At 50.2% G+C, this 110,081-nt stretch overlaps 3 protein-coding genes and 2 long non-coding RNA genes across 5 annotated transcripts; 2 read left to right on the top strand and 3 right to left on the bottom strand.

Moving 5' to 3' along the window:
- Positions 1-33,119: 33,119 nt before the first annotated feature.
- Positions 33,120-47,327, bottom strand: LOC109573885 (uncharacterized). The gene is made up of 3 exons (XR_002183003.2): positions 46,940-47,327; positions 42,747-42,821; positions 33,120-36,493 (listed from the first exon to the last, which is right to left on the bottom strand). It is a non-coding gene; the product is annotated as an uncharacterized lncRNA (long non-coding RNA).
- Positions 47,328-47,430: 103 nt separating this feature from the next.
- On the top strand, positions 47,431-78,675 carry SP2 (Sp2 transcription factor). The gene is made up of 7 exons (XM_019981430.2): positions 47,431-47,513; positions 67,384-67,460; positions 68,277-69,251; positions 71,743-72,055; positions 73,367-73,541; positions 73,766-73,959; positions 77,598-78,675. The coding sequence occupies exons 1-7, from the start codon at positions 47,507-47,509 to the stop codon at positions 77,696-77,698; spliced, it is 1,842 nt and encodes a 613-aa protein (XP_019836989.2). The 5' UTR covers positions 47,431-47,506; the 3' UTR covers positions 77,699-78,675.
- On the bottom strand, positions 66,562-85,192 carry LOC139177565 (uncharacterized). The gene is made up of 2 exons (XR_011562051.1): positions 85,054-85,192; positions 66,562-70,540 (listed from the first exon to the last, which is right to left on the bottom strand). It is a non-coding gene; the product is annotated as an uncharacterized lncRNA (long non-coding RNA).
- A 164-nt stretch (positions 85,193-85,356) lies between these two features.
- PNPO (pyridoxamine 5'-phosphate oxidase) lies at positions 85,357-93,657 on the top strand. The gene is made up of 7 exons (XM_019981433.2): positions 85,357-85,533; positions 87,926-88,050; positions 89,105-89,204; positions 90,053-90,106; positions 90,360-90,488; positions 90,792-90,862; positions 91,078-93,657. The coding sequence occupies exons 1-7, from the start codon at positions 85,396-85,398 to the stop codon at positions 91,244-91,246; spliced, it is 786 nt and encodes a 261-aa protein (XP_019836992.1). The 5' UTR covers positions 85,357-85,395; the 3' UTR covers positions 91,247-93,657.
- Positions 93,658-96,085: 2,428 nt separating this feature from the next.
- On the bottom strand, positions 96,086-106,820 carry PRR15L (proline rich 15 like). The gene is made up of 5 exons (XM_070774445.1): positions 106,680-106,820; positions 101,833-101,876; positions 101,298-101,560; positions 98,189-98,248; positions 96,086-97,245 (listed from the first exon to the last, which is right to left on the bottom strand). The coding sequence occupies exons 1-5, from the start codon at positions 106,818-106,820 to the stop codon at positions 96,914-96,916; spliced, it is 840 nt and encodes a 279-aa protein (XP_070630546.1). The 3' UTR covers positions 96,086-96,913.
- Between the last annotated feature and the right edge of the window lie 3,261 nt (positions 106,821-110,081).

Genomic DNA, 110,081 nt, shown 5'->3' with positions numbered 1-110,081 from the left:
CGGCCCTCCACCCACCCGCCCACCCCGGCTGGGCAGAGCTGCCCCAGAACGGAGAGGAAAGAAAGAAACGGGATTGAGCGCCGAGTATGTGTCCGGTGTACCCCAGGCCTGGGCCGTGAGAAGTTGGTCTTGGCCGCTGCCCTCCTTCACCATTCCCCCAGCCGCTTCTCTCACGACCACCACCTTTCCAGGTTCTTTGCGCTCTCTCTTGCTTCCCGACTCTCTGGCTACTTGCCGTTTTTTGAGTGACCTCCTCCTTTCCTCTTCCCACCCGTCTGGTCGGTCTCTACCTGCCCCCTCAGCTCTCACTCTCCATCTACCCTTGGGCAGCAACCCCAGAGCCTCCCAGGTCCGCGTCTCAAATACAGTCGCGTTCCCCTCGGACCCGAAGTTTCTCAGCCTGCGCCCAGCCCCTGTCTCCCTCTGGGGCACCCGACTGTGAAAGCTGGGTTAGGCGCCGGGATAGCCTGGGAAAAGGACACTTCTGCAAAGATTTGCGCGACCCCTCGCCTCACTCCTTCCCAATTCTCATCTGAATGTCTAAACCCAAGGTTCATAACTTTGGGGAAAGGTCTTGGATTTCTCTGAGAAAACCAAATGCACAGAGCAGCCCTCTGCAAAGTTTCAGGGCGTTTGCGACGCCCACCTACAAACTTCTGTCCAGATCGGAGTTGATTGAGATAACCAGGGTGGATGAGTCGGGGAGTTCCCGTCTCCTCCCCTCCAGCCTGGCCTGGTCGCCGGGTTAGGAGGCTCCCTTCCCAGTGGGTGCCTCCCCGTACTTGCCGCTTCGACCTCCTGAAGTGACTCTTCTGTTGTAGGGGGAATTCTGATCAACTTCCTAATTTTTTTCGTTGCCCCGGCTGGCTTTCCCTATGCGCTCTGCCATCTGCTTTTTAAATTTCGTTTCTGTCTTTACATCTATTTCATACAGCCTGAGTGGAATTTAGGCTGATTCATTTTCACAGATAGAGCCCCGGTTCCACCGCAGTTGGTTTACCTGTCCTGAATAGTAAGTGCAACTATTAAACTGCCAAACTGAGTCCACAAGGCACTTGAAAATCGATCTTTTTGTGTATGGTTCTCCACCACCAAACATACACATTCTCATATCCAGAATCAGTGTTTGATTCATCTGCGCAAATCCCTCGTTTGTAAGCCCCAGTTTCCTCATCTGGACAACCTGGGTACAAATCGGGAGGGTTTCCTGGGGCTTGGAGAAATTGATGTTCCTAAAGCATTTAACCCGTGGGGCCCCTGGTAAGCTTGTAGTAAAGGGAAGGTATCGTTTATAGTGTTATAATTATTAAATAAGTTGGTTCCCAGCAAATGTTTCTTGGATTAAGGTATATTCACAAAGATCTTTGGACTGAACGTTGACAGATCTAAATTCTATCTTGAGCCCTGCATTTGCTACGCTGATCTGGTGAATCAGGTTGCTCTGAGACTCAGTTTCCTCATGAGTGAAATGCGGTTAGAGCAGCCGCCCTGTGGGGTAAAGGACGGGCGGGCACTTAGGAAGCCGAGCGGCGCCGCCCAGGTGTCAGGGATTGCACTTTCTGATTGGGATTTCATTCCTGACTCTTGGACCCCTGAGATGTCAAGTCTCAAGAACGGCTCTGGGTCTTTGTGGCCACAGCTAAATGAACACCCTTTTCTGTCCACATGGTTTTATTTCCATGCATTCAGCCTGCAAATCTTGACTTGGATTTGCACTTGAGTTCATAACCACATCTGGAACGGAGTTACAGGCTCACATCGAAGAGCCTGCTACTCGAATTTCTGGGTTAAGTCTGATTCGACCCCTAGGAATTCTCTTCCCCCTCCTCGTCCTCCCAGCAGCCCACTGACCTCTGGTTTAACACCTGAGCACAGATCTAACTCTTGGTGGGAAACCCGAGCCCCTCTCTCATTTATGTATAGGCACCAGCTTGTCTTGTCTTCCTGTTTCCATCTTTCCCTGGAAAGAACACGGAAAGGTATACTGTCCCTGGATGGTAGACATCCCACCGCGCTTTCACCCTGCCCCCCTTTAACCCCACCCGGTCCTGACCCATAGCCACCTGGGTTTCCCAGAAGCAAAGACCCTCCATCTGCCTTGGAGCTCATTGTCATTGTGAAATTCAACAACAGAGCAGTTGTCTCAGAAAAGTCAGCCTTCCTCACTTCCTGCCCTCCCTGGGTTTCTGCCTCTGACTCAGGACAATTTCTTTCTTCCAGATCCCCCTCTGCTTTTGTTCCTTTGGTTCCAGCCCTTTCAATTTCCCACTTGCTGTGAGTTTCCTTACTTAATGATGCTCATAGTCTAATGTGACTGCCAAGATCGCCCCTGCCCACTGCATTGATATCTCACTTCATAGTTGAAGCACGCTGCCCACCGAGATCTGTCCAGGGCTTGGGCCATTTCTCGTCCCCCTGAGGGGGTAAACAGATTTTGCCAAAAGTGTCTGTCTCCCATTCTTGCCACTCCTCTCCTTCTCATGCCTCATTTATAGTCAGCAATCCACTTTGTAGCTGGAGCAGCCTTGTTGGTCTCCATGTTCAGCATAACCAGCATTTATTTATTGGGCACCTACTGTGTTCCGGGTGCTTCACACAAACATCTCTAATTCTCATGAGCATGCAACAAAGTAGTTGTTATTATCCCCCCCATTGTACAGATGAGGAAGCTGAAGTTAAATGACCTGCCCAAGATTACAGAGCTGTTAAGAGACAGAGAAGGAAACCAACTCCAGATCTGTCAGGCTCTAAAGCACACGTTCTGCCCCCTGTTCAATCTAGCCTCAGCAGTAGTGATGGCCCTGGAAGTCTGGCTCCCTAGATCCTGAAGGTGGAGAGGACGAAATTCTTAAAATATTCCCTAGCACAGAGCCATTAAGATCCTGATGTTCAGATAGGACAAACCGGTCCCATCTTGGATTGGTTTGCTGTGGTCCCTTCCAAACCTCGTGTCCCTCTGTAGAGATTGAACTATGAGAATATCAAAGCTATTCTGCCCATAAAAATTGTCCAGTGCGAACCCTCATTTTGAAATTAAATCCCAGAATGGGGAGGCAAGTAGCTCAAAGTCACACAACAAGTTAGACGCAGAGCAGGGGCCAGAACCCCAGTCTCCTGATTCTTGGTGTCCTAGCTGCTTGCTCTTCTCTACTCCAGGTTGCACTCAGCAAGCTGGTGATCACAGACACTAATAGCTTCCTCATATCCCCTCCTGCCCACCCCCTCACCTCTCCCAAGCTCCTGGGAAACTGGACAGAGTCCAGAGCTGGAGTCAGATGTTATTCTTTCATCATCCTTTATTCACTGAACTAACACTTACTGAGAGCCTACCCAGGGCCAAGCACTTAGCATTCAGCGTTAGTTGCTCGGTCTTGCGACCCCATACACTGTAGCCCACCAGGTTACTCCATCCATCCCTGGGATTTTCCAGGCAAGAATACTGGAGTGGGTTGCTATTTCCTTCTCCTTCCCTCTTTGGGGGTCTTCCCAAAGCACTACTTGTGCACTAATTCTGTTATAAATCCAAATGTCCCTAGCATCACACTCACTCTCACTCTGAAAGATGAACCCAACTGAGGCTAGTACATTTCTATGTGTGTGTGTGTGCCTAAAAATGTGTGTGTACTCACCACACCTGTGTGTACCTTTAGGGCTGGAATGTGGGGTGCTGGTCCTCTCTCCTCCATCATAAAGGATGGTCCTCACAGGACATGAACGGTTGTTTCCCCCTTATGACTTTTGCAGCTATGCTATCATGTATGGACTTCCATGTGGTTGAGTGTGTGCCCTGTATGTCTGTTATATTAGCCCTTCTATTTTCTCAGAATGAAATCCTCCGTCAGATCTCAGCCCAGTACAGAGACCTCCAAGAATCCTCTTTTGTTCTCCATGCAGACCCCTCCAAGATCTCCCTCTTATGTTCCCCTCCCCAGTTCAGAGAGAATCTAACTTTTTAACCCCTTCTCAATGAGCCCAACTTTGGAGTGGAGACCTGGTGCCCTAAACTGGACAGCGAACAGCCCCTCTTACCAGTCCATGGAGCCCAGAGTTGGCAGCAGCAGTGAGGGGCAAGTGGGGGTGATGGAAGAGTCAGGCTTTATAAAGGATGCAACAGTCAGAGCCAGAGGGGGAGGTGAGAGACTCGGGCAGGGACGCTGCCAAGTCCTCATGGCCTCGGAAGCTTTTAGGATAATCCAGGAAACAGTGGCCCCCGGCTGTCCTGGGGGAGTGGTGGGGCTGAGATCTGAGTCTCTGACGTCTGCCAAGAAAGAAGGATTTCAGCTGGAAGAGGCAGCTGGAGTGGGTATGAGGGGATGCTGGACATCCTTCCCTCCCCAGAGGTCGAACAGGTGATGGGAGAGGGACAACGTGGTTCTCCCAGAATGGAGGAAATGAGAGCATTGCCAGTTGAAAGAGCTGGCATGGCAGGAGCTCTCCAACTCCATCCCCCTCCTTTTGTTTCCTCCATGGACAGGGGAAAGAAAGAAGGCACTTAAGACCTCACACACACACACACACACATACACACACACACACACACACACACACACACACACACACCCCTTCACGTGGTCCCTCCCTGAAGAGCTCCCCAGTAGTGTTCCTGGCTGTTCTGCAGCTGAGGTGGGTCTCTCATTCTCTACTGGAGCCTTGTTCCTTCTCCCTTTTTTTTGTCCCCCTTTCAGTTACTTCTCAACTCAGAACTGCCAGGAGGGTCCAATGTAATTCACATTTTTGGATCTAGGATCTCTCATTGTCAAATAGGAAGGGAAGACATTCTCCCTGAGTTAGGATAGGGTGGGGCAGCTTGGGATGGACAGGAGTTCACCTAGGACCAGAGGCAGAGCCCAGCCAAGAACTTCCTATAAGGAGGTCGGCCATCGTGGAATGCCAGGAGAGTGAAGAGGCTGGGAACACAGCCTACGAAGGGAGAAGGGGCCTAGAGGTGGGTTTAGGTGGACCCGCATGGTCCCCAACCACACAAACTGAATGGTAGAGTGGTTGTGTGTTTAGGCATGCTGACTAACAGGAGCATGTCCTGGAGGAGAGAGGGACAGAAGATCAGGAAGGGGAAAGCAGATGAAACAGGCTAAGACCAGTTTCCCAAAGCTCTCTTAAGCTAGGAATTCTGACCCACATAGAATAGCCTGGAGACTTTTCATGTGACCACATCCCATTCTTGACCATTGCCCAGTGCCCTCGGCACTGGGGACAGGAGCTGCTGTGCACCCTCTACGCACGCACAGATCCCAATAGCCCAGGGCTTGCCTGCCACCTCCCCCACCAAGTCTCCCACAGGGTGAGTCAGGGCGTCTGCACCCTGAACTTTTGTCCTGCTCCTCCCCCTACATCCCCAGAAATCTCTAGACTGGGGATTCCCAGTCCCTTCATTAGCTTTTCAGTAATTATCCTGTAAAGGCCCCGACAGGTCCTTCTTCTACCCATTTCAGAGATGAGAACATTGAGGCCCTTAAGAGTGCAAAAAAGCTCATCAGAAAGCCACCCATCAGGCAGGAGAGAGTAGAGTGGTAAGGGGCTTAGGAGTCACGGCTGCACCCTCTCCTTTAATTCCAGGCAAAATTAAGAGGACAGGACTCATGTACAACTCCCTGGGGGAGCCCAGGCGTCAGGATGGAGGCAGGCTCCAGGGAGGGGCTTCCCTGGCCCTCCCCACCTTCCAGCCCAGAAAATCAGAGTGAGGGGGGAAACAAGCCGAGGAGACCACACAGGTGGAGTAAATAATGTTAATACGGGAGCATTATCACTAGGGCATTTCCTCATGGATAAATGTCTCAAATACCAAAGGATGCCTCCAAATTACAGTTAATTACAGAGTTGATTTGCATAAATTATAAGGTGAGCATACAAATTCTTTCAATCGGTTCCATATGCTTAGGTAGCAGGTCCAGTCCAAAATGGGAGAATCTTGGGGTGGGGGATTTGGGAGGAGGAAAAGGATGAAGCCCTTGGCTTGGACCTACTGGCCCACACCCCTCCCCAGCTCTCCGATCAGTAGAGAGTGCCTGGAGACCCTGACTGGTTTGCGGGGAGGGGTTTTACCCAGATCCTGGTTCATCTGGACCCTAGCTGACAGGAGACCCCCTTCCTCCTCTCTATTCGCACCTTGGAACAAAGTGCTTTCCCACCAATGACGAGGTAGGAAAGTGGGGGTGGGTGGTGCGATGGGGCCCCAACCTGCATGTGGGGGGTGGGACTCTGGAGCCCAGGCTTCCAGCGCTCAGAGGAAAGAGGGGGTGCTGGATGAAGCCGAAGACCCAGCAGGGTTCATCGCAGATTCAAGCCCCTCTCTTGCTCTCAGCTCCCCCTCCAGCCACCACCCCCCGCCCCCCGCCCAGTTCCAGCTCACTCCCAGAGCCAACCCTCCGATCCCAAGTTTGATGTTGCCGCTGCCTGCACCTTCCAGGTGGCTCCTCAGAGGCTCAGACTCGCAGACTTTTGTCTCCAGTGCCTGGGCCCATTTCCTCTGCCCTCGCCTCCCAGTCCCCACCTCCTCCCTCACCCACCTCTAGCTGCTAAGACTCTACTTCCTTCTCCAGCTCTCTAATTTGTCCCTCCTCCCTCCTGGCCCCCATCCTCACCCAGAGGCCTGTCTCCCACTCTTCTCTCCACCTCTGTCCTCATTCCCCAGCCTCCTTCCCCCAGACGTCCCAGGTCCCCTCTACACTCAGCTCTCAACTTTGCTTTTCCCTGCCATCAAGAGCTTTCTGCTGCCCAAGCTGCTTACCCTCCTGCCCTCAGATTATCCTACCTCATGCCATCCTCCAAATCCTTACAGCGGTTATCTCTCTCATTTTTTCCCCATAAACCTGCTCCAAAGACAAGAGCTACTGGGTTAGCTTGGGTGGGGGGTGGGGGAGGGGTTGAGGAGGAGGCTGGACTAAGGTCCCCAGACGTGTGTGGGTGAAAGTTTACCTTTGTCTTCAAAGCCGAAAGTAAGTGAGGGAGACAGAGATAGAGACAGAGAGGAGAAAGGAATGAAGAAACAGTTTTTAGTACTTAGCAAGCACTGCTTCAAGGCTTCCCAGGTGGCACAGTGGTAAAGAATCCACCTGCTAATACAGGAGATGCGGGTTCGATCCCTGGGTCGAAAGATCCCCTGGAGGAGGGCATGGCAACCCACTCCAGTACTCTTGCCTGTAAAACTGGGGTGGATAGAGGAGCCCGGCCAGCTACAGTCCATGGGGCCACAGAGTCAGACATGACTGAGCACAATAGCAACAAATTTTGCTTAAATATTTATTGAATGAATGAATGAACAAATGAATGAATGAGCACTGATCTGTGAAAGTTCTAGAGAGGTGCCAATTTGGTGATAGGAGTTACTTTTTTTTTCCCCAAGAAAGCACAGCAAGGGTTTATTAAGTGGTAGGAGGTTCTGAGGGGGATAGCAGGCCAACTGGAGTGAATAGCTGCCAGGAATTACTTCTCATTTGGATTCATTTTTAGGTCTCCTAGAGGTTTTCTGGGAGAAGGCGATGGCACCCCACTCCAGTACTCTTGCCTGGAAAATCCCATGGATGGAGGAGCCTGGTGGGCTGCAGTCCATGGGGTCGCGAACAGTCGGAGACGACTGAGCGACTTCACTTTCACTTTTCACTTTCATGCATTGGAGAAGGAAATGGCAACCCACTCCAGTGTTCTTGCCTGGAGAGTCCCAGGAACGGGGGAGCCTGGTGGGCTGCCGTCTATGGGGTCGCACAGAGTTGGCCACTACTGAAGTGACTTAGCAGCAGCAGCAGCAGCAGCAGCAGGGGTTTTCTGCCACTTCGGTATCCACCCACCCAAACTGTCCTGCAGACCAATAACAGATTAATTATCCTGAAATGCCACTTCGTCTTTCATCTCAAACATGTCCAGTGGCTCCCCAGTGCTGACTGTGACATTTAAGACCCTCCTTAAAAAAAAAAAAGAAAAAGACCTTCTACTTGGCCTCCATCACCTTCACAGTCTTCACTTGCACTAGTCCTTGTTCAAACCCTCCAGCCCAGCCCCCGCTGGCCTTAATCTTCACCAAACATGTCTAGCCTTCCTACTTTTGCTCCAGTTGTTTCCACCCATCACCCCGCCTATGCCCTCAAGAAAGCTTCTCATCCTCACGCTCCCGGCTCGTGCTTTCTCTGTGGAATCACCTCCTAGCAGCATGTCACTGCCTCGCTCCTCTGAACTTCCGTAGCATGGATTTCCACACGCTGTTTCCATGGAGTTGTCTTATCTTCCCTACTGGTCAGTAGACTCCTGGAGGGCAGGAACCATGTCCTTTTCATGCCACAGGGTCTTCAGCACAGCGCCTTTCTCTGAGAAGGGCACATAAGCCACAGCTGAGGGAACTGGAAAACTACATCCCTGGAATTGATGCTTCCAGAAGCTCCTTAGTTGAGGAGCATAGTGGTGAAGGCAGAAACCTGCGTCTGGAGGGAAAACACAACAGGCACCTGGATCCCCAAAGAGCCATGAAGGAAGTGAACCCAGCTTCCCCACCAGCTGTCCCACCCCCTCCCCAGTTGTGTGATGGAGGTGGAAGGACATGAAGGGTTGGAGTGAGAGCTAGAGCAGTGAAATGCTCTGCCCTGTTAGCCTGCTTGGAACAAAGAGTTGGACAAAACTCTTTTTTTGGGACAAAAGGGGCAAGGATAGTGAGTGGGAGCTGGGAGAAAGGGCTGGCCACACAGCAGCCATGGAGAAAAGCAGAGGCAGAAAAAGCAGAATCCCCTTTGACCCTCTGTGGGCAGCTACAGTTCTTCTTACCAGACGCTGATCATGTCATGCCTCAGTTTAAAAACATTCGATAGCTCCCCATTCCCTATAAGAGGAAGTCTAACAGGGAATCTGCAGCCAGGGTCACTCAGACAACCTCCAGCTGGATCCCACGAGAGGAGAATTAGAGGGGAAGGTTGGGTTTCAGGACCTGGCAGGCGAAATCTGATCAGGTATACACTTTGGCCTGGAATTTAAGCCCCATTTCCCCATCAGGTCTTGGCCTACTATTTCAGCCTTACCCCTCTCACTTCCCAGGCTCCAGCCACAGGAGGCTACTTCTCATCCTTATTGTCCATACATTTTTACACCCCTTAGTCTTCTTTGTTTGAAATGCTCTTCCTCATTTCTCTGTCTGTGAGCTCCTATTTGATCCTTTGAAGCCCAACTCATATATTCCCCTCATCTGTGAAGACTTCCCAGTTCTCTAAGTTACCCTTTTTTCCCCAGAGTCCTAAAATACAGAGGGATGAACACGGCCTGATGGGTGATACAGTTAGAGGTGTGTGTGTGCGCACACAAGCCCCTTGAGAGACTGGAGTTTTTCTGTTCCTCTTTGTATCCCTGCAGCATCTCGTACAATGACTAGTGCTGAGTGTGTAATAAATTGATGGTGCACTGAACTGAACTGCTGAGGAGAAGGGGTTGCCAGGCTAGGGATTGTGGGTTATCTATAAATCCTGTTGTCTCAGCTACCCGGGGTTTGCCTTGCGGGGCATCAAGATGGAGCACCAAAATCACAAAAGCATGCCCTGACCCTTCCTCTTTCACCCCCAACTATGCCCAGGGCCCTGTCAGGAACCCAAGATCAGGCTGGCAGATGTGGCTCACTGAGAGGCCCAGTGTCCTGTGTTGTGGCCAGCTGGGCACTGCCCACCAACCTGCAGCCAGGGTCATCCGGACAACCTCCAGTTGGATTGCACGAGAGGAGAATTAGAGGGGAGGGCTGGGTTTCAGGACCTGGCAGGCGAAATCTGACAGGGAAGGGGGAAGGCAGGCAGTGCCCTGGAAAGGGGGCCGGTCTCATTGTTGTGGTCTGTCTGGGAGATTCCTCCCCTTTTTAATTTGCTTCCTGATTGAGGGGTTGGCTCTGCCTGCCCAGCTCCCCAGTCATTATCTGCTGCCGGTGGCTCAGGTGCTGGCGAGCCTGGCGTGGCCCCTAGGTTATTACCTGGAGCTCTGGGGGTGGCAGAGGCTGCCCCTCTGGCCGGGGTGGGGGCCTGTCTGGAATTTGCCCTGATCCTACCACCCACGGGGCCGCCATCTTGATGCCTAACATGGTGGACACGCTCACCCAGTGGGGGACTGCTTTTATGGGAGACAGCTGGTCCCAGAAGGATTTTAAAGTCTAGAAGAAGCTTCGTCTGTAAAGAGCCTACAATATTGATTCAGGAACCTGAGACACGTAAGACATAGGGGTTAAAGCACCCAAAGTCAGAGTCATTCCCCAAAGGCTAGTGAAGGCATTGAAGTTAGACATCGAGAACTTTCCAGCCATGTTGAAAATAAAAGAGGTCAGTGAATCGCGGTGATTTCCACCATGAATTACCCGTTTTGCAGTGTCCAGAAAACCAAGAGTCGTAGAGGGGAAGGTGTATCATTGCTCCAAGAACCTGCAACAATCAGAACCCAGAATCTAGAAACTTCCTCTAGAGTGGACAGGGAGGGGTTCAGGCTCCTCACCGAGGGCCCTGGAACATGAGACCACTAACCTCTGCCTGGTGCCATTGGAAACAGCCTAGAAACCTCCATGGGAGGGTCCCCTAGCCTCTGCCTCTCTCTGAATCCCCAGAGCTCTAGCCCTTTACCCTATCCCTGACTGGGCCTGTGGGCTTCAAGGACAGGAGATAATATCAAGACAAACAGGAAGTGCTGAATCAGAGACATGAAGTTTGTTGTTTTAGAGGGCGCCCAGCGCCAAGCAGCGGTGCCAGGTTGGCAGCCTGGAGCCTGGCGTCTGCATGCTTTGCTACACAGCTCCCGCTTCACACCCGCAGTCAGGACCTCTGCAGGAGGACTCCCTGGAGAGGAAGGGAGTCTGGAGGCGGAGATGGCAGGGAAGGGGTTAAACAAGGGGTTCCTTTTTTCCTTCACTAGCTGACCTTTTGTAGCGTCACCTCTGATTCAGATTGGGCAAATGTTTATAAGTGTCTGCTCTGTCCCAGGCCCAGGCTGGGCACAGCCCCTCTCCTCTGTAGCTAAACAAACCCCTTGCTGGAGAGCAGGCTTCATGAGGCAGGGGGTTTGTGTATCATTTCCCTCCCAGTTCTTGGAAAGGTGCCTGGCACTCTTTGAAGGCTTTATGAGTTTGCTGAATGGATGAATGGAAGGATGGATAGGTGGAGGGAAGGAAGGAAGGAAGGGGACCTTAGAATGCATCTAGGAGGGTCCCATGATTTTTCGGCCCACTGGACTTCTTAGTGGGAGCACTGGTGATCTACTGGTGTTCTCCTCCCCATCCTGGCTGCCCCCAAATGAATCTTTGAGTCTTGATGCCAGTAGGTGGCCATGGTCCATTCACTTGCCCAGATGCCACCAAGGAGTTCAACTTCTAGGCTGCAATCAGAGAGGATGAGGAGGAGGGCTGGTCAGGAAACATAGGTGGTCCATAAGGCAAAGCCCACCAGGCCGTGACAGACCCCTCCCTGGACATTACAGTGCTAGTGGTCTCCCAAGCCTGGAATTGTTGGCCCTCCTGGGCCCTGGCGAGCTGCCCTCTGCCCTGGCCCACCTCCTCCCTCCATGGTGGTGCCAGTCTTGGGGTATGGCAGAAGCTGAACTGAGAGCCACCTCACCTTCTTCCCGTGGCTCCATCCCCCTATCCACACCCAAGAGGTGAGCTCCTGGGGCAGTTGGCATCTGACAGCCTGGCATCAACTCATGCCAACAGCTTGGAAGCTGCAGTAATTAGAAGGGAAGAGGGAGCGAGGGGGAGAAGGAGTGCGAAGACAGGCTCAGGAGAAACCTTCTCCTGCCTGCCGCAGGGCAAACTACTTCAAACGAATTCGTTTCGCTCTTGTGAAACTGAAGACAATTTCCTTTTCTGTCATAAAACAAATTATTGCTCATCAGGAGTGCTGGGCTAGTCTCTCTCCCAGAGGGTTTCTCCTGCTCCCATGCAGGGCCCCAGGTGGGCAGGAAGATGGGCGTGTCAGGGGAGGGGGCCCAGGGCCCAGGAGGCACCTGAGGAGGAGCAGGGATGAGGTGTGGAGAGAGTAATGTCCCCATTAGGAGGAAAACAGCGCTATGTCCTCCTTGGCAGCCTCCTCCACTGACCAGAGACAGGCTCTGACCACCGGCAGCAAAAAGATTCTTACCACCTACTCCCTCAGGCACCTGTTCGTGGGATGGAGAGGTGGGGACAGGAAAGGGAAGCACAGAGAAGTGGAGGGACTTGCCAGAGATCACTCAGCAAACTAATTAATGGCAGATCCAGGATTAGAACCCAATGGGTTCTCTTGCAGGCCAAGACTGGAGGATGCCTGGAGACTTCAGTTAGAACTTTTTGACTTGGGATGGCCGCAGTGAGCCCGTGGCATCCAAATACTGCCAGGTTTATAGGGCTCAAGAAAGAGGGACCAGTTACACAGGTTCCCTCCATCTCAACAACTGACCCCCAGGGCTGGCTTCCGCAGGAAACCTCACCTCTCTGGGCCTTCACTTTGGTAAACTCTTCCAGGGAACCTTCTGTCAGACCTGCTAGAGAAGCCACCAAGACTGTCTCTCTTTCCACCCGGCCACTCCCCTCTCAACTTTCAAGACTCTTCCTTCTTCTTCTCTGCCCTGCTCCCAGGCCAGGGCTCAGGGAGACTCCGTGCTTATCTGTGCTTCAGCTCCTGTCAATTCTTTCCCATCAGCTCCTGATAATTCCCTCTAATTCCCTCCCTCACTTTTCCCAGCCCTGCCCTCATGGAGGTTTTTTTTGGAAATTAGGAAAATATCAAGGTTCCTATCCCTGGTGTGTTTCTTGTCAGGGAGGTACAGGCTGCATCCTCAGGGAGCTCCTGGCTTACTTATGCAAGACCCAGTGCACACCCTGGCAGACTCTGGCTGAGAAAACAGGGGCATCAGGACTGGGGAGAAGGGGCAGGGGGGGCAGGAAGTAGGAAGCACGGTCCAGTGAGGACTCCCTGGAAAAGAAGGGGAAGGAAGATGTGAGGAGATGCGTGGAGTGAAAGATCCAAGCCACAGAATCCTTGGAGACTTGGAGACGAGGAAGAAGACGGGCTCAGGCTGGGGCAGCATCGTGACGCCTGGGAGGGAGCTGGGAGCCAGGACAACTACGGGGTCAGACAGGCCGCTGGCAGGGTCCAATGTGAACAACCATTTCTAGGATGTGGAAACCCAGTTTTATGCCAGGGTGAATGGAGAAATCTTTGGGGATTGGCTGCCAGACAGGAGCAGCCAGACATCTGTGGTGAACGGTGCCGGGGACAACATGAAGGGCAGAAGGGAGAAGTCCCCCATCCACTCTTTGCCCAGGCACACGCGTTCCCTTCCCTCCCAACCCACTGACCAGCGCTCCTTTGCTCCCAAGGGAAGTGGGGCCTTGCCACATGATACTCCTGATAAAAATTCCTTGTGAAAAAAACAAACAAACAAACTTCCTTGTGTCTGACCACAATTCCCCTGGTGGCCAGTGGGGGCTTGGTAAGGAGAAGGGCGATGGTGGAGGTGGCAGGGGCAGACTGCAAGCAACTGCCCCCACCCCTCCACCCTGAAAGTGGCTGGAAGAGAGACAGGGAGGAGGAGATGAGCAGAGGGCAGGGCATGGAAAGGATCATGTCCGGGCGAAGACTCTGGCTCATCGGACATGCCACGCTGGGAATCCAAGAATCCGTGGTGGGAATGGGCCGGGCAGGCAGAACAAAGGATGAAAGGAGGCTGTGTGGCCAGCTGGGACATACACACCCTCCACTGACGTACTTCAGTGGCCGGTGACCTCAGCTGGCCGTCAGATCCTGTCTCATCACGCTGTTCCAGTGGGGTCCGCCTGGAGCCCGCCCCCAAACAGGGCCTGAGAACATGAAGAAAGTCAGTTAGACTCCCAGCAGGACCTGCTGTCAGGATGAGCTTGGGCAATCGCGTTTCCCGAGATGCATAGAGTCAGAGGAGGGAATGTGGGGAGGTGAAGAGAAATGATGACGCTTAGAAGGAAAGGGGCAAATATGTGATGTCGATGGTGCCCCCTGACTTGAGCATCCAGAGTACCCACCATCAGTGGTTTGTGTCCATGTCAGGATGCTGACAAGGGGAGGGCAGGGCGTGGGTGGGCCTGGCATGTAGAAAATTTGGGTTAGACCCCAAGAACTCCCTTGCTTTGGGGTAGTAGGACCAATAAGGCTCTGAGTATAGAGCCCCCCAGCCAACACCAGAAGTGTGGAATCAGGGCTCCGTGCAAGGGCAGATCACTGCTTGGCTTTACAGCCAGTCATGGCTAGGGCAGGGCAGGAGGGGGCTCTGACCCTCCCCCGCCCCCCTCCCCTGGAGCCACTGAGCTTCCAAGGCCTCCCAAGGAAACTCGCCACCAGCACCTCACCTGTTCCCATGGACCAGGACAGGGAGGAGGGCTGTGGTGTTGGGGAGTGGGCTCGCACGGTGTTTCCCTCCCAGCCCTGAGGTGAGGGGCCTGGGAAGGAAGAAGCCCCCTGGTTGGGGACCTTTTCTGCTCCTCTAAAGACCTCATCACCACTGGAAACCCTAAACCAACCCTCAGGCTCAGTCAGACTTGTATGCGGCCCCCACCACCCTCAGACTCCAGATACAGCTTCACACACAGTCACGTCGATCCTCTGCCATCACACCCACACACACACTTGCACTCATCCACACACTCTCATAGATCATCACTCACTGAGAGGCTCATTCAGAACCAAACACAGACAGATACCTCGGAGTCACTCCACTCCCTGTCGGCCCACAGTGACCACACGTGCGGGTGCTGACGGACATACTCCCTCATGGTGTCACTGTGACCTGCAGAGGTCACACACACGCTCACGCAGAGACCCTCACTCCAGAGGAGCCCTGCACTCATGTGCCTCCATCACACACTCTCCCTTCCTCACCGGCAGATCCTATAGTGAGCACCTGCTGTGTTCTGGGCACCGGGCTGGAGGCAGATCCAATATGGCGCCTCAGGGAATTTGCAAGGTGACGGGATAGGCGACTCAAACCAATAAACAATTGTTGCCAAGCATGCACTAAGGGCTGCAGAGGAGTAGACATCAAGTACTATAGGGACTTACTCAGTCTTGGGGGTCCCAAGAGTCTTCTCACATAGAGTGGCATCTTTCCCTTTCTAAAGATGCACTCCTGCTAAAGGCTCAGGGCTTCACAATCATTGTGAGGTAGGTATTAATATCCCCATTTTACAGGAGAGAAAACTGAGGCTTGAATAAATGAGAGGAAAGTCTTGCAGCTGATAAGGTAATGGAACACAGACTCCAATCCAGAGCTTCCTGAGTCAGAGCCCAGGTGCTCATGGCCACCATTAAACTGCCTCCGCTGGGGACTTGAACTTTCACACTCTCAGGACCTACTTTCTAGAGCCATTCAGCAACCCTCCTAATGCCACCCAGAACCCCCAAGCCCCAAGCTTCTTGTACACACACAGGCCCACCCTCCAGCCAGCTGACCTCACGGGTCCTCCCTCCCAGGAGTCAGGGCCACTTGTCACTAGAGGAGCCATAATTGGCAGGTGCTGAGGCTGCTGCTGGGGCTTTAGAACAGGCAGATGGGAGGGAGGAGAAGGGCTCCTGAGGCAGGGGGCTTGGGAGCTGGGACGGGGGAAGAGGGAGGGGGCTGGCTCCAGTGCCCTCTCCTCCTCTCTGCAGGTGTAATTAGCCCTGGCAGATGAAAGGGCGTCTTTGAAAGCGGGTGAGATCCTTGTCTGTCAGCAGGGCGCTCTGGGTGGCATCGGCAGCTTATCCTGAAACCACACACGGCACCAGAGCCGGGCTGTCTGGGCGCTGCCCGGGAGGCAGGGAGGCAGACCCCAGGGGCGTGGGCCCTTGAATCCCCTCTCCCGAGTCTCCCGGCCCTGGGCTTCCTGCCTCTTTGGGCAGGAGCTTCTCAGAGCAGAGAATCCTCCAGAACCTGGCAGTGCCAACCCCAGTAGGCTGATGCCCCATCCCTGGGCCTGAGGGGGTAGCGTACTTCCTCCCCTCCCCTGCCAAGCTGGACAACAGGCCAAGGACAATGGCCCTAGGCTGTCCTTTCATCCTGAGATCTCAAAGCGCCATCTAATTAACCCTGCCCAGGTTGGGGACTTCCTCTGAGTCCCTTTAGAGGGGTGTGGTCTGGGACCAGCAGTTCCCAGATCCCTGCTTGGATAGGAGCCCCAAGAGAACAAGGTCTCCCAGAGTGTTCTTCCTGTTTGGGAACTGGGGATACAGAAAGGGATCTCAGGGGAGCCTGAGTTTGAGACCCAAAGGGAATGATCTCTGATACATCCCATCAGTCTCCTCACGGATGGGTTCAAACTTGAGCAAAGGATGAATCTCGCAAACTCCTGCAGTGAAAGAGGCCAGATACAAAGAGCACACTACATGACTGCATTTACATGACGGTCGAAAAATCGGCAGAAAAAAAACTATATGCTCTTCGAAGTCAGAATATTCTATTACTCCTGGGTAGGGGTTAATAACTGGAGGGGACACAGTGAGGGCTTTGGGGTGCTGGTCAAATTCTGTTCCTTGAGCTGAGTGCTGGTTACCCAAGTTTGTTCACTTTGTGAATTTTCACTTCATTTTTTAATTTACTTCTATCATGTACTTGTGGCACCTTTCTCTTTTTGTTTGTTTTCCTTTAATTTATTGTTTAATGGGAAGAAAATTGCTTTACAATGTTGTGCTGGTTTCTGCCTTACAACAAATCAGCCACAATCCTATCTTCCTCTTGAGCCACCTTTCTATATGCATCTCATAGTTCAATAAATGTTTGCATTAAAAGATTTTTACATATCAAGCCAAAACTATGCTTTATGAATCCTTGAAGGACCTCTCATATCGGTCTCTTTCCTCGGCTAGAAGATCATAGTGATCACTCCAGAATGAAGACCTAGTGGGGCCAGATTCCTGGAGAATTTCTGGACTGTATGTGTGTGTGTGGATAAGAAGGGGGATAAGAAACTGTACAGAGTCAACACATTGGGGGAGGCTCTTGCACCCCTTTTCCGGCCACCACCCCCCCCAATACTCATACTAACACGCTAACCAGTGCTATTTTGCTAAAAGCCAATGGATGCTTTGATGCCCAGGGAACCAATAAGATTGTCAGAATCTCTGCTTTCCTCTGCCCCACCCCCTCTATCTGCTCCTGAAATCCATTTCCAGTCCGCTCCCACCTTCTCCACCCCCCCATCCCCTAAGGTTAGCTCTGTCCCTTTCATCTTCCTCCTCTGCTTCAGGGCCTAAAGAGGTATCTGGGGAGAGGTGGAGGGGTGTTCGTGGAGGAGCCTTTGGTCTCCACCTCATCAAATGACATCCTTGCTTCTTTGTCTTTCCTCCACCCTGGAAAAGGGTAGGAGGCATTGCTTTCTTCTACTGTCACTGAGGGAGAGGGTTTTGAGCTGGACCTTTGGGACAACTTCCTGATAACTGAGGTGGCAAGACGTGTGTGAAGGGACCGAGGAAAGAACCAGGAGAGAAATGCACGAACACAATGATGGTGCTTCCCCTGACGTTGTCTGTCTGGTTGGCATAAATGTCTGGGTTTCTCAGTGGGTAGCCCAGAACCCACAGTCATATCAGACACTGAACCTCTGCCTGTGTTATGTGACCTCAGGAGGGACCCACTCTTTCCTGCTCCTAACTTAGTGGGGAGACCTGGTGTCCACTGGTTTGATTGACGGTCTCCATAACCTCGAGCCGAGAGCCACCTTCCCTAGTCTTCTGGCAAATCTCAGCACCCGTTGAACTCATCCTCTCTAAGCAGCTCCACTAAAACACACTAAGAGGGATTTGTACTTTTCTGAGCTTCCTTCCAGCAGGCAGAGTCCTTGACCTTCTGACGTATTCTCAAGGACCCTTGTTTTGTTCATTAATTATATCAGAAGCACCCAGAACAGTGACAGGCCCATAGTAGGAGCTCTATAAACATTTGCTGAATGACAAATGGTTCTTATGCTTGAAAAGTCCCCCTCAAGTCCATCCTACATCCCTATAAATGCCATTCAAATTTTCAGTTGTTGGAGCTTCAGAAGAGAGGGGTCATCTGCCATCAACAATGATGGATTGAACACCTACTGTGAGCAAACCTTTGAGATATGTGACTGTCTTTTCATAATTTAAGAGTTTTTGTACATTACAGGGAAATATAGACATTATTTTGGAGTGCCTTTAATTGGAGTATAATCTATAAAAATATTGAGTCTCTATGTTGTACACCTGAAATTAACATGATGTTGTAAATCAACTACACTTCAATTAAAAAAAAAAAGTCTTGGCTCATCTCAATGCTTCTTACTACCTCCCTTCATCCTCCAAGTCCAACTTTCATTCAACTTCAATGATCTATGCTCCAAGAGTTACCCAAGGTTTAATAGAATACAAGAAATAAGGAGCTTGTTTTCTCTAATTTTATTTGTTCTTTCTGTTTCTTCTTGTGTCACCGTTTTAAGTGAAGGCCTCTGCATTTCTCTGTCCTTTGTCTCTGTGTGCCTCTTGCTCTCCGTAGTCTCTGTTTCTTTGCGTGTGTGTCTGTTTCTTCATTTGTCTTTGGGTGTGCCTCAGGCCCTCTCTCTCAATCTCTCTCTCTTTTCCTCCTTTCCTTTACAGCAAATGGGTAAACAGGTGGTTGAGAAATGGCAACTGGGAGGGGGAAAAAAAAAAAAAACAACAGAAGAGGCTAGAGTGGAGTGTTTTCTTCCAGGTATCAGGGTCGCAGGTAGCTCCAGCCCTCCCTGGGAGCGAGTCCAGACAGGTGCAGCGCCTGTCCAGATGTTGCGCAAAGCGAGGCACGTGCCCAAAGCCCAGGCCTGGATCAGGTTGCGGGGCAGGGACAGGGGTGGGGGTTTGTCCAGACCAGAAATAGCCTTTCGGGTCCCTGTACCGGACAAAGACCCCGGCCACCGCCGGGACTGCTCCTCCCCACTCTGGCTTGCGGGCGTGGAAGGGTGGGTGGGGGGGAGGCCGAGAGGTAGTTTGCCGGGAAAGGACACTTGGGGACCGGGGAGGGGAGTTCCCTGTGTCTGGGCCGCGGGGGGAGCTGCAGGCCAGCGGGGGTGAGTAAGGCCCAGCGGACGCAGGAGGCTCAGTGGCGGCGGCGGCGGCGATGGGGAGGAGGGTAATTACGCTGGGAGGCTCTCGCCACAGCACGTCCCCACAAATGAGAGGCCCCGGGCCCCAGACACCACACAACAAAGCAGGAGGCAATTATTTGGCTCCAGTGGGAGGGGACAGCCCTTCGCCGGCCCACTGCCGCTGAGCACCCGGCCTCGCCGAGGGCGCGGGGGCTGAGAGAGCAGGGACCGCTCTCACCGGCCCCCGCGGGCAGGGGGGCCCGAGGGACTCCCGCTGGGTTACCCTCAGAGGGGGTCCCGGTTGGGGCAGGCAGAGCTGTAGGAGGCCCTCAGCATGATTAGAGCCATCGCTCAGCCAGCCCGGAGCCTCCCACAAGGCCTCGGGGAGGCCTCCTGGGCACCCAGGAGAGCGGGGCGAGCAGGACCCAGGGCGGGGCTGGGGCGCGGACGACTCTGTGCGAGTCCTGGGGAAGCCAGTGGCCAGCATCTGAACCCCCCTCACCCCTCTTCCCCAGCTGTGGCCACACAACTGGCAACCGGGAGGCTCCCAGGCAGGTGGGAAACCACAGAGGAGGGAGCAGGAGCCAGGGAGATTCCAGAGCACGTGGCCAGACCTGGAATTCACACAGTTGATATGCAAATCAAATGCAAATTTGTCTTCTTTTATTGCCCCCCTCAAAAATCTTCGGATCAGGCCCTTTTGGAAGTGAGATATGCCTGATGAGCTGGGAGTACCTCAGCCTCCGCTGACCCTACCCACCGCCCCGCCACCTCCCACCCCCGACTCTCCATCCACCCATGTTTGCTACAGGAAAACTGTTAGAAAGTCCTGTTAATACCTTGGATTCATTTAGGGCCTTCCTGCAAAGGACTTTCCCCTCTTTAGATGAAAGAGCCCAAAGTACAGATGGGGAAAAAGAGGCCTCAAGAAATTCAGGTACTTTCCCCTACACTAAGAGCCCACCTGGAGGATGGCAGGGCTCCTGGAGCCTTCTGGCAACAACCCTAGGTTATGCATGTGCCAACTGTGGGAGGGGAAAGAGTTCAGACTAGGAGCCCTAAAATCTGGTCTCTGGTCTCAGCTCTGCCCCTAACTTGCTGGGTTATCTTGTTCAAGTCACTTCTCTAGGTTCAAGCCCTTCTCTAGGGCTTGGTTCCTCTGAATGTCAAAGGACCACCTCTGGAATAAAGTTCTTCCATATATCTCAGGGCCATCTGGTGTTGTTGCTCAGAGACCTCTGAGACCACCATCCCCATCTTCATCCCCATCAGCTCCCACCCTTCCCTGCTCCAGTTCCATGGAGAGTGAACCCCTAACCCCTGACTTTCTCTTCAAAATCTCGCTCAGAATCTGCTTCAGGAAGCCTCCCCTGATTAAGCCTGCTGAACTGATTGCTCCCTTATGTTGGGGCCCCTCCGTCTGTGAAAGGCATTGTTTGTCCCCTAAGTTTGGCTGTGTTGTTATTGTTGCTGAAAGAACTCCTAAGTAATTTTGAGAATGTGTGTAATATCCCCTTCTGCCCCCGCCCCCTGCCCCCAGCACAGGCTGCAGGCAAGGACTGTGTCTCTTCCATTGGACTAGGGCCTTCCTAAGGGCCTGGACGGTGTCCTTGGGACAGAGGCCCCCACCTGGGTGGAACTGTGTCTCTACCATCAGATTAGGACCTTCCCCTAGGGCTGAGGACTCTGCCTCCCTGACTTGCCTAGAGCCTTGTTCAGGAGGGGCCCTTCTCAGGGGAGGAGGGACCCAGACAGTCTGACTCTCCCAGCTCTTCACTGGCTGATTTCTCAACTTCTCCTTCAACTTCGTGCCATGGCCAGGTGGCTGATTTTGCCATCTCCCTCTCCTGCCTGGGGGTCGTTCTGCTTCTTCCTCAGGAAACTGGCCTGGAATCTGCCTCCTACCCTCCCTCCTCCTCTCCTAGCCTCCTGCCTCCGTCATCCCTCTCTAAGACCTCAGGGCAAATATTTGCCATCTGCCTTGTTAGTGGGATCCTGGGGCTGGCTCTCAGTCTCTCTGCTGCCCTGGGGGGTCTGAGAACACTTCTCATTAGAACTGCCCTCACCACTGCCAAAATGCTTGGAGGTCCCTTGTGCACTGCCCTCCTAGGCTTCCTGGGGCCGGCAGTGTCTGGGATCCGAAAGTCCTAGTCTATCCTCTCTACTCCGGGGCTGGAAAACCTGTCAGAGTAAGCCTGAGGGGGTGGGGGGGCCACTGACGCTGCATGCATCTTCCTGAGTGTCGCTCATTCACAGCTTCTCTGCCTTCACCTCAGAGAGACTCCTTACCTGGGAACCTGCCACTTGGTATTAATTCGTATACTACATTTATTTGTCCAGCCCAAGAAAATTAATGCAAATGCAATGCAAACCTGATACAAAGAGGCTCCACATCTGAAGGAGACTTGCCTCTCTTTCCAGAGGTGGTGATTTGCAATTCAGAGAAACCGAGGCTTAGATAGAATGCTTTCCTGGCTGGGATGCTGGGGCCTTTGGAAGATTCCAGAGGCCACTGACCTGAGATGTGCAACAGGTATGCTCTCTTCTTCCTTGGACCTCATCTAGCCTATGGGGCTTCTTTCACAGTTTCTATTAATCTGCTTTTCCTTCTCTATGACTTGCTCCTTCTCTGGCTCCTGCCACTCCTTGCCCTCTGCACAGGAGCCCCAAACCCCACCATACTCCCTGTAGTTGAGTGACAGAGATGGTTCCCCACGTCAACTCTGCGGGGCCTCACCTGCCCCAGTGGGTCCTTCCCACCAGTCTGCCCATGAACCTAAAATCCCTGCTATTAGAGTGTTTCTGTGAGTGCCAGTAATAAATGCAGGCGACATCTATTTAAAGACCTGTGACCCTGAGGGGTCCGGCTGACAGGTTACCACCTCAGCAGAAAGCAGGAAGTGTAGGTTTGGATTGTTGGAGAGGGCCAGGGAAGAAAGCTGGAGTGAAAGAAGGAGTAATCGCTAGAAATACATTCACTTGACGGGCGTTTATTGAACATTTACCGTGTCCCAAGAACTGAGCTGGGCCTGCAGGTGTGGTAAGGAGTGCCCGCCCTCATTTAGCACAAGGGGGTTGTTCTCAAGCTTGAATTAGACCAGCATCACCTGGGATGCTTATTAAAACAAAAGGTCCCAAGCCCCTCTTGATTTAGGCAGTCTCTGAGGTCCTGGGAATGTGCATTTAGACAAGCATTTCTCCTCCCCTTGCTCAATGATATCCATGCAAGTGGTCTGGGGATAGAAAACCCTGGTAGGGACTTCCCTGGTAGCCCAGTGGTTAAGACTCTACCCTTCCAATTCAGGGAGTACAGGTTCAATCCCTGGTTGGGGAAGTTCCACAGGATGTGGCCAAAAATATATAAATAAAATTTAAAAAAAGGGGAGTAGGGGTTTCCCTGGTGGTCCAGTGGTGAAGAATCTGCCTTGCAATGCAGGAGATACTGGCTCCCACATGCCTCAGGGCAGCTAAGCCTGTGTGCCACAACTACTGAACCCGTGTACAACTACTGAAGCCCGAGGTCCTAGAGCTCGTCCTCCACAACAAAAGCAGCCACAGCTAGAGAGTAGCCCCCAGTCTCCACAACTAGAGAAACCTGTGCAACGAAGACCAATTGCAGCCATCAAATAAATAAATAAATACTTAAAGAATTAAAAAGAAGAAGAAGAAGAATCTGCCTTGCAATGCGGGGGACGTGGGCTCGATCCCTGGTTGGGGAACTAAATCCTACGCACTGCAACTACTGAACCTGTGCGCCATAACTAAGACCCCATGCAGCCAAATAAGTAAATAAGTATTAAAAAAAAAAAAAAGATTAATGTTTCAAAAGTCTTTTATAAATCCCTGGTGGTATGTTTTGAATTCTAAGAACATCCTGGAGTTTCGAGGCCCCTGGGAGGCAGAGAGAGGGGAGGAAGGTGCTGAGAGGAAGAATGAGCAGGGGGTCTGAGCCGAGGTGCAGGGTCTCCTTAGGGCGGCTCGCTGGTCCCTCACGGTCCCTGTCTCCTAAGGAGCAGGCCTGGCTCCCTCTCCTGAGGAGGGCCTTGCTCCACCGCAGCCTGTTGATTCCTGCCCTTCCCCTCCCATGGGGAGCAGGGCACCTTCTCTGGAGTCCAAGGAGGGTCAGCACCAACCGGGTGGGATGGCAGAGCCATCTGGCAGAGACCCCAGGCCATACTCCCCACCCCACCTGTTCCTTCCTCCTGCTCTCAGAGGTCCTCCTGGAGTCAGTGACCAGGCTAAAGAGAAAGGGGCTGAGAGGAAGGGCTTGAGGAAGCAGAAACGGTAGAGGTAGAGAGCAGAGGGAAGAAGCTGCCCCCCTCCCCTCTGCGCCTGGCGTTTGATGCTGGGGGTGCGGAGACATCTCCTCTCCCGGAAACTCAAGGCCAGACAGATAAACACAGATGGAGGGAGAGACTCAGCTGCTTTATTTATGGGCCCGGTGACAGGCCCTCTCCTGTCTCAGAGTCACTAATCTACCAGGCGGAAGAGACATCCCACCCCCTCGCCACCGTCTTCCCTCCCTCCTAAGACTGGGGCTCAGCCAGGCTCCAAGCCTCCCCCGCCAGTCGGGCGCAGGCCTGCGGTGCCAGCTCCTGGAGCCTGGGGGAGAAGCGTCCAGAGCTCAGGGTCTACCTCCAACAAAGTGGAGGACTTCATGTCCTGCTCCCCTATGCCCCACCCTGCTCTGAATGGGGCATAGAGAACCTTTGACTCTGCCAAGGAGACCCACTCCTATGAATGTGCCTGGGGACAGGGGGATGGTTTAGACACCACCTCAGGAGGTCCTTCCCATGGAGAGGCCACACAGTTCAAGTGTCTGAATTTGGAAGTGTCTGGGGAGCCCCCTGGGCTGGCCTGGCTTAGGCCTCCCTAGAGCAGGGACTTATGGGAGATTCCAAGGGGCCAGACTCAGAGCCAAAGGGTCTGGTTCCCTGCAGTATTTCTTCCTCCTTCTCCTTCTTTTTTTTTTTTTTCCTCCTTTTTTCCACACTGCTTGTGGGGTCTTAGTTCCCCTACCAGGGATCTTACCCAGGCCCCTGCAGTGGAAGCGCAGAGGCCTGGATGGCCTAACCACTGGACCGTCAGGAAAGTCCCTGCAGTGTTTGTTTCTAATGATCTCCCTCTAATGGTAATTAACACCCACAGATAGGGGCTCTGGGGACCCCTGTGAACTCTTCCCTCTCTCCCGTGACATACTCCCACCCCTGGCACTCTCTTAAATAGAGTAAATTCCACTGGAAGTTACTGGAGTGGGATCCAGCAGTCACCAGGTTTCTCAGCAGCTGGACAACACGGCTTTTTCTGGCCTCCCCTGCCCTGTGCCCATCTGCATGGCCTCTTCATCCTGACATTTTGATCCAGGTCTACCCCAAATCTGGTCAGGGGGAGAAGTAACTCAGCCTTCCAGAGAGAACAGGTCCCTCAGGCCCCAGGCTTGGAGGTCAGAGAGCAGCCAGAGAGGAGGAAGAGGAGGGGGTCAGGTAGGGGGCAGATTCCTACGTGGTGGTCGAAACTGGACACGGGGAGCCTTTAAAATCCCAGAGATTTGGGGATTTAGTTCATAGGATCAGACGGCCAGCCGGCTCCCTGACTCACCAGACAGGGACCTGTTCAACTTGCCTCTCTCTGTCATTTCAGTGACTTTGGGTCATCCATGGGCCAGGGAGGAACTTCACCAAATGACACACTCCCCTACCCCCTCCCCTTCGGGTCTGTCCTGCTCTCTGCCGCTTCCCCTCCTCTGCACCTTATCTTTGCAACCTCCCCCAGCCTGGGAAAAAGGGGAGATTTGGAAACCAAGCTGAGATTTACCGTGAAGTCTCAGGCAGTTTCTTCTTCAGATAAATGGGCATAGCTTAAGGATAAGTGACACTCACTTGCCTCTCTCCCTAAATCTCCTTCACCTTCTCCTCTAGGAAGCCCCTCTGCTGGATTTTCTCCCCATCCTTGCAGCACCACCTCAAGATTTCATTCATTTGCTGTGTGTCCTTGTTTCTGGACTCTGATGACGAATCAGGGATGTGTTCTGTCTTTCCCCTCAGACTGGGAAATCTTTGTGGTCTAGAATCATGTCTCCCCTACCTAACCAAGAGCTCCCTGAAACAGTCTCCTTCTGGACCTATTCCCAGCGCTGGGCACAGGACCCTGCCCACTGGCAGGCAGAGCCAACAGCCAGCCCTGGGGAGGGATGAGGGTGGAGGAAGGCAGGCACACTCATTTCTCCAGTCCTGTAAACAGATCACCCCAAAGGTAAACCCAGGGAGTGAGAGGAGCTTATGAGAAAGGCTTCCTTCCGAGTGGGGGAGACTTTTAATTTGAAAAGAAGGAAAAAGAAAAAGCTTTTTCCCCCAAGAGTTTCAAAAGCGCCTCATCCCACCCTGCCTTTCTTCCCTTTCCCACTTGCTTCTTCCTTGGAGGCCCAAGACAGAGGGCAGAGGGTCTGCCCCATCTCTTCTGGATTGTCACGGTTCTCCCTTCTCCTCCCACTGGCCTGTCCTGCCCGCCTGAGGGCCCTGGCTCCAAGCCAAGTGTCAACCTGCTCAGCCCCACCCAGGGTCCTTACTCAGGGCAGAACCAGCTGGGGAGGCAGTGCCTCCTTTTCCTCCTGACATCTGTCAACCTGTCAACCCTAAGGTCCCCTTCCACGTGACAAGATGCAGTATTAATATGGGAAGCAGCCTGTGGACCACTCTGAACTCAGGGGCATTTCTCAATCCACAACAGAGAAGGTGTGTGTGTTCAGCTTGGGTGTGTTTTCACCTCCTTCAAGTGATTTTAGAATCCATGGTCTCAGAGAGGTCATTGTGTCCATCCTCCTGCCTATGCTGAATGAGCATCTCTGTTGGGTTTGAGACCACCACCACCCTAGCAAAGAAACCATCATATGCCTGAGAATTCCCTGGCAGTCCAGTGGTTAGGACTCGTGCTTTCACTGCGTTGGTCCGGGCTCAATCCCTGGTCATAGAACTAAGATCCAAAAGCCATGCAGTGTGGTTAAAAAAGAAAAAGAAACCATCACACCTCTCCCCAGTATTCTGAAGCAATGAAATGCAGAGACCCACACAGAACCAACAGGCTGGTTGGTGTTGGCTAGTCCCATTTAAACCTAGGAGACTGGGGTCCCATCTAGTTTCTGATTGGCAGAAAGCTGCTGCCCAAGAAGGCGTCTCTTCCCTTTTGCCAGCTGCCCAAAGAGCTAATGAAAGCTCTCATTTACTGAGCTCTTATTGTGGATCAAGCACACACAGTTTCTGGTTGAACCTTCACAACAAACCCTAAGGTTGGTCTTATTATTACTCCATTTTATAGATGAGGAAGGTTATGGCTACATTTCCCAGCCTCCCTTTAGGCCAAAGGCAGAATCATTGTTTGATAGACAGCAGGGGGTGGGGTGCCCACTGTGGACAAGGCTCTGAGCACTTGATGGAAGGGTCAGTGGACAAACGCCTGGCCCTCTCTTGGGATGACATCTCTTTTTAAAAGAGTTTTATTTATTTACTGATTTATTTGGTCACAAAGTATGTGGGATCTTAGTTCCCCGACCAGGGCTCAAACCCACACTCCCTGCTTTGAAAGGTGAAGTCTTAGCCACTGGACCACCAGAAGTCCCAAAACACCTGTCTCGAGGAATGTTCAGTCTGGAGGAGGGCACTGATGATCTGAGAGAAGAGTCAGATTGTACTTGAAAAAACAGCAATTTCCTGATCCCTGATGCCAACATCCCACTGGTACGAGCCAGAGGCTTCCATGTCTGCGTCCAGGTCCCAGGTGTGAGCCTAGGTCCCTGCCGACCCTATCCCCGGAATAAACAGACTTGGGATTCCTCTTCCCTGAGGACAAGAGAAAACCCCTTTCCAAGGCTGAAGAATTGTTGTGAAACACGAAGACCTTCTGAGTTCCCTGGCTGCAGGCCTCTCCTGAAGGAAGAACATTCTCCCACCTGAAAGAAGAGAGATGGCTAGCATGAACTCTGAAGGCATCTTGGACTTCCGTCCCATCCCATTTCCTCTTCTTCATCCTGGCCAAGCTCTGGGGATTATGACAGTCCTCAGTGTGGGCAATCAAAAGTGCCTAATTGGTTGTTGTCCAGCTGAGGCTGCTCCCTCTTCCCCTGGTGGGGGCGGGAAACCGGCTGAGTTAGTTTCACTTTTGTTACTGCAGCCTCCCCATGGTTGCTGGGTGCTAGCGGAAGCAGGGCATCCAGTGGGAGTCAGCTGCTAGTACATGATACTGCTTCTGCAATAGGCATCCCCGGGGAGGCAAAGGGCCCCAGAGGGGACCAGAATGGTAGGTAGGCCACACTGCTGCTAACCTGGGAAAGAGGATACCACCCCCTGGCTTCTGTGGGAGTCAGGAGGAGTGCAGGCATGCTCTCTGCTCTGGCCTCAGCCGCAGCACCTTTGCTTCTGCGGTAGAGGGCAGGGGAGGAGAACAGGGGCTCCAAAGCCAGGCTGCACCTGACTGTGCCATTATCCAGCTGCTGATTCTGGGCAGGTTACTTAAGCTCACTGTGCCTCAGCTTTCTCATCTGTAAAGTGGGGCTAAGCACATACAAAGCACTTAGAGCATGTAAGCCTGGCATGTAATAAATGTTGAATGATTGTAGCCACTAGCACTCTCCTAGCTTGGCGATGGGAGTGAAGAGATGGGATGTAAGTCAGGCTGAATTTCCACATGGGGGGAAGCAGGGTGGCGGGGTGGATGAGATGATTTCTAGGACAGAGAAGCTGGGTTTCCCAAAGGTTTCTCCGAGATTGCCCATGCTGAACACAGCTCTCCTTGTTTCCTCTTGGGGATAATGGACCTGACCTGTCTACCTGGGTCTTAGCCAGAGGCTGCACAGTCACCGCGCTGGATGGCTTCTTCCCTTCCCATTTTAAGGACACCCCTTCTAAGCTTAGGACTTCCCTGTGGCTCAGATGGTAAAGAATCTGTCTGCAGTGCAGGAGACCCAGGTTTCATCCCTGGGTCAGGAACATCCCCTGGAGTAGGAAATGGCAACCCACTTCAGTATTCTTGAGGGAATAATCCCTACGCACAGAGGAGCCTGGCAGGCTACAGTCCGTGCGGTTGCAAAGGGTCGGACACTGAGTGACTAACACTTGCACTTACTTGCTTCTAACCTTGGGCCAGAGAGCCCTGAAAGCCAGGAGGGTCAGTGAGACCCCAGGATGGGAGATCCTCTGCTGTAGAGGCTGTGTTCCGCTCCCCACAGCCCTCTCTCCCACGGCCCACCTTGCCTCTCCTGACCTTCAGCAGGAAAGCTATTCCTCTCTTCCTACCTCTGATTCTAGGAAGGGCAGAGCCAAGCACAGGCTCCTCACATTCCTGGCAAACCTGCCGCCCAGGCTGCGTCTTCTCCCCCTGGGAGTCTTTGAACAGACTGTTCCCTCCTCTGAAAAACACCCTGCACACTCTGCAGCTCTCATCTGGTCCTTCCTGAGCCCCTCCTGTACCGGACACCAGCCCATCCCTTCCTTGCCTGTCCCTGCCCTGAGACTCCCCAGGGCCTGCAACCTGAGACCCTGTCTCTCCCCTCGGTCCAGGGTGAGTGTCCAGCCTCCCCCATCAGGCTACGAAGCTGCGACCTGTGTCTTACTTCTGATCCCCCTGGACCATGCAGGTCATCCCTCTGGGTCTCAGCCATGATAACCTTTTCCCATTCTTCAGGCTCCCCATTTTTGATCCAGGAGAGCGGCATAGTCACTGGGCTGCCTGCCACCTCTGACTGCACCTGGGGGCTTGGCAGACAGACAGCCACCTGTCTCAGGAGGCTCAGGTGGATGCCGGCAGGCAGTGGAGGCCAGGGGCTCCCCATCAGGGACTCCCCAGAAGCCTGTCCAGCGCTGGAAGCTGCTGCAACAGATCACCCAGTGACAGGGTCAGGACCCAGCTAGGCTGCAGCAAGAGCAGAAAACCCCTCTCCCAACTGTTGTGCCCTGCTCAGAACTTTTTCTGCCCCCTCCCCATCCCCTGTGGCTGCTCTGTGTCTGCTGTCTCTTGGGTGGGGGGATGCTTGTGGGTAGGGGGTGGAGTGGGAAGAACGCTGCTAGCCTCTGGGGGGCAGCTGAGATTTATGGGACTGGATTTTTACAGGCTGGGGAGAGGCCCCAGGCGGGAGCTGTGGAGCCTGACTGAGGAGCAAATGCATAAAACCTCCAAACATGAAAGTCTCAGCTGCAGCCTCCCCCCACCCTCCAGGCCTGTGGGTGGTGAGAGATTTACAGCTCTTGCACAAGGCCTGGAGGGGACCTGGGGAAGTTGTGAGGACACTTCAGAGCCAGGGTAACTCCCCACCAAAGCCTTCACCTTTCTCCTCTAGGAAAAAAAAATTACTCACCACGAGAACAGGTTGGAGCTGCCAGAAAGATGGTTATCACTGCGGGGACCCCGCCCCACCAGGTGACTCCCAACTTCCTCCCCTACCCTGGACTCTTCTCTGCCCGCAGGTCAGGGAGAGGTGCCTGGGGCTATGTGGTGGGGAGGAAGAGGGGACAACCTCCAAGAGTGCCTCCCTCTGGGGACCGTGGGGCTCAAGCTCCCAGGGTCCCTTTTCCCAGACAAGAAAAGGGCAACAGTGGCCTGGAAGTGGGGGCAGGAGCGCGGGTGGGTTCCCGGACAATCCTGGAAGAGTCTCAACATTTAGGGAGCGCTTTCAGAGTGTGTCCGTGGGGTAGGAGTCTTACCTGAAGGGAGATAAGGATGGCCCAATAAGCACACACAAACAACGAATACCCTGGAGCTCAGCGGCCCTCTCTTGGATCAGCCAATGAGCCAAAAAGCTGAGCTGGGACTCTCGGGAGTGGAAGGCACTTGACTCAGCCCCACACCCTCAGTTCTTGCCCACTCAACTCAGCTGCCAGTTTTCTCCTGGGCCAAGCCTCTGGCTCCTTCCCCACCCGTGGCAGGATTATCTGTGTCTAGGGCTCCACACCGGGGGCAGTTTAGTTGGTTCAAGGGTGTATTTTGGTCTCCTCCCTGACTCTGGACTCGGCACCCCATCATCCTGGTCCCCCACGTCCCCTGCACCTGTATTGAGAAGCCCTAAATTTCAGCTGGGTGGGGGAGGGGTGCACTGCAAACCACTTGAAAGGGGCCGGTGAGCATCGTGGGACAGGTGGAGATCCAGAGCCTTTGAACTGGGAGGGGGCGGGGCTGCTGCCAGAAGATGGAAATCCTGGGCCAGGCTGGCAGCGCCACAGGGAGAGGGACGGGGAGGAAGCCCCATAAAAGGCTGACCCACCCTCTCTCCAGCCTAGCCTTCCGTTCCACGCCCCTTAGTCCAGCCTCCCAAGACAAGAGCTGGCGCTGAGACAGCTAACTGAGTAATGTCTCGGGTGCCCAGCCAGGTGGACAGAGACTCACTGCCAGGCCCCACCCTGAGTGGTGGGTCAGCACCCCCAGGACCAGGCCGGGGCACGGTGGGGAGGAGACGGAGGCACTGCCAGTCCAAGCAGGGCACCACTTGAATCCAGCCCACCAGGGAAGAGGTTGGGGTGGGGAGCCCCGTATTCAGGAGAAGGTGGGGTGCAGCTGTACTGTCCCTCTTGGCCTTTCTCTGACTGGCAGGCAGGTGGGCAGGGCAGGGAAGGAGGACAAACTCAAGGTCAGCGCTCCAGAAGGGAGGGGGGAGTCAAAGGGGAAAGAGGGCTTTCTGCTCCCTTGGCCCCTAGCCCCCTTCAGATGACAGGCCCAAGGAGGAGTGGGTCGGGCTGGTCAGGACCTGCCTCCAGCCTGCCTTCCTTCCCAGCAGGTCGGCAAAATTACTCTCCTGGTACTGCTTTTTTTTTTTTTTTAATTTTTTGAAGCCAGATCAAAGGTGGGATCCAGCTGGGCACTCCAGTAAAATCTCAGCAATGCGGAGCCTCGGTTTCAGTCGGGAAACCAGGAGCTGGGGGAGTCACTGTCCCTGAGGGCTCGGGGATGTGACCAGAGTCAGGAGTGGAGCTGGTGGGTGGGGGCCCTGTCAGGAAGGATCAGTGACTGGAAGGATCCAGGCCAGGCTGCGGTCACCCTTGTCTCCACTGCTCTCCAAGGAGGGACCCACCCACGTGTGACTCTCCCAGTCCCAGCATCCAAGCTAACTGGAACCTGTGTTCACATTGGCCACAAGTCACCGCGCTCATCCCTGTCACTGGCTCCAGGGCATTCCTTTGTAAACCAGGAAGCTCTTAGATTAGATAAACTTATTCCCTCCTGCTGCAAAAGACAGCACATTCCCCCTTTCCATTCTGAGTTCAGACTAGAAAAACTCATCTCCTTACTTCTCTGTACTCTCCTGGTGAAGCTGAGATTCAGTCAGCCGTGCCAGCAGCAGCTCTCCCTGCCTTCCTTGCTGATGACCACAGTGTCTTCCTATGTAGGCCAAATAACTGCCATTCTTGTTTGGGAGACTTTTTCCTTCCCCTCAAGGACTACCACATCTCTTCTTCCTGGAGCCGCACTGCCATCCTTAATATTGTGACTGGATGGGGTTAATGGAATCCTGCAACCATCCTGGTTTTCCGAGTGAACACGTCCTTGGCACTGTCAGCGGGGCACTTGTTGTGCAAGCAGCCCACCCTTCTTTCCTCACGAGTCCTGAAGCCTGGGAAGGCCTGGTTGTGACTGGCATGCTGCTAGACACAGATGTGTCCAACAGGACAGAGGCAGATTTCCCCAGAACCTTGGCTGACCCTGAGACACCCTCCTTGGTCATGACAAGGATGGCCCTCCTTGTTGCCCTAGGCAACAAGCCTTTACTCAGGTTCCGGTGTCTCCCAGACGTTGAGGTCCCTGGCAAGGCCGATTCGGGATGGACAGTGAGAATGTGTGTTCCTGGGCACACACACTTAGGTGGGTCTTGATGGAAAGGAAAGGAAAGCGAGAGTGCTACTTCCACAAATTCTGCCATCACTACCGCCCTGCGTAACCTCGGCCAACTCCCTCACCTTCTCAGGGCTTCAGTTTTCCAACCATAAAATAGGGGGTTAATTGTCCCTCCTAGGGAAGCTAGCAGGGTTCGTTGGGCAATGGCTCTGAAGTGTCTAGGAGGAAGGAGATCTATAAATATAAGGGATCATTAGAGAGGATTTCACAGCCATTTTGTGGGCCCCAACGTTATTATTAATATTATTATGGTTATTGTTATCACCACTTCCCGAGTCTCTGCCAGCTGGGTCGGAACTCCCAAGTGAAGAAGTCGTGCTCTTGAGCCCAGTGTCCCAGATAATGGCCTCACTCAATGCCCACTCTCCACACTCAGGGGGTCTGGGGGACTCTCAGGAGGCTAGTGACAGAGAAGGAGATGGAGTTTTGACAGAAGGGCGTTGGGGATCCAGAAGAGAAAGTGCCCACCCAGGGAACTTCACAACTGCTCTGCGTTCCTAGGGATGTTTCCAGTCTGCTGTGGGGAGTCTGGGCTCTGAGAAGCAGACATGGAGCTATGTTCACAAGGTCAGGAAGGGTGGGGAGGGGCTGAACGCAGGCAAGAGGCCTAGGGGGAGAGAGGATGCTGTTACCACAGGCAGTAAGAGGAGCTGGTTGGTAGAAAATGATTCCTTGGAGAGGCAAATGGTTCTTTTCAAGGAGTCTTTTGTAGAGGCTGGAACGTGCTCTGTGTTCAGGCGAATCAGGGCACAAGCCTGGCAAACAGTGGGTACTCAATGAATGCTTGTTAAATTGGATTTTCAAGCTTATCTTTCTGCTCCAATATTAAAAAAACAAAACACCCAGCGTCCGCTGTTTGGAAATGCCTTGGACGCCCCCTGGTGGCGACACACAAAGGCTGGGGAGCCGCCAGTGCCTTCCATCCTGAAAGGATCCTGTGGGGGCTGCCTTTTGGAGGTTTCACAGATCTCATCCCAAGGGGACTGGGAGTAGGGAGAAGCTGGGGAAGGGGAGGAACTCTGTGGGGAAGGATGAGTGGAATGTCCTCGCTGGAAGATTCCATGGCAGTTGGTGGAGGACAGCCATAGGTCTGGGCAGGGGAACCACGGGACAGAGGGAGTTGATGAGTCAGTATTAGGCTAGGCATCTCTGGGTAGTGGAGAAGGAGGGGTCGCTGTGTGTGCGCACCTGGAGTGAGGATGAGGTAGCTGCCAAAGTAAAAGCCGGGAGATACATTTTACAGTCTCTGTTAAATTTTTCGTGCTCAGAAAAGACTAAGGAAATCTGGATAATTGAAACCATAGACGGACCTGGGAGAAAAAAAAAACAATGGTTCATTTAAACTAGGTCTATGTCCCATCAAATCTTTCTCTTGGGGTGTAAGAGTGTCAGGAATGGTTTGAAAAGTCTGCAACTTTGATTTTTCTGTAGGTGGCAAGAGGAGATGAGAATGTAGAAAATCAGAGGAGGGAAAGAGAAGCAGAGGCTACTGGGAAAATCCTTAAGGCAGAACGAGCAGCCTGTAGAAGGCTGAGTTGGCTGCAACTCTTCAAAAATAACACTAAAGCTTGGGTTGTAGTGATGAGTGAGGATCAACAGAAAGTCAAGTGCTGGGACATTGATATTCTTCTGATTTCTGGACATCCAACAGCAGCTGCACCAGGTGGTTCCTTTCATAAGAGGTCCCAGAAGGAATGTGGAGCTTTTTGAGGGCAAAGACTGTGGTTCTGCAGCCATCCCTCCCTCCCTCTGGTGCCCTCGGCATCTTCAGGGATAGATGCTCACTATCTGGTACTGATGAATCAGATGGGGGCAACCACATGCAGAAAAGGAGGAAAAGGAAAATGTCAGGAAGCAGGGAAAACATGGGAAAATGAAGAGGGAAAGGGGTTAAGAGACAGACAAGGAGGGAGAAGTGAAGTGGAGGTGGAGGAAGCCGGGACTGGAAGAGAAGGATCTCAGTACATGAAAAACGTTAAAAGGATGCTGTAAGGTACAGTTTGGGCCGAGGCAGAAAAGGAGAGACAACCTCAAAGGAGGTAGGTTACCTTTATTCAGCCAAGGAGGGGTGACAGTCGGCCTAACAACCAGGCTGAGCACAAGAGGGATCAGGGAGGCTTCATATTTAATGGGAGGTTTGTGGAAGCGATAAGGGAAACATTATCAGGTGGGACGTTTTGGGTAATCTTTAGTTGAGATGGCATTTGTAGTTGAACAGGGGGTGGGAGGTTTCTGGGCAGGGGGTGATAAGTCCCAGGTAGATGCAACCAGCCCGGAGCACCAGGGTGGGACTTAAAAGTTCGCTTTTGTTTTCCCCCGCAGTTAGATAATTCAGCAAGGACCTTTGAGACTGTTGTTTTCTTTTCTAGGCCCAAGCACTCCTTCATTCCAGACCCTGAAATCATAAGAAATGGGAAAAAGGGCGCTGTATCTCTCTGGCTACTTCCTGCTGGATAGGGACGATGGTTCTGGGTCTGGAACGGAGGATCGTCCTAAGGCCCAGGGTCTCCTTTTCCTGAGGTCGGGGTGAGGTTCTTAAGAAGAATGATCTTGACCTGGTCTCGAGAGATGACCCAAATTCATTCTTGGAGAAACCTTGGGAAGAGATTGAAGAGACAGGGTCCTAATAAGAGGAATAAAATGATAAGTACCAATGGTCCCAAGAAAGGGAGCAACCAAGGGAGGGCCAGTTGGAACAGGTTTTGGGGAGTGTAAAGGTTTTGTAACTCTTTTCTGCGGGCGTTCAATTCTGTCCCTAAGTTCTTTGCCTCTGCCCTGGACTATGCCCGTTTCATTAACAAAGAGCAGCAGTCCTCTCCTAGGAAAAGGCAGGCCCCTCCCTTTTCCGTGGTGAGAAGGTCCAGGGCTCGCCCATTCTGTAGGGCCACAGAAGCTAATGAGTTAATTTGTCTTTGGACCAAAACGAAGGACTCCACTACCTGCTCCATATCCTCATTAAGTTCTTGGGGCAGCTTGTAGTAGAAATGGGCCAAGGTCGAGATGCCCCCGCTCCTGGTGCCTAGGGCTGCTGCTATGCCTGTCCCAGTCAGGAGGCGGGCTATGACAGCTCGTTTTTTTCTGTGGGAAAGTTCCCCTTGGGGGTAGACTATTTGTTCTATCTCTTCTTTGAGGAATGTTAGACCTGGGGTCAGGAAGACCAAGATGAAGGTCCAAGGGGGTCAACGGGGAGACATGAATATGCGTAGGTCCCACAGAGAATGAAGATTCCGGGGTTGGTGCGATTATTTGTGCTGTTCCAGAGAACCCAAGTGGAACAGGAGGAGGGAACGGAGTTTGTAAGACCAGTGTAGTTGGGACTAGAGTAGTTAATACAGGTTAGGTTTGAAGAGGCTGAGAGTAGGACATTGTCAGAGACTGGCCCAGTGAGTTGTGTAGTTTTTTGTTGGGGAGGGAGGTATAGTCGCCCTGTGACAGCCAGGTTGAGGGTAAGGGAACTGCTATGTGCGGTGAGGGAGACAGTGACATGCATACCCAACACTGGGATGTGTGTTGTGTGTACTGGAAGAATTGGAAGGAAGAGTTGAGAAGGCGGGTAAGGTGTTGGTTGTCAGAGGGAGGTTTTAGGAGATGCTGTAATTGGGAAAGGAGCTCTAGGCATTTATAAGGCTCAGGGGTAGCCTGTAACCGGGAAATTATGTTCTTTATGACTTGTTCTTGTTTCTTTTCCCGATATTAATCTAGTACCCCACTCCCATCGGAGAAGGCAATGGCACCCCACTCCAGGGTTCTTGCCTGCAGAATCCCAGGGACGGGGTAGCCTGGTGGGCTGCCATCTATGGGGTCTCACAGAGTTGGACACAACTGAAGCAACTTAGCAGCAGCAGCAGCAGCAGCGACTGCTGTCTGAGTACCCCCAGTGGGTAATGGGATAAAAACATGTTTCTTCCATTTAGCTTATGGCAGGTGCTCACGAAATTCCCTCTCTTCTGTACTTTAACAGTGAGTAGGGATTTAGACTTCTGCCCCACCAAGGTTCATGGTCTTGGAGCCATATTATAACATGAGGAATGAACATAGGAATAGATGTCTGAGCAGGGGCAGGGACTAGCCAGAAGACAGGGGAGTGCAGGAAGGATAAAAACAGGGGGAGTCATGGGTCTGTTAGTTAGGCAGTGTGGAGGAAATAGCACCCTAGGAGTAGAACACAGCTAACAATGTAGGCGATACCGACGAAGAGATGAAGGCTAGGTGACCAGTCCTGAGGGGAGACAGTTACTGGGCTTATAGCAAGGACTAAGATTAAGAGTGCAGTTATAGTTAGAGAGACGGGGAGAGGCCAGTCAGGATGAGGGGCGGAAGGCCCCAAGTTGGTGGTTGCTTAAATCTGAGGAGGAACAGTGTTCATGTATGAGAGTAAAGAAATCAATTTCTTCTGGACTTAGGTTGTAGAAGGTCCCTTGGAGCCACGGATGAGACACCGGGGTGGTCAGAGCTTCGAAGGAGGTTCCAGTCGGGGTGCTGGTCCAGAGGTCTTGTAGTAGTTGGGTCAGGAACAGTCGTAGGTTAAGGAGTGTCCGGGTCATTCAGTGTCCTCTGGGATGGCTGACAGGGGTTGTCGCTGGGTGAGTTTTAAGGATGTGGGTCCTGTGAGGGAGACCTGATAAGTCAGTTAAGGAGGGCAGAGCAGGGTCGGAGGTGACCCGTTTTAGGCAAGAGGTGTACCCAAGAGGTGACCTTCTGAGTTTAGCTGCAGTCGGTGTGAGGAAGAGGATTTTGAATGGTCCCTGCCACTTTGGGGTTAGGTCACCCTGGGGATTATCAGACAGGTAGACCATGTCCCCAGTTTGCAAAAGGGGCAAGGGGGCTTGGGGGTCAGGGGCAGGCAAGTTGTGGTTGACGTATTTCTAGAGGGCATTGTAGAGTTCCATCAGCAGAGGGGAGTGTAGGAAGCTTGGTATGGGAAGAGATTCAGGGGGGAGTCCAGGAGGAAGCATGGGCCTTCTGTACATCACCTGCAAGGGGCTCAGCCCCAGGGGCTTTCTGGGCAAAGCCCGTACTTTGAGGAAAACAATCAGCAAAAGTTTAGTCCAATCCAGATGTACCTCGAGGGATAGTTTGGTAAGAATTTCTTTGATTATTCTATCCATCCTTTCTACCTTTCCTGAGGACTGGGGACAAAATGGAATGTGAAATTTCCAGGGTATCTGTAAGAATTGGACAAGTTGTTGGGTGACCTTGGACATAAATTCTGGGTCATTATCAGACTGTAGGGATGAAGGTAAGCCAAACCTGGGGATAATTTCTGTGAGGAGGATTTGGGCCACAGTGTGGGCTCTTTTGTTTGTGGTAGGAAATGTTTCTACCCATCCCAAAAAGGTGTCCCCAAGGACCAGGAGGTATCTGAATCTCCGAACCAGGGGCATAGGAGTAAAGTCTGTCTGCCAATCCTGTGTTGGGAGGCTGCCTCGCATTTGATGGGTTGGAAAGGGTGTAGGTTTACGCTGGGAACTGGGACTAGTACGTTGACATGTCTGACAGGAGCGGGTAAGGTTATCTAAATGTTGTTGGTCAGCAGTCGACATGGGGAAGTGGTTATGGAGGAGGAACTGTTGGAGTGTCTTGGACGAGGGATCAAAGAGTGAGTGTAGATAAGAGAGGATTTCTCTGGTGGTGGGAGGGTTGGATGGAGTCAGGGCTAAGATGACAGGGGACTGGAGGGAAGGATGGGACAGGGCTATCTCCTTTGCCTTCTGGTCTGTGGCATTGTTGTAGGTTGATATGAGACTTCTCTTTTGATGTCCCCTACAGTGGAGGATGATGGCTTTGTCTGGTCAGAGTGCTGCCTCTAGGAAGTTTGTGGATCAGGTCTGAATTAATAGTGGGGGATCCCTTTTGGTTTAGGAAACCTCCTTCTCTCCATATTAGGATGTTTGCATGAAGAATGTTATAAGGCATATTTGGAGTCTGAGTGGATGTTAACCCTTAGATTTTTAGCCAGAGTTAAAGCTCTGGTGAGAGCTATCAGTTCTACCTGTTGGGAGGTGGTGTGAGGTGGCAGAGGTGAAGCTTCAATTGTCTGCGTCCCGTGATTGTGACGAAGGTCCCCCTGGATGATGGCATATCCGGCTGCAAAGGGTGGGATTTTTGAGAGCTGCCATCAATGAACCAGTGTGGGGTGTTTGGGTCGAGGATGGGCTGATCTGTGAAATGTTGGAAGGGGTTTTGGGTAAGAGCTACCATTAGGCTGCAGCTATGTAGGAGGGGGTCTGTTGTAGAGGACGTGGGTAATAAGCTGGCAGGGTTAACGGGGAGAGCAGGGGGAAAATGAGAGCTGAGGGTTGAGGAGAAAGGCATGTAGGGCCTGTACCCTGGAAGGGGGAAGGGAGAGAAGCGCTTGATGTGATAGTAAGTCTCGAAAGGTGTGTGGAGAACAAACTGTTAAAGGGGCATGTTAGAGAGTTTATTTGCTTTGGGTACGAGCACTGTGATAGCAGCCATGGCCTGTACACAGGGAGGCCATCCCTGGGTCACCATGTCAAGCTGTTTTGACAGATAGGCTACGGGAGCCCAGGTGCCTCCAGCCCACTGACACAGAAGTCCCAGGGCCTGTCCTTGGTTGGAGTGTGCAAATAGAAAGAATGGTCTGGTGTGATCTTGCAGGTGGAGAGTTGGCACTTGGAGGAGGCTCTGGGTGAGCTGGCAAATAGGACTGGCCAGCGAGGAGGGGTTAAAGAGGGGCTCATCTGGACATCCTTTAGTTGCCTCATAGAGCGGCTTTGTAATGAGGGGGAAGTTAGGGATCCAGCTACTGAAAAAGTTAGGAGGCCAAGGATACACAGGAGCTCCCTATTTGTTTTTGGAAGTGTACAGTTAATCAAGGCCTGGATTCTACCTGGGGGAATAGTTCTTTGTTGGTGGGATATGGAGAGCCCCAGGTAGTTGACGTTTGTCTGGGCTATTTGGGCCTTGGATCGGTATACCTGATAACCCCAGGATCCCAGGGCTCCAAAAGGTTTGGCAGTATGTTGGAGGCAGAGTTTTCGGGTTGGGCTACAAAGGAGGAGGTCATCCACGTATTGGAGATGACTCAGGGCTAGGTCGAGTGTCTGTAGGTCCTTTTGTAAAGACTGTCCAAAAAAGTGGGGGCTGTCTCTGAACCCCTGGGGGAGAACTGTCCATGTTAGTTGTAGTGAAACATGAGTCTTGGGGTCTTGCCAGGTGAAGGCAAAAAGGGGTTGGGAGAGGGGGTGGAGGGGGATGGTGAAAAAGGCATCTTTGAAATCTAATACTGTGAAGTGGGTTGCAGTCGGGGGTATGGCAGACAGAAGGGTGTAAGGGTTAGGGACTACTGGGAATGTCGGTATGATGGCCTCATTGATTCTTCGCAGATCCTGGACCAGTCTCCAAGAGTTTGGTCCCTTCCTTACTGCCAGAATTAGGGGTGTTGTGTGGTGAATCGGTAGGAATTAAGATGGAGACTTGAAGAAGATGGTCTATGATAGGCTTAAGTCCCTTGTGGGCCTCCGGGGTAAGAGAGTACTGTTGTTGGGTGATTATAGTCGAGGGGTCTTTTAGGGTAATGTGGAGTGGGGGATGATGTTTGGCTATGGATGGGTGATCAGTGTACCAGACTTGGGGGTCTAAGGCGGGTAGATCCATGGGAAGGCCAGGGGTGAGGGATAGGGACAGTCCAGGTGCCATCTTCATGCAGAATATAGAGACTCTATAGAGGTGGGGTATGGTAATAAAGACCCCCAATTTGGATAACAAATCTCTCCCTAGGAGTGCCATGGGACACTGAGTCATTATGAGGAATGAGTGTATGAGGGTCGATTTTCCAAACTGACAGTAATGGAGGGCTGATTTTTGGCCTTAAGGGAACTCCAGTTCAGTTGCTCAGTCGTGTCCAACTCTTTGCGACCCCATGAATCGCAGCACGCCAGACCTCCCTGTCCATCACCAACTCCTGGAGTTTACCCAAACTCATGTCCATCGAGTTGGTGATGCCATCCAGCCATCTCATCCTCTGTTGTCCCCCTTCTCCTCCTGCCCCAAATCCCTCCCAGCATCAGGGTCTTTTCCAATGAGTCAACTCTTCACATGAGGTGGCCAAAGTATTGGAGTTTCAGCTTTAGCATCATTCCTTCCAAAGAACACCCAGGGCTGATCTCCTTTAGAATGGACTGGTTGGATCTCCTTGCAGTCCAAGGGACTCTCAAGTGTCTTCTTCTCCAACACCACAGTTAAAGAGCATCAATTCTTCGGTGCTCAGCTTTCTTCACAGTCCAACTCTCACATCCATACATGACCACTGGAAAAACCATAGCCTTGACTAGATGGACCTTTGTTGGCAAAGTAATGTCTCTGCTTTTTAATATGCTATCTAGGTTCGTCATAAATTTCCTTCCAAGGAGTAAGCGTCTTTTAATTTCATGGCTGCAATCACCATCTGCAGTGATTTTGAAGCCCAAAAAAATAAAGTCTAACACTGTTTCCACTGTTTCCCCATCCATTTCCCATGAAGTGATGGGACCAGATGCCATGCTCTTCATTTTCTTTTTTTTTTTTTTCATTTTCTGAATGTTGAGCTTTAAGCCAACTTTTTCACTCTCCACTTTCACTTTCATCAAGAGGCTTTTGAGTTCCTCTTCACTTTCTGCCATAAGGGTGGTGTCATCTGCATATCTGAGGTTATTAATATTTCTCCCGGCAATCTTGATTCCAGCTTGTGCTTCTTCCAGCCCAGCGTTTCTCATGATGCACTCTGCATATGTTAAATAAGCAGGGTGACAATACACAGCCTTGATGTACTCCTTTTCCTATTTGGAACCAGTCTGTTGTTCCATGTCCAGTTCTAACTGTTGCTTCCTGACCTGCATATAGGTTTCTCCAGAGACCCCCTTTATTGTGAGTTCTGAGTCTTGAGTTGGGCCAGAGTAGGAAGTTGAGAGAGAAAGTGGCTCCAGTGTCTACTATAAAGGAGGTCTTTTCACCAGCCACTACCCCGTCTACCCTAAGTTCCAAGCTTGTGTCCAGGACATGGGCTAGGGGGCTGGAACCCAGGTCCCGTCATTGGAACAACTCTCGTAGGGTTATGCTGGGGTTCTGGGGAGAAGTGGAGATCTCTCCAGGGGTGCCAGGGCATCCCTGTGGACATTACATTCTCCAGGTCTGGGAGGTGGGGTCCTCCCCAGGAGTACCAGGGTGTCCCTGGGGACAGTCCATTTTCCAGTGTCCCAAACAACCACAGTTTGGGTATGCTTTTGTCGGGGGCCGTGGGTTTGGGCATGTCTTTGCCCAGTGTCCTGACTGGTTGCATTGGAAGCAGGGTCCGGGGGGGTGGGTCTTAAGCCCCGGCCTAGGATGACTTGGGCCAGGCTGATCTCTTCCCTTAATTGCTGCCACCAAAAAGGCATATTTAGCTTTTCTCTCACGGTCTTTTTCTCTCGTAGCCTCTTCCTATTATTGAACACCTTGAAGGCTAATTCTAGAAGGTCCCTTTGTGGGCGGTCTCAGGCCCCTTCTCTAGTTGTCGAAGCAAGCTAGTCTAGTGTCAGGGGCTGACTGGCTGATGAACTGAACATGAAGGTACAGTAACCCAGCAGGGGTGGTGATATCTAGGTTGGTATACTTCTGGACTGCCTCTGTGAGGCATGCCAAGAATAAGGCTGGATTTTCGTCCGCCCCTTGGGTGACTTCCCTGACTTTATCATAACTGACATGTATAGGAGTATTTTTCTGCATTCCTTCTAGAAGGCAGGTAATCATGATTGAGTCTCCTGATACCTGGGTCACTGGGCTGGTAAGTCCAGCAGGGATCTAACTGAGGGACCGCCTCATCAGCAGCTGGGCTATCCAGGTCTTGGTTATGTAAGTGATCAGCATGGGCTTTTGCTGCTTGCCAGATACGGTCTTTTCCATCTGGGGTGAGAGTGGCATTTAGGATATAATATACGTCACTCTATGTGAGGTTATAGGTCTTGGAGAGTCTCAGGAATTCTTTTCTGTATCTGGTAGGATTTACAGAAAATGATCCTAACTTTTCTTCTATTTGGCTCATGTCTGACAATGAAAATGGCACGTGGATTCGGGTGGGGCCGTCTGGTCCTGCCACCTCTCTCAGGGGAAACATGTACTGACTCTGTGGGTACTGACCCCGTGGTGGGGGGCGGGGGGCGGGGCGGAGGGAAGGGGTCGGGTTGGGAAGATGCGGTAGTGGGGTTGAGGGAGAGTCAGGAGAGGTTTCGGAGTCAGTAGGTGAGTTGGATGAAGGGGAAGGAGAGGGTCGGAGGTGTGGCTGGTAGGGAGGGGGCTCGTCAGTGGGGTCAAACTCCAGGGGTGAGGAAGGCACCATAGGGGGTTAATTGAAGAAGAGCCCTTTTGTTTGGGAGACAAGCTGCATAGAAGGACCTCGTGGGTGGAGCAGGCCTTGCATAGGGAGGGCCTGCTCCGAAGGGCCTAAAAGGCTTTGCCATTCCCACTTGCCATTCCGTTTAGGGAAGTCGGTGAGATTTTGAAGAATGTTAAAGTCAAATGTGCAAAATTCAGGCCAGTGGTCTTGACTGTCCAATTGGTATTGAGGCCAGATCTGTATACAGAGTTGTTTTAAGTGGTTAGCTTTAAGTTCAGTGAGTAAGAGTGGTTTGAGATTTTTGAGAACACAGGCCAGAGGGGAATCTTTTGGGACAGACTGGCCAGACCCCATAATTGAAAGGCAAGCAGAGACTCCTATTGGGAGTTCAAGTTGTCATCCATAACAATAGGAATTATGAAAAGAGAGCTCTGTGTCGAGGTGCATCCCCCACGGTTGCTTACAGAGTGGCCTTAGGCCACGGGTCCCCAGGACCCGGAGAGGACTGGGTTCTAGGGTGCCTCTAGAACACCGTCCAGATCTTACCTTAATCTAGGGGCCGGCTTGAGTGGAGTGTTGCATGTAGAGCAGTCGAATGGCAAGAGTTCCCTATTCCGGAGGCTGTCAGAGAGAGAGAGAGAAGGGGATAGAGCCGGAGGCCTGTGGGTACATAAAGCACCAATAAAGCCTTAGACAAGGCTTGCACCACTCACAAAGGCACTAGGCATCCCTGAGGGGAACTTATGAGCCCTGGCAGAAAGTGAGTTCACGTTTCCAGATTCCAGCAACAGGGGAAACAACGAGAGGGAGAGTGAGAGCGAGGGAGAGTGAGAGCGAGAGTGAGCGAGTGAGCGAGAGCGACAGGACACAGGAGTGCCGTGCCCTCTCCCGGGTTTCAGCACCAAAAATGGAAGGTATAGTTCAGCTGAGGCAGAAAAGGAGAGACAACCTCAATGGAGGTAGGTTACCTTTATTCAGGCAAGGAGGGGCGACAGTCGGCCTAAGGCTGAGCGCCAGAGGGATCAGGGAGGCTTCATATTTAAAGGGAGGTTTGTGGAAGCGATAAGGGAAATGTTATCAGGCGGGACGTTTTGGGTAATCTTTGGTTGAGATGGCATTTGTAGTTGAACAGGGGGCGGGAAGTTTTGGGCAGGGGGTGGTTAAGTCCCAGGTAGATGCAACCAGCCCGGAGCACCAGGGTGGGACTTAAAAGTTCGGTTTTGTTTTCCCGGAAGTTAGATGGTTTAGCAAGGGCCTTTGTTTTCTTTTTTAGGCCCAAGGACTCCTCCAGACGCAGTCATTCAGTCAGTCAACAAGCATGTACCATGCACCGGCTATATATCAAGCAATGTGCTGGGAGTGGAAGGTGCTGTGGTGGACAAGACAAATAGAGGGACTTTAGCGGTGGAGAAAAGGTTAACTTTACAAGTTAGAAATGGGGAGAAAGTGACAACTTAGACCAGGAAGAGGCTGAAAGTGGTTGGAAATAAGGCAGGTATCACCAAAGGAGAAGCTATGTCCAGATGCACCCATGGAAGATCACCAAAGGAGAAGCTATATCCAGACGCACCCATGGAAGAGATTCTTCTCCTGGTTGATGCTGAGACCTGCAGCTGGAACCACCTGTCTGCCCTGGCTCTGTGGAGATCGAAGCAGGTAGGATGGGCAGGGGAGAAACTCAGGAAGAGGGACAGGAATGGGTACAGGTGGAGGTTATAGACTATTCATAGTGGTTTACCTGAGGACCCCCACCAGAAAACATCTTTGGGCTGACAAGCAGTTCTCTAATTTAGCTGCCTGTTGGAATAACCTGAGGAACTTAATACCCTCACCAGGGTTGCACCCCCAGAGATACTGATTTTCTTGGCCATGGTTTAGAATTTATTAAACAATCTCTAGTGTTCTTGCCTGGAGAATCCCAGGGATGGGGGAGCCTGGTGGGCTGCCGTCTATGGGGTCGCAGAGTCGGACACGACTGAAGCGACTTAGCAGCAGCAGCAGTGAATCTAAAGAGCAGCCAGGGGAAAGCAGGCATTAGGAGCTGGCAACCTTGCCTGTCCTCTCTGTAGAGTCTGGGGGCCATCTGTGGGAAGCGGTCTGTGGGAAGAGAAACTGTGTGATGGCTTTAGTGTGTTGTAAGTGAGGCTCAAAGACTCCAAGGGTCCAGGCAAAAGTACAAGGGGGTCCTCTCCATGGCAGGTACCCCCTTCCTCAGCTGTACCTTTGGTGGAAACAAGAAACATGGTGGTCTTTAAAGGAAAGAACCATTTAAACTACTCAAAACTGCTGCCAAATTCTTCGGAGTTTTTGCACCCTGCCCACTACCCACACATGCAAATCCCTCCTGCTTCTGCTGGCTTCATGACGGGGCTTCTGGGGTGCAAGAAGCACAGCAGCCCCAGCCTTCATCTCACAAGAGGTTTGGCAGCAGCCCAGCAGGAAATTCAACCCCACCTTGCCCCTCAAATCCCTGCACCCTAAAGTAGCTGACTCATGGAACCCGGGTGGAGTCCTTGGCTCAAAAGTGAAGCAATCTTACCTTGAATAATGGCATGGGAACAGAATGTACGGTCTACATAAACAAGTCATATGTAGATGTAATTGTATGCAAATATTCATTCTTTAGCTCAGCATACATTTCTTGCCAGTCTTCTAGTACTGGCCTCAAAACTTCCACTGCAGTCCACAGTCAAAAGTCAGAAGAATGAAAGTGGGTAATGCAGTGTGAGAGAGTGAAGCCCTTTGCCTGTGCCAAGAACAGCCCAGAGAAGGAAAAGGCTCTGGCTTAGCAGGAGATCAAACTTGGAGCAGGTTCTTGAAGGATGCATAGGAGTTTACCAGGAAAAAGGAAGGAAAAAGTAAGACAGGAAATAGAGGAGTATGTGTTTAGGAACTGTGGAACCTTTTCTTGAGGCAAAAAGGTAGGATTATGGAAAGAGAATAGGATGGCAGAGGGAGATGAAACATGAAAGATACACAAAGAGTGTGAAGGCCATTGTTTGCCTAGAAAGGAGTATGGACTTTTTATCCAGAAGGGCGAAGGGAGCCAATGAAGGATCTTAACTGAAAAAGTGAATTCTTTGGAAGTCCTATTTTTTTCAAAGGGATAGCCTGGAAGAGACTAGTAACAATTATTCAACAATTACAATATACTGGGCATACTGCTCTGTATTTTATTACATCAACCCTTCATGATAATGTTATTCAAACTGCCGGTCATGATCAAGAAAAGAAAGTAAGGGAAGGGATAAAATAGGAGGAGGTTGGGATTAACATATACACATAGGGCTTCCCTGGTGGCTCAGATGGTAATAAATCTGCCTGCAATGCAGGAGACCTGGGTATGACTCCTGGGTTGGGAAGATCGCCTGGAGAAGGGAATGGCTACCCACTCCAGTATTCTTGCCTGGAGAATTCCACGGACAGAGGAGCCCCCATGGGCTACAGTCCGTAGGGTCGCAAAGAATTGGACATGACTCAGCAACTAACACTTTCACTACTATATATAAAATAACAACTTCCCTGGTGGTGCAGTGGTAAAGAATCCGCCTGCCAATGCAGTAGATGTGGGTTTGATCCCTGGTTTGAGAAGATCCCATGGAGAAGGAAATGGCAACCCACTCCAGTATTCTTGCCTGGAGAATCCCACGGACAGAGGAGCCTGGTCAATGGGGTCGCAGAGCCATACACAACTCAGCAACTGAACATGCATGCATATATAAAATAGATAACCAATAAGGACCTACTGTATAGCATAGGGAACTATACTCAGTAACTTGTAGTAACCTATGAGGGAAAAGAATACACACACACTGTGTATGTATTTCAGAAGGAATACATTCCTTCTGAAAAGGAATACAAACACACACACACATATATATATCTGAATCACTGTGCTATACACCTGAAACTAACACAATACTGTAAATCAACTAGACTTCAATATTTAAAAAAAAAAAAGGAAAGGAGGGAGGGAGGGAGGGAAGAAAGAAAAAGATAGGACAAGACAGAAAACATCAGTGGATCATGGTAGGAAGGGTAAGTATTGTTTCTGTAAAATTTTATCATACACTCACAGGAGTATAAGTGTACTGGGTGAGAATGCAAATGTATTTCTCACTGTGGGGTTATGATAAAAAAAAAAAAAAAAAGTAAAGTCCTGCTCTAAGGTGTAGGTGTGAGCAGCCTCATTTCACAGATGAGGACATTAAGATGCACGGAGTTTCGGTACCCTACCTCTCTTGTAAGTAGGCCGTGCGAGTTTCGAACCCAGGCTGGTCTGACACCAGAGTGGATTCCTTCTCACTAACGCGTTCCAAAGTTACACATCTTATAGGGAAGATAAACCTACCCAGGTCGCGCCTGCCAAGTGCTGTACTAACAGCACTTCATTCAAGGAGGTAAGTGGGGGCAGAGGCCAATTCTGTCCACCAGAGGCGCTCGTTAGAATGCATATTTCTGTCGTGCGCCGGACACAAGAGGCAGTCCTAGAATCTTTTAGAGAGCTTCAGGTGATTCTGATGCCCACGTTGGCAGGTTGATGCAATAACCAGGAGAGGATTGTGAGGGATTTGAACTGAGACGGTGAAAATACTTTGAGAAGTGTCACGCAGCCCCAACTCCCGCTATTGTGCCTGCTGCCAATGTCTCACTGACAAAGTCGCCTGGAGGCTCACTTCCCTCTTCAGAAGCGATGAAAGATAAAAAATTGAATAAAAGGCTGGTGGCTTTCAACTCACCAGGCAACGGGTTGAACAGCAGAAGAGCGAGACACCCCTACCACACCAGGGCGACGCTGGATTTAGGATCAAAGTAGATTCTATTTATAGGGCATTTGTCGGCCTCACCCTGAGGACTTTTGATTGGTTTTAGGGCAGATCTATCACTCATCTTCTGGATTAAAGGTGGGTGGAAGGTCAACCACGACCAATACAAAACCAGTCCTTAGCTAAGCCCCTCCCCATCTAGCTTCCTGTTGCTGTCCATCAACCACCTGGTAGGTGGGACTTTGCCTCCCTTCAGTTGGCTGGCGAACATGTCGTTCACTCTTCAGTAAGCTTTCGGTTGGTGCCCTCTACCGTCCGTCAGTGACATTTCACAGGTCTATTGGCCAAGCCAACGTCGCTCTAGATGCCTCTCTTTGATTGGTTGATAGTGCTGTCGGTCCCCAATGTACCGAGCTCTTATTGGTGAACGCTGCCGTCGCTCGGGCGATGGCAGGCTCCGGGATTGGCGGGTGCTAGGCGGGCGGTGTCAGGCTCTCGGTGGCGGCGGAGGCGGCGGAGGCCAGGGAGGAAGATGTCGTAATGAGCGGTGGGTCCTGACCGCTGCCGGCGGGGTCTTCCCGGCTCTCAAGGGTCGGGAAGACGGGCAGAGGCCGCAGGGAGAGGGAGCCGGGACTGGGGGTTCCCCCCTGGGGCCGGACCTGGCGCCGGGGCCCGGCTCCGGTAGGGGCGGGGAGGGAGGATTCCCGCCCGGAGGAGGAGCGGGGCTGGCCAGCCAGGCGGAGGCACCCGGAAGGGGGCGTTCGACTCCCCGCCCCCTCGGAGCCCGCTAGGCGGGAGGGAGGCGCTTCCGGGGCTGGCGAGAGGAGCGGGCACCCAGGGCAAACCTGGCACCCCGTCTGCCTGGTCGCCGGCCCACCTGAGTGTTTCCCGGCCCGGGGACGTTGCCTGGGTCTGCTCTGAGGAGGCGGTCGGCTCCCTGTGCGCTTGTCCTGTGTTCCGGGACCCTCTTGCATTCTGACTCTAGGTGCCCACCAGCGATTCAGTGTTCTCCCGACTGCAGAGAGGGGCGGGGGAATACTTGAAATTCCGACGGCGCCAACACATGGGCACTGATGGGCGTGGAAGCCAACGTAGTTCTCTGGGTAGAAAGTCTAGAGATGGTATCAGGACACACAAGGGCACTCCCTAAGTAGATGACCTCTCGCCTTAGACTGAGGAGTGGGCAGAAACCTTTTAATATTTTCACTTGCATCTTTGAGCTTCCAGCTAGATATCTGCCAACGCTTAGCAGAATTGTGAGACGTTTAAGAACTTGTGGACAGAGCTCCCAGCCTGTTGCCTGATATCCCATGGGTGTGGGGAGGGTGGAACTGCCGAATCCCAAAGGCCAGGAGCAAACCTAATGAATAACAGAAGAAGTAAAACAATATGGATATTTACTTTCTTCCTCCACCCCACCTCCATGCCCATTGCTAGCTTATGATTCTCAGCCTTCTACCCATGCTTCTTGGTTTATGTTCTGGGTGGCTTTCTAATTTTAGATGAAAAGGAATTGTGTCTTCTCCTCTGAGCAGTTGAGAAACCTGTCCTCACGGCATTCCTTGGTTTTGATTCCAAGATACTGTCGTGTTTAATTGTTTCTTAATTAACTTGATCCAGGGCGCCTCAGTCTGGCTTTTCTCAGTGCATATTATCCCGAAGTTTGTGTCTTCTTCTGAGACTACTTCTTGCTCACTTATCTGTTGCTTTCTTAGAGAAAGGGAGGGAGGAACTGGTAAATCCGCTTTAAACAGTGAATTGACCCATGGTCACCATTACACGGGTTTGATTGCAGATAGAAGAGTGATGACTGTTGGGCAGTACACTGGCATGCAGTAACCTTGCATGCTGTACCTCGGAAGGCATTAAGTATGACAGTGGAGGACTAAGTGTTGAGTTGGTATTTTGGATGATTTTTCAGGCTAGAACATTTAGGGTGTTGGCCAGCTCGTAGGCTTTGAAGGGAATGATGGTAGAATCCACACCATAGGAGTAATTTAGATTTGATAGCATAAAGAAACCTGTTGTCTGCAATAATGAATATAACTGCAGTGTCTTGTTTTGTTTTAAATTCTTGTGTGCAATGAAGGGGGCTAATCTGTTAGACAGCCTATCAATTGGGCTGATGATGTCAGTGTTCCAGTGGCTTCTCAGTTCAGTTCAGTCACTAAGTCGTGTCTGACTCTTTGCGACCCCATGAATCACAGCATGCCAGGCCTCCCTGTCCATCACCAACTCCTGGAGTTCACTCAAACTCATGTCCGTCGAGTCGGTGATACCATCCAGCCATCTCATCCTCTATCGTCCCCTTCTCCTCCTGCCCCCAATCCCTCCCAGCATCAGAGTCTTTCCCAATGAGTCAACTCTTCGCATGAGGTGGCCAAAGCATTGGAGTTTCAGCTTCAGCAACAGTCCTTCCAGTGAACACCCAGGACTGATCTCCTTTAGGATGGACTGGTTGGATCTCCTTGCAGTCCAAGGGACTCTCAAGAGTCTTCTCCAACACCACAGTTCAAAAGCATCAATTCTTCGGCACTCAGCTTTCTTCACAGTCCAACTTCCACATCCATACATGACCACTGGAAAAACCATAGCCTTGACTAGACGGACCTTTGTTGGCAAAGTAATATCTCTGCTTTTCAATAACTTTCCTTTCAAGGAGTAAGCATCTTTTAATTTCATGGCTGCAATCACCATCTCCAGTGATTTTGGAGCCCCCCCCAAAATAAAGTCTGACACTGTTTCCACTGTTTCCACATCTATTTCCCATGAAGTGATGGGACCAGATGCCACGATCTTAGTTTTCGGAATGTTGAGCTTTAGGCCAACTTTTTCCCTGTCTTTCACTTTCATCAAGAGGCTTTTTAGTTCCTCTTCACTTTCTGCCATAAGGGTGGTGTCATCTGCATATCTGAGGTTATTGATATTCTCCCGGCAATCTTGATTCCAGCTTGTGCTTCTTCCAGCCCAGCGTTTCTCATGATGTACTCTGCATAGAAGTTAAATAAACAGGGTGACAATACACAGCTTTGACGTACTCCTTTTCCTATTTGGAGCCAGTCTCTTGTTTCATGTCCAGTTCTAACTGTTGCTTCCTTACCTGCATATAGCTTTCTCAAGAGGCAGGTCACGTGGTCTGGTATTCCCATCTCTTTCAGAATTTTCCAGTTTCTTGTGATCCACACAATCAAAGGCTTTGGCATAGTCAATAAAGCAGAAATAGATGTTTTTCTGGAACTCTCTTGCTTTTTTCATGATCCAGCGGATATTGGCAATTTGATCTCTGGTTCCTCTGCCTTTTCTAAAACCAGCTTGAACATCTGCAAGTTCATGGTTCACATATTGCTGAAGCCTGGCTTGGAGAATTTTGAGCATTACTTTGCTAGCGTGTGAGATGAGTGCAATTGTGCGGTAGTTTGAGCATTCTTTGGCATTGCCTTTCTTTGGGATTGGAATGAAAACTGACCTTTTCCAGTCCTGCAGCTACTGCTGAGGTTTCCAAATTTGCTGGCATATTGAGTGCAACACTTTCACAGCATCATCTTTCAGGATTTGAACTAGCTGAACTGGAATTCCATCACTTCCACTAGCTTTGTTCGTAGTGATGCTTTCTAAGGCCCACTTGACTTCACATTCCAGGACGTCTGGCTCTAGGTGAGTGATCACACCATCGTGATTATCTGGGTCGTGAAGCTCTTTTTTGTACAGTTCTTCTGTGTATTCTTGCCACCTCTTATTAATATCTTCTGCTTCTGTTAGGTCCATACCATTTCGGTCCTTTATTGAGCCCATCTTTGCATGAAATGTTCCCTTGGTATCTCTAATTTTCTTGACGAGATCTCTAGTCTTTCCCATTCTGTTGTTTTCCTCTATTTCTTTGCATTGATCGCTGAGGAAGGCTTTCTTATCTCTCCTTGCTATTCTTTGGAACTCTGCATTCAGATGCTTGTATCTTTCCTTTTCTCCTTTGCTTTTTGCTTCTCTTATTTTCACAGCTATTTGTAAGGCCTCCTCAGACAGCCGTTTTGCTTTTTCGCATTTCTTTTTCTTGGGGATGGTCTTGATCCCTGTTTCCTGTACAGTGTCACAAATCTCCGTCCATAGTTCATCAGGCACTGTATCAGATTTAGTCCCTTAAATCTATTTCTCATTTCCACTGTATAATCATAAGGGATTTGATTGAGGTCATACCTGAATGGTCTAGTGGTTTTCCCCACTTTCTTCAATTTAAGTCTGAATTTGCCAATAAGGAGTTCATGATCTGAGCCACAGTCAGCTCCTGGTCTTGTTTTTGCTGACTGTATAGAGCTTCTCTATCTTTGGCTGCAAAGAATATAATCAGTCTGATTTCGGTGTTGACCATCTGGTGATGTCCATGGGTAGAGTCTTCTCTTGTGTTGTTGGAAGAGGGTGTTTGCTATGACCAGTGAGTGCGTTCTCTTGGCAAAACTCTATTAACCTTTGCCCTGCTTCATTCCATACTCCAAGGCCAAATTTGCCTGTTACTCCAGGTGTTCCTTGACTTCCTACTTTTGCATTCCAGTCCCCTATAATGAAAAGGACATCTTTTTTGGGTGTTAGTTCTAAAAGGTCTTGTAGGTCTTCATAGAACCACTCAGCTTCTTCAGTGTTACTGGTTGAGGTGTAGGTTTGGATTACTGTGATATCAAATGGTTTGCCTTGGAAACGAACAGAGATCATTCTGTCGTTTTTGAGATTGCATCCAAGTGCTGCATTTCGGACTCTTTTGTTGACCATGATGGCTTCTCCATTTCTTCTAAGGGATTCCTGCCCGCAGTAGTAGATATAATGGTCATCTGAGTTAAATTCACCCATTCCAGTCAATTTTAATTTGCTGATTCCTAGAATATTGATGTTCACTCTCGCCATCTCCTGTTTGACCACTTCCAATTTGCCTTGATTCATGGACCTGACATTCCAGGTTCCTATGCAATATTGCTCTGTACAGCATCGGACCTTGTTCTATTACCAGTCACATCCACAACTGGGTATTGTTTTTGCTTTGGCTCCATCCCTTCATTCTTTCTGGAGTTATTTCTCCACTGATTTCCAGTAGCATATTGGGCACCTACCGACCTGGGGAGTTCCCCTTTCAGTATCCTACCATTTTGCCTTTTCATACTGTTCATGAGGTTCTCAAGGTAAGAATACTGAAGTGGTTTGCCATTCCCTTCTCCAGTGGACCACACTCTGTCAGACCAGTGGCTTCTAACAGGCATTAATACCTGTTGGAAATGGATTCTCATTGGCTGGGGTGATTGGTAAGTTTTCTAATTCTGGTTCTTCCACTAGGTTATACAGAGGCTTAACCTCTTTGTTTAAAAGCAGCAACAATGAGGAAAAAAAAAAAAAAGCTGGTCTGACATAATTATGAACCCTCTGGGCTAGGCTTGTAAAGACATGGTCTCTTTGTCAAGGAGACCCAAGTAGAGTTAGTTCATCATTGGAGCGTCACTTCACAGCTCTGCAGGGAGAACTGATGCCAGGAGAAAGAGTTTGGCCTCACTATTTGGCTTCTTATAGACCGATAGGCTCTTTTCTCTCAGATTCTATTAAGTTTGGGCCTCTGCAGGCCTGTCAGAGGAGAGAAGAAGCGTTAAGAAGATTCTGGCAAATGTCTGGGTAAAGGAGCCTCCTGGCATAACAGCAGAGAGGACAATTCATTTTGATATCTTTGGCCTTGAAATTCCTAGTTCTTCTGTTGGTGAATAGTAGCGTTTTGGAGAAGTTGCACAGTCTCTTGTAGCCTAAACAGTTGCTTTCGCTATAGGTATATGATCATTCACAAGCTTGCTTTACGCAAGGATTGCCCAACCAAGGCCTTTTTGAAAACATTTAAGCTTGTTGCAGCTAACCAGTAGACCCTAGTGTTGGCTTGGGTTTAGCAATCTTATAGACCTTGCTCACCCACATTTCTATGATGAAATGTAACATATTCTTCTAAGATGTAATGTTACCTCCTTTGTTTTCTGTCAACACACAAATTGGAAGCTTTATGTCGAGAGATTGAAAAATTTAGGAATTATTTTGCAGGAGATAGACAATGGCCACAGAATGAAAGGTGCAGAGAAAAACTGCTTTAAAGGGTGCATAGAGTATCAGAAAATGTAGAGATATGAGTACTTCTGAGTTTAAATGATTACATTGTCCAATCTGAAACTTCGTGAGCTGCAGACTTAGAGCAAAATCTATTCGGAGGCACTCTAGTATTTTCTTATTAGTGTATTGGGTGTTATATCTGGAGTTTCCCTTTGAGCAGCTTAACTGGATTTGTGAATGTCTTCCCAGCAAGTTCTAAACCAGCTGGGCTGGAGGCCAAGATGGGCTAAGAAGTGGATATCATTATGGAATGCATTTGTTGATGCTTTTTTGTTTTTGCTTTGCTTTTGTTTTGAATCCACATGGATCTCCTCAAGTGACTTCCTTCTATTGAAGGAAGGAAAAAGAACTTTTTCTTTATTCCTTTCTACACAGAGTCAGCACTTAGATCTTTGTATTTCTGAAACATAGTTCAGAGTCACTTTTCTCTGTTAAGAACTACTTCTTCGGTTATCAGATCTTTCCTTGGCTAGCAGCATTCTCCTGGAGACCTCAGGGCGGGGAGGGTCTCACTTTGCTGTCAGTTTGCCAGTTGTCTGTTGAAGCTGGTTGGAAAGATGAATGAAGAAGGTGAAAATGTGGGGCAGTGCTAATTCAAGGGCACTATCTGTTTGAGTAGGAAAGAGGTTAGAGATTGCCCTTGTGAAGATGCTCCCACTGGTGGATTTGTTCCAGTTGACAGGATTCCGAAATGGAAAACGGGTTTTTGTATTGCCTCACTCAAGGTGAGAAGCGAGCCCAGAAGCAAGCTGAATCAGCTCTGGCAGCTTGGGGACGCTGCCACTTCCACTGCTCGTCTGGCTTACACTCTCCTGGGTATTCTGAGGCCCCCACTGGCCTGGGGGGTTGCTTCTCATCAGCTTGGCCTTCAAGCTGGCGTGCTCTTGGGAGATGAGTGCTGCTCAGGAGCAGAGGCGTACAAAGAACAAAGTGCTCAGTTTTGCTGCTTCTCAGTTTACCCTCTGTGAGCAACTCCAAGCAACGTTGAGACGTCAGAGCTGTTTGGCACAGGAAGAAGGTGCTTGCAGACCCAACGGAATCCTCCCTTTGCCCATCTCATTCCCCTGAGCTACAGTTTGTTTCCGCATCAGCACTGCATGTTGTCTCTAGCCAGAAGCCCCACCTCACTGGATGCATCTGTCCCCAAGCCATGATTGAGGCTGTTAGGTGGTCTCTTCATCCCAGCCACGCAGTGAAAACGGCTCAGAAAGCAGCAGGCACTGGCCTGCACACTCCCAAATGTCCTCTTTCTAGAGCTTCCTCTGTGGAGTGTTTGTTATCTCTCCTAGGGGACTCGGTGGAACCACAAAGCCGCCTTTCAGAGGGTGTGAATAGGGAGGAAGAGACGGCAGGCAGGGCCGTGTGACTGGATGTGGACTCTTTCTGCCCCCAGCTAGTGTCTAACTGGAAGTCTTCTCAGACTAGCCTCAGAGCAGACCCAAACATTTCCCAGCCATCAGAAGAATAAATGGTGACTGTCTCGTCCCAGGGGAAATGAAGTCACCACTAACTTTAACCAGTTATGTCCCAGACGAATGTACAGAGTGACTCACAAATGTGTCAAAGCAGAGAAAGCATGTACATAAAGTTTGTACATAATGATATTCTTTAGAGGGGAAAAAGTGTGTCTTGGTTTCTTCTTTCCTGTTTTTGGCAGTGTTCTGAGGCCCAGTATTTTTGTACCGTTGCCTGGGACTCTTTCTCACCACCCCCTGCTGGCTGTCCCATGTCCCCACTCACTTCTCTAGGGTCCTTTCCAGTCTGATAGGATGCGAGCTAGCAAATGATACGGTCCCATTTTCAGGAGAGAGCTGCAGGGTGGAGACAGATAAGAGGTCTTCAGACAGCAGGGACCCGCATCGTCTTAACTCACTTGTGAAAGAATTTCTCCCCAGTACCTGTTCATTGAAAGAGGCATTGAGATTCGGCATCTGGTGTGTAGTGATGAGGTGCACGTCTGAGGTTTCTGTCCAGGAGAAAGACTCGACTGTGCTGGTCCACACATAGACTCTTGTCCCCATGTGAGGTGACCGGCAGAGTTGAGTTCCTTCTGCGATTGGATCGGCTGAGCTGACCTGGTGAGTGGATGCCAGCACCTAGTGCCAGGACATGCAGATCTGCGGGTTTTCTATATATGAAGTGTCTTCCTTGCCAGTAGGTAAGGAAGGTACATCTGGTAGAAGACATGAAGTAACTAGTGGATATCAGACAATAAGAAGTGCTAAGGGGAAAACTGAATAGAGGACAGGAGAACATGAGGGGTATGGTTTACGTAGGGCTGTCAGAGAAGGGAGTTTGAGAAAACCCTGAAGGAGGGATGGGAGGGATTGAGCCAGGCTTAATCTGGGGAGTCCATGGGGTCGTAAAGATTTGGACATGACCTAGCGACTAAACAACAATCTGTGGAGGGCAGACGGTAAGAACTCAAGCAGAGAGAACAGTGAGTACAAAGGCCCTGAAGAGGGGCCCTAGCTGGCATGTACTGGAATAGCAGGGAGGCCAGCATGGCCTAAGCGGTGAGTGAGAGAGAGTGACAGCTAAGTCAGAGAGGTCACATGGACCCCTTATGTGTTGTGGTGTGGACTTTGACTCTTAATTTGACTGGGTGATAGTATGCAATGGCACCCCACTCCAGTACTCTTGCCTGGAAAATCCCATGGACGGAGGAGCCTGGTAGGCTCCAGCCCATGGGGTCGCTAAGAGTCAGGCATGACTGAGCGACTTCACTTTGACTTTTCACTTTCATGCATTGGAGAAGGAAATGGCAACCCACTCCAGTATTCTTGGCTGGAGAATCCCAGGGACAGAGGAGCCTAGTGGGCTGCCGTCTATGGGGTCGCACAGAGTCGGACACGACTGAAGCGACTTAGCAGCAATAGCAGTAGCAGGGACTCTGAGCAGAGGAGTAACAGGATTGCATTTAAGTTTGATGGGTCTCGGGATGCTGGTTGAGAATAAAACCAGCAGGGACAAAGTCAGAAGCCCAGCTAGGAGACTTTCACAGTTATCCAAGCGAGAGATGATGGGGACCTGAACCTGGGTGATAAAAAGAAGTGGTTGTGAAAGCAGTCAGATTCTGTATATATTTTGAAGATAGAGCTCAAGTGTTTCTTGACAAGTAGAGAGGGGGCTTCCCTAGTGACTAAGACAATAAAGAATCTGCCTGCAATGCGGAGACCCGGGTTCAGTCCCTGGGTCGGGAAGATCCCCTGGAGAAGGGAATGGCTACCCATTCCAGTATTCTTGCCTGGAAAATTCCATGGACAGAGGAGCCTGGCAGGCTACAGTCCATGAGGACACAAAAGAGTCCAACAGGACTGAGCAACTAACACAGAGTGGAAAAAAGAAAGATCGAGGGTGACTCCCAAGGTTTTAGGGCTGAATAGCTGAAAAAGTGGAGTTCCATTCACTGCCCCGGGGAAGTTTGAAGGAGGCACGGAATTAGGGAGCTAACAGGAGCCCTTTTTGGGGCTAGGGCAGGCTTGAGTTGCTTACCAGTACATCCAAGTGGAGATAACAGTAGGCAGTCAAGATATACAAGTCTGAATACATGTTTAGGAGTCATCAGGACTGTGGTGGTTTAGTCACTAAGTTGTGTCCGGCTCTTGCAATCCCATGGAACGTAGCCCATCAGATTTCTCTGTCCATGGGATTTTCCAGGCAAGAATACTGGAGTGGGTTGCCATATTCTTCTCCAGGGGATCTTGCCGACTTAGTGATCGAACCTGTGTCTCCTGCATTCCAGGCAGATTCTTTAGCACTGAACCACCAGGGAAGCCCGGACTAGGTCTGTATGAACCTATATATATGATTGGTTTCTAAAGCTACCAGACTAGATGAAATCCCCCAACAAACAGGTGTAGACAGAAAAAAAACAGGACCTAAGACTGAGCCCTGGAGCAGATTAAGCATTTAGAATTTGAGAGACAGACCCAGCCAAGGAATCTTAGAAGAAGCAGCCAGAGGGGTAAGAGGCCACCCTGCAAGCCAAGTGAAGATGTTATTTCAAGGAGGAAGAGGGGCCAACTGTCAGATAACACAAGCCTAGATCTAAGAATTAACCATCCAGCTTGGGAAAGTGGAGGTCCCTGGTGGGGGGGTGGGGAGGTGATTTTTGTGGTGTGGATGGAAAGGGGCAACCTGGCTGGAACAGGTTCAAGAAAGACTGGAAGGAGAGCAATGAGGGACAGCAAGTACAGTGGCTGTTGCGAGGAGTTTTGTTCGATAAGGAGAGAAATAATGGATCTTGGCTGATAAAGGGAGTCTTCTTGATGAAATTCTGGACACACACATGGGCTGAGGCTGAGGTCAAAGTTGGGAGAAGACTGGAGGGCTCAATAAGTGGGTGGAGACAGGATCTGCAATCTTTACTTGCCTCTGGCAATAGCCACACCTGGAACTATTCTCTTTTCATGAAAATCAATGAAATTCCTTCTACTGTTACGATCTCTTTTATATGATTATTCTAATTGTTGGATTTTTTGCTCAGAGTATTTTAGAGTCTTTCTTGATCCTTTCTCTCTCAGTCCATTCTTAGCTCCCTTTGAGGTCCAGCTTAGTTTCCTAAAACCAGCTATGGTTTAGTCTTTCCCTTACCAGCTCTAAATTCTTCCAGGCTAGGCAATTGGACTGGGCCTAGGAACTGTTGCTGGCTTCAGGCCCAGGTGAGCTGACCAAAATAGCCACAGAAGAACTGTTTGCACAGAGTGAAATTCCTCTAGGGGAAATAGCATAGCAGACAGCCAAGAAAGCCATAGTTAGGGTGGTAAGACCCCACGACACAGTAAAAACAAGTACCCCCAAGGCCTGGCTGTGGAATTTGAGCCAAGTTCTTTCTCAGTTGTGTTTCTTTGTTTCCCTTCTCTCTCATTCCCTGGCTCAAGAGTAGTATTCTCCAGTGAAAGACTAGTGAAACAACCCCCGGTCTGATGGCCAGGGCTCCAGGGTCCCGTCTGAAGCTTCTTCCTGTTACGTGGTGCTCCCTGAGGCAGCCTATGGAAAGAGCTCTAGAACGAGCTGCGCTCCGTGCCCTGTTGCGGGGGGAAAGTTCTGTGAAGGTCCCATGGTGCATATACACTGGCACAGAGCAGCGGCACTTGCCTCACATGTGGGGAGCACTTGCCCCAGACGTCAGGAGGGCTACACATGAGCTCTGAAGAAGGACTGGAGTTGGCCAGACAAATGGGAGAGAGTGTGCTTAGGCTCCAGGTGAGAATGTGTTGTAGTTCCTGAAATGGAAAAAACTGAAATGTTTGTGGAGAGAGTTGAAAGGGCAAGAGATAAAGTAGGAGAGATTGGGGATGGGGAGTGGGGAGGTAGTCAGGGAGGGGCAGCTTGTTTTGGCCTAAACTATTTTTTTAGGATTTTTTTGCTGACTGTATAGAGCTTCTCCATCTTTGGCTGCAAAGAATATAATCAATCTGATTTTGGTGTTGACCCTCTGGTGATGTCCATGTGTAGAGTCTTCTCTTGTGTTGTTGGAAGACGGTGTTTGCTATGACCAGTGCGTTCTCTTGGCAAAACTCTATCAGTCTTTGCCGTGCTTCATTCCGTACTCCAAGGCCAAATTTGCCTGTTACTCCAGGTGTTTCTTGACTTCCTACTTTTGCATTCCAGTCCCCTATAATGAAAAGGACATCTTTTTTGGGTGTTAGTTCTAAAAGGTCTTGTAGGTCTTCATAGAACCATTCAACTTCAGCTTCTTCAGCGTTACTGGTTGGGGCATAGGCTTGGATTACTGTGATATTGAATGGTTTGCCTTGGAAACGAACAGAGATCATTCTATAGTTTTTGAGATTGCATCCAAGTACTGCATTTCGGACTATTTTGTTGACCATGATGGCTACTCCATTTCTTCCAAGGGATTCCTGCCCACAGTAGTAGATATAATGGTCATCTGAGTTAAATTCATCTGAGCTGACTGTGGCTCAGATCATGAACTCCTTATTGGCAAATTCAGACTTAAATTGAAGAAAGTAGGGAAAACCAGTAGACCATTCAGGTATGACCTCAATCAAATCCCTTATGATTATACAGTGGAAGTGAGAAATAGATTTAAGGGACTAAATCTGATAGATAGAGTGCCTGATGAACTATGGATGGAGGTTCATGACATTGTACAGGAGACAGGTATCAAGACCATCCCCAAGAAAAAAAAATGCGAAAAAGCAAAACGGCTGTCTAAGGAGGCCTTACAAATAGCTGTGAAAATAAGAGAAGCAAAAAGCAAAGGAGAAAAGGAAAGATACAAGCATCTGAATGCAGAGTTCCAAAGAATAGCAAGGAGAGATAAGAAAGCCTTCCTCAGTGATCAATGCAAAGAAATAGAGGAAAACAACAGAATGGGAAAGACTAGAGATCTCGTCAAGAAAATTAGAGATACCAAGGGAACATTTCATGCAAAGATGGGCTCGATAAAGGACAGAAATGGTATGGACCTAACAGAAGCAGAAGATATTAAGAAGAGGTGGCAAGAATACACAGAAGAACTGTACAAAAAAGAGCTTCATGAGCAAGATAATCTCGATGGTGTGATCACTCACCTAGAGCCAGACATCCTGGAATGTGAAGTCAAGTGGGCCTTAGAAAGCATCACTACGAACAAAGCTAGTGGAGGTGATGGAATTCCAGTTCAGCTAGTTCAAATCCTGAAAGATGATGCTGTGAAAGTGTTGCACTCAATATGCCAGCAAATTTGGAAACCTCAGCAGTAGCTGCAGGACTGGAAAAGGTCAGTTTTCATTCCAATCTCAAAGAAAGGCAATGCCAAAGAATGCTCAAACTACCGTACAATTGCACTCATCTCACACGCTAGCAAAGTAATGCTCAAAATTCTCCAAGCCAGGCTTCAGCAATATGTGAACCGTGAACTTGCAGATGTTCAAGCTGGTTTTAGAAAAGGCAGAGGAACCAGAGATCAAATTGCCAACATCTGCTGGATCATGGAAAAAGCAAGAGAGTTCCAGAAAAACATCTATTTCTGCTTTATTGACTATGCCAAAGCCTTTGATTGTGTGGATCACAAGAAACTGTGGAAAATTCTGAAAGACATGGGAACACCAGACCAAATGACCTGCCTCTTGAGAAACCTATATGCAGGTCAGGAAGCAACAGTTAGAACTGGACATGGAACAACAGACTGGTTCCAAATAGGAAAAGGAGTATGTCAAAGCTGTGTATTGTCACCCTGTTTATTTAACTTCTATGCAGAGTACATCATGAGAAACGCTGGGCTGGAAGAAGCACAGGCTGGAATCAAGATTGCCAGGAGAAATACCAATAACCTCAGATATGCAGATGACACCACCCTTATGGCAGAAAGTGAAGAGGAACTAAAGAGCCTCTTGAAAGTGAAAGAGGAGAGTGAAAAAGTTGGCCTAAAGCTCAACATTCAGAAAACTAAGATCATGGCATCTGGTCCCATCACTTAATGGGAAATAGATGTGGAAACAGTGTCAGACTTTGTTTTGGGGGGCTCCAAAATCACTGGAGATGGTGATTGCAGCCATGAAATTAAAAGACGCTTACTCCTTGGAAGGAAATTTATGACCAGCCTGCTGCTGCTGCTGCTAAGTCACTTCAGTCGTGTCCGACTCTGTGTGACCCCATAGACGGCAGCCCACCAGGCTCCCCTGTGCCTGGTATTCTCCAGGCAAGAAACTGGAGTGGGTTGCCATTTCCCTCTCCAATGCATGAAAGTGAAAAGAGAAAGTGAAGTCGCTCAGTCATGTCCGACTCTTAGCTACCCCATGGACTGCAGCCTACCAGGCTTCTCTGCCCATGGGATTTTCCAGGCAAGAGTACTGGCTGCTGCTGCTAAGTCACTTCAGTCGTGTCCGACTCTGTGTGACCCCATAGACGGCAGGCCACCAGGCTCCCCTATCCCTGGGATTCTCCAGGCAAGAACACTGGAGTGGGTTGCCATTTCCTTCTCCAATGCATGAAAGTGAAAAGTGAAAGGGAAGTCACTCAGTCGTGTCCGACTCTTCGCGATCCCATGGACTGCAGCCTACCAGGCTCCTCTGTCCATGGGATTTTCCAGGCAAGAGTACTGGAGTAGGGTGCCATTGCTTTCTCCGATGACCAACCTAGATAGCATGTTAAAAAGCAGAGACATTACTTGTCCAGCAAAGGTCTGTCTAGTCAAGGCTATGGTTTTTCCAGTGGTCATGTATGGATGTGAGAGTTGGACTGTGAAGAGAGTTGAGCACTGAAGAATTGATGCTTTTGAACTGTGGTGTTGGAAAAGACTCTTGAGAGTCCCTTGGACTGCAAGGAGATCCAACCAGTCCATTCTAAAGGAGATCAGTCCTGGGTGTTCATTGGAAGGACTGATGCTGAAGCTGAAACTCCAGTACTTTGGCCACCTCATGCGAAGAGTTGACTTACTGGGAAAGACCCTGATGCTGGGAGGGATTAGGGGCAGGAGGATAAAGGGACAACAGAGGATGAGATGGCTGGATGACATCACCGACTCGATGGACATGAGTTTGAGTAAACTCTGGGAGTTGGTGTTGGACGGGGAGGCCTGGCGTGCTACTATTCATGGGGTCGCAAAGAGTCGGACACGACTGAGCAATTGAACTGAACTGATTGAAGGATTTAATCTGGGGGAGTAGTTGAGTGAATTTACATTTTAAAAGATTGTTCAGACAAGATTGTGGAGGCTGGATTAGAGGTGGCTAGGCCAGAGGCTAGGGAGCCATCTTGAAGGCTTTGGGCCATATTTCGGGCTGGGCTGAAGGTGGTTAACTCTAGCATAAGGCAGATGGAGAGAGATTCATATTTAGGAGGCAGACCCAGGAGGACTTGATGATTGGGTGGTGATGAGGATGGAACTCTGGAAGTACCGAAAGAGCGTCTGGGTAACCAGAAATATTTATTATCCATTCAGCCTTCAGGCACTGGTGTCACTGTGCTGTGTAATAGGCTTGATGTAGCGGCTCAGCAGTGAAAACAGACCTGAGCCCCCTGATTTCCATGAGTGTGGAAGAGAGACATTAAGCCCATAATGATTTAATGAATGGTGAATTACCAGAGGAGTTAACCTCATCTCAAGGCTCCTGGAAGGCCTCTCCGAGGAAATGACATGCCTTTTACACAGTGGACTTTTGAGGGAAAAAAAACCAGCCTGAGATCTGAAGGGTGAGTCATGTTAGCTAGTGAAGAGAGAAGAAAGTTCTGAGCAAGGACAGGGCAGGGATGAGAACTGGGAAGAGATGGAGGCTCTTCAGGGATCTGGAAGGAGGCCCGTGGTGACTGGGGATGAGCAGGCTGGGAAGAGAATGGGCCCAGGTAACAGCTCAGCATTGGCAGTCCTGGGTGAAAAGCCCACAGAGGGCTGGAGGTACTGGTCCACCACTCAGAGGGGAGATGTGTAGGCCATTCATAGACCTAGGGCTCATCAGCCTGGGAAAGGTACTTGAAGCCATGTGAGTGGGCACAGTCACTTCTGGAATGGGTGTTGGGTGGGGAAGATGTTAGTGAGGAACATCCGTATTGAAGGAATGGCAAAAGGAGCCCACACACAAAGGGAAGAGGTGGCTGGAGAGGTAGGAGGAAATCTGTGGGGATTTCAAGAGGAGGAAATGGTCAAAGGGTCAGGGGTCCGTTGAATTTAACAATGAGGGGGCCCCTGGTGGCCTGGCAAGTGCAGTATCAGCAGAGACCTGGGGTGCAAGTCCAAGTGAGGAGGTGAGAAAGGAGGGGGACAGCAGGGTGCTGGCAGCTTTTCCACTAAGTTTGGCCAAGGAATGAGGAAGCTACAGCTGGAGGGATGGAGGTGGAGACGAACTATCGTATGTTCATCCAGATCTGGGACACTCATGGTTTTAAATTGGAATTAAGTTGGTTTCCAGTATAGGGAAAAGGAAAATCAAGGGTGGACCCGTCAGGCACTGAACACCCCCCAACCCCTGCCTGGAAGCCTTGTGTGACAGCCTTGGAAATTTTCCTTGGAGCCTAAGACAGCTGCAATTGCTGGTATAGCAAATCACCATAAAACTTCATGAGACAGGGAAAGGGGAAAGTTACAGCAGAGTCCTGACGCCAGCGCAGACTGAGGGCGTTCTCCCTGCACCATCTTGGTTGGTTTCATTCTCCTCCCCGGCCGGCCCCTGAAGTATTCATCTAGATCTCAAACCAGTGGTTTCTCTCCTAGAGTCTCGCAGAGCTTTGTGGCCCCCGGGCTGTGGAGCTGGACAACCAATATGGAGACTCATCTCCCTGCCACATCCTGGGATTTCATTCTGCAGTGGCATCAGGACTCTGCTGTAACTTCCTCACTGAAAAGCCACTCAGCCCAGTGGAATCTCTAGACACTTTGACTCCAGGGTGCTAATGACCGCAGAGGGAGAGGGATGGGAAAGGGAGGTGAATAAGCACTGGGCCAGTTTTCATTTTGTTTGCACTCTATCCTTTCCTGGTGTCCTCCTGTTTCATAACAGGGGATGTCAGAGGGAGAGTCATTCGCCATTTTTAGCTAAGTGAACCTGAGCCCAGGGGAGCCTCCTGGAAGAGCCCCTGCCTGCCCTTCCCAGCCCTGCCAGCAACCAACTCATCCTGTGTTTTTATCTGCAGTGAGGTTTGAGGATTATAAAAAGATTTAAATTCTCAGATCAGATCATTTCATGCACCTTCCCACCCCACCGGAGGGACACACATCGCATCTCTGGCTAAATGACTCCAGAGAAGGGAGAACATTACCTCAAGAGGCAACTGATCCCAGTGTTTGAAAGTTCTCCCCTCTAGAAAACTGAAATGTCCACCCCAAAGTCTTGGTTCTTCTCATTCAGTACATGTGTGGAATAGATGTCCTGGTGGATATTGCTGCTCTGGTGTCCTGGTCACCACCACAGCTGCCCTCAAGCTCCGCTTGAAAATCCCTCTTTCAAAACATCCCTCAGGACGGAACCCGACACTCCAGGCGGGGCCCAGTACAGAGCAGACGAGGACTATTATTTTCTATGACTGAACTTTTGGAAATGCAGCCCAAGATTGCAGTAGCTTTTTTGGCAACCACATCTAGGTTCTGTTGCTTCCCATATAACTTTGAGTCAAAACCACTGGGGCTTTTTCACTTGAGAAACACGATTAAGCTCTGTCTTCCTGTCCTATATGCATGTGATTTTTTTTCTCTTCTTAACTGAAATGCAGTGTTTACTCAACTTCAAAGTTTAAACCACCATTTATTGATTACCCACTCTAGGCTCAATATTTTTCATTACTGACGCCTCCTAGAATCGTGTCAGGACGACCTTACCTCTGTTTTACAGGTGGTGTGCTGAGGCTGGGAGAGGAATGCCCCGGCCGTCCCACAGTCTGAATGCTCATTTTGGTCTGGAGCCTCATGCTCTTAAGCACTGCACATACCAGTTTTTTTAAGTTCTCTTTGAACCCTCGTACAGACACCCATTGTGTTTACAATCCTCAGTTTTGTGACATCCATAAAGTTAATTTGCCTTCTAGGTCTTTTGCATGGTTTCCCTAACTTGGGTGGTGGATAGACTGCTTTGAAGCCATGATTCCAGCCTGTAGGGCACAAAACCAATTTAGTGAGTCACAACTGGCATTTAAAAAAGTGAAATAGAGTAGAAAAATATCAAAGCCCGTCACATGTAGCAAGGGCAAATTTTATTTCAGGAAATTCTTACTGCATGAGCACAGGACGGGGAAGTATGTGGGGGTGTATGTGCATATACTGGGTCTTGATGTAAATTGTTTTTATGATTGTGGTTCATGGTCTAAATAGTTTAAACACTGCTCTAAAGGGAAGATGTTTTTTCAGTCAACTTAGGTTGTTTACACTGTAAGGCTGCAACCTACCGTAATTATGTATAATAATCTGTTTATCAGTTCATAGATGTAGTTCCTATAAAATTAATTCAATAACTAAAGAAAAGCCAATAAAATCAGCAGCATCATTTGGTGGGGGGAGAAGTTGACTGAACCTAAATTGCTGCTGTCAGTGTACGTTCAGCACAGATTTGACACCCTGGCTCCTTGGGTTCTGCACACCCACCCTGCAGTCTCTAGTGTCCAGCGACGTGGTCCTCCGAGGCTTCTGAAGAGCCATCATCCATCACTTTGCATAAATGTGCCTTGAATTAAATGTGCAGAATCAAGTTGTCTTAAGCCCATGTAGTTAGAGTGGTGCCACTTGGTACCAGTACAGTTGTGCACAACTCACAGAGGCCCAGAAATGTGCGAATCTTGGTTACGCAGCAGTTACTCATCTGTAGTTACATGTTCTTTTTTGGCTGCCTCACAAGTCAGTGCGTGATCCTAGCCCTGACTAGGGGTCAGACTCATGCCCTCGGCAGTGGAAGTGCGAAATCTTAACCACTGGACCACCAGGGACGTCCCAGTATATGTTCATTTTTAAAAGATGATCATCGCAGTGAAAACACAAGAATAAAACTTTCTGCTAGAAAAAGCCTCCGAGGGGAACCCTGCCGACCCGGTTGGGAGACCCAGCTCTAGCAGGAGACCCTGGATGACCTCACAGCAGCACACTGCTCAGGACAGACTGGATCTCAGCGCTTAGGTGGAGGCATGTTCAGCTTAGCCCCCAAACTAGACTATTATCCTGCATGTAGTTCTTTGCCTTGTTCATTAGAATACTATGACCATTTCCATCAAATGCCCTGTTGATACAGAGCTTTTGTATACTACTCTCTCGGTGTAGCCATCCAAAACCCCATAAAAAAGAAACAGGTTTGTTCAGTATGACTTGGTTTTAGCAACCCCATGCTTATTCCTTGAGATCACTGCCTTCCTTACCTTAGTAATAGTAGTGCTGTTTAGTCATTTGTTCTAGGGTTTTGCTGAGGATCAGTGTCTGTAATGTTTCAGGATCCACCTGTGCAATCTGCCCAGAGCTGCCCTCTGGCTCCTCACACAGTTTGCTGCAAAGTCTCTGCCTACTGTGGAGTGCAGCTCATGTGGCCTCGGGGCCTGGAAACCATCTAAGGCATTGACAAGCCTGCTTACTAACCTGTCCTGGGCTGCAGTTTGCTGCTTTACCTTTTCTTTACCTTTTCTCATTTAAGAATCATTCTCCCAAAGAGAAGTCAGAGACCAGCCAAACTGTGAGTGGTTCCCAGCGCTCAATGCCTGAGCCGTTCTGCCTCTTCCCGTCTCTGAGTGATGCCCTTCTTGTTTCTGTACTTCCTGAAACCTGAGGTGTATACAAGTCTGACTCTCTGCATGGTGCTCTTTTTCTTGTGATCTATAAACTATAAGATGGCTTAGAGTCTCAGATTCCCCTGATTTCCATTTTACTTGTCTAATGTTTCTCTTAGATCAGACCTAAGTTCAGAGTAGAGATTCCTTCGTTACTTGCTCAATGTTCTTTATTTTCCTTATTTAAAATGAAAGTATAGTAGAGTATATTCATTGTGGGGAAATGAGAAAATACAGAAAAATGGGGAAAATTATTTAAATGAAGCAAAAATCTACCACCAGGAGATAATGGCTTTTAACATTTTAGCCTTTTTTTTAATAGATTTTTTCACTGCTGTATTCATATATAGAATTACATACACATATAAAAAAAAGTAGGATTTTTGAAATTTTCATTCTCATTACATTGTTATTAACTCTCCTAGTCTCGGTGATACTATGGGGCCATGCCTATCATGCTATGTAAAACTATAAGTTCATTTAAAGTAATTATTCATATGCGTGCTCGCTCGCTCTCTCTATATATGTATATAGCTCGATACCTAGGCCATTGTGTTCATGTGATAAAGGCTGAGCATAAAGCGATCTAGACTTTTACATGGAGTGGATGTGTCCTTCTTGTCAGAGATCCCAGCTCAGCGATGCTTCTCTCCCAGACTGGCTTGGCATCTGGTTACAGCAGGCGTGAGCAGAAGCCCTTGTCAGAGCTACAGGAATAGCTGGGGGAGACGCCCCTGCCCACCGTACAGGGGCTCCAGTCTAGCTGGGGAGAGTCAGCAGTGCCTGGCAGAGAGGGCTCCATTAGGTGGCACCGCTTAGTTACTGAAGCCCATGTTTTTATAGTCTTGGTATCTTTACATTCTTCTAGACTTTTTGATGGTTGGAAGACAGCCCAGTGGAGGCAGGACCAGCTGTCCTCACAGCCTGGATGGCTAAGTCTGAGAAAGAGAGGTCTTTGTAGGGTTGCTAACTTTGAGTAGGGTAGTGTGGGGAAAGGTCATCAACCTCTCATGGAGAAGCAACAGCAAATAGAGGCAAAAAGAAAATCTGAGGCCAGGGGACTAGGGTTCTTGTCAAGCACCATGAGTATTACTCCATCTCTTCTCTTCCAACAGATCCACAGACCAGCATGGCTGCCACTGCCGCTGTCAGTCCCAGTGACTACCTGCAGCCTGCCGCCTCTACCACCCAGGCGAGTGGGCAGTGGGCTCTGGGGGTTGGGGGCTGCATTAGCCTGCAAGGACTTGCTGAAGCTGACATGAAACCACAACTGAAGCTCTGTGCTGGCTCACTATAACTCCCCAAGGCTATGAGACCAGTTGGGTTCAGTTTTTCACTTTTTCTGACCTAAGAAACCAAGGTAGCTCATCTAAGGTGCAACAATTGAGTCAGGAGGAAAAGCAGAATGCAACTCAAGGTCCTTCCACCAGTCCCCACTGACCATACAAGGAAAACAGAGATTGTCCCTGTACCCCAGAGGCTCTTTCCTTGTAGCTTCGAAAGAGCAGCCCTCCTCCATCGAAAATGTCATGTCCCAAGCACTGGAAAACACTTTTCCAAAGGGTTTATTCCTCCTGTCCCCTCCGCTTGTCTTTCTCTCCTTCCCTGCCTCAGTGCTTCCTCACTTGATGACTCAAGGATCCTTTATCGCTGGGGTGGGGTGGAGGCTAATAGAGCTCCATCTAGAAGCTGAGGGTGATTCCAGGTCCCCATTAGACACCATTCGGCCCAGGGAGTAAGAGGTCAGCTCATGTTGCTAGTTCACCCTGTCAAGGGGTGCTTCTGGGGAGTTCCTTCCTGAGAAGGACACTTTCCACCTTTTCTCTGTTAATTCCTCAGTGGAGAAACCACTGGGGATGGGGAGACTGGGACAACTGCGGGGGAAGGATGCTGGCACCCCACTCGTCAGGTGGGGAGGAGCCTGCCAGGAGGAGAGGATCCTAAAGGGTGGGGCTCCTGGGCAGCAGGCCTCACATCTCACTCTTGGTCTCCTCCTGGTGTTTTGCAGGACTCCCAGCCATCTCCCTTAGCGCTGCTTGCCGCGACATGTAGCAAAATCGGCCCTCCAGCTGTTGAAGCTGCGGTGACGCCTCCTGCTCCCCCCCAGCCCACTCCACGGAAACTCGTCCCTATCAAACCCGCCCCTCTCCCTCTCAGCCCCAGCAAGAATAGTTTTGGAATCTTGTCCTCCAAGGGAAACATACTTCAGATTCAGGGGTCACAGCTGAGCACGTCCTACCCTGGGGGGCAGCTGGTGTTTGCCATCCAGAATCCCACCGTGGTCAACAAAGGGACCCGATCGAACACCAGTATCCAGTACCAGGCGGTCCCTCAGATCCAGGCCAGCAGTCCTCAGACCATCCAGGTGCAGCCCAGTCTGACCAACCAGATCCAGATCATCCCTGGCACCAACCAAGCCATCATCACCCCGTCCCCGTCCAGTCACAAGCCCGTCCCCATCAAGCCAGCCCCTGTCCAGAAGTCAAGTACGACCACCACTCCGGCACAGAGCGGGGCCAATGTGGTGAAGCTGACAGGTGGCGGTGGCAATGTGACCCTTACTCTGCCTGTCAACAACCTCGTGAACACCAGCGACCCCGGGGCCGCCACTCAGCTCCTCACGGAGAGCCCCCCTGCCCCACTGTCTAAGACTAACAAGAAAGCCAGGAAGAAGAGTCTTCCTGCCGCCCAGCCCCCTGTGGCTGTGGCCGAGCAGGTGGAGACGGTGCTGATCGAGACCACCGCAGACAACATTATCCAAGCAGGAAACAACCTGCTCATTGTTCAGAGCCCCGGCGGGGGCCAGCCAGCCGTGGTCCAGCAGGTCCAGGTGGTGCCCCCCAAGGCCGAGCAGCAGCAGGTGGTGCAGATTCCACAGCAGGCCCTGCGGGTGGTACAGGCAGCGTCCGCCACACTCCCCACCGTCCCCCAGAAGCCCTCCCAGAACTTCCAGATCCAGGCTGCTGAGCCGTCACCTACTCAGGTATCACGCTGACCTTTCCGCAGCACTTCCCTCTCCTCCTCAGCTCTAAATGGCTGATGCTCCGTTCCACTTGGCTCGCTTTTCTAGGTGATGCTGGTGCATCTTCCCATCTGACCTCAGCGTTGGGAGTCAGGATCGTTTGGGATGGGTAGTAAGGGCCCATTTCTGCCAGATTGTAGGGCCACATACTGCTTGTCTTTAGAAATCAAGTACAACATGCATATATACCCATATTTTGAAAACTTCCTTTAGGGGAGTCTTTTGGTAGGGGGATGAGTAGGTGGCAGATATGTAAAGTTCAGGGACTTCCCCTGGCAATCTAGTGGTTAGAACTCTGCTTCCACTGCAGGGGGACACAGGTTTAATGCCTGTAGAGGAACTAAAATCCCACATGCCGCAAAAAAAAAACGTTTTTTTATTCTAGAACTACATACTCAGAATGATAGTAAGAGTGAAAAAATTCTAGTCAGAATCATAGAATTTGATATAAAGTAAGAAAACTAATGGGAAAAATGCTAATCATTGTTAATGACAAAAGTTCAGAAGAGGCACCCCTCCCTAGCTTTATAGCAGGAACATTTAGGATACATCCATCTGTGATGCTGACCTAAACAGGAACTTACTTTTGGCATTTATTAGGGGGCTGTAATATTCAAATTTATATGGCTCTGCAGGGCAGCGTTTATACTTTGTGTAAATTTAGTAAAAGCCAGAGATTAGGCCCATGTTGCAGATGGAGAAGCTGAAACTCAGAGAAATTATTAATATCCAGATCTAATAGAGCACAAATAAGTGGATTCAACATAAAGAGCCAGGATTCAACTCAGATTTCAGACCCACACTTTTTTTCCCTTATTCCACCCTGGCTCACTATGTTATGTGTAGCAGGGGCTACAGTTAAAATTGTATAAGGATTTCTTTTTGAATATAAAAAACCAGCTTCTGCCATGGAGGAATTTATAATCCAGCTGTCTATAGAGAGAACCAGGGCATCGGGGTGAGTGATGACAGTAGGGAGTTGTGCAGGTGAAGAAGCACCCTGGGGAGGAAATCTGAGGCCTGCCCTTAAGTGCCTCCTCCCTTCTGGTATATTGCACACTGCCAAGTGGCTTTCTGTGAATCAGTGTAATTTGTTGTAGCACGTGTGAGCCTCCCTTATCAGACCTACCTTGATGGTGAAGAACTGAGGCAAGACTGCTCAGGTGCTGCAGCCTCCAGGTGCCTCCCTCTCTCCCCTAAGGTCCCGGGTCTTGAGACTGATGGAGACAGGGCTTAAAATCGGGGTCCTCCTAAGGAAGTAAGGATACATGTGCAGAAAGATTAGCGCTACAACGTCATGTTTTAATGATCGTATATTTCCTGAGGTACTGTCTGTTATCCAGCTAAAACCCAGCTATTAACTCTGGATCTTCTAGGCTAATTTCAATCTTATCACTAAATAAATTCCTAAAATTGGGTCAAAGGATATGCATGTTTTTAAAAATGTGTACTGTACTCTCTATGAGAGAGATTCGCAGTCCTCAGTCCTGAGGTCACATCTGGCCAATTTGTGTGGTTATTCACTGTAAGACAGAGACCTCAAGACCTGCGTAGCCTAAAATATGTATGTATTATCTTCCCTTTAGAGAAAAAGTGTGTTGGACTCTGCTCTATATTGTGAGAAAGAAAAGTTCTAGTAACAGAAATTTCAGATATGCAGAAAATAGCAATGATTTTTTTTTTTTTTAGCAATGATTTTCAAAAGGGGCAGGCACATACCAGAAAATTGAGGATGAGATGTGTACTTAATAATAGATAACATGAGGTTTGTTTGCTTTTAACTGAGAAATCTGGTTCTAAATAATCCAAGGATCAAAAATAATCCCAATCAAAAAAAATAATAACTCCAATCAAAATCATAGCAGAATTTTTTTTAACAAATCATTTGAGTATAAGTTGCCATCTTGCCCCTGTTACTCCTGAATGTTTTATAGAAAGTGTGTAATTCTTATACACAAGAAGGACATTCTATATAACAACAGCACAACCATCAAGCATAGAAAACCAGCAAGGATGCACACTAACTTTTAATTCAGAGACTCCATTCAGGTCTCACCACTTGCCCCAGTGATTCCTTTGTGGCAAAAGGATCTCCTAAAGGCTGTTTTCATTTGTTCGAAGAGCATTCACAGTGCATCTTTTGTGAGATCATCATTTAGCTGCCTTCTAATTCTTCAGTTCGGAGATTTGGCATTATATTTTTCTATGCTAAGTAAACTGTTTTGTTTCAAATCAGCAGATAACATCTGTCAGCTTAGTACAGGGATGCCATCAGCCCTGTTTGTTGGGCATCAGCAGCGGGCAAATGTAGGTCTGGGCTAGTTGGAGAAGACTTGGGTGGACAAAGAGGTCCCCATTTCTTTCTTGGGGCAGGGAGATGGTGTTGCATTGAAACGTGGCAGGTGCCAGGACTCTCAGGGGGCACTGACTTTTTCTCTCTGGCCCCTCCCAGGTCTACATCCGTACGCCTTCTGGTGAGGTACAGACGGTCCTTGTCCAGGACAGCCCCCCAGCAACAGCTGCGACTGCCTCCACCACCACTTGTAGCAGCCCCGCGTCCCGTGCTGCCCATCTGAGTGGGACCAGCAAAAAGCACTCGGCTGCAATTCTCCGAAAAGAACGACCCCTGCCAAAGATCGCTCCTGCTGGGAGCATCATCAGCCTGAACGCAGCACAGCTGGCAGCGGCGGCCCAGGCCATGCAGACCATCAACATCAATGGTGTCCAGGTCCAGGGCGTGCCCGTCACCATCACCAACACTGGCGGTGAGGGAAGGCCCCTGGGCCGGGGTGTGGGCAGCATGCCTGTGCATCCCACACATGGGCCTGATGTTTGCCTGGTCCCTTCCATCTCAGAAGCATGTTCCTTGGTCCTTATGGCAGCTTTGTGAGATAGTTTAAGACACATGTTGGCCCTTCCAACAGCTAAAGACCTTGAATATGATGGCGAGCATAAGATGCACTCAGGAAAACTTTCCAGCTAACATATGCGTACAAAATAGTTTGGTGCAGACCAAAGACATGTTCAAGGGAGGCTCTGGGTAAAGGTACTTGAAGAAAAGCCTTGACTTAAGGTTGATAGAAGAGAAGGGAGCCTTTGGTAGCAAGACTGGCTTGTATGGCACTCAGTTCGGTGGCAATATTTAGTAATATCTTCAGTATGAAAGCCACCTTGCAGCTAATAAAACACTAGTTACTGAGCAAAACTGGTTCATTGCATTCTTTAGCTGGGTGAAGGGCACTATTCAGAGTAGTTGAATCTGTCTGAATCTCCTCCCTTCATCCTTTCAAATGAATTTTGGGCACTTTACACCTTTGGTTTAGCAGCTGGGAGGAGTTCACCTGCAGGCACTCCCCTGCTTTGATGGCTTTGTGCAAGTCCTGGGGGACTTGACTTACTCCAGAGCGCAAGGCACTGTCTCTCCCTCTATGAACAATAATTCCTGGATGCTTTTCTGGGAGCAGAGTTGGTGTCTCACAAGGATCTAAAGCTGGAGGAGATTCTGGGAAAGCGTTTCAAGATAAGACCCAGGTGGGCAGTGTCTGGAAGTGACTTCAGCCTGTGTAGCATGGTGGTTCTGGGCATTGACTATGAAGTTGATGACTGGGTTCAGAGCCAAGTTCTACAAGTTCTGGCTGTGTGACTGTGAGCCTCAGTTTCTTCATCTGTAAAAGGGGATGGCAGCCCACTCCAGTATTCTTGCCTGGAGAATCCCAGGGGCGGGGGAGCCTGATGGGCTGCCGTCTATGGGATCGCACAGAGTTGGATACGACTGAAGCAACTTAGCAGAAGCAGCAGCAGTACCTATTTCATGGGCTTATGAAGCTTCAGTTCAGTTCAGTCACTCAGTCGTGTCCAACTCTTGGCGACCACATGAATTGCAGCACGCCAGGCCTCCCTGTCCATCACCAACATTTAAGATCTCTAAAATGGTATCTGGCACACAGCAGGCTGAAAACTGTTAGCCACTATGACTCTCAACCTCACCCTGTGCAGGAGGCCAGACAGGGGTCAGGCTCCCTCCTCTGCACCTTTCAGCTTCCTCACCCTGAACTCTGCCCCCGTCCTTCCCATAGGACAGCAGCAGCTGACTGTGCAGAATGTATCTGGAAACAACCTGACCATCAGTGGGCTGAGCCCCACCCAGATCCAGCTGCAGATGGAACAGGCCCTGGCTGGAGAGACCCAGCCTGGGGAAAAGCGGCGCCGCATGGCCTGCACGTGTCCCAACTGCAAGGACGGGGACAAGAGGTAATTCGAGGCAACTGGCCAGGTGGCCAGCCCAGCGTGTGCCCTGTTCCCCAAGCCCTCTCTGGAACACAGAGAGGGGACAGGCAGCAGTTCCTGCCACCTGGCCTCCTCCCCTTCCTGTGCTGTCCGGCCTGACCCCACGTCCTCTCTCTATCCTGTCCTGCTCCATCTCTACCTCCCACTCTCTGCTTGTTCCTCTACCCCACCTTCAACCCAATTCCCAGGTCTGGAGAGCAGGGCAAGAAGAAGCACGTGTGCCACATCCCCGACTGCGGCAAGACCTTCCGTAAGACGTCCCTGCTGCGGGCTCACGTGCGCCTGCACACCGGCGAGCGGCCCTTTGTCTGCAACTGGTTCTTCTGTGGCAAGAGGTTCACACGGAGCGACGAGCTCCAGCGGCATGCCCGCACCCACACAGGTCTGCTTCCCTCCCCTGCAGCGCCCTCCAACCCACCCCATGTCAGCTCCCCACCAGCAACGTGGAGATTCCTGGCCTGGCCACGGTACTGCTCCACTGAGCGCAGGGTACAGACTGCTTCTCCAGTGCAGGACTACCCGGGAGGTTCTCACAAGCCTTGCCTTTTTCACAGTGTTTCCCACAGTGAGGTCACTTGCACTGCATGCCTTGATGACTTCTGCCACAGCTGCATAGTTATTTAACAAGCACTGTGCCAAGCATGTTTTTGTGGTTGTTGTTCAGTCTCTAAGTCATGTCTGACTCTTTGCAACCCCATGGACTACAGCACGCCAGGCTCCTCTGTCCTCCACTCTCTCCAGGAGTTTGTTCAGATTCATGTCCATTGAGTCGGTGATGCTATCTCACCATCCCATCTTCTGTTGCCCTCTTTTCCTTTTGCCTTCTATCTTTCCTAACATCAGGGTCTTTTCCAGTGAGTTGGTACTTTGCATCAGGTGGCCAAAATATTGGAGTTTCAGCTTCAGCATCAGTTCTTCCAGTATTCAGGGTTGATTTCCTTTAGGATTGACTGATTTGATCTCCTTGTAGGCCACGGGACTCTTAAGAGTCTTCTCTAGCATCACAATTTGAAAGTATCAATTTCTTGGCACTCAGCCTTCTTTATAGTCCAACTCTCACATCTGTACATGACTACTGGAAAAACGATAGCTTTGAATAGATGGACGTTTGTTGGCAAAGTGATGTCTGTGCTTTTTAATATGCTGTCCAGATTTCTTTCCAAGGAGCAAGTGTCTTAATTTCATGGTTGCAGTCGCCATTTGCAATGACTTTAGAGCTCAAAAAAATAAAATCTGTCACTGCTTCCACTTTTTCCCCTTCTATTTGCCAAGAAGTGATGGGACTGGATGCCATGATCTTAGTTTTTTTTGAATGTTGAGTTTTAAGCCAGCTTTTTCACTCTCCTCTTTCACCCTTATCAAGAGGCTCTTTAGTTTCTCTTCACTTTCTGCCATTATAGTGGTATCATCTGCATATCTGACGTTGTTGGTATTTCTCCCAGCAGTCTTGATTCCAGCTTGTGATTCATCCAGCCCAGTATTTCATGTGATGTACTCTGCATGTAAGTTAAATAAGCAGGGTGACAATATACAGCCTTGTTGTACTCCTTTCCCAATTTTGAACCCAGTCAGTTGTTCCCTGTCCAGTTCTAATTGTTGCTTCTTGACCTGCATATAGGTTTCTCAGGAGACAGGTGAGATGGTCTGGTATTATCTTTTTAAGAATTTTTCCAGTTTGTTGTGATCCACACAGTCAAAGGAGTAGTAGTCAATGAAGCAGAAGTAGATTTTTTTTTTTTTTTGTGGAATTCCCTTGCTTTCTGTATGATCCAGCGAAGGTTAGCAGTTTGAGCTCTGATTCCTCTGTCTTTTCTAAACCCAGCTTGTAGATCTAGAGGTTCTTAGTTCACATATTGCTGAAGCCTAGCTTGAAGGATTTTGAGCATAACCTTGCTAGTATGTGAAATGAGCCCAAGTGTATGGTAGTTTGAACGTTCTTTGGCATTGCCCTTCTTTGGGATTGGAATGAAAACTGACCTTTTCCTGTCCTGTGGCCACTGCCTAGTTTTCCAAATTTACTGACGTATCGACTGCAGCATTTTAACAGCATTATCTTCTAAGATTTTAAATATCTCCTCACACCTGGAATTCCATCATTTTCACTAGCTTTGTTTGTAGTAATGCTTCCTGAGGCCCACTTGATGTCAGACTCCAGGATGTCTGGCTGTAGGTGAAAGATCAAACCATCATGGTTATCAGGGTCATTAAGATCTTTTTTGTATAGGTCTTCTGTGTATTCTTGCCACCTCTTCTTAATCTTGTCTGCTTCTGTTAGATCCTTACTGTTTCTGTCCTTTATCGTGCCCATCCTTGCATGAAATGTTCCCTTGATATATCCAGTTTTCTTAAAGAGATCTCTAGTCTTTCCTGTTCTGTTGTTTTCCTCTACTTTGCACTGTTCATTTAAGAAGACCTTCTTATCTCTCCTTGCTATTCTCTGCAACTCTGCATTAAGTTGGGTTTATCTTTCCCTTTCTCCTTTGCCTTTTGCTTCTTTTCTTTCCTCAGCTATTTGTAAAGCCTCTTCAGACAAGCATTTTGCCTTCTTACTTTTTCTTGGGGATGGTTTTGGTCACCACCTCCTGTACAGGTTACAAACCTCCGTCCACCCTCAGTCCTTCAAGCACTCTGTCTACCAGATCTAATCCCTTGAATCTATTCATCACCTCTGCTGTATAATCACAAGGGATTTGATTTAGGTCCTATTTGAATGGCCTAGTGGTTTTCCCTACTTTATTCAATTTAAGCCTGAATTTTGCAATAAGGAGCTCATGATCTGAGCCACAGGCAGCTCCAGGTCTTGTTTTTACTGACTGTATAGAGCTTTTCTATGTTTGTCTACAGAGAATAATATATAATCAGTCTGATTTGGGTGTTGACCATCTGGTGATGTCCATGTATAGAGCTGTCTCTTAGGTTCTTAGAAAAGGGTCTTTTGCTATGACCAGTGCGTGCTCTTGACAAAACTGTTAGCCTTTGCCCTGCTTAATTTTGTACTTGAAGGCCAAACTTGCCTGTAATCCAGGTCTCTCTTGACTTCCTACTTTTATATTCCACCCCTATACTGAAAAGGAGATCTTTTTGTGGTGTTAGTTCTAGAAGGTGTTGTAGGTCTTTATAGAACTGGTCAGCTTCAGCTTCCTCAGCATCAGTGGTTAGGGCATAGACTTGGATTACTGTGATGTTGAATGGTTTACTTTGGAAACAAGCCAAGATCATACTGTTGTCTATGAGGTTGCACCCAAGTACTGCATTTCGGGCTCTTTGTAGACTATGAGGGCTACTCTGTTTCTTCTAAGGAATTGGTTATCTGAATTAAATTCACTCATTCCCATCCATTTTAGTTCACTGATTCCTAAGATGTCGATGTTCAGTCTTGCAATCTCCTAGACATTTTCTCATTAACTAATTTAATTGCCATACGACTCGATGCGAACAGTACTATGATTTTGCCCATTTTCTGAGGCATGGAGCGGGCGCAGGGTCACATAGCCAGTGACTGGTGGAGCTGGTTCAGCCCAGGCCCTCTGGCTCCCAGCTTTCCTACTGTTATTTAACAAATGATTTTCCTTAAATCATTTCACTATTTTTACTCTTTTATGTCCAGTGAAGGATTAACTTTTCACATCACAGACTTGAGACCATAACTAAGTGTTTTAATGTACTGACAAATAAATACAAAACTATAAAGTAGAAAAATGTTCATCCATCTACCACTTAAAACCTGGCTGCCTCCAGTGGTCCACAGCACATGCTTTGAGAACTGCTATTCTGGCAGATGCTCCCAGTGAGCAGACACGTGCCCTGGGCCTGGGACACGAGGCCAGTAGGAGGGGCAGGTCTCACCCACCCTCTGTAGCCTCAGAGTCAATACTCAGAACAGTAGCTAACCCAGCCCGGTTGGTGGGTGTGATTTGGGCTGTTAGTGCTCAGGCTGGCAGGTCAGAGGGGAGAGGGCTTTGAGCCGGGGTTAGGCAGAGGGACACATATCTGTGAGTGACAGGCATCTCCTCTTCCCAGGGGACAAACGCTTCGAGTGTGCCCAGTGTCAGAAGCGCTTCATGAGGAGTGACCACCTCACCAAGCATTACAAGACCCACCTGGTCACGAAGAACTTGTAAGGCCAACTGAGGCAGAGGCCCCACAGATGCAGACCTGCCTGGGCCTCTGGCAGAAAGGAGGCCCACGCTGTCATGGGCCCTCCTCAACCCCCGTTCCTATTGTGCAACTGTCCCCACAGGAAGGGGCTCTGCTGCCCCATATGCACCTCCTTCTGAAGCCCCTTGGCTCCGCCCTGGCCCTCCCCTCTCACCACAAGCTCCTGGCCTGCCCAAACCATGGACACTGGCCATGCCCAATGAGACGTTCTAAATCAGGACGAGTGGGAACCCTTATTTCCAAAGGAAAAACATGAATTTCACTCCGTCGAGGAGCAAAGTGAGCCCCCTCCCCCCAACACTGCCGGAGTCGCATCGTGCCATGCCCCCTCCCTCTCCTGTACCTCCCTGGCCCCGTCGGCCACTGCGGGCGCCTGGACGTCCGGGGCCCTGCACCCAGGGCTCCACTGGCAGCCAGTCCGCCTCCACTCCACACGCCCCACCCCACCCTGACTCTCCTCCAGCACATTCCAACTTTCTATTTAAAAGTAAAGCTACCCACCCACTCCCTGATCCCCCTTTTTCTATGGAGAGCGTTGCCTTATACTCTACTTCCGATGATGAACACTGTGTAGTGTGTGTGCTTTAAAGACGTTTATTTAATTGCTCCCTTCTTCCTGTCCTTGCTACTCACCTCCCCCATGCCTGCTTTTAGTTTAGGGTTTTTGGGGGGCAATGATGAGCATATGAATTTTTTTTCTCACTTTAGCAATTCTCTTTTCTAAATGACACAGCATTTCAACTCAAATCTGGATTCAGATGAAACACCTTCCCATCCTGAACCTCCTCCCTCTCCCCATCATCTCCCCCACCCTGACCAGCCCGAGCCCTACTTGTGTACAGTGTATATTGTATAATAGACAATTGTGTCTACTACATGTTTAAAAACATATTGCTTGTTATTTTTGAGGCTTTTAAATTAAAACAAAAATCCAACTTTATTTTTAGTTGTAACTGCTTGAGGTATGTTTTATGAATTAAGTGACAGATTTGTTATCCTTTATTAACGATGTACTTTGTTGGTCAGCGCTGGGCTGACAAAAATTTTTTCTTGCTAATAAATTTAGTTGCCTGAGGCAAAATCTGCAACTTGGCAATGCAGCTTCCTTTGTCTTTTCCCTGGTAGCAGGGAATCCTGAGAAGGGAGCCCTGGTCTCTTCAGAGCAATCCACACTGGGACCAGGGTGGGGCCTTGCCCTTCTGCCCTTGGCAAATCCAGGACGCAGCCCAGAAAGGGCCTCAGCCACATGGACCTGGCTTTGGCACAAGCCCCCAGACCACCTGGTGGGACTCCAGAGGGCTGGGCTTGGTGCAGGAGTTTCTGCTTTGTTTTGCCTGGTTTTGCCCAGATCAAAGCAGGCAGACTCTGTCCACAGGCTCAAGTCAATAGCAATGCCTTCCTTACCAGCATGTGAATTCCTCCACTCAACTCTCCAACCGCCGGAGGAGAGCTTTGGCCTCCGAGCCCGTTAATAAGAAGCTTGGGAGAGAAACCCAAAAGGACTTCACCTCAGTCACTTGCAGAAGGCTAAAGAATCTGGAGAAAACAATTCCCCAAGACCCCTTCCCAGAGTGGAGGGCCAGGCCAGAACCCAGCTCGAGAGAGAACCCTGGCCACAGATTCTGTTTTTCTTCTATCCCCTCACCCCAGCACCCCAGGGAAGGCAGCAGGCTAATTTTGGTTTTTACTGCAGATCTGAATTTTTGGAGGGGTGGGGATGGGGCAAGGCTATGAGGAGATCCGGCCTCGTGATGGTAGGCAGGCTGAGATTAGAGCCAGTTCAGTACCTGTGTTTAAACCTAGGAAGGGCCTGAAGAGCATCTGGCCTGAAGGAGAAGAGATAAGTTGTTCTCAAGCATATAGAGAAAGGTATGTGCTCTTCTTACATCAACAATTCCTCGTAACCAGCCTCAGAAGGATCCAGCCATGGTAGCGTTCTGTGCAGGAGTGGCAGGGCTCGCTTGGAGCTCTCCACCCCCTTAACTCAGTTTCCTCTGCCACCAGCAGCCTGCATTTTTGCAAGCAAACACCTTGTCTTTAGAGCCTGAACACCCTCAAATCAGCTGAAGAAATAAAAAGATGCATCACAGGTTTTTCTGCCCTGATGACTTATTAAGGTAGGGAGGCCCGTCCAACAAGCATACTTAAGCCCTTTGAGTGATACCAGACCCACTACTGACATCCCTGACATGAAGCCTCCTACCTAGCCCAGCAGCCCCACCTCTCATCGCTTGCACTGGCAGGAGGCAGAAGACGTGAGGTATATTCATCCACTCTCAAGCATGGAGTGTGTGACCAGAAAGCTGTCTTACTGTCTTCTGGATTGGGACTGGCGGAAAGAAGGGGAATGTTAACAACTGATCTCTTTCTGCCACATGTTCCCCACCGGCTTTGCTCTCAGGCACAAAGAACTACCCTTTCCTGGGAACTGTGGTTTATGCTTCAAGGGTGGAAGCTGACCTGACTCCTCGGCATCCTTTGGAAATGAGGTGCCAGTCCCTAACGGGCAGAACAGCATGCTGTCACTCAGGGTTTCCCTTCTCCAGTGAGACACATACCTGATCATCTCTACCTCCTATGGGATGCCTGAGTTAGAAGGGGAGCAGGAAGATGCATTCTGCCTGGCATGGCTAATGGCCTGAGGAAAGAACAGAGAGACCCAGTGGTAATTAGGCCTCATCTGCTTCAATCTATCCCTTACTGAGACTTAAGAGTTGCAGGGGTGGGAAAAAAAAAAAAAAAAGAGTTGCAGGGTTGGGGACTGTTAGAGTGATGCAGCCCAAGCTCACTCCAGGCCAGAGGCCTCCCCAGGACACCTGATTGGCCCTGGTTGAAAATGACACCCCCATCAGGCCACCCCCAGCAGCGTGAGAGTGGGGGTCACACAGTCGGAGTTCCCCGCCCAGGGTCCAGTGCTCCAAGGCCACCTCTCTTGTCTGTTCAGTGATGCTCAATGCTGCAGCTCACCCATCCCAGATACTAGGATTATGAGGCTGAATAAAAGGGGTCTGGGAAAGACGCTCCTCTCCTGAAGGCACACTGGGCACGATTTTTTCCTAACTAAACCAGCAAGTAGACCTCAGGCATCCTTCAAACTACTAAGCCCATCTTGACAATTACCCTTTGAGGCCCTGCACTTGAATTTAATGATGGGAGCCACCTGTAGCAGCTCAGGTCACTGGACCCATCAGGGGCTTGTGGCCGAGGTCTAGATGGTGGTGGATTCAGGGAATCTAACTTGGGGGTCAGGGACCTTTTGTGATCTGACCAAGGTCTCTGGGGCTGGGAACTGCTACTCAAGGAACTGCAATAATCTCAGGACAGGTGACAGTTGGGTTTCCTAGTGAAGGGGCCCTCAGGGAGTAGAAGAGCAGGAAGTGAGCCTGGGAGGATGGAATAAAGAACAGAAGTGTGGGTGAAAAGAAAGCAAAGAATGGAGGGAGAAGCAGAGAATCAGGGCTTGGAGAGGAGCATCAGATACCTGCTCACTGGGATCCTGGGCAAGAGGAAATAAATGACCACAGGTCAGGCCAAGACAATTGACCAGGAGTCCTTAAATAAAACTAAGGAGCCACAAGGTCATGTCCTTTGGGCCTGCTGAGACCCCATCAGGCCTCCTCCCGCTCCTGTGGCTCACTCAGTGCTGGGGCTAAGATAGACGCCCCAGAGCTCACTCAGCCTTGGAAACCTTAACATCCCTCCAGTCCTACCAGATGCCCAAAACCCCAAGCTCCACTCACCAGGTTCAGAGAAGCTTAAGAAAAGCAGATTATGCATAAATATTACACATTAGCATTTCCTGGCTGGGATTGTGAGAAGGAGCCGGGGACATTAAGGAGTCCTTCCCATGAAGGAGCTTCTCATGGGGTACACATATGAAAACGAAGGGACATATTTGGGAAGCAGCCCGTGAGCACGTGAAAAGGATCACATGAGGGGTTAACCCCATAACCGCAAGTGGGACACTTAGGTAAGGGTTAGCCGCCTTGCACCCCGCTCTGGGTCCCCTGGTAACCACACTGAGGGTTCAGGCATCTGCCAACAGAGCACCAAGTACCCCTCTGTGCGTTCTGAGGCTCCAGGCTGAGTTCACCCAAGGCCGGGCCAGAGAATTCCTGAGATTTGGGCCCCCAGTAAACCTGGGGTTGGTTTCAGCCTGCTGTTGGTTCCCTGGAAAGCTGGGGGCTGTACTGCACAAGCATCATTAACTCCCCCAGGTTCCCCTCCCTTCCCAGACATTCTCATCCTTCCCTGTGGCTTCAAGTGCCACCTTGGAGGCTCATGACACCTAAACCATCCCATCAGTCTAGACCTCTCCCCCAGCTTCAGAAGGGCTTTTTCAGCCTGACCACACGTGGTTGTCCCATAAACCCTCACACTCAACAGGCCTGATGGCGACTTCATCTTTCCCTGAAACCTCTGCTCCAACATGCCCTCACTTTAAAGAATAGCACCTTCCCTGGTGGCTCAGACAGTAAGGCGTCTGTCTACAATGTGGGAGACCCGGGTTCAATCCCTGGGTTGGGAAGATCCTCTGGAGAAGGAAATGGCAACCCACTCTAGTATTCTTGCCTGGAAAATCCCATGGATGGAGGAGCATGGTAGGCTACAGTCCATGGGGTCGCAAAGAGTTGGACACGACTGAGCAACTTCACTTTCACTCACCGCCCAGCTCACCTAAAGGCATCCTGCTGAGTTAAATCGTTTCTCTCCACTTCATACCTCCCAAACTCAGGCATCAGGCTCCCCATTCCCAGCTCTAGCTTAGAGAACAGCATCTCCCAATGTCTCCCTGCCACTGCCTCACCCTCCTTTGCCCATCACCTACTGGTAACCAGAGCCAAGTCCCCAAACAAAAATCCAGCCACCAAGATGTAACTGAAATGTATAATTTAATCAAACAATTAGACTAAAAATGGTGATTTAGGAACATAAATGCAAAAGCATTTATGCATTTATGAAAACAGGCAAGAAATAATAGGCAATAGAAAATAGGCAATAGAAAACAGGCAAGGCATAGTCCCCAAACAATGTCTCCAACCTTTTGCTGCATATTGAGAAACTGGGGTGTCTCTGTACAATGCAGTATTGCAATATAGCTTCTATTCATTAAAGACCTCCAAGAAAAGATTAGTAAATTTACAAAGTTGGGGGGTGGTAAGCAAAATATTTAAGAAAAGCAGTAAAAAAGAAATTCATTTCTCCCAAGAAGTCAAACCCCTTGCTTGGGGTCACAGGAGGAGCAGCACCCACAGCGGGCATCATGTCCCCACTGTGGTTTGCACTGCAGGGCCCCTTTGTGATCTAGACACCAAATTCCACTAGGCAGAAAAGCATAATACAAGCCTACTGATTATCTTCAAGACAAAGGGGAAATATAAAAAGGCAACAAGTTTAAAAAAAAAAAGGGCAACTAGTTGTAAATTTCCTCACTAACAGCCAAGGATGGAAGAGGCTGTCAGAATCTAGTACTTTTTCGTGCTACCTGGCCTTAAAAAACTAGGAATTAGACACCCTGGTTCGACAGCAGCACAGGATGAAAACTGAGAAGAGAGATCTAAAGCTGGCCCTTGCCACCTGTCTGATCTTTAGCTGTCACCTAGCCCCTGCCTCCTTGCCTGGCCTGTTTTCTCACTACCTTGCTCTGGCAGTATCACACTCAAGTTACTCCCTCTTCCTGGAATGACTGTTCTTTCCCCATCTGGAGAACACTTACTCATTAAGACAAATCAAACGTCTGTTCCCTTTATGAAGCCTTTCCCAACTGCGTAACCCTTGGAGACCACGTTCTCATTTTTGCTCCCTTTACCTTGCAGATACATCTGTTAAACTTCCTGTAAATCCTCAGTTTACAGATCTGTCTCCCCCTATAGAGTGTAAGCTCCCTGTGGGCAGGAACCATGCACCTTTATCTTCATATTCTCAGACCTAGCTCAGTGCCTGGTCTTTAACACATGTCTTCCCCACTACACTGAGCCCTTGGCTTTTAAATTTTAAGCAAGTCATTCAAATGATCCTAGTCTTCGTGCCCCAGAATCTGGGCCCAGGGTCGCATAACCCAGCAGTGCTAAGAGTGTAGCCCCATGAACAAAATCATGTGAGCTGAAGAGTACTAATCACTGCTTATCCAGGTTCAAATGCAGGGAGGAGGGAAGCAATGGTCATATGTGGAAGAACAATCTCAACAAGAAAGAAAGTCCAGTCACCTCTCTCTCAGTTGTGTCAATAGAGAAAAATGATGGCCACACAAAAAAATTTCAACCAGTGGAGAATCCATTGATCAACATCATTAAACCTTGAGATGAATTATTTCTTTGCAGCAAAATTGTCTTCCAGATGCCATTTGGCTCAAGCTACGAGCACGTAATAAAGAATGACAGTCATCTAATGCAGGGCTTAATGAAGCTTGGCAGTAATGCAAACACCTGGGCAGGGCAGGGACGTTCCCCTTACCTGACACAGGCCTGGGGTGCCTGCCTAAAAGGCTCTTGCAGCTCCCCCTCTTGATGTTCAGGAAGGACTACAGAGAGGCCTTGACCCTAAGCTGCCCAGCCAAGTCAAAGCTGGAATGGGCACTGGCAAGTGTCCTATTACTCAGCCCCTAGTCCACAGCCTGGAAGTGACTTTGCATGGCAACCTGCTCCCCTGTGCCTTTAATTATGGTTGGTGACTCCAACTACCTAGAAGGGGCAAAATGTGAAAAAGGAGAAACAACAAAGAGAGAGGTGGCCCTGGAGCGGTGGGGCAATCTTTCCATCTACTGGAACACTGGGTAGTATGAGCTCTGGGGCAACCACAAAAGAGGAAACCATGAGGAAAGGGAGGAGCATGCTCTGACCTGCATTACAGAAATGAGGCTGGAGAGCAGCAGTTCAGAGCTGAAAGAGGAAGATGGTTCTCATCTGGGATAGTTTGATCCCACATTTCCCTCTTCCCCTTTCCCATCAGGCCATCTGCTTTCTTACCCATAGTCTCCTCCTGACCCAACTGATCCTCCCAGACACCAGAGTACCTCCCCATACTCACACACTATATACACACGCCTATCCCACGAGACCCGAAGTCACATTTCAGCCTCTCCCACTCTCGAGCCCAAATTTCATCCCCCCACCAGATCGCCCCTTTCTGTGTCTCCACTACACTTTGCCTCATAGTCTGGCCCCTAATTCCATTTTCCGTTTGTCCTTTGCAGACCGCCAATCTCTAAGCTAGCCTTCGGGCATCTGCTAGAGGGGGGCCTCTTAATACTGACTATCTCCACAAGCCCCCAGGGGCTCCTCCATTGCCCCTCCCGCCTGGGCCGCTGCAGTCCCTATACCTTTAACAAACCTCCACGTGCGTGTTAACCTCGGTGACAGCATTTCCTTGTCTCTTTGCTCCCGCCCCGGGAGGCGCCGTCCATTGGCTGCCGGGTTCCTCTGTTCTTGTTCTAATTGGCCTCGCTCCTGGAAAACTCCAACCAATGGCCTCTCCGCTCCCGGCTCCCTCCACCGACTCTGGCTTCCCATTGGCTCCCAGTGGCTCGGAGGACTTAGGCTGTCGGCCTGGCTTGGTGACTGATAAATTCTTCCTTGCCGGGAGATTCCCCGGCTAAGATACTGGTTCCGAACGCAACGGAACCCAGCGCGGAGCCACGCCGAGTCACGTGGCCAGCGGCCTCATGATATTCTGGCTGCGGAGCGTCATCGTGACGTTTGGGCGACCTGCCGAGTGGCCCCGCTGCCTCCGCCACCTCTGCAGCCGCGGTGCTGCCATGGACCTGGGACCGATGCGCAAGACTTACCGCGGGGACCCAGAGGTGCCGCTGCCCTGCAGGGCCTCCGCAGTCATCTCCCGAGGGGAGGGGCATGGAAGGGATCCTCTGGGGTTTCTGATCCACCTCTTGGGGCTCGGGGTTACCCTATGGGAGAAGCGGGGGTTCAAAGACAATCAATGGGGGAGGGTTTCTGGAGAAACCAGGATGAAGGTGGACTCCAGAGGCAGCTCGTTATAGTCACTCAGGGCGCTCATTCGGGGGTTGCCTGGAAGGAATCCTGCCGGTCGTTGGGCGCACTTCTAGGGCGGTTTACTCACTTCTCTGGGTCTCAGTTTCCTCACTTCACAAGTAATATCACTGACCTCACGGGGATGTTATGGACTTTGATATTTGTAAAATACCTCTGCTGTTCAGTCGACAAGTTGCGTCAGACTCTTTGCAACCCCATGGACTGCACGGGGCTAGGCTTCCCTGCCCTTCAGTATCTCCCAAAATTTGCTCAGGTTCATGTTCATTGAGTCGGTGATGCTATCTAACCATCTCATCCTTTGCTGCCCTCTTCTTTTGCCCACTTTCTCATTTGGCCTTCAATCTTTCCAGCATCAGGATCTTTCCCAATGAGTCGACTGTTTGCATCAGGTGGCCAAAGTAGTAAAGCTAGTATAGTGCCTGTTGCTGCTGCTGCCCCTAAGTCGCTTCAGTCGTGTCAGACTTTGTGCGACCCCATAAACGGCAGCCCACCAGGCTCCCCCGTCCCTGGGATTCTCCAGGCAAGAACACTGGAGTGGGTTGCCATTTCCTTCTCCGGTGCATGAAAGTGAAAAGTGAAAGTGAAATCACTCAGTCGTGTCCCACTCTTAGCGACCCCATGGACTGCAGCCTACCAGGCTCCTCCGTCCATGGGATTTTCCAGGCAAGAGTACTGGAGTGGGTGCCATTGCCTTCTCCCGAGAAAAGTGCCTAGAACAGTGATAATCAGCTTGTTTAGTCACCAGTTGTCTCCAACTCTGCGACCCCATGAACTGAAGCCCACCAGGTTCCTCTGTCTATGGAATTTCCCAGGCAAAAATACTGAAGTGGGTTGCCACTTCCTTGTCCAGGGGATCTTCCCAACCCAGGGATTAGAACATGTGTCTCCTGGATTGGCAGGCAGATTCTTTACCACTGAGCCACTTGGAAAGCTTATGTTTGTTGTTGTTGTTGTTTTTAAATGTAACTAGTTAATTTATTTTGTCTATTTTTGGTTGCTCTGGGTCTTCCTTGGGCAAAGGCTTCTCTCACTGGGGAGCGTGGGGCTCTAGGTGTGCGGTTTTCCCATAGCTGCAGGCCATGGGCTTAGTGGCTGCCCCCCGGCATGTGGGATCTTCCCAGACTAGGGATCAAAACCCAGCGCCCTGCATTGGCAGGTGGGTTTTAAACCACTGGACCCCAGGAAGTCAATAAATGTTTGATAAATAAATAACACTTTGAGGAGGAGGAATAACTTACCTAGGGGTGCAGGAGAAAGCTCCTGGATCTTCTTTTTCTTTCCTCAGATGAGAAACCAAGAGAACTATTTTGGAATTAGGGCCCAGAGCCTGGTTACCAAATCTAGTTACGTGTGAACATTTCCAGAAATGCTTGTGAAACATGCAGTTTTTCATTAAATCTCAGACTTGTTAGGGGAACCACTGACCCAAACTGCCCACCCAGGCCAGGCCCCAAAGTAACCACTTGCATGAGTTATCTTAAACCAGAGGTCCTGGGAAAGAACCTGGAACTAACAAGCTAACACCAACTAGAAGAATTGAGAAAGGTCAAAAGGAGAGAGGAGACAGTCTGTATGTCCTACCCACCTCCCAGAATCCTTCTGACTGGAATCCATCTTGGCTGAGCAACGTGCGTGCCACCAGGAAGGACCCTGAGTCAGAATGATTGGCCAGAGACAACCCAGAAACCAACAGCATCACCATGAAACATGATTGTAAGCCATGTGGCAGAGCAGTCCTCCTGGGTTCCCTTCCCCTGCTGCTTGCCACCCGGGCCCTCCGTCCCAATAAAGTCTTGTTTTGGCAACAAGTGTACCTCCTTGGACAATTCATTTCTGAGTGTCAGACAAGAGCCCGCCCTCAGGCCCTGGAAGGGGTCCCCCTTTCTGCAATTGACCTGCTGAATGAGAATTTACTGGGTGGAGCCCAGGAGTTTTTTTTTTTTTTTTTAGGCTTCCCAGGTAATAGGTTTGACACCCGTGATATGAAACCCTGATTTGTCAAGTTATTCACCATTTTGTACCTGTTTTCTCACCTATAAGATGAGGCTAACAGAACCTTCCTGGGGATGGGTTTTTGTTATGAGGACTAAATGAGTTAACACTTGAAAAGTGCCTAGAACAGAGCCATGTACACAGTAGACACTCCATGTGTTTGTAAAATGAAATAAAACTCTCCCTTCCCAGGCATTTGAGGAGACTCATCTGACCTCCCTGGACCCTGTGAAGCAGTTTGCTGCCTGGTTCGAGGAGGCTGTTCAGTGTCCTGACATAATGGAAGCCAACGCCATGTGTCTGGCTACGTGTACAAGGTAGGCATAGCCGTGGGCCCTTCTGTAGGTGGGTGCAGATGAAGTAGCAAACTTAGGAAGCTCTCAGTTTGATGGATGACAACTTTATGACTAGTTCTATTATTAACATGCTGTGTGGCCTCAGGCAAGTAATTTGTCCTCTCTGGGCCTCGGTGTCCTTACCTGTAAACCAAAGATTAGACTTGACTCAATTCCATTTAGTGATAAAACATAGTGCCTCATTCATCTCTGCCCTTGATGCTTCCACCTCCCAGTACACACACCCTTGTCTCCCTCAGCTCCCAGTCTCCCCAGTTCCCATCTGGGGAGGTAGATCTCCATAAAGCCATCTCCCTCTCTTAAAATCTAGCACAGTGCTGGTTTGTATCATTCATTTGACAATCAGTCATAAATCCCTTGAGACATCTCTTGTATTAGCCTCTTATTCAACTCTTCTTCCCCTCCTCACTAAAGTGTAAGGCTTTGGAGCCAAGGCTCTTGTACTGTGCCCCTGGATACCCCCCCGAGCTAGTCTGCTTGGGCCACCTTAACAGAGACTGGTGGCGTAACAGAAACTTGTTTTCTCACAGGTCTGGAGGCCAGAAGTCCAAAATCAAGGTGCTATCAGAGTTGGTTTCGAGTTGGTTTCTAGCAAAGCCTCTCTAGAGTCCTGGCTTACAGATGGCTGCCTTTCTGCTGTGTTCTCTAATGGCCTTCCCTTTGTGTATGCAGGGAGAGAGGGAGTTCTCTGGTGTCTCTTCCTTTTCTTATAAGGACACCAGTCCTACTGGATTAAAGTCCCACTCTTAGGATCTCATTTAACCTTAATCATTCCCTAAAGGTACCATCTCCACATACAGTCACATTGTGGGTGAGGGCTTCAAAAATGTTAGTGGAACCCAGTTCAGTCCATTATAGGGCCCTAGGCAATGGTGTCATGCTTGCATCTCTGGGACAAATTCCCATGGGCAGCTTGAGTGCCCAGAGAGTGCAGAATAAGGGGGCACAGGTGTAGGGGTGCTCAGACATCCTGTGGGGAGGGTCTCTCACCATAGTGCTCTGCTCTTTGCCCTAGAGATGGGAAACCGTCTGCCCGCATGGTGCTGTTGAAGGGCTTTGGCAAGGATGGCTTCCGCTTCTTCACTAACTTCGAGAGTCGAAAGGGAAAAGAGCTGGTGAGGGTTCACGGTAAACCCTTCCTGGGCCTGCAGGGTCCAGCCCTGGCTTCTTGGTCGCCTACTCATGCCACCCCTGCCCGAGTCCACTTGCCAGCCACGCTCAGGCACTGTCCTGACTAGAGGCCTTTGCACTTGCCTTCTCTCTGCTGTGAATGAGGGCAAGCTTTAAGCACCTCCACCTCCCTAGCTGTTTATCTGAGTAGCTCCTGTTTCTTCGGGTCTCAGCCCCCACGTCACCTCCTCACGGAAGCCTCTGGATTCCCAGGCTGAGCCAGCCCCTCTCACTTTGGTCACTATAATTTACAAATTTCCTTTCTGCCATTGTTTTAGTTTCTAACTGCATGTATTTGGGGGATTATGTGATTAATGTTTATGTCCTCTGCTAAATGGTAAGCTCCGTGGGGGCGGGGCTGCTTCTGAGATGTCTCTGTTAAACCCCCAGCACCTCTCCTGGTGTTGAGCACAGAGCTGGCACTTCCTATACGTTCAGTTAATGAATCTAAAATGAGTAGCTCTCCCCCAAGTCCAGTGCAGTCAAATGTGCATTTCAGAGGATTTGCAAATCTGTGGGTGAGAGAAATGGCAAGCCTCACTTTGGAGTCCCTCTGGCTGAGGTTTTCAGCGCAGGTCTTCCATTGACTCTGTGAACCTGGGAGTGTTAGTGAACCTCTCTGAGCCTATCTCCACGCCTGTAAAAGTAGGCCCACCTTTGGGGACTTAACAAGATGCTACAGTAAATGCATCTGCAGTGGGCCTGCGCCGTGCAGACCCCCTAGCTTCCCCCTGTGCCCAGGCCTCCTCTCTGCTGTCCTGATGACCGTCTGTGGATTCTCTTCCATTTCCAGGACTCGAATCCCTTTGCTTCCCTTGTCTTCTACTGGGAGCCCCTGCACCGTCAGGTGAGTGAGCATTCCTGGGACAGCCAGGGGTGGACTGGAGGTAGGAGGGGCGTGAGTTTATGGATGGACCTGGTGAAGGTCCCCAGGCTGCGTAAACATCCTGCCTTTCAGATGACTCTCACTTAGCTGGGCTACCTGGAGTCAGGCACAATGGGGCAGTGGATAAAGAGAAGAACAAAGAAGACTGGAGCCAGTGCTGGTCGGAAAGGCAGGTGGCCTTGAATGCTATCTAACCAGGGCCATCCCTGGGCAGGTGCGTGTGGAAGGGCCCGTGAAGAAGCTGCCTGAGGAGGAGGCTGAATGCTACTTCCACTCCCGCCCCAAAAGCAGCCAGATTGGGGCTGTGGTCAGTCACCAGAGTTCCGTGATCCCGGATCGGGAGGTGAGTAGGGCTTCTCCTTAGTCCTTTGAGTGGTGGGTGCCTTGGCTCAGCCCCAGAGGCTGTCCCCAGGCGATGCCAGGGCCCTCTCTCTCCAGAAAAGTGAAATGGATAGTCTCCCTGGGGAATGTGAATATGGGGAGCAGGGGTCAGGCCTCCTGTGTCTGTCTGACCCTCCTGTTGAACTGTGCCCCCGAAGGTCACCTGTGTCCCCAGCACCTGGCACGGAGCACAGGCCCTGTAAGTGGTGATTAAATGAATCACTGACTGAGTCTGGCCCTTCCTTCATTTCCTTCCCCTGGACAGTATCTGAGAAAGAAAAATAAGGAACTGGAGCAACTCTACCAGGAACAGGAGGTGCCAAAGCCAAAATACTGGTGAGTGATACGGGGGGGTCACCTAGAAAGGGACACTGGGACCCTCATGCTTCCTTGAAGCCATGCTTGGAATTACAGATATACTCCTCCCTGGAAACCCTTGTCAGATGCATGCCAGCAGCTTCCTTCACGGGACCCTGGGATGGCGTGGAGGGTGGTGAGGGTTGCCTGGCTAGAAAAATGCAGAGCACCAAACCGTCTACTTCTCCTTGTAGGGGTGGCTACATCCTGTACCCACAGGTGATGGAGTTCTGGCAGGGCCAAACCAACCGCCTGCACGACCGGATCGTCTTTCGACGAGGCCTACTAACCGGAGACTCCCCTCTGGGGCCCATGACCCACCGAGGCGAGGAAGACTGGGTCTATGAGAGACTTGCGCCCTGACTCCCAATCTGTTGGCACTGAGTGGAGCTGGAGCCAGTGCCCCAGAGAGGGTATGGGATGTGGGGCCAGACCCTTCTAAACTCAACCCATTTCCCTTCCTGCCTCTTATATTCAGGGCCCTTCAGTGTTTACCCTTGGAATTCTCCGTAGTCAGCTAGTCTAGTGGAGTTTAACAGTGGCACAGACCATCACAAATGGAAAATCTCGTGATTATCTTCTCAACCTTAACTATGATTTATTGGACTAGCTCCCTGTAGGAGTGGGGCTGGTGTGACAGGGGGTGGGGCCCAGCAGTCTTGTCTGTTATCACATGACAAGAGTCTGACCAGAGCCCATTGGTCCCAGCAGAAGCACCCGAGGCAATCTAGCCAGTCGGTTTTTCTTTTCTTTCATATTTAAAATTTGGAATCTAGAGACTCAGAGCATAGGAGCTGTTATAGCCAAGTAAATAACGGTGGCCTAGAAACAGCAACTTCTGGCTGCTGCTCTTGCAATTCTCTGAACGATCCACGGGTCCCTACTTCCCACACCTGGGGTTGTCCAATTCCTCCTTCTACCTCAGAAAACCCATTGTCTGTAAAAAAAAAAGAGAGATTTATTTTTTCTTGGCTTAAACCAAGTCAGAATTGATGCGCTTATAACAAACCTTAACTAACTCATTTACTAATAGGATATTTTTAAACCTCTTACCCAACTGATAGCTGCCCTCCATTATCTGAAGAAGAGCAATATGGAAAAGAGACTAAATTTATTCTCTGTAGCTCTAAAGGACCCATAGGTGGAAGTTAGATGAAGTTAGATTTCATCTCAATATGGGAAGAAATTTCAAACAATTGGAGCTGCCTAAGAGGGAGTAGGTTAGTTAGTGAGTGTTCTTTCCCTGTCAGACAGGAGTTTTGTAGAAGGAACTCATGCTAATACCTGTGGGTCAGGAAGATTCTCATCAGGCCTTACTTTCCATATTTGTTTATCAAAACTCAATGTATGTGAGGGCTTTCCAGGCGGTACTAGTGGTAAAGAACCCACCTGCCAGTGCAGGAGGTGTAAGAGATGTAGGTTCAATCCCTGGATCTGGAAGAGCCCCTGGAGGAGGGCATGGCAACCCACTCTAGTATTCTTGCCTGGAGAATGCCATGGACGGAGGAGCCTGGTGGGCTACCGTCCATAGGGTCGCAAAGAGTCAGACACGACTAAAGTGACTTAGCACAGCACGTATGTACGTGAAATACATATATACATACATTTATATGTATTTCACTTTCCAGATATAAAATTAAATAATAGAGCTTGTACTTTTCTGACACACATCCCTTTACCTCCCTTCCACCCCTACTGATGATGACTCCTAGGTCACTGGTTTTCACTGGAATTACCCAGGAGCTTTAAAAACCCTGCTGCTCAGTCCCACTCTCAGAGGTGATTTGACCAGTGTGAGTGCAGCCTGGACTTGGGGACATTTCAAAGGTCCTTGGGAATTCTGTGTAGCCAAGGTTGAGAGCCCCTGTTAATAGATACTTGCTACTTGCATTGGGCTTCTCTTTTTTTTTTTTTTGCATTGAGCTTCTCTTGTGGCTCAGGTGGTAAAGAATCCGTCTGCAATGCAGGAGACCTGGGCTTGATCCCTGGGTTGGGAAGATCCCTTGAAGAAGGGAAAGGCTACCCACTCCAGTATTCTGGCCTGGAGAATCCCATGGACTATATAGTCCATGGGGTCAAAAAGAGTCAGACATGACTGAGCGACTTTGATTCACTTGCAGTGTAGTCCACAGGCCAGCACCTTTGGCTTCCCTTGGGAGCCTACCCCAGACCCATTGAATCCCACACTGCTTTAAACAGAACCACCCCTGCTTCCAGGTAACCAGATTAGCCTCAACCTCTAAACCAACCACTTCTGCAGCTGGATTCTTCGGTAGCATTTGGCTGAGGCCTGTGCTGAGCTATAGTCTTCTTCGAGCACAAGTCTGGTGACCAGGGGTAACATGGATGAGTGGCCTCCAGGCTGCGGAGAGGAGCCAGGCTGGGCAAATGTTTGCTGTGACTAAGCCAGGATCAGAGAACTGACTGTTTGCATACATTGGCCATTGAGCTTGCAACTCTGTAAACCGCTTCATTCCACTGTATGGGTGTGTGCTTTGGCGTCTGTTACTGACTGCCTCCTCCAAGAGCGGCCCTCTGGGTGTTGACCACCCCCAACCCCCACGGGCTTCCTTAAGCCAGGGTGCAGGAAGGCACAGTGCTAGCCTTGTGGCCACTTGCAGGAGAGGGTGCTGGAGTGCCCTTCTCTACCTTGTCCTGTTATGTTATGGGGTCTGTGTATATCCCCTGCTTTGAGCCTGGTCTCAGCTGTTCCTTTCCTTTCCTCTGTCTGACAGTCCCTGTGCCAAGTCTAAAATAAAAGTTCATCAGCCATGCATGATGTAAATATTCAATCTAGCCTGGTCTCATCCCCCGCCCCTCCCCCATGTTTGAGGGGAGTTGAAGAATTTAAGCGACTCCTCGTACCTTAAGCTTCTCCACTTGGGGAGGTTGGGTGTCCAGCAGGGGGAGCCCGATGCCCAGGGTTGGCCCCTTCTAGGCAGCACAGGCCAGTTCTAGTTGGCCCCTCCTGCCCCCCTTTCCCCTCTTGGGTCCCGTCCCAGTGAAACTGTGGTCAATAACCGTGGCCTCTCCCGCTCCTGCTCATATTTTCATATTTGCACTCGTGCTTCCTCCTCCTCTGGCCTGGTGAACACTTGCGGCTGCCTGGGCACTGACTTCCTGGGCAGCCAGGTCTCTTTTGGCTCTTATTGCCTGCCCCCAGCCCGTCCGTCCATCCCTTAACTTAGGGATATGTGTGGAGTTTTCGTGGGAGATTCTGTGGCCATCACTTTGGGGCCGTGGAGTGGAGTGGCATGCACAGGGTTGAGGAACCCACAGACCCTCTCACCTAAGAGAGAAGATAGTGGCCTGGTGGTTGCCCGTATGAGACAGAAGCACAGGTCAGTGGCCTGGGGCCCAGCCTCTCACCCCTCCCCACCCCTTGCCTCAGGGAACCTCAGGATGGCTGAAGCGGGAGGTCCCTATGGTTTGGGATCTCACCCTTGAAGCTGGTTGGCTTTTCCTCACTGGTTCCAGATTCTGGGCGGCCCCCTCAGAGGATGCTCGCCTCCCAGGACCGCAAGGCCCAGGCATGACCCTCTCTCCCCACCTTCCCACTGCAGAAGGTGACTGTACTCCTTTCCTTGTTCTGAGCCTCAGTTTCCCTTCCCTGTTGTTGTTCATTTGCTCTGTCCTGTCCGACTTTTTTGCAACCCCATGGACTGCAGCATGCCAGGCTTCCCTTCCCTAAGCAGATAAAAACCCAGGGGGAAGGGGGCTGTGTGGTGCAGCAGCCATATGCACAGATCTGGCCTCAGTCCGAGCTCTGCCACTAGGAACCCCTGACCCAGGTCTGGTGACTTGATCTCTTAAGCCTCAGCTAATGCAGCTGGAAAACTAGAAAACGGTGGTAATGACAGCACCTATGATGAGAGGCTTACAGGAGGAACTTCGTGGGGTACTCACCACAGAGCTGGCTGATTATAAACCCTCTGAGTATCAGGTGCTAACTCTGGGCAGAGCTGCAGTCGGCGGAAAGTCAGCTCCTCCATGGGAGGCTTTATGGACTGAATGATTGTGGGGACCCTAGAAAGTTCCATGTGGTGGGGCGGGATGGGGAAGAGGCTTGGGGGAAGGCCATACACCTGAGCCCACCTTCCCTCCCTCCAGTCCCTGGGCTCCCTCCCTCTTCTTCAGAGTTGCCTCTGGCCTGGGTGAGGCCAGCTAACAAAGGCCCCCTTTGTACAGGTCTGTTTGTTTTGGTAAATGTCCTGAGTAACCTCCCTGGGGTGGCCCAGCAGCCTGTGAGGAGCTGACCTGGAAGCCACAGAATCACATTGTTTAGTTGTCACCTTGGTCTCTTTCTGTTCCCACCATGAGCTCCAGAGATTTGGCCAATTTTTTCCCAGTTCTCGGCTCCTGGGGCTTGAGGAGGGTCTAGACCTAACAGCATAGGGAGTAAGCTCTCTCTTCATCCTTAAACGGAAGCATGAGCTGTGGTGGAGTTCCTTCATAAAAGAGAGGAAAGGAAACCGATATGCATTGGGCACAGACGTAGGACTACTTATGGGTCATGTGATACTGACCATGTACATGTGCTAAGTCACTTCAGTCATGTCTGACTCTTTGCGACCCTTTGGACTGTAGCCCTCCAGGCTCCTCTGTCCCTGGGATTCTCCAGGCAAAAATCCTGGAGTGGGTTGTCATGCCCTCCTGCAGGGGATCTTCCCAATCCAGGGAAGATCCAGGGATCAAACCTGCATCTCCTGTGACTCCTGCATTGCAGGTGGATTCTTTACCAGTGAGCCACCAGGGAAGCTTATACTGGCCACTGTCTGTGAAATAGATATTAGTACAGCCCCTTTTACAGAAGAGGAAGCTGAGGCTCAGAGGAGATTTTGTTTTTGTTTTTTAATGTTCCCCAAATCACCCAGCTGCTAAAGGAGGAACCAGAATTTGAATCTGGATCCCAAACTAAACCCCTGAGATTTGGGGGTCAGTCACCAGAGGTCTGCTCCATTCTCTTAGAGCGCCTGAAAGGCCTTTCTGTTGCTGAGGTATAACTAGCTCCTTCCTTTGCGCTCTCCATCTCCAGATGCTAAGATGGCTTGGTGGTGAAGTTAATGCCCCGTGCACTAACTATATTTTTTCACCTGGGGACCTTTCCTGATGCTCAAAAGGAATAGTTTGAACACAAAGTAAAAAAGAGTAAAGTCATGAAAAACAGCATTTCAGTAAATGTAAGACAAGAGCATACATAGGTTCTCTGCTTTTGCAGCATTGTTTATTACAAAAAGAAACCTACAATTTTTTTTCTTTTTAACAAAATTCAAGGCTCCAGTACTCATCTCTGGAGCTGATCCATCTTAAATACTAGTAGGGATAGGAGGGCTCCTGCCAGAACTTCCCACCCCCGTTCCAAGTTTGGACCCGAGGGGCTGTGTACTTTCCCTTTGAGGGTGCATGCAGAACTTGTGGGGTCCCTGGTCCCGCCTTCCGCAGCACCTCCTAGGGAGTGCCAGGGTCCCCTCCCCCTTCACACCTGGGGACAAAGTTCCAGGAAGTTTCTCACTTGAGTTAGGAGGTGAACTCAAGTTCATCATCTCCACCTCAGCTCCAGGAAACCACCCCCATCACGTGGCTTCTGGAAAATGCACTCAGAATTGATCCAGAGAATAATCACAGGTAGAGAAAGTAGAGGGAGCAGTAATTTAAACTCACCCTTGACCCTGTGCCCCGGCAGGGGGTGAGGTCTGTCCGGATCCCCTGCTCTGTTCCTTCCACGCCCACCTCCCTGCTGGCGCTGCCAGTGCTTCCAGGAGGGCTGTCCTTCCCAAGTGGGACTTTTCAACCTTGAACTGAAGTGCCTTTGTATGTGGTAGGGGAGGGCAGGAGGACCTGGGATCTCTCAGGCCTTCCAGAAAGCCAGAGCACATAAATACAAACCTAAAACCAGACATTTCCTGCCAGCAGGCATCAAGTCCCCCCACGGCTTCAGCTGTGGCCAAAGAGGCCAGCGTGGCAAGCTCCTGTCTCAGACCCAGCTGATGGCAGGGAGCGGGAAGGTGCTAGCGTCCTCCTCGGCCCCCTTCACTGTCCTTTGCCCTCCCTGTCATCAAAGAGGTTGGGGTTCTCCGCCAATGAGGCTCGGACCTTTTTCTTCTCCTTGAAGCGGCCTGAGTTGGAGACTTTGACGTGCTTGCCCTTGGTGTTCTTGTCCACAATCTTCTCCAAGCGGGTGTTAAAGTTGCTGTTGGGGTTCCCACTGTCAGGCCTCGGGGGCTCCGCACCACCCTCACTCTGGGTGTAGGTGTCAGGGATCTCATACAGCACTTTGGGAGTGGATTTCTTTTTCCTCAGGAAGGTCAGCTTCCACCAACCAACTTCGGTCATGGCGTTCCCAGACCTGAGGGTGGGGCTTCCTGCAGGAGCAGGGGATGTAGAGAAAGGGGTCAGTGGGGAGAAGGGGTAGGGGCCTTGGAGCAGCCCTTTCTAGTCTCCCAACCAGGTTTGAAAGAATTGAAGGTGGGGCCAAGTGAACCCAGGATTCAGGTAAGCGATGCAATCCTTTTGATGAACATGAGGAGAGACAAGGGTCTGGGGAAGAGGCGGTCAAGAAAACATCCATGGGGGAGCCATCTGAGCCAGGCGTACGGGACAGTGGGACAGCTACACCGCTGCCAGACAGCTTGACACTCCAGGCCCCTTGGGGCTGCAGGAGAGTGAATAGCTTGCCAGGTCATAGAGCGACTAGGCCTTGGCCACCTTCCCAAGCTCTTCCCGCTATGCCTCCAGGCCCTGCTGCCAGGACCAGACAGGTGATCACCTGGTATCAGACAGACAGAAATACCCTATGCATTTTCTTTGGAATTCATTATAAAATTAAACAGGATTTGTGATGTTCAGAGTAATTTGGACTTCCCAGTGGTCACCACTGGAGCTGAGGAAGCAGCTGGGGTTTTTATAAGAGAGAGAAACATCAGGCTGGGAGTGGGAAGTCCCAAGAACTATTCCAGCCTCATGACCTCTGGCAAGGTACATCTTTGGACCTTATGTCCACCTGTCCTTTCCAGACCTAACGTTCAGCCCTAATGTTAATCCTTGCCCACAAGGTAGACATGCTTTGCAAAGTAAAACTTATTGAGGTGTGGTTCCCTTTGCCCATACAGCTTCCATAAAGACAGGAGTTCGACGGAAACCTGAACGTTTGAAAGGAGGTTTGGTGGGGCCAAGAGGTACATGTGGGGTCTGGTTATCACAGGCTGGACCCTCCATAAGGGTATCCCATGAGAGGTGGGGCAGGGTTCTGAAATCCAAGCTTCTCCACTGACAACATGATGTGTCCTGACACAGTAGTGGCCTCACCTTTCACTAGTCCATGAAGTTGCTGCCTGAGCTGGTGGAAGTTTTGGCAGATGAAGTTATCTGGACACAAGAAAAAGAGAGTATAGGCTAGAGATATTAAGATCAATGAAAGAGCAGGCAGAGTGATGAGAAATGGAAACATCTTTGGGCCTGGAGAGGTTGGTGGTCTGATTTTCAGAACTCCGTGGTACTGTTGCAGGGAGAAGTCAATTCTGGCTCCATGTTGAAACTGTTTCCTTGACTTGCTTTCCATTGCTTTTGTTATTATACTCCTACATAACGGCCTGTCTCAGAGAATCCTGCCCCTCTGCCTGACTGTTAAACTAAAGTGCCTTTGTTCAGAACCCTGTCCACCCATAGACGGCAGGAAGGAAGAAACTAACACATCCCCCTGCCTGAGGCTTGCCATTCTAGGAGATATTTGCAAAATTAATGGCCTTTTTACTTTGTTTCCTCCTCCCTGCCATCTCTGATCCATAAAAGAACCTGGCATTCAGACCCTGAAAAGATGGTTATTTTGAAACATTAGTCTGCCATCTTCTTGGTCAGCTGGCTTTCTGAATAAAATTGTATTCCTTGCCTCAACACCTCATCTCTCTGATTCATTGGCCTGTCACGTAGAGAGCACAGCGAGCCTGGAGTTGGTATCAGTGTGAGCTGTGCAAGTCCTGAGGAGGAGGGTGCAATAGCCCCAGGACATCGGAAAGCTAGATGATCAACCAGCCCAAGGTCAGGCAAATATATCACCTACTTTTAAAAACTGATGGTCTTAACTACATTTTCTAAAAAGACCTGAAGAAATATGACAAATGATTAATATTGGTTTTCTTTAGGTAGTAGGAATATGGGATGTTTTCTCCTCTTTCTCTCTACATATATATATATATATATATATAAATTTTTTTTTTATTTTATTATTTTGATTCCCAGATTTTCCATAATGAGTCTGGAGTTTTTTTTAGAGGGGGAGCAGGTCAAATTCATAAATAATGAAAGAGGGACTTGCTGGCAGTCCAGTGGTTAAGACTCCGTGCTTCCAATGCAGAGGGCATGGGTTTGATTTCTGGTCAGCAAACTAAGATCCTACATGCTGTGTGGTTCAGTCAAAAAAGTATTTAAAAAGAAAAAGAAAGAAATGAAAACAGGATGCTGACCTAAGCTTGAAATGAACTGAGTGCCTGCATCCGTGGCCTCCTTGCTGTGGTTGTCCCCTGGCCCTGCATATATCCATCCACTTGCCCAGAGCAAGGGGGTTCCTCCCCACCTCTCTGTCCAGGAAGCAGATCCCACTTTGCCAGCTCTGTCCCTCGAGCTGAGCTCAAGAAGCAAGAAAATCCCAAGGAGATCTAGTGCAGCTCCCACTTAGAAAGTGAAGGAGGGGTAAGTGGTCAGGTAAATACTTTCAGGGCACCCTGGAGAGGTGAGTGCACCAAGGAGACAGCCTGAGAGCTTTGCTTTGGCAGCCTGCCCCACCTGGGCTTAGCACAGCCTTGCACAGAACTTGGTGTTCCAGAATAGGTTTCTGGAAGGAGCCTTGGGGAGGGCCAGGAAGGAGGGTCAGGGTGCTTGCTTGGCCTATGGGTGCCCCAGTCACCACCTGGTCTGGGGCAAAGCCCACAACCCCACCACGGCCCATCTGGGACTGCTAAGGAACTTGGGGAATGGAGGATTCAGCTCCTGAAACAACAGTAACCACCAAACTGCCTTGCTCCATGAGAGTACCCACTGCTTGTGCCACTTAAAATATATCACTTTAACAGGTCTCTGAACTTGGCATTCATGGGTCTTAACTCTCCTTGGAGTAAAGGGAGCCACTTGTCAGAAAACCACAGAAAGAGGTCAGAGTAGCCCTTGGGCCCTTCCCTGGAGCCTCCACCATGGCACCAAAGTATTGGTGCCTTTGGCTCCTGGCCTTGAATTCTGGTCTCTCCAAAATACTCTCTGCTAGGCCTTGCTGTCCCTTCTGTCCAGGAGGACATGACACACCAGTAAGCAGGTGTTTAGCCCTTTAAGCAAGGCAAATCTATGGAAATCTGAATGTGCAGAACAGATACATTAGAGGACTATTCTTTGTTTTTCAAAACAAGGGGGCTACAAGATTCTTTTAAATAGTGAGCTACCTCAAGATTGTGTAAAATCTGATTTGTTTTAGGAAAAAAATGTGACACAACAGTCAAACTTCCCCGATATCCAAAGTTGGAAAAAGCCAGAGGCCAACAGTCGCATGCCCACGCGTAGTCACAGGAGGCTAGAGGGACCTGGGGGAGGGGATGTACTTGGAATTTTGAACAGACTCAGCAGCTGGTGATATACCTGCTTTTGCAGGGCCTGAGCAGGCGCACTGAGGGCAAGGCCCTTGCCCCGGGGACTTGCAATCCATCGGATGATAGAAATCAGCCCTGAAGATGCAAGTTACACCTCCACTGTTTGCACAGCTCGGGAATCCACACGGCCTCACAGGATAGCCTACCACCCTGTGCCTATGGTGGTTAGCACCCTGGCATGCATGTGGGCACCCCAGGACAGCTCCCACCATGCCAGCTGGGTTCTGTGAACTGCCCTAAGGGCCTTGCCAGACAGGGTTGGGCTCCTTCTGAGCTGGAACAAGTTAACCATTGACTGGGGTGGAGGTGGAAGGCTGGAGGCATGGGTGGGGGGTGGGGGTGGGGTTGAAGGGGTGAGTCGCCTTCCTGCAGTAAGACAAAACTCAGAACCTCTATTCCTTGCATCTCTGCATGGCCCCTGTGGTACTTCTCCACTCTGTGTGACACTCAGGTACCGTGGAGAGGACAGGGATATATATTCCTACCAGACAGCCAGAAACATCCTCCAGCGGGGGAGGGGGTAGCAGGTGGTAAGCTCCTGTCCAGCAAGAGTTAACAGATCACTGCTCTGGAGTAAAACTTTTCCAGAAGGAGCTCTGTTGGAGGCCTGGATTGACTCCAAGAAGCCAGTGGGATGAGTCGAGCTCTGCCTGCCCACCTAGAGATGGGAGTCGGCATGCCCGGTCCCCCTTCCCAGCTGGGCGTATCAGCCATGGAAGCAGAACTGAGCCCCCAGACAGAGGTCCATGCCTTGTTTTCCCCTCCCGCCCACCCTCTGCCGGTACCTGTGAGCCCGACTGCTGGGAGGCTGGAGGCGAGAGCTTCCCTAGAGAAGGAGCTGAGTGCAGGAGCTGCGCCCCGGGAGACTGGGGGAGGTGGGGGTGCCTCCGGACTGCCGCGCCAGGCAAGGCTCAGGCTGGGAGAGCTGGGTAGGAGCAGCTGTGCAGCAGGTGCGGAGAAACAGGTGCAGGACGGTACCTGCTCCGCTGTGGCTCCGGGAGTCAAGGTGAACCTGAAACCCAGCCCCTCCCGGCTAAGTAAACAGAGGCTGGCTCAGCTGATGAATATTCATTACCCCAGAAATCCAATCCCAGCGCCCCTGCACCCACCCAGAAGACAGGGTCCTCCAAGGACCGCCTGGCCAGGAAGAAGAAACCCCAAGGGAAGTCAGGGGTGAGGAGAACCCGGGAGCCTCTCGCCTCATTCTGCCACTCTCAGGGGCCTGTTTGCACCCCAGCCATAACTGAGGTCATCCCTACCTGTTCCATGCCCCAAAGAGGCCAGACCCCTCTCCAGCATGAACTGCCACCTAGACTTTACCCCAGGCACAATCCAGAAAGGGTTAAGGGCCGCTGCTCCGGCGGCTGGCGGGAGAAACGGGAGCACCCAGCTGCTTTGAACTCAAGAGTCGAAACCAGTCCCTGGTCAAACTGGTTGGCAGACCGGTTCCCAGGCTGCCTGCTTCCACCCCAAGCCTCAGGCGGGTGCTGGGTGGGAGGCTGTGGTTCCCTCCTGACCTGAAGGCTTTTCCTCAAGTTCTCCCTAGAAGGGGGTTGAGTGGCACCAGCTCCTCCTTAGGCCAGGTTCTCCAGACCCACCGCAACCTCCCGTGTCTACATCCCCTCCTCCCTCGCTTAGAAGCAGTCTTCACAGACCTTGAAATTCTGCCTTCCGCCATGGACTGTGTGGCCCATTCCAGGACCGAGGAGATCTGGAGGTGGGGGTGGGGTGGGGGTGGGCACTGGGTAGAGGAAAAGCGTACAATTCCCCCATCCTTGGCACCCCCTCCAAGTTATATTCTAAATTCTAATTAACCAGCTCTCAAACCTGCCCACACTTTCAGCACTGAGTCTACATGGTTCAGCTTCTCAAGGCCTCTTGAGTTCGTCTTTGCCTCCATCCTAAACAGCCCCTGTGTCCCTGGGCCTCAGGTGGACAGTCCTGCAGAGGCTCCCCATGGCCCAGAGTGGAACCCACTTGGCCTGGCCCTCCTAGTCTGCACGTCTCTTCCAAACTCTCCCTGAACGTGCACACAAGGCGTTTCTCTGCTTGCCATCCTTGGTATGGAAGCTATCTAAGAGGACGAGATTAGGAATGGTCTCCCCACCCCCTGAGTAAACCAAGACAAACTCCTATTCATCCTTTAAGGCCCAAATTATTATGCCCCCTACTCCCCCGAGAATTGTCTTACTCCTACTGGGCTTCCTCACATGCTTCTATTTAACATGCCATATACCATGATTAAGTGTGTGCATACACATATACATATATAGTAATGTAATGATCCAGTCACGTATTTGCCTCCCTTAGAGAATGTTAGCGCCTTGAGAGAAATAGCCTATGATATCCCTTATATGCAGAATCTAAAAAGAAATGAAACAAATGAACTTATTTACAGAACAGACTACAGACTTAGAGAAGGAAGAGGATGAGGCGAAAGGATAGTTAGGGAGTTTGGATCAACATGTACATACTATATTTATTTAAAATGGGTAACCAATAAGGACCTATTGTACAGCACAGGGAACTCTGCTCAAGGTGATGAGGGAGCCTGGATGGGAGAGAAGTTTGGGGGAGAATGGATACATGTGTATGTGTATATATATATATATATATATGATTGAGTTCCTTTGCTGTCCACCAGAAACTGTTACAACACTGTTAGTCAATTATACTCCAATATAAAATAAAAAGTTAAAAAAAAAAAGTTAGCTCCTTGAGCCCCGAGATGTCTGTCACTGATACAGACCTGGCACATAGTTAGTACTTAATGCAAACTTTAAAATACAAATAAGAAATATAAGTATTGTCTTTAAGAAATTCTTAATGCAGCCACTTGTCCCAGGTAAATGTGAGAGAAAACCCATTTATTTCACTTCTGGCTGTTTCAGCTATGCTCACTTGGGGATCTATGAGAATGAAGGATATTGTTTTGTAAGGTTCTCCTAACTCTCGTGAGAGGTATACACAGCTGTCCCAGGAAGATTTCTAGATCTGTCACTTTCTCCGAAAGCCTGGTTGAGAGTCAGTGTCCAGTCCAGAAGATACTGAAGAGGCTAAAAAGTTAACTGAGGTATTGGGAAAATAGTAGAAGGACGATGGGATGAGCACTAGCTTGGGGACTGTAACCAAGGGTCAGGACACTGTTCCATCTGTACAGGAGGAAGGGACTTGTGCTGAAAATACGCACTCCCTTCCCCCTCTCACCCCACACCACCCTGCTTCAAAATCCAGGCCTTTCTGATGTGTGCAATCCAGAGGGGGCAGAATTATGTTCTCTCAGCTCCACTCTGGAGAAGGCACCCCAGTGGGTGGGATTTAAGCGGATGCCTACGTGACCTGCCCTTCAGAGAAGGCCAGCAGGGCCAGGTACAGGAGCAGAGGCCCGCCTCAGCTCCCCATCCTGGGAGGGATCAGCCTGGGAAGTTAGGCCCAACCCCTGACCTTTGGTAGGTTTATTTCTGGGAGGAGCAGGGTTGGGAGAGGAGTTTGAGATAAGGCTATAAACTATGACTATCCCTTAAACAGATCACCCCCACAAGGCTGCTGTATTGTTTTCTAGAATTTTCCACCTTTTAACACACCTTCTTAAAGCTAGGTTCAAGTGTGATATTTCAAATAGGAACATGAAATGTGCAAGTTTTCCGAAATGTGTCCTTGTTGGCTAAAGCAAGTTGAAATACACCTAAGGGAGTCTCAAGGACCTTGGTGCCCTGTTAGACATGCATGGGGCCCCATTGGGTTGCAGATCTAACCTGGCCCAAAAGATCATTCCTAGTTTATTGACCTCTGCCCAGGGAGTAGATCTAGGCTCCAGGGATATTTATTTCCCAAAGCAGGGAGAAGGGAGGGCCTGCCATCCTCCTCAGCACTCCCCTTCCTCTGGAAGGCCAGGAGATGAGAGTTTGGGGGTGGCCAGCCTGGTTGAAGGGCAAGTGGGGCAAGGCCACAGACTGGTCCCTGGAAGCTATACCAGGTGCAGCCGGGAAGACGGCAGGGCAGGTCTGAGGTGAGTGTTGAGGTTGCCACTGGAGGGGCTGCCATTGCTCTCCTTCAAGGAGACCTCAGTGGGCAGTGGGAATACGAGCAGCCAGTGTTCATGTGGACTGTGCAAATACTTAGAACTCTGAATCCTCATTGCACTCTGAGATAGAGCCTCTGAGTGGGTTCACCGACTTGCATCCCCACCAGCAATTTTCCTATCACTCTTTGTATTAGTTCTTTGTGGCTACTATAACACATTACTACAGACTTCGATGGATTTAAGCAACAGAAATGTATTCTCTCACAGTTCTGGAGGTCAGAATTCCAAAATCACTTTCACTGGCCAAGACGAAGGTCTTAGCAGGGTCATGATCACTCTCGAGTCTCCAGGGACAGTTCCTTGCCTCCTCCAGCTTCTGGTGCCTGTAGGCATTCCCTGGCTTGCGGCCACATCACTCCCCTCTCTGTCTCCTTCATCCTCACGTCACTTTCCCCTCTTTCATGTTGTCTAATCTCTATTTCTCTTTTATAAGAATACTTGGGAGAGGGACTTCCCTGGTGGCCCAGTGGTTAAAAATCCACTGGCTATTGCAGAGGACACTGGTTGGATTCCCAGATTCCCATGAAGCAACTAAGTCCACGTGCCACACCTACTGAAGCCCAGACCCTAGAGCCCGTTCTCCAAAACAAGAGAAGTCACCACAATGAGAAGCCTGTGCATCAGTAGGCCCTGATTGCTGAAACTAGAGAAAGACTGGGGGCAGCAACAAAGACCCAGTACAGACAAAAATAAATTAAAAAAAAAGAATACTCGGGAGAGTATGTAGGGTCCACCCAGACGATCCAGGATGATCTTAATCACATCTGCAAAGACTCTTTTTTCAAACAAAGTCATATCCACAGGTTCCAGTGATTTGATGTGGACATCTCGGCGGGGGCGGGGCGGGGGACTGGAAGATGAGTTTTTTGTCCTACCACACTATTCATTTTGACCATTTCCATACTGTCAGACTGGTAGTGAGTGTGCCAACCAGAATACCCTGCAAAGAAGGACTTACTGCCTTCCTCAGCTGCTGGCCTCCAGCTGTCAGCTCTTCCAGGGTCCACATCAGCTGCAGAGAGCATCTCTCCCAAGGGCCTGCCCTTCTAGGGATGTCAGGTCCAGCCATTTCAGCCCCATGAAGGACATGCTGAGGGGCCGTATTCACTTCACTAAACTGACGGAAGTTCTGCAAGGCCTGCGTTACAGCTGGATTTCTCTCTCTGCCGAATCCTGCTTCTGTCTGGTTCCTCTCACAGGAAGTGATCCCTAGTAAGCATCTTGCCCCTTAAACTTCACCTACTCTGGAGAACACAACCCAGGACAGAGACATTAACATTTTTGCCAATGCGACGGAAGTGAAGTAATCATTTTTGTGTTTTATATATTTACTTTTCCCTAGAGCACTGGATTGTGGCTTCCCAGGTGGCTCTAGTGGTAAAGGACCTGCCTGCCAATGCAGAAGACGTAAAAGATGTGGGTTCGATCCCTGGGATTCCCTGGTGGCTCAGAGGTTAAAGCGTCTGCCTGCAATGCGGGAGACCTGGGTTCTATCCCTGGGTCGAGAAGATCCCCTGGAGAAGGAAATGGCAACCCACTCCAGTATTCTTGCCTGGAGAATCCCATAGATGGAGGAGCCTGGTGGGCTACAGTCCACGGGGTCGCAAAGAGTCGGACACTACTGAGCGAATAGTCTCTAGCATGCTCTAGTGCACTGGATTGAATAGTGTCCCCCAAACTCAGGTCCACCTGGAATCCTGAAGTGTGACCTTATTTGGAAATAGGGTGCTTGCAGACGTAATTAGTTAAGCTGAGAACATACTAAATTAGGGTGGGCCTTAAATCCAAGGACTAGTGTCCTTACAGGAGGAGAGACATGAAGGGAGAATGCCATGCGATGACAAGAGCAGAGGATGAAGTGATGCAGCTGCCACTCAAGGAACAGCAAGGACTGTCTGTAGCCACCAGAAGCTGAGTGAGTGGCAGGAACAGACGGTTCCTCAGAGCCTGTGGAAGGAACCAGCCTTGCTGACACCTTGATGTTAGACTTCTGGCCTCCAGAACTGTGAGAGAATACATTTCTAATTTATTTAAAATTTTATTTTATTTCATCCGTTTATGTTTAGCTGCACTGGGTCCTCACCACTTTTTCAGGCTTTCCCAGTTGCAATGAGCAGAGGCGGTGCCCTGGCTTCCCATTGCGGTGACTTCCCTTGTGGAGCGTGGACTCTAGGCACACGGGCTTCAGTAGCTGCAGCATGAGGGCTTGGTGGTTGCAGTTCATGGGCTCTAGAGCGTGGGCTCAGTAGTCATGGCGCACGGGCTTAGTTGCTCCAAGGCATGTGGAGTCTTCCCGAACAGGGGATCAAACCCATGTCTCCTGCGTTGGCAGGCAGATTCTTAACACTGGACCACCAGGGAAGTCCTTATTCTATTTGTCAATATTTATTTATTTGGCTGTGCTGGGTCTTAGTTGCATCATGCAGTATTTTTAGTTGCAGCATGCGGGATTTAGTTCCCTGAACAAAGACTGAGCCCAGGGCCTCTGCATTGGGAGCCCAGAGTCTTAGCCCTGGAATACCAGGAAAGTCCCATATTTATTATTTTAAAGCACCCTAAGTGCAGCACAGTGCTCAGTCACTCAGTTGTGTCTGACTCTTTGGGACCTCATGGGCTGCCCACCAGGCTCCTCTGTCCACAGGGATTCTCCAGGCAAGAATATTGGAGTGGGTTGCCATGCCCGCCTCCAGGGGATCTTCCCAACCTAGGGATCAAACCCAGGTCTTCTACATTACAGGTGGGTTTTTTACCATCTGAGCCACCAGGGAAGCTCTTTAAAGCACCTGTTTGGTGATAAGTTGTTACAGCAGCCCCAGTTAACCATACACTGAGTTTCTAGTAAGACTGAGAGTCTTTTCACACATGTATTGGCCATTTGGGTTTCCTGTTCTCTAAAAAGATCCTTTCTCAACACAGAAAAACATCTCCACCTGCCCACTGTTGTCCTTCTAGCACTAAAATAATACAACTGCTTTTATGGATTCTTGGGCTCTTTGCACAACCCTATAGCTTGACAGATATCGGCTGCCTATTGGTTGGGAAATCTGATCTACAGGATAAAATTTCAACCCTTCGTCAGGGACCTGAGTGTTCCTTGTGGTCTCATCTTGCCAGTCTCTTCAACCTGATTTCTCTTCCCATAAATATCCCACAATAGACTTCTTGTGGAACAGCCATGCCGTCTCTCACCTATGTGCTTTATCCATGTTACTTACTTCCTCTTCCTAGGATGACACCCATCACTTACATGTCTCTCCTCCATCCTCTCCCTCCTCCCACAGTTCGTTCCCATCCTACCAGACTCAGCTCAAGTATTACTTCTCCCAGGAGTCTGCTCTGACGGTTTCCATCTGCATCTTATGCCTTTACCCCCCAGTTGAGATGGATACTCCCCCTTTTCTGTTTCTTTAACCCTGTAAGCATCCCTCTTATTTTGTCTGTATGGATTTTTTTAAGCACTTACTATGTATGGGCACAGAGTTAGGCTCTGGATGTGCTGTCATGGGATTTAGAATGTGGTGGGCCTCTCACATATCATACAGTCATTTCCTTTGAGGGCTGAGGCCGTGTCTTCATGTTAAGGTCTCCAACACATTGGCAAATGTATTCAGTCGCTCAGTCACATCTGACTCTTTGTGACCCCATGGACTGTAGCCCTCCAGGGTCCTCCATCCATGGAATTTTCCAGGCAAGAATACTGGAGTGGGTTGCCATTTCCTACTCCAGGGGATCTTCCTGATCCAGGGACTGAACCCACGTCTCCTGACTCTCTTGCTTTGCCAGGTGGATTCTTTACCACGGAGCCACCTGGAAGGCCCATCTTGGCAAATAGTGCTTGACAAATAGGGGGTAACTAACACTGAACAGAATGAGAAGGGAGGCTAAAGAGGTGAGAGGTGTGGCAATGGGCTTGGTTTTCTTCCCGTGAAAGAGCAGATTCCCTCCACCCGCCATGATGGGGATGAAGAAACCATGGAACGCAGGGGCAATCCTCAGAAGATGACACGTTGAACCCAATTCATGAAACTCCCCAGTGAGTTATTTTCCCTTAGACGACTAACAAGGAGAGGGCATGGTGGCCAGGGTTTATCATGGTCCCAGAGCACCACCCAGCTGACTGGCACCTCATGGGCCTTCTGGCTTATGCTTAACTTATGAAGCTAACCAGCCCTAATATCTTCGCCTGAAATTCCTCCCTCGAGCTCCGAGTGGCTCCAAGTCCTGAGCTGTAGGGGGAGGGGTGAAGAAAAGAACCGGGGCATGCACAGCCCTCCCCCCAGACCGAGTGATCATGGTCCCCACTCACTGCTAAATACCTCCCTGCACCCGCTGCATCTGCTCTCATTCCGTCCTCCACAAGCATCCAGTAAGCAGCTGACACTCAGTGTCCGGGTCATACCAGGGGCTGGGGTCCCAGAGATGAACAGGCCTGTACTCCCTGCCCACAAGGTGCGCACTGACTAGCTGGGGAGACAGACTGCAAAGACCAACCCAGAGACTACACTGCAACCAGCAAGAGGCCAGCTGAGAATGCTGAGTTTTCAGAGCCTTCAGCCCAGCAGGCAGATACACCACACACACACACACACACACACACACACACACACACACACACAGCACAGTCAGTGTTGCTGTGAGCAAACACACATAAGACATGGACCATAAAGTCATAAACATATGGTAGATAAAATAAATGGATTATTTGAATGTCAAGGGTAAGCCTTCCTTTTATAGATATTGCAAGAACATAAGCAATGGACCTTCTTGCCCAGAATGGGGCGTGGTAAGAAAGAACTTTGGTAAAGGCCAGGAATTGCCAGGGTGGGGGTGCTGACTGTCTGACACAACATCAGGGGAGAAAGTGGGAATTGGGCCGAAGAGGAGGGAGGAAGAAGCCTGCGGCTGCAGTGGCCCAGCTGCGTGAATGCAGCAGGCAGGGCTGCCAGAGAAGCCACATCCCACGGAGAACAAGAATGCGGGCGGGGGAGCCAGACAGGCCTGGGTTTGGATCCCAGCCTCACCAACTACCAGCTCTATGATCTTGGACAAGTTACTTAATTACCTGAGCTTTGGCTCCCTTGCCTTTAAAACCTGGCTAATAACAGTACCCAGATTATAAGGTTGTTTGGAAGGATCAAATTAGATAAGGCTTGTAAAACATTTAGATCTACACTGGCATTGGGCACAGACTATCACTTAATAAGCAAGCTAACAACAAAGGATGGCAAGGCAGCCCGCATACACAGCACCCCGGGGCCCTGTGCTTTCCTGTCTAAATCCTCCACAGGCCTCCTAGCTTCTCCCTCACCTTCCTAAGTGCTACCCCTCCCCCGACAGCACCCCACCTGCTAAATCAGCAGAGAACTGAGATTCACAGTCAGAGCCTTTCACAGCCTCTCCCTGTCACTATCCAGAGGATGGGAGCCCCAAGGATCTCGATGCCCTAGAGGCCAGACAACTTGTGTGCTTACCTGCCCATTGGCCC

Source organism: Bos indicus, chromosome 19 (assembly GCF_029378745.1).
Source record: "Bos indicus isolate NIAB-ARS_2022 breed Sahiwal x Tharparkar chromosome 19, NIAB-ARS_B.indTharparkar_mat_pri_1.0, whole genome shotgun sequence".
NCBI classification, from domain to species: domain Eukaryota; kingdom Metazoa; phylum Chordata; class Mammalia; order Artiodactyla; family Bovidae; genus Bos; species Bos indicus.
Note: the sequence above shows the minus strand (reverse complement) of the source record. Positions and strands in the feature narration are given on the sequence as shown.

Coding starts and splice junctions, on each gene's coding strand:
- PRR15L (XM_070774445.1), bottom strand. CDS start 106,820: ATGAACTGCAACCACCAAGCCCTCATGCTGCAGCTACTGAAGCCCGTG. Junction 101,877..106,679: donor TGGGAAAGCCTGAAAAAGTG/GTGAGGACCCAG, acceptor TTCTCCCGCCAG/CCGCCGGAGCAGCGGCCCTT. Junction 97,246..98,188: donor ACTTCATGGACTAGTGAAAG/GTGAGGCCACTA, acceptor CTGCTCCTGCAG/GAAGCCCCACCCTCAGGTCT.
- SP2 (XM_019981430.2), top strand. Junction 67,461..68,276: donor CTGCCGCCTCTACCACCCAG/GCGAGTGGGCAG, acceptor GGTGTTTTGCAG/GACTCCCAGCCATCTCCCTT. Junction 69,252..71,742: donor CTGAGCCGTCACCTACTCAG/GTATCACGCTGA, acceptor GGCCCCTCCCAG/GTCTACATCCGTACGCCTTC.
- PNPO (XM_019981433.2), top strand. CDS start 85,396: ATGATATTCTGGCTGCGGAGCGTCATCGTGACGTTTGGGCGACCTGCC. Junction 88,051..89,104: donor TGTCTGGCTACGTGTACAAG/GTAGGCATAGCC, acceptor TCTTTGCCCTAG/AGATGGGAAACCGTCTGCCC. Junction 89,205..90,052: donor GTCGAAAGGGAAAAGAGCTG/GTGAGGGTTCAC, acceptor TTCCATTTCCAG/GACTCGAATCCCTTTGCTTC.